General features: G+C 48.4%; 2 protein-coding genes and 1 long non-coding RNA gene across 12 annotated transcripts; 2 read left to right on the top strand and 1 right to left on the bottom strand.

Moving 5' to 3' along the window:
• The first annotated feature begins 54,109 nt into the window (after nt 1-54,109).
• On the top strand, nt 54,110-60,552 carry LGALSL (galectin like). Its single transcript, XM_055713045.1, has 5 exons — nt 54,110-54,282; nt 54,469-54,540; nt 54,699-54,787; nt 55,255-55,432; nt 58,147-60,552. Exons 1-5 carry the CDS (start codon nt 54,250-54,252, stop codon nt 58,288-58,290), a joined length of 516 nt encoding a protein of 171 aa, XP_055569020.1. The 5' UTR covers nt 54,110-54,249; the 3' UTR covers nt 58,291-60,552.
• Nucleotides 58,320-83,027, bottom strand: LOC106631179 (uncharacterized). 7 transcript variants are annotated; one of them, XR_003559987.2, is made up of 6 exons: nt 82,786-83,019; nt 82,140-82,325; nt 81,191-81,264; nt 77,754-77,940; nt 76,642-77,628; nt 58,342-58,449 (listed from the first exon to the last, which is right to left on the bottom strand). It is a non-coding gene; the product is annotated as an uncharacterized LOC106631179 (long non-coding RNA). The 7 variants fall into 7 exon arrangements; XR_008732680.1 differs by lacking the exon at nt 77,754-77,940 and adding an exon at nt 78,295-78,377 and having other exon boundaries at nt 82,786-83,018; XR_008732682.1 differs by lacking the exon at nt 77,754-77,940 and having other exon boundaries at nt 76,642-76,754; nt 76,966-77,628; nt 82,786-83,016.
• A 158-nt stretch (nt 83,028-83,185) lies between these two features.
• On the top strand, nt 83,186-130,621 carry AFTPH (aftiphilin). 4 transcript variants are annotated; one of them, XM_055713041.1, is made up of 10 exons: nt 83,188-83,392; nt 95,036-96,839; nt 107,725-107,876; nt 108,414-108,540; nt 108,863-108,919; nt 111,226-111,348; nt 117,658-117,718; nt 119,373-119,456; nt 123,416-123,539; nt 129,397-130,621. In XM_055713041.1, exons 2-10 carry the CDS (start codon nt 95,067-95,069, stop codon nt 129,539-129,541), a joined length of 2,646 nt encoding a protein of 881 aa, XP_055569016.1. In that variant the 5' UTR covers nt 83,188-83,392; nt 95,036-95,066; the 3' UTR covers nt 129,542-130,621. The 4 variants fall into 4 exon arrangements, 3 of the variants coding, with proteins under 3 accessions (XP_055569018.1, XP_055569016.1, XP_055569017.1); XM_055713042.1 differs by lacking the exon at nt 119,373-119,456 and having other exon boundaries at nt 83,189-83,392; XR_008732679.1 differs by lacking the exons at nt 117,658-117,718; nt 119,373-119,456 and having other exon boundaries at nt 83,186-83,392; nt 129,397-129,421.
• Nucleotides 130,622-141,385: the final 10,764 nt, after the last annotated feature.

The following is a 141,385-nucleotide window of genomic DNA, read 5'->3' as shown; positions in this document are numbered from 1 at the left end:
CTGCAAGCAGCTGATCTGTGTTCACTTGTCCCTGGAGCGTCACCGTGCAGGTTGGGCAGCCCGAGGGAGGACATCGCCTGGATGAGCAAGGACACTCACTGGGCAGCGGCTGCCGGATCTGGCTCTGGGGGGACACGAAGCCTCTGCTGCTGCCCTGGTGGCACGCCGGCTCTCGGGAGCTTCCCAGCCACTGAACCGGAGCCACGGCTGCAGCTGCTGGCTCCCTGCCCGTCCTGCCGCACTGCTCAGCACTGGGCGGCAGGCCGGGCAGGCTCCGGGACCGCTGGCCTGGCAGTCTCCACTGATGGGCTCTGGCTCTCTTTTGCTTTGCAGCAGGAGGGAGCAGCAGCAGCAGCAGCAGCAGCAGGAGGGGGCTGCCCTGGCCCTTAGCTCTGCGGCAGAGCGCGGCCGTTGCCCACGCACCAGGGCAGGCGGGCTCCAGCTGTGGCAAGGCGCTCTTTGGGCAGCCCCTGGCAGCCCTCGGTGGGGAGGATGGCGCGCTGCCCCAGCCCATGCAGGTAAGCCAGCCTGCACAGGGCTTGCCCAGCCCTCCCTCCGCATTTTCCGTAGAGGTGGTGGGTGTCCCGGGGCTCCAGGGACAGGGGACTGGGCTCTGCACCCACAGCAAGGAGCCAGCCCTGGGGCAGTGCTCTGGCCACTGCTGCTGGAAAGCAGCTCCTCAGCCAAGCAACTATCCTCCCACCTCACCTGCAGGAGCTGCTGTCTGCCCTTTGGCAGGAAGGACCATCAACAGTGGGGATATTTCGCCTGTCTGCCAGCGGGACAGCAGTTCGGGAGCTGCGGGAGGCTCTGGACCGTGGCAGAGATGTCGACCTGGCCAGCCAGCCTGCGCTGCTGCTCGCTGTCATCCTGAAGGTGAGTGCTCCTGAGCTGCAGCTGGAGGAGCTCCTGGCCGGCCTGGAGCATTCAAAGGCTCACCTGGAGCCCTTGGTCTTGCAGGACTTCCTGCGAAACATTCCTGGCAGGCTCCTTGTGAACAGCATGTACGAGGACTGGATGGGAGCCATGCAGAAGACCAGCAGGGAGGAGAAGATGGAAGAGCTGAAAGCGTAAGTGTGGGCAGCAGCCTGCCTGTTGAGCAAGCAGGAGCCCTGACCGCTGGCTGAGAGCACCTGCAAGGCTACGCAAGGTGACCACTGGCTCCCGCCCACCTTGGGCAAGGCTGAGGGATGGCTGTGGGCAACATGCGCCTTGTCTACCTTGTGCTCCTCTTCCCTCAGGGTGGCCGAGAAATTGCCTGTGGCCAATCTGCTCCTTCTGAAGCGGCTGCTGGCTCTCCTACAGCACATCGGCCGCAATGAAGCCAGTAGCAAGATGAGCTGCAGCAACCTGGCTGTCTGTGTTGGGCCCAGCCTGCTGGGCCCACTTGATGAGGGCCTCCTTTCGCTGGAGGCCATGCTGAAGGTCACTGAGAAGGTACTGGCGCTGTAGTGAGCTGCAGCCTTGGCGGTCCCTCTGAGGTGGGATCTCTGGATTCCTCCTCCGTTGGGCAGATGCTGCTGGGGTGGCTGCCTGCAAGAGCAGCCCCACAGCCACCGCCTTCTGCGCACAGGCAAGGCGCAGGAGTGGCAAAGGCTGCTTGGTCCATTTCCAGCAGCTGGCTTGACAACAGGGCTTTGATGCGTGCAGGTGAAGGTGCTGGTGCAGTTTCTGGTGGAGAACTGTGGCGAAATCTTTGGGGAGGAGACAAGTGGCCCCCCCTGCCCAGCAGCCGAGGAGTCGCTGGCCACCAGGCAGAGATCTGGAGGTAAGAGGCAGTGGGACTGAGGGGTGTCACAGGCTGGGATGCTTGGGATGACAGAACCGGCAGCATCCTTTCTGGCGGGGCTGGGCATCCTGTGTGGTCCTCTCAGACCCGCTTGTCTCATGGCCTCTGCCCCTGCCTCTTGGGGCACAAACACTTTGCTCAGCAAGGTGAGCTGAGGCCTGCAGGCCGGGCACGGGGGGGTAGAAACAGAAGCGCTGGAGGGCTGCCGGTGGGTTTTGCTGGAGCTGGGTTTTACCTCCAAGAAGTCACCTGGCTGCAAGGGCTTTTTCTTTCTAGAGCTGCATTTGGAAGAGCCAAGTGTTTGTGCAGACACAGAGGATACTGAGCACTGGGCAGAAGCCTTGCTGCAGACATGCCCCTCTCTGCTCAGTGTCCTCGAAAAAGCTGGGGGAGAGACAGTGGTGGAGTCTGCAACGGGAGAGGTATGTCAGCCCCGCAGCCACGGTGACAGCCTGTCTTCTGCTGTAGGAGGGCAGTCTCTGAGGAGGCCACGTCGCTGCTGTGCCTCTGCCCGGCAGCAGAGCCGGGCTGCGTGTGGCTTATGCCTCCAGCCCCCCCAGGCTGATACATAGGAAGGGGAAGTGGCAAGGTGGTTCTCAAATGCACTAGGCATCTGCTTGAGCAAACAAAAGACCCACAAAATAGCTACAAAAAGACAGAGGGGGTCAGAGGGGCTTTGCCGGGGCCCTACTTCATTGTCTCGATGTCAGAGCCTCAGCCGGTCTATTTTGCAGGGGCGCAGATGACTCTGCGCAATGTGGCCGATGCAAACCAGCCCAAGGGAGCTCCTCTGGACAGCTAAGGGGGCAGTCTGGCCAACAGTCGCTTCCCGCTCCAGGTTGTCCCTTGCCACCTCCCAACTGCATCATTTCTCTTGTAGGCACCTCCAGCTTTGCCTCCAACCACCATCAAGAGTGCAGCAGGCCCCCTGGGGTGTCCAGTCAAGCTGGCCAGCCTTTCAGAGGACAGAAGGTAAAATGGGCTCGCTTTGGGTCAAATCAGAGGGTACTCCGCTGGAGGGTGGCTTTCCCCCTAACTAATACCACTGCGGGATGGAAAGGTCTGCAGGCTCTCTCCAGAGCAAGGAAGGCAGAAGGCTAAGGAGAAGAGAGGCCTGGGGAGAGGACACTAAAAGCTGCACGGAAAAGAGGAGGACGAAGATAGAAAAACTGTTGCGGGCTGGACCAGCCAAAAGACGCACGAAGGTGCAGAAGATCAGGAGGTCCAGGTGTGTACCAGGCGCTGCTGCCCATCTTTCTCAGCTCTCAGCACTGCTCTGCGTCAGTGCAACTCGCTGGCAAGGATGGGCGAGGGATGGTGCTGGGCAGGGTTTGGAACGAGTTCCGTGGTGGCAGCTCAGGGGCTCCCCAGGGAGCCCTGCTGCGTGGCACAGGGGCACTACGCATCTCTGCTCCCACGCAGGTCTCTAGGGGCATTCCCCATGGGGACAAGGCGCCACAGACAACCCCTAGCCGATGGCAGCAACGGCTCTCTCTTCTGGGCCACAAAGGGTTCCTGCTGAATGCTGTTCCCCACAGAACGGGGAGCAGAGTCCTGCCTCTTCCTGCCCTCAGGGACTTAGCAGAGCTTTCTGACTCTCTCTTTGCAGGTGGAGATTCATTTCCAGCAGCTGAACCGCTCTGCCTGTTGGGCCTCCGCAACTGTTGTTTCCAATAAAATGTTCTTTTCTCTCTTCCGCCTGTGCCTGCCATGGGAGTTTCTGCTGTGGGGACCTCTTGTTTGGGCATGAATCCGCGGGGAGGAGTTTGGGACGGCCCCTTCTCCCAGCGCCCTGCCCAGTGGGCATTAGGGCTGCCTTGAGGTGCTTTAGGTGTGAAACCACGTCACAATATCACACAGAAGGCTGCCACCGGAAGGGACCCATGGAGATCATCTGGTCCAACATCTGCTCAAACAGGTTGCACAGCCGCAGCATGGCTGCTCTGCTACAGACAGAGCCGGGACCTTGGGTCCTGGTCCCGTTGACTCTGCTGCTTCCTACCATATGACTAGAGTGGGACAACCTCCCAAAGCCTGTCTACTTCTCAGAGGCAAATCCCCTTACAAAAAGCAGTCTGAGGTCTTCAACTAACTCATGGCCACACCACGCCACAGAACTCTAGACACTTGTGGAGCGGCTGTCTCCTAGTCCTCAGAGGGAAAGAGGACGAGAGCCACCAGAGCCACTTCCTCCCGAGCCACCAGAAGCTCTCCTGAAATGCCAGGGGGGTCCATCAGAGCAGTGGTCTTCCATTTTTGGCCGGCAGACCGGGGGCATCCAAAGTCCGTTAAAGCTAAGAAAACCAGCCTCTTACCCGTGGGCTTCAATTTGCCATCAAGGAGGCCGAGCAGCTCCCCAAAGCCTTTTCAAGACTGGCAAATCAAGAAAGCTGGAAAATTGCTCCCTCGACATTCTGCACCAAAATTCTCATTTCACCTCCCTCTCTGGGGAACGAGATAGGACAGCACCATGAGCCAAGGCGCCGTGGCTGCAGGCAAAACCCCCAGCCTTCTCACTCAAGCTGCTCATCAGATGAATAACCTGGATGAGTCTCCCTTCATGGTGAGTCTCTCGGGGCTCAAAGAAGCCACAGCTACAGAACTGGAAGTCTAATTCTGTGTGTGTCCTTGGGAAGTGCTTTCCCGTAAGGTCAAACAATAGCAACTGCTGAGTCAACACCACGAATCGCGTTGCGGTACCAGCCTTTATCCCCTTTCAGAATTCTGTTCTAGAGAAAAAAAGGGCAAAATAATATTAGAATGTTGAGGGATTGCACAGTTCCATGGGAGAAGGTGCCCCCTGTGTTGCAATGCCTGTGTGTGCCTGCACGGGGGTGCGCACAAGGATATTGCCTTGGCCCTGCTGGGTCACAGTCATCACACCTGACAGAAAGGCTTCACAGCTCCCCAGTACCCAAAGGTTTTGGGAAAACAGACAACAAAGGTGAGGAGCCAGACTCCACCGATGCCCTCGGTGAGGGGAAGGCCACAGCGGCACCCCGTGATTGCACCATCAAAGGCCAACATCAGGCGTCCCTGGGACTAGCCTTTAGCCGCAACACCGGAGGAAACCAGGCTTTGCTGGCTCCACGGCTTGTGCCGTGAGTTGCGGCTCCCGCAGCAGTGTCACTGCACTGGGGACCTGGGCTGTCCTGGGTAGATGAGCACGGCTTTGTTCTCCTCTGCTCCCTCACCCCCACCTCCGGGGCAGGCTCGGCAGACACTTGCCCCGCTTCCCCACTGACCTGCTGAGACACTTTCCCTCTCAGCACCTCTGTTTCCTCTTCTTCAAAATGCCCACTATGACCTCTGTGAGACACTTGGATGTCCACAGATGAAGCGTGCTACGGCACGCCTGTACGTTCTCTCTATTTTAAACTCTAGGTAACATAGGGCCGTGGGTTTTTTCTTTTGGTTATTCACCTTTACGAGTAAAAATGGAAATCAATGAGCCACTCTGAAAAACAAACAAAAAAAAAAAACCCAAAAAAAAAAACAAAAAGGAGAAAACTCTTTGGATCAGCTTTCTCTTTCGAAGATAATTATGGGAAGGAAAGCAGTTTGAAACAATGGACGGCAAAGTGTAATGCTTAAAACTACAGGGCAGGGCATACTTGTCCACCCCACGGTTCACTGCTGCAATATTCCTCTTCTCTTCCGTTTTCTAAGTCATGTACAAAACATGCTTCCAAAATCAATTCTTTGGCTCCGAACCGCTGCCCCGTGCAGCAGGACGCCTGTCAGAGCCAAGCGTCACTAACGGAGGATTCCTCAGGGGATCCGGATGGGAAAATGAGTGCAGACTGCAACAGGTCCGGAGCGAGAAGGCAGCAGCCCCCCCAGGCTCCGCCCACTTTCCATTGGGGGTGGAGCTTTGGTCTCTGTGTTGGTTGTTGGGGACGGATTGTTGGTCTTTGTGTTGGTTGCTGGGGACAGAGCGTTGTTCTCTGTGTTGGTTGTTGGGGACGGAGTGTTGGTCAGTTGGAGCCAGCAGCCACCAGAGGCGGCAGGAGGGAGCTGTGCTGGCACGGAGTGGCGCTGGGACGAGGCAGGGTTTGGCCAAACAGCGCTGTCCTGGCACCAGCGCCCTATTTCCCATCCTCGCTATCGCCGGCTGGGCCACATCCTCTGTGCACGGCGAGGGTGCTGCTGTCCCGGGCAGGATGGGCCAGGCCAACTGCTGCAGTGGCTCCAGGTGGGCTCCCCCTGCGGCCTGGGGACACGCGGGCACGGCCGGACCCCACAGCAGTGGCCTTTCTCATGCCCGCTCTTCTCTGCTCTGCAGGGAGGCTCTCAGCGACGACGAGGCAGCGCTGAGCGCGGACGTGCGGCTGACCCAGGGCCGCAAGAGGAGTGAGAGGCGCCTTCTCCTCCTCCCGGAGGAACTGGTGGTGGCCAAGTTGCAGTAAGACCCTCAGAGCCCACCTGCTTTTCCCCCAGCCCTTGCCTGGCGACCAGGACAGGGACACCCTGGCACCCACCCCGGGCCCCGGCACCTCGGTGCTGGAGGCACCGGTGCCCGTCCCAAGGGCAGGTGGGGGACAGGGCTCTGCCTGTGGGGACCCCAAGGAGGCCACCTCCACCTCACTGCCCACGTCTCCCCTCTGCAGACGTGGCACCACCCTGCGCCCACAGCTCCGCGTGGCCCTGCACGAGCTGTGGGTGCTCAGCAGCCCAGAAAGGGCAGCGGGACACCAAGAAGAGGAAGGCAGCCATGAGGGCAGGACCTCCCTCATCCTCGCCTGGCCCACTGGCTCCTGCGTTGCCGACTTTGGGTGAGTCGTGGTGCCACGTCCCATGGCCGGGCAGGAGAGGTTCCCAGCTGTGCCCACGCCACCCTGTGAGTGGCCTCTGCCCCCCGTGCAGAGCCTGGCCAGGGGACAGGCAGCACGCCGGCAGGGAGGGATGGGGGCATTGCCACCTCCTGCATCCCCTGGCCACCTTTTGGTCCCCAGAAGGGAAGGGCAAAAGCATCTGTGTGGGCAGGGTGGCAGGACAGAGGGAGCCAGGGCTTGGGCAGCACCTCTGCCCCGCCCCGCGGGGCTCCATCCTGCCCCTGTGCCCTTCCCCACGGGGTAGGGGTGTGCAGGCACCCACCTCTGCCCATGGGCTGGGGGCTGCGGGGCCTGACACTGTGTCTCCTCTCTTTCTGCAGCTCCTGGGCCCTGAAGGAGCAGTGGGTGGACACGCTGCTTGGGTAAGCCGGGGGGATGCTCCCAGCTGGCCGGGGGAACACAGCTCCCCAGCTCTCCAGACAAGGGAGAAGAGGCGGCCTGGGGCTCACCCAGCTCTTTCCCTGTGCCTTCCCGCTCCACAGGACACCAGAAGGGCACAAGAGACCTCGAGTCACCCATGTGCCGTCACTCAGACTCCTGGAGAAGGAGCTAAGCCGCCGCTGTGCCGTGAGTGTCTCTCTGCTCCGGGCTCTGTCCCCGAGCAGTGGTCCTCCAGCCGAGCAGCTGAGGCATCGCCGCTCATCTTCTTCCCCTCCTTCTCTCTTGCCCAGTGGAGGACGTTCAGCGCCAGGAGCCTGGAGAGGCTGGTGGAGCGGCAGGCAAGGGTGAGGATGGCTGCCTTTCACCCGCCTCTGGCTGTGCCGGGGTGCCAGGGATGTGGAGCGAGGCGGGGGAGCTTGTGCTGGGGGGAGGGAGAGAGCATCCCACGGTGCCTCTTGGGCAGTGGAGGGGGTCGGGGAGCCACTAGGAACACTGGCATGGCCTCGCCGGTGGCACTGGTGCTAAGCGCTGCCGCCTTCTTGCAGACTGATGCCAAGCAAGGGCCTCCCGCGGCCGAATCGAGCAACGGAGAGGGACTTTGCCGCTCACCAGGTGAGTTTTGGAACAAAAGGCCACCTCCTGCAAGCAGCTGATCTGTGTTCACTTGTCCCTGGAGCGTCACCGTGCAGGTTGGGCAGCCCGAGGGAGGACATCGCCTGGATGAGCAAGGACACTCACTGGGCAGCGGCTGCCGGATCTGGCTCTGGGGGGACACGAAGCCTCTGCTGCTGCCCTGGTGGCACGCCGGCTCTCGGGAGCTTCCCAGCCACTGAACCGGAGCCACGGCTGCAGCTGCTGGCTCCCTGCCCGTCCTGCCGCACTGCTCAGCACTGGGCGGCAGGCCGGGCAGGCTCCGGGACCGCTGGCCTGGCAGTCTCCACTGATGGGCTCTGGCTCTCTTTTGCTTTGCAGCAGGAGGGAGCAGCAGCAGCAGCAGCAGGAGGGGGCTGCCCTGGCCCTTAGCTCTGCGGCAGAGCGCGGCCGTTGCCCAGGCACCAGGGCAGGCGGGCTCCAGCTGTGGCAAGGCGCTCTTTGGGCAGCCCCTGGCAGCCCTCGGTGGGGAGGATGGTGCGCTGCCCCAGCCCATGCAGGTAAGCCAGCCTGCACAGGGCTTGCCCAGCCCTCCCTCCGCATTTTCCTTAGAGGTGGTGGGTGTCCCGCGGCTAACGGGACAGGGGACTGGGCTCTGCACCCACAGCAAGGAGCCAGCCCTGGGGCAGTGCTCTGGCCACCGCTGCTGGAAAGCAGCTCCTCAGCCAAGCAACTGTCCTCCCACCTCACCTGCAGGAGCTGCTGTCTGCCCTTTGGCAGGAAGGACCATCAACAGTGGGGATATTTCGCCTGTCTGCCAGCGGGACAGCAGTTCGGGAGCTGCGGGAGGCTCTGGACCGTGGCAGAGATGTCGACCTGGCCAGCCAGCCTGCGCTGCTGCTCGCTGTCATCCTGAAGGTGAGTGCTCCTGAGCTGCAGCTGGAGGAGCTCCTGGCCGGCCTGGAGCATTCAAAGGCTCACCTGGAGCCCTTGGTCTTGCAGGACTTCCTGCGAAACATTCCTGGCAGGCTCCTTGTGAACAGCATGTACGAGGACTGGATGGGAGCCATGCAGAAGACCAGCAGGGAGGAGAAGATGGAAGAGCTGAAAGCGTAACTGTGGGCAGCAGCCTGCCTGTTGAGCAAGCAGGAGCCCTGACCGCTGGCTGAGAGCACCTGCAAGGCTACGCAAGGTGACCACTGGCTCCCGCCCACCTTGGGCAAGGCTGAGGGATGGCTGTGGGCAACATGCGCCTTGTCTACCTTGTGCTCCTCTTCCCTCAGGGTGGCCGAGAAATTGCCTGTGGCCAATCTGCTCCTTCTGAAGCGGCTGCTGGCTCTCCTACAGCACATCGGCCGCAATGAAGCCAGTAGCAAGATGAGCTGCAGCAACCTGGCTGTCTGTGTTGGGCCCAGCCTGCTGGGCCCACTTGATGAGGGCCTCCTTTCGCTGGAGGCCATGCTGAAGGTCACTGAGAAGGTACTGGCGCTGTAGTGAGCTGCAGCCTTGGCGGTCCCTCTGAGGTGGGATCTCTGGATTCCTCCTCCGTTGGGCAGATGCTGCTGGGGTGGCTGCCTGCAAGAGCAGCCCCACAGCCACCGCCTTCTGCGCACAGGCAAGGCGCAGGAGTGGCAAAGGCTGCTTGGTCCATTTCCAGCAGCTGGCTTGACAACAGGGCTTTGATGTGTGCAGGTGAAGGTGCTGGTGCAGTTTCTGGTGGAGAACTGTGGCGAAATCTTTGGGGAGGAGACAAGTGGCCCCCCCTGCCCAGCAGCCGAGGAGTCGCTGGCCACCAGGCAGAGATCTGGAGGTAAGAGGCAGTGGGACTGAGGGGTGTCACAGGCTGGGATGCTTGGGATGACAGAACCGGCAGCATCCTTTCTGGCGGGGCTGGGCATCCTGTGTGGTCCTCTCAGACCCGCTTGTCTCATGGCCTCTGCCCCTGCCTCTTGGGGCACAAACACTTTGCTCAGCAAGGTGAGCTGAGGCCTGCAGGCCGGGCACGGGGGGGTGAAAACAGAAGCGCTGGAGGGCTGCCGGTGGGTTTTGCTGGAGCTGGGTTTTACCTCCAAGAAGTCACCTGGCTGCAAGGGCTTTTTCTTTCTAGAGCTGCATTTGGAAGAGCCAAGTGTTTGTGCAGACACAGAGGATACCGAGCACTGGGCAGAAGCCTTGCAGCAGACATGCCCCTCTCTGCTCAGTGTCCTCGAAAAAGCTGGGGGAGATACAGTGGTGGAGTCTGCAACGGGAGAGGTATGTCAGCCCCGCAGCCACGGTGACAGCCTGTCTTCTGCTGTAGGAGGGCAGTCTCTGAGGAGGCCACGTCGCTGCTGTGCCTCTGCCCGGCAGCAGAGCCGGGCTGCGTGTGGCTTATGCCTCCAGCCCCCCCAGGCTGATACATAGGAAGGGGAAGTGGCAAGGTGGTTCTCAAATGCACTAGGCATCTGCTTGAGCAAACAAAAGGCCCACAAAATAGCTACAAAAAGACAGAGGGGGTCAGAGGGGCTTTGCCGGGGCCCTACTTCATTGTCTCGATGTCAGAGCCTCAACCGGTCTATTTTGCAGGGGCGCAGATGACTCTGCGCAATGTGGCCGATGCAAACCAGCCCAAGGGAGCTCCTCTGGACAGCTAAGGGGGCAGTCTGGCCAACAGTCGCTTCCCGCTCCAGGTTGTCCCGTGCCACCTCCCAACTGCAACATTTCTCTTGTAGGCACCTCCAGCTTTGCCTCCAACCACCATCAAGAGTGCAGCAGGCCCCCTGGGGTGTCCAGTCAAGCTGGCCAGCCTTTCAGAGGACAGAAGGTAAAATGGGCTCGCTTTGGGTCAAATCAGAGGGTACTCCGCTGGAGGGTGGCTTTCCCCCTAACTAATACCACTGCGGGATGGAAAGGTCTGCAGGCTCTCTCCAGAGCAAGGAAGGCAGAAGGCTAAGGAGAAGAGAGGCCTGGGGAGAGGACACTAAAAGCTGCACGGAAAAGAGGAGGACGAAGATAGAAAAACTTCTGCGGGCTGGACCAGCCAAAAGACGCACGAAGGTGCGGAAGATCAGGAGGTCCAGGTGTGTACCAGGCGCTGCTGCCCATCTTTCTCAGCTCTCAGCACTGCTCTGCGTCAGTGCAACTCGCTGGCAAGGGTGGGTGAGGGATGGTGCTGGGCAGGGTTTGGAACGAGCTCCGTGGTGGCAGCCCAGGGGCTCCCCAGGGAGCCCTGCTGCGTGGCACAGGGGCACTACGCATCTCTGCTCCCACGCAGGTCTCTAGGGGCATTCCCCATGGGGACAAGGCGCCACAGACAACCCCTAGCCGATGGCAGCAACGGCTCTCTCTTCTGGGCCACAAAGGGTTCCTGCTGAATGCTGTTCCCCACAGAACGGGGAGCAGAGTCCTGCCTCTTCCTGCCCTCAGGGACTTAGCAGAGCTTTCTGACTCTCTCTTTGCAGGTGGAGATTCATTTCCAGCAGCTGAACCGCTCTGCCTGTTGGGCCTCCGCAACTGTTGTTTCCAATAAAATGTTCTTTTCTCTCTTCCGCCTGTGCCTGCCATGGGAGTTTCTGCTGTGGGGACCTCTTGTTTGGGCATGAATCCGCGGGGAGGAGTTTGGGACGGCCCCTTCTCCCAGCGCCCTGCCCAGTGGGCATTAGGGCTGCCTTGAGGTGCTTTAGGTGTGAAACCACGTCACAATATCACACAGAAGGCTGCCACCGGAAGGGACCCATGGAGATCATCTGGTCCAACATCTGCTCAAACAGGTTGCACAGCCGCAGCATGGCTGCTCTGCTACAGACAGAGCCGGGACCTTGGGTCCTGGTCCCGTTGACTCTGCTGCTTCCTACCATATGACTAGAGTGGGACAACCTCCCAAAGCCTGTCTACTTCTCAGAGGCAAATCCCCTTACAAAAAGCAGTCTGAGGTCTTCAACTAACTCATGGCCACACCACGCCACAGAACTCTAGACACGTGTGGAGCGGCTGTCTCCTAGTCCTCAGAGGGAAAGAGGACGAGAGCCACCAGAGCCACTTCCTCCCGAGCCACCAGAAGCTCTTCTGAAATGCCAGGGGGGTCCGTCAGAGCAGTGGTCTTCCATTTTTGGCCGGCAGACCGGGGGCATCCAAAGTCCGTTAAAGCTAAGAAAACCAGCCTCTTACCCGTGGGCTTCAATTTGCCATCAAGGAGGCCGAGCAGCTCCCCAAAGCCTTTTCAAGACTGGCAAATCAAGAAAGCTGGAAAATTGCTCCCTCGACATTCTGCACCAAAATTCTCATTTCACCTCCCTCTCTGGGGAACGAGATAGGACAGCACCATGAGCCAAGGCGCCGTGGCTGCAGGCAAAACCCCCAGCCTTCTCACTCAAGCTGCTCATCAGATGAATAACCTGGATGAGTCTCCCTTCATGGTGAGTCTCTCGGGGCTCAAAGAAGCCACAGCTACAGAACTGGAAGTCTAATTCTGTGTGTGTCCTTGGGAAGTGCTTTCCCGTAAGGTCAAACAATAGCAACTGCTGAGTCAACACCACGAATCGCGTTGCGGTACCAGCTTTTATCCCCTTTCAGAATTCTGTTCTAGAGAAAAAAAGGGCAAAATAATATTAGAATGTTGAGGGATTGCACAGTTCCATGGGAGAAGGTGCCCCCTGTGTTGCAATGCCTGTGTGTGCCTGCACGGGGGTGCGCACAAGGATATTGCCTTGGCCCTGCTGGGTCACAGTCATCACACCTGACAGAAAGGCTTCACAGCTCCCCAGTACCCAAAGGTTTTGGGAAAAAAGACAACAAAGGTGAGGAGCCAGACTCCACCGATGCCCTCGGTGAGGGGAAGGCCACAGCGGCACCCCGTGATTGCACCATCAAAGGCCAACATCAGGCGTCCCTGGGACTAGCCTTTAGCCGCAACACCGGAGGAAACCAGGCTTTGCTGGCTCCACGGCTTGTGCCGTGAGTTGCGGCTCCCGCAGCAGTGTCACTGCACTGGGGACCTGGGCTGTCCTGGGTAGATGAGCACGGCTTTGTTCTCCTCTGCTCCCTCACCCCCACCTCCGGGGCAGGCTCGGCAGACACTTGCCCCGCTTCCCCACTGACCTGCTGAGACACTTTCCCTCTCAGCACCTCTGTTTCCTCTTCTTCAAAATGCCCACTATGACCTCTGTGAGACACTTGGATGTCCACAGATGAAGCGTGCTACGGCACGCCTGTGCGTTCTCTCTATTTTAAACTCTAGGTAACATAGGGCCGTGGGTTTTTTCTTTTGGTTATTCACCTTTACGAGTAAAAATGGAAATCAATGAGCCACTCTGAAAAACAAACAAAAAAAAAAAACCAAAAAAAAAAACAAAAAGGAGAAAACTCTTTGGATCAGCTTTCTCTTTCGAAGATAATTATGGGAAGGAAAGCAGTTTGAAACAATGGACGGCAAAGTGTAATGCTTAAAACTACAGGGCAGGGCATACTTGTCCACCCCACGGTTCACTGCTGCAATATTCCTCTTCTCTTCCGTTTTCTAAGTCATGTACAAAACATGCTTCCAAAATCAATTCTTTGGCTCCGAACCGCTGCCCCGTGCAGCAGGACGCCTGTCAGAGCCAAGCGTCACTAACGGAGGATTCCTCAGGGGATCCGGATGGGAAAATGAGTGCAGACTGCAACAGGTCCGGAGCGAGAAGGCAGCAGCCCCCCCAGGCTCCGCCCACTTTCCATTGGGGGTGGAGCTTTGGTCTCTGTGTTGGTTGTTATGGACGGATTGTTGGTCTTTGTGTTGGTTGCTGGGGACAGAGCGTTGTTCTCTGTGTTGGTTGTTGGGGACGGAGTGTTGGTCAGTTGGAGCCAGCAGCCACCAGAGGCGGCAGGAGGGAGCTGTGCTGGCACGGAGTGGCGCTGGGACGAGGCAGGGTTTGGCCAAACAGCGCTGTCCTGGCACCAGCGCCCTATTTCCCATCCTCGCTATCGCCGGCTGGGCCACATCCTCTGTGCACGGCGAGGGTGCTGCTGTCCCGGGCAGGATGGGCCAGGCCAACTGCTGCAGTGGCTCCAGGTGGGCTCCCCCTGCGGCCTGGGGACACGCGGGCACGGCCGGACCCCGCAGCAGTGGCCTTTCTCATGCCCGCTCTTCTCTGCTCTGCAGGGAGGCTCTCAGCGACAACGAGGCAGTGCTGAGCGTGGACGTGCGGCTGACCCAGGGCCGCAAGAGGAGTGAGAGGCGCCTTCTCCTCCTCCCGGAGGAACTGGTGGTGGCCAAGTTGCAGTAAGACCCTCAGAGCCCACCTGCTTTTCCCCCAGCCCTTGCCTGGCGACCAGGACAGGCACACCCTGGCACCCACCCCGGGCCCCGGCACCTCGGTGCTGGAGGCACCGGTGCCCGTCCCAAGGGCAGGTGGGGGACAGGGCTCTGCCTGTGGGGACCCCAAGGAGGCCACCTCCACCTCACTGCCCACGTCTCCCCTCCGCAGACGTGGCACCACCCTGCGCCCACAGCTCCGCGTGGCCCTGCACGAGCTGTGGGTGCTCAGCAGCCCAGAAAGGGCAGCGGGACACCAAGAAGAGGAAGGCAGCCATGAGGGCAGGACCTCCCTCATCCTCGCCTGGCCCACTGGCTCCTGCGTTGCCGACTTTGGGTGAGTCGTGGTGCCACGTCCCATGGCCGGGCAGGAGAGGTTCCCAGCTGTGCCCACGCCACCCTGTGAGTGGCCTCTGCCCCCCGTGCAGAGCCTGGCCAGGGGACAGGCAGCACGCCGGCAGGGAGGGATGGGGGCATTGCCACCTCCTGCATCCCCTGGCCACCTTTTGGTCCCCAGAAGGGAAGGGCAAAAGCATCTGTGTGGGCAGGGTGGCAGGACAGAGGGAGCCAGGGCTTGGGCAGCACCTCTGCCCCGCCCCGCGGGGCTCCATCCTGCCCCTGTGCCCTTCCCCACGGGGTAGGGGTGTGCAGGCACCCACCTCTGCCCATGGGCTGGGGGCTGCGGGGCCTGACACTGTGTCTCCTCTCTTTCTGCAGCTCCTGGGCCCTGAAGGAGCAGTGGGTGGACACGCTGCTTGGGTAAGCCGGGGGGATGCTCCCAGCTGGCTGGGGGATCACAGCTCCCCAGCTCTCCAGACAAGGGAGAAGAGGCGGCCTGGGGCTCACCCAGCTCTTTCCCTGTGCCTTCCCGCTCCACAGGACACCAGAAGGGCACAAGAGACCTCGAGTCACCCATGTGCCGTCACTCAGACTCCTGGAGAAGGAGCTAAGCCGCCGCTGTGCCGTGAGTGTCTCTCTGCTCCGGGCTCTGTCCCCGAGCAGTGGTCCTCCAGCCGAGCAGCTGAGGCATCGCCGCTCATCTTCTTCCCCTCCTTCTCTCTTGCCCAGTGGAGGACGTTCAGCGCCAGGAGCCTGGAGAGGCTGGTGGAGCGGCAGGCAAGGGTGAGGATGGCTGCCTTTCACCCGCCTCTGGCTGTGCCGGGGTGCCAGGGATGTGGAGCGAGGCGGGGGAGCTTGTGCTGGGGGGAGGGAGAGAGCATCCCACGGTGCCTCTTGGGCAGTGGAGGGGGTCGGGGAGCCACTAGGAACACTGGCATGGCCTCGCCGGTGGCACTGGTGCTAAGCGCTGCCGCCTTCTTGCAGACTGATGCCAAGCAAGGGCCTCCCGCGGCCGAATCGAGCAACGGAGAGGGACTTTGCCGCTCACCAGGTGAGTTTTGGAACAAAAGGCCACCTCCTGCAAGCAGCTGATCTGTGTTCACTTGTCCCTGGAGCGTCACCGTGCAGGTTGGGCAGCCCAAGGGAGGACATCGCCTGGATGAGCAAGGACACTCACTGGGCAGCGGCTGCCGGATCTGGCTCTGGGGGGACACGAAGCCTCTGCTGCTGCCCTGGTGGCACGCCGGCTCTCGGGAGCTTCCCAGCCACTGAACCGGAGCCACGGCTGCAGCTGCTGGCTCCCTGCCCATCCTGCCGCACTGCTCAGCACTGGGCGGCAGGCCGGGCAGGCTCCGGGACCGCTGGCCTGGCAGTCTCCACTGATGGGCTCTGGCTCTCTTTTGCTTTGCAGCAGGAGGGAGCAGCAGCAGCAGCAGCAGGAGGGGGCTGCCCTGGCCCTTAGCTCTGCGGCAGAGCGCGGCCGTTGCCCAGGCACCAGGGCAGGCGGGCTCCAGCTGTGGCAAGGCGCTCTTTGGGCAGCCCCTGGCAGCCCTCGGTGGGGAGGATGGCGCGCTGCCCCAGCCCATGCAGGTAAGCCAGCCTGCACAGGGCTTGCCCAGCCCTCCCTCCGCATTTTCCGTAGAGGTGGTGGGTGTCCCGGGGCTCCAGGGACAGGGGACTGGGCTCTGCACCCACAGCAAGGAGCCAGCCCTGGGGCAGTGCTCTGGCCACCGCTGCTGGAAAGCAGCTCCTCAGCCAAGCAACTGTCCTCCCACCTCACCTGCAGGAGCTGCTGTCTGCCCTTTGGCAGGAAGGACCATCAACAGTGGGGATATTTCGCCTGTCTGCCAGCGGGACAGCAGTTCGGGAGCTGCGGGAGGCTCTGGACCGTGGCAGAGATGTCGACCTGGCCAGCCAGCCTGCGCTGCTGCTCGCTGTCATCCTGAAGGTGAGTGCTCCTGAGCTGCAGCTGGAGGAGCTCCTGGCCGGCCTGGAGCATTCAAAGGCTCACCTGGAGCCCTTGGTCTTGCAGGACTTCCTGCGAAACATTCCTGGCAGGCTCCTTGTGAACAGCATGTACGAGGACTGGATGGGAGCCATGCAGAAGACCAGCAGGGAGGAGAAGATGGAAGAGCTGAAAGCGTAACTGTGGGCAGCAGCCTGCCTGTTGAGCAAGCAGGAGCCCTGACCGCTGGCTGAGAGCACCTGCAAGGCTACGCAAGGTGACCACTGGCTCCCGCCCACCTTGGGCAAGGCTGAGGGATGGCTGTGGGCAACATGCGCCTTGTCTACCTTGTGCTCCTCTTCCCTCAGGGTGGCCGAGAAATTGCCTGTGGCCAATCTGCTCCTTCTGAAGCGGCTGCTGGCTCTCCTACAGCACATCGGCCGCAATGAAGCCAGTAGCAAGATGAGCTGCAGCAACCTGGCTGTCTGTGTTGGGCCCAGCCTGCTGGGCCCACTTGATGAGGGCCTCCTTTCGCTGGAGGCCATGCTGAAGGTCACTGAGAAGGTACTGGCGCTGTAGTGAGCTGCAGCCTTGGCGGTCCCTCTGAGGTGGGATCTCTGGATTCCTCCTCCGTTGGGCAGATGCTGCTGGGGTGGCTGCCTGCAAGAGCAGCCCCACAGCCACCGCCTTCTGCGCACAGGCAAGGCGCAGGAGTGGCAAAGGCTGCTTGGTCCATTTCCAGCAGCTGGCTTGACAACAGGGCTTTGATGTGTGCAGGTGAAGGTGCTGGTGCAGTTTCTGGTGGAGAACTGTGGCGAAATCTTTGGGGAGGAGACAAGTGGCCCCCCCTGCCCAGCAGCCGAGGAGTCGCTGGCCACCAGGCAGAGATCTGGAGGTAAGAGGCAGTGGGACTGAGGGGTGTCACAGGCTGGGATGCTTGGGATGACAGAACCGGCAGCATCCTTTCTGGCGGGGCTGGGCATCCTGTGTGGTCCTCTCAGACCCGCTTGTCTCATGGCCTCTGCCCCTGCCTCTTGGGGCACAAACACTTTGCTCAGCAAGGTGAGCTGAGGCCTGCAGGCTGGGCACGGGGGGGTGAAAACAGAAGCGCTGGAGGGCTGCCGGTGGGTTTTGCTGGAGCTGGGTTTTACCTCCAAGAAGTCACCTGGCTGCAAGGGCTTTTTCTTTCTAGAGCTGCATTTGGAAGAGCCAAGTGTTTGTGCAGACACAGAGGATACCGAGCACTGGGCAGAAGCCTTGCAGCAGACATGCCCCTCTCTGCTCAGTGTCCTCGAAAAAGCTGGGGGAGATACAGTGGTGGAGTCTGCAACGGGAGAGGTATGTCAGCCCCGCAGCCACGGTGACAGCCTGTCTTCTGCTGTAGGAGGGCAGTCTCTGAGGAGGCCACGTCGCTGCTGTGCCTCTGCCCGGCAGCAGAGCCGGGCTGCGTGTGGCTTATGCCTCCAGCCCCCCCAGGCTGATACATAGGAAGGGGAAGTGGCAAGGTGGTTCTCAAATGCACTAGGCATCTGCTTGAGCAAACAAAAGGCCCACAAAATAGCTACAAAAAGACAGAGGGGGTCAGAGGGGCTTTGCCGGGGCCCTACTTCATTGTCTCGATGTCAGAGCCTCAACCGGTCTATTTTGCAGGGGCGCAGATGACTCTGCGCAATGTGGCCGATGCAAACCAGCCCAAGGGAGCTCCTCTGGACAGCTAAGGGGGCAGTCTGGCCAACAGTCGCTTCCCGCTCCAGGTTGTCCCGTGCCACCTCCCAACTGCAACATTTCTCTTGTAGGCACCTCCAGCTTTGCCTCCAACCACCATCAAGAGTGCAGCAGGCCCCCTGGGGTGTCCAGTCAAGCTGGCCAGCCTTTCAGAGGACAGAAGGTAAAATGGGCTCGCTTTGGGTCAAATCAGAGGGTACTCCGCTGGAGGGTGGCTTTCCCCCTAACTAATACCACTGCGGGATGGAAAGGTCTGCAGGCTCTCTCCAGAGCAAGGAAGGCAGAAGGCTAAGGAGAAGAGAGGCCTGGGGAGAGGACACTAAAAGCTGCACGGAAAAGAGGAGGACGAAGATAGAAAAACTTCTGCGGGCTGGACCAGCCAAAAGACGCACGAAGGTGCGGAAGATCAGGAGGTCCAGGTGTGTACCAGGCGCTGCTGCCCATCTTTCTCAGCTCTCAGCACTGCTCTGCGTCAGTGCAACTCGCTGGCAAGGGTGGGTGAGGGATGGTGCTGGGCAGGGTTTGGAACGAGCTCCGTGGTGGCAGCCCAGGGGCTCCCCAGGGAGCCCTGCTGCGTGGCACAGGGGCACTACGCATCTCTGCTCCCACGCAGGTCTCTAGGGGCATTCCCCATGGGGACAAGGCGCCACAGACAACCCCTAGCCGATGGCAGTAACGGCTCTCTCTTCTGGGCCACAAAGGGTTCCTGCTGAATGCTGTTCCCCACAGAACGGGGAGCAGAGTCCTGCCTCTTCCTGCCCTCAGGGACTTAGCAGAGCTTTCTGACTCTCTCTTTGCAGGTGGAGATTCATTTCCAGCAGCTGAACCGCTCTGCCTGTTGGGCCTCCGCAACTGTTGTTTCCAATAAAATGTTCTTTTCTCTCTTCCGCCTGTGCCTGCCATGGGAGTTTCTGCTGTGGGGACCTCTTGTTTGGGCATGAATCCGCGGGGAGGAGTTTGGGACGGCCCCTTCTCCCAGCGCCCTGCCCAGTGGGCATTAGGGCTGCCTTGAGGTGCTTTAGGTGTGAAACCACGTCACAATATCACACAGAAGGCTGCCACCGGAAGGGACCCATGGAGATCATCTGGTCCAACATCTGCTCAAACAGGTTGCACAGCCGCAGCATGGCTGCTCTGCTACAGACAGAGCCGGGACCTTGGGTCCTGGTCCCGTTGACTCTGCTGCTTCCTACCATATGACTAGAGTGGGACAACCTCCCAAAGCCTGTCTACTTCTCAGAGGCAAATCCCCTTACAAAAAGCAGTCTGAGGTCTTCAACTAACTCATGGCCACACCACGCCACAGAACTCTAGACACTTGTGGAGCGGCTGTCTCCTAGTCCTCAGAGGGAAAGAGGACGAGAGCCACCAGAGCCACTTCCTCCCGAGCCACCAGAAGCTCTCCTGAAATGCCAGGGGGGTCCGTCAGAGCAGTGGTCTTCCATTTTTGGCCGGCAGACCGGGGGCATCCAAAGTCCGTTAAAGCTAAGAAAACCAGCCTCTTACCCGTGGGCTTCAATTTGCCATCAAGGAGGCCGAGCAGCTCCCCAAAGCCTTTTCAAGACTGGCAAATCAAGAAAGCTGGAAAATTGCTCCCTCAACATTCTGCACCAAAATTCTCATTTCACCTCCCTCTCTGGGGAACGAGATAGGACAGCACCATGAGCCAAGGCGCCGTGGCTGCAGGCAAAACCCCCAGCCTTCTCACTCAAGCTGCTCATCAGATGAATAACCTGGATGAGTCTCCCTTCATGGTGAGTCTCTCGGGGCTCAAAGAAGCCACAGCTACAGAACTGGAAGTCTAATTCTGTGTGTGTCCTTGGGAAGTGCTTTCCCGTAAGGTCAAACAATAGCAACTGCTGAGTCAACACCACGAATCGCGTTGCGGTACCAGCCTTTATCCCCTTTCAGAATTCTGTTCTAGAGAAAAAAAGGGCAAAATAATATTAGAATGTTGAGGGATTGCACAGTTCCATGGGAGAAGGTGCCCCCTGTGTTGCAATGCCTGTGTGTGCCTGCACGGGGGTGCGCACAAGGATATTGCCTTGGCCCTGCTGGGTCACAGTCATCACACCTGACAGAAAGGCTTCACAGCTCCCCAGTACCCAAAGGTTTTGGGAAAACAGACAACAAAGGTGAGGAGCCAGACTCCACCGATGCCCTCGGTGAGGGGAAGGCCACAGCGGCACCCCGTGATTGCACCATCAAAGGCCAACATCAGGCGTCCCTGGGACTAGCCTTTAGCCGCAACACCGGAGGAAACCAGGCTTTGCTGGCTCCACGGCTTGTGCCGTGAGTTGCGGCTCCCGCAGCAGTGTCACTGCACTGGGGACCTGGGCTGTCCTGGGTAGATGAGCACGGCTTTGTTCTCCTCTGCTCCCTCACCCCCACCTCCGGGGCAGGCTCGGCAGACACTTGCCCCGCTTCCCCACTGACCTGCTGAGACACTTTCCCTCTCAGCACCTCTGTTTCCTCTTCTTCAAAATGCCCACTATGACCTCTGTGAGACACTTGGATGTCCACAGATGAAGCGTGCTACGGCACGCCTGTGCGTTCTCTCTATTTTAAACTCTAGGTAACATAGGGCCGTGGGTTTTTTCTTTTGGTTATTCACCTTTACGAGTAAAAATGGAAATCAATGAGCCACTCTGAAAAACAAACAAAAAAAAAAACCCAAAAAAAAAAAACAAAAAGGAGAAAACTCTTTGGATCAGCTTTCTCTTTCGAAGATAATTATGGGAAGGAAAGCAGTTTGAAACAATGGACGGCAAAGTGTAATGCTTAAAACTACAGGGCAGGGCATACTTGTCCACCCCACGGTTCACTGCTGCAATATTCCTCTTCTCTTCCGTTTTCTAAGTCATGTACAAAACATGCTTCCAAAATCAATTCTTTGGCTCCGAACCGCTGCCCCGTGCAGCAGGACGCCTGTCAGAGCCAAGCGTCACTAACGGAGGATTCCTCAGGGGATCCGGATGGGAAAATGAGTGCAGACTGCAACAGGTCCGGAGCGAGAAGGCAGCAGCCCCCCCAGGCTCCGCCCACTTTCCATTGGGGGTGGAGCTTTGGTCTCTGTGTTGGTTGTTGGGGACGGAGTGTTGGTCAGTTGGAGCCAGCAGCCACCAGAGGCGGCAGGAGGGAGCTGTGCTGGCACGGAGTGGCGCTGGGACGAGGCAGGGTTTGGCCAAACAGCGCTGTCCTGGCACCAGCGCCCTATTTCCCATCCTCGCTATCGCCGGCTGGGCCACATCCTCTGTGCACGGCGAGGGTGCTGCTGTCCCGGGCAGGATGGGCCAGGCCAACTGCTGCAGTGGCTCCAGGTGGGCTCCCCCTGCGGCCTGGGGACACGCGGGCACGGCCGGACCCCGCAGCAGTGGCCTTTCTCATGCCCGCTCTTCTCTGCTCTGCAGGGAGGCTCTCAGCGACGACGAGGCAGCGCTGAGCGCGGACGTGCGGCTGACCCAGGGCCGCAAGAGGAGTGAGAGGCGCCTTCTCCTCCTCCCGGAGGAACTGGTGGTGGCCAAGTTGCAGTAAGACCCTCAGAGCCCACCTGCTTTTCCCCCAGCCCTTGCCTGGCGACCAGGACAGGGACACCCTGGCACCCACCCCGGGCCCCGGCACCTCGGTGCTGGAGGCACCGGTGCCCGTCCCAAGGGCAGGTGGGGGACAGGGCTCTGCCTGTGGGGACCCCAAGGAGGCCACCTCCACCTCACTGCCCACGTCTCCCCTCTGCAGACGTGGCACCACCCTGCGCCCACAGCTCCGCGTGGCCCTGCACGAGCTGTGGGTGCTCAGCAGCCCAGAAAGGGCAGCGGGACACCAAGAAGAGGAAGGCAGCCATGAGGGCAGGACCTCCCTCATCCTCGCCTGGCCCACTGGCTCCTGCGTTGCCGACTTTGGGTGAGTCGTGGTGCCACGTCCCATGGCCGGGCAGGAGAGGTTCCCAGCTGTGCCCACGCCACCCTGTGAGTGGCCTCTGCCCCCCGTGCAGAGCCTGGCCAGGGGACAGGCAGCACGCCGGCAGGGAGGGATGGGGGCATTGCCACCTCCTGCATCCCCTGGCCACCTTTTGGTCCCCAGAAGGGAAGGGCAAAAGCATCTGTGTGGGCAGAGTGGCAGGACAGAGGGAGCCAGGGCTTGGGCAGCACCTCTGCCCCGCCCCGCGGGGCTCCATCCTGCCCCTGTGCCCTTCCCCACGGGGTAGGGGTGTGCAGGCACCCACCTCTGCCCATGGGCTGGGGGCTGCGGGGCCTGACACTGTGTCTCCTCTCTTTCTGCAGCTCCTGGGCCCTGAAGGAGCAGTGGGTGGACACGCTGCTTGGGTAAGCCGGGGGGATGCTCCCAGCTGGCCGGGGGATCACAGCTCCCCAGCTCTCCAGACAAGGGAGAAGAGGCGGCCTGGGGCTCACCCAGCTCTTTCCCTGTGCCTTCCCGCTCCACAGGACACCAGAAGGGCACAAGAGACCTCGAGTCACCCATGTGCCGTCACTCAGACTCCTGGAGAAGGAGCTAAGCCGCCGCTGTGCCGTGAGTGTCTCTCTGCTCCGGGCTCTGTCCCCGAGCAGTGGTCCTCCAGCCGAGCAGCTGAGGCATCGCCGCTCATCTTCTTCCCCTCCTTCTCTCTTGCCCAGTGGAGGACGTTCAGCGCCAGGAGCCTGGAGAGGCTGGTGGAGCGGCAGGCAAGGGTGAGGATGGCTGCCTTTCACCCGCCTCTGGCTGTGCCGGGGTGCCAGGGATGTGGAGCGAGGCGGGGGAGCTTGTGCTGGGGGGAGGGAGAGAGCATCCCACGGTGCCTCTTGGGCAGTGGAGGGGGTCGGGGAGCCACTAGGAACACTGGCATGGCCTCGCCGGTGGCACTGGTGCTAAGCGCTGCCGCCTTCTTGCAGACTGATGCCAAGCAAGGGCCTCCCGCGGCCGAATCGAGCAACGGAGAGGGACTTTGCCGCTCACCAGGTGAGTTTTGGAACAAAAGGCCACCTCCTGCAAGCAGCTGATCTGTGTTCACTTGTCCCTGGAGCGTCACCGTGCAGGTTGGGCAGCCCGAGGGAGGACATCGCCTGGATGAGCAAGGACACCCACTGGGCAGCGGCTGCCGGATCTGGCTCTGGGGGGACACGAAGCCTCTGCTGCTGCCCTGGTGGCACGCCGGCTCTCGGGAGCTTCCCAGCCACTGAACCGGAGCCACGGCTGCAGCTGCTGGCTCCCTGCCCGTCCTGCCGCACTGCTCAGCACTGGGCGGCAGGCCGGGCAGGCTCCGGGACCGCTGGCCTGGCAGTCTCCACTGATGGGCTCTGGCTCTCTTTTGCTTTGCAGCAGGAGGGAGCAGCAGCAGCAGCAGCAGGAGGGGGCTGCCCTGGCCCTTAGCTCTGCGGCAGAGCGCGGCCGTTGCCCAGGCACCAGGGCAGGCGGGCTCCAGCTGTGGCAAGGCGCTCTTTGGGCAGCCCCTGGCAGCCCTCGGTGGGGAGGATGGCGCGCTGCCCCAGCCCATGCAGGTAAGCCAGCCTGCACAGGGCTTGCCCAGCCCTCCCTCCGCATTTTCCGTAGAGGTGGTGGGTGTCCCGGGGCTCCAGGGACAGGGGACTGGGCTCTGCACCCACAGCAAGGAGCCAGCCCTGGGGCAGTGCTCTGGCCACCGCTGCTGGAAAGCAGCTCCTCAGCCAAGCAACTGTCCTCCCACCTCACCTGCAGGAGCTGCTGTCTGCCCTTTGGCAGGAAGGACCATCAACAGTGGGGATATTTCGCCTGTCTGCCAGCGGGACAGCAGTTCGGGAGCTGCGGGAGGCTCTGGACCGTGGCAGAGATGTCGACCTGGCCAGCCAGCCTGCGCTGCTGCTCGCTGTCATCCTGAAGGTGAGTGCTCCTGAGCTGCAGCTGGAGGAGCTCCTGGCCGGCCTGGAGCATTCAAAGGCTCACCTGGAGCCCTTGGTCTTGCAGGACTTCCTGCGAAACATTCCTGGCAGGCTCCTTGTGAACAGCATGTACGAGGACTGGATGGGAGCCATGCAGAAGACCAGCAGGGAGGAGAAGATGGAAGAGCTGAAAGCGTAACTGTGGGCAGCAGCCTGCCTGTTGAGCAAGCAGGAGCCCTGACCGCTGGCTGAGAGCACCTGCAAGGCTTCGCAAGGTGACCACTGGCTCCCGCCCACCTTGGGCAAGGCTGAGGGATGGCTGTGGGCAACATGCGCCTTGTCTACCTTGTGCTCCTCTTCCCTCAGGGTGGCCGAGAAATTGCCTGTGGCCAATCTGCTCCTTCTGAAGCGGCTGCTGGCTCTCCTACAGCACATCGGCCGCAATGAAGCCAGTAGCAAGATGAGCTGCAGCAACCTGGCTGTCTGTGTTGGGCCCAGCCTGCTGGGCCCACTTGATGAGGGCCTCCTTTCGCTGGAGGCCATGCTGAAGGTCACTGAGAAGGTACTGGCGCTGTAGTGAGCTGCAGCCTTGGCGGTCCCTCTGAGGTGGGATCTCTGGATTCCTCCTCCGTTGGGCAGATGCTGCTGGGGTGGCTGCCTGCAAGAGCAGCCCCACAGCCACCGCCTTCTGCGCACAGGCAAGGCGCAGGAGTGGCAAAGGCTGCTTGGTCCATTTCCAGCAGCTGGCTTGACAACAGGGCTTTGATGTGTGCAGGTGAAGGTGCTGGTGCAGTTTCTGGTGGAGAACTGTGGCGAAATCTTTGGGGAGGAGACAAGTGGCCCCCCCTGCCCAGCAGCCGAGGAGTCGCTGGCCACCAGGCAGAGATCTGGAGGTAAGAGGCAGTGGGACTGAGGGGTGTCACAGGCTGGGATGCTTGGGATGACAGAACCGGCAGCATCCTTTCTGGCGGGGCTGGGCATCCTGTGTGGTCCTCTCAGACCCGCTTGTCTCATGGCCTCTGCCCCTGCCTCTTGGGGCACAAACACTTTGCTCAGCAAGGTGAGCTGAGGCCTGCAGGCTGGGCACGGGGGGGTGAAAACAGAAGCGCTGGAGGGCTGCCGGTGGGTTTTGCTGGAGCTGGGTTTTACCTCCAAGAAGTCACCTGGCTGCAAGGGCTTTTTCTTTCTAGAGCTGCATTTGGAAGAGCCAAGTGTTTGTGCAGACACAGAGGATACCGAGCACTGGGCAGAAGCCTTGCAGCAGACATGCCCCTCTCTGCTCAGTGTCCTCGAAAAAGCTGGGGGAGATACAGTGGTGGAGTCTGCAACGGGAGAGGTATGTCAGCCCCGCAGCCACGGTGACAGCCTGTCTTCTGCTGTAGGAGGGCAGTCTCTGAGGAGGCCACGTCGCTGCTGTGCCTCTGCCCGGCAGCAGAGCCGGGCTGCGTGTGGCTTATGCCTCCAGCCCCCCCAGGCTGATACATAGGAAGGGGAAGTGGCAAGGTGGTTCTCAAATGCACTAGGCATCTGCTTGAGCAAACAAAAGGCCCACAAAATAGCTACAAAAAGACAGAGGGGGTCAGAGGGGCTTTGCCGGGGCCCTACTTCATTGTCTCGATGTCAGAGCCTCAACCGGTCTATTTTGCAGGGGCGCAGATGACTCTGCGCAATGTGGCCGATGCAAACCAGCCCAAGGGAGCTCCTCTGGACAGCTAAGGGGGCAGTCTGGCCAACAGTCGCTTCCCGCTCCAGGTTGTCCCGTGCCACCTCCCAACTGCAACATTTCTCTTGTAGGCACCTCCAGCTTTGCCTCCAACCACCATCAAGAGTGCAGCAGGCCCCCTGGGGTGTCCAGTCAAGCTGGCCAGCCTTTCAGAGGACAGAAGGTAAAATGGGCTCGCTTTGGGTCAAATCAGAGGGTACTCCGCTGGAGGGTGGCTTTCCCCCTAACTAATACCACTGCGGGATGGAAAGGTCTGCAGGCTCTCTCCAGAGCAAGGAAGGCAGAAGGCTAAGGAGAAGAGAGGCCTGGGGAGAGGACACTAAAAGCTGCACGGAAAAGAGGAGGACGAAGATAGAAAAACTTCTGCGGGCTGGACCAGCCAAAAGACGCACGAAGGTGCGGAAGATCAGGAGGTCCAGGTGTGTACCAGGCGCTGCTGCCCATCTTTCTCAGCTCTCAGCACTGCTCTGCGTCAGTGCAACTCGCTGGCAAGGGTGGGTGAGGGATGGTGCTGGGCAGGGTTTGGAACGAGCTCCGTGGTGGCAGCCCAGGGGCTCCCCAGGGAGCCCTGCTGCGTGGCACAGGGGCACTACGCATCTCTGCTCCCACGCAGGTCTCTAGGGGCATTCCCCATGGGGACAAGGCGCCACAGACAACCCCTAGCCGATGGCAGCAACGGCTCTCTCTTCTGGGCCACAAAGGGTTCCTGCTGAATGCTGTTCCCCACAGAACGGGGAGCAGAGTCCTGCCTCTTCCTGCCCTCAGGGACTTAGCAGAGCTTTCTGACTCTCTCTTTGCAGGTGGAGATTCATTTCCAGCAGCTGAACCGCTCTGCCTGTTGGGCCTCCGCAACTGTTGTTTCCAATAAAATGTTCTTTTCTCTCTTCCGCCTGTGCCTGCCATGGGAGTTTCTGCTGTGGGGACCTCTTGTTTGGGCATGAATCCGCGGGGAGGAGTTTGGGACGGCCCCTTCTCCCAGCGCCCTGCCCAGTGGGCATTAGGGCTGCCTTGAGGTGCTTTAGGTGCGAAACCACGTCACAATATCACACAGAAGGCTGCCACCGGAAGGGACCCATGGAGATCATCTGGTCCAACATCTGCTCAAACAGGTTGCACAGCCGCAGCATGGCTGCTCTGCTACAGACAGAGCCGGGACCTTGGGTCCTGGTCCCGTTGACTCTGCTGCTTCCTACCATATGACTAGAGTGGGACAACCTCCCAAAGCCTGTCTACTTCTCAGAGGCAAATCCCCTTACAAAAAGCAGTCTGAGGTCTTCAACTAACTCATGGCCACACCACGCCACAGAACTCTAGACACTTGTGGAGCGGCTGTCTCCTAGTCCTCAGAGGGAAAGAGGACGAGAGCCACCAGAGCCACTTCCTCCCGAGCCACCAGAAGCTCTCCTGAAATGCCAGGGGGGTCCGTCAGAGCAGTGGTCTTCCATTTTTGGCCGGCAGACCGGGGGCATCCAAAGTCCGTTAAAGCTAAGAAAACCAGCCTCTTACCCGTGGGCTTCAATTTGCCATCAAGGAGGCCGAGCAGCTCCCCAAAGCCTTTTCAAGACTGGCAAATCAAGAAAGCTGGAAAATTGCTCCCTCAACATTCTGCACCAAAATTCTCATTTCACCTCCCTCTCTGGGGAACGAGATAGGACAGCACCATGAGCCAAGGCGCCGTGGCTGCAGGCAAAACCCCCAGCCTTCTCACTCAAGCTGCTCATCAGATGAATAACCTGGATGAGTCTCCCTTCATGGTGAGTCTCTCGGGGCTCAAAGAAGCCACAGCTACAGAACTGGAAGTCTAATTCTGTGTGTGTCCTTGGGAAGTGCTTTCCCGTAAGGTCAAACAATAGCAACTGCTGAGTCAACACCACGAATCGCGTTGCGGTACCAGCCTTTATCCCCTTTCAGAATTCTGTTCTAGAGAAAAAAAGGGCAAAATAATATTAGAATGTTGAGGGATTGCACAGTTCCATGGGAGAAGGTGCCCCCTGTGTTGCAATGCCTGTGTGTGCCTGCACGGGGGTGCGCACAAGGATATTGCCTTGGCCCTGCTGGGTCACAGTCATCACACCTGACAGAAAGGCTTCACAGCTCCCCAGTACCCAAAGGTTTTGGGAAAACAGACAACAAAGGTGAGGAGCCAGACTCCACCGATGCCCTCGGTGAGGGGAAGGCCACAGCGGCACCCCGTGATTGCACCATCAAAGGCCAACATCAGGCGTCCCTGGGACTAGCCTTTAGCCGCAACACCGGAGGAAACCAGGCTTTGCTGGCTCCACGGCTTGTGCCGTGAGTTGCGGCTCCCGCAGCAGTGTCACTGCACTGGGGACCTGGGCTGTCCTGGGTAGATGAGCACGGCTTTGTTCTCCTCTGCTCCCTCACCCCCACCTCCGGGGCAGGCTCGGCAGACACTTGCCCCGCTTCCCCACTGACCTGCTGAGACACTTTCCCACTCAGCACCTCTGTTTCCTCTTCTTCAAAATGCCCACTATGACCTCTGTGAGACACTTGGATGTCCACAGATGAAGCGTGCTACGGCACGCCTGTGCGTTCTCTCTATTTTAAACTCTAGGTAACATAGGGCCGTGGGTTTTTTCTTTTGGTTATTCACCTTTACGAGTAAAAATGGAAATCAATGAGCCACTCTGAAAAACAAACAAACAAAAAAACCCAAAAAAAAATAACAAAAAGGAGAAAACTCTTTGGATCAGCTTTCTCTTTCGAAGATAATTATGGGAAGGAAAGCAGTTTGAAACAATGGACGGCAAAGTGTAATGCTTAAAACTACAGGGCAGGGCATACTTGTCCACCCCACGGTTCACTGCTGCAATATTCCTCTTCTCTTCCGTTTTCTAAGTCATGTACAAAACATGCTTCCAAAATCAATTCTTTGGCTCCGAACCGCTGCCCCGTGCAGCAGGACGCCTGTCAGAGCCAAGCGTCACTAACGGAGGATTCCTCAGGGGATCCGGATGGGAAAATGAGTGCAGACTGCAACAGGTCCGGAGCGAGAAGGCAGCAGCCCCCCCAGGCTCCGCCCACTTTCCATTGGGGGTGGAGCTTTGGTCTCTGTGTTGGTTGTTATGGACGGATTGTTGGTCTTTGTGTTGGTTGCTGGGGACAGAGCGTTGTTCTCTGTGTTGGTTGTTGGGGACGGAGTGTTGGTCAGTTGGAGCCAGCAGCCACCAGAGGCGGCAGGAGGGAGCTGTGCTGGCACGGAGTGGCGCTGGGACGAGGCAGGGTTTGGCCAAACAGCGCTGTCCTGGCACCAGCGCCCTATTTCCCATCCTCGCTATCGCCGGCTGGGCCACATCCTCTGTGCACGGCGAGGGTGCTGCTGTCCCGGGCAGGATGGGCCAGGCCAACTGCTGCAGTGGCTCCAGGTGGGCTCCCCCTGCGGCCTGGGGACACGCGGGCACGGCCGGACCCCGCAGCAGTGGCCTTTCTCATGCCCGCTCTTCTCTGCTCTGCAGGGAGGCTCTCAGCGACGACGAGGCAGCGCTGAGCGCGGACGTGCGGCTGACCCAGGGCCGCAAGAGGAGTGAGAGGCGCCTTCTCCTCCTCCCGGAGGAACTGGTGGTGGCCAAGTTGCAGTAAGACCCTCAGAGCCCACCTGCTTTTCCCCCAGCCCTTGCCTGGCGACCAGGACAGGGACACCCTGGCACCCACCCCGGGCCCCGGCACCTCGGTGCTGGAGGCACCGGTGCCCGTCCCAAGGGCAGGTGGGGGACAGGGCTCTGCCTGTGGGGACCCCAAGGAGGCCACCTCCACCTCACTGCCCACGTCTCCCCTCTGCAGACGTGGCACCACCCTGCGCCCACAGCTCCGCGTGGCCCTGCACGAGCTGTGGGTGCTCAGCAGCCCAGAAAGGGCAGCGGGACACCAAGAAGAGGAAGGCAGCCATGAGGGCAGGACCTCCCTCATCCTCGCCTGGCCCACTGGCTCCTGCGTTGCCGACTTTGGGTGAGTCGTGGTGCCACGTCCCATGGCTGGGCAGGAGAGGTTCCCAGCTGTGCCCACGCCACCCTGTGAGTGGCCTCTGCCCCCCGTGCAGAGCCTGGCCAGGGGACAGGCAGCACGCCGGCAGGGAGGGATGGGGGCATTGCCACCTCCTGCATCCCCTGGCCACCTTTTGGTCCCCAGAAGGGAAGGGCAAAAGCATCTGTGTGGGCAGGGTGGCAGGACAGAGGGAGCCAGGGCTTGGGCAGCACCTCTGCCCCGCCCCGCGGGGCTCCATCCTGCCCCTGTGCCCTTCCCCACGGGGTAGGGGTGTGCAGGCACCCACCTCTGCCCATGGGCTGGGGGCTGCGGGGCCTGACACTGTGTCTCCTCTCTTTCTGCAGCTCCTGGGCCCTGAAGGAGCAGTGGGTGGACACGCTGCTTGGGTAAGCCGGGGGGATGCTCCCAGCTGGCCGGGGGATCACAGCTCCCCAGCTCTCCAGACAAGGGAGAAGAGGCGGCCTGGGGCTCACCCAGCTCTTTCCCTGTGCCTTCCCGCTCCACAGGACACCAGAAGGGCACAAGAGACCTCGAGTCACCCATGTGCCGTCACTCAGACTCCTGGAGAAGGAGCTAAGCCGCCGCTGTGCCGTGAGTGTCTCTCTGCTCCGGGCTCTGTCCCCGAGCAGTGGTCCTCCAGCCGAGCAGCTGAGGCATCGCCGCTCATCTTCTTCCCCTCCTTCTCTCTTGCCCAGTGGAGGACGTTCAGCGCCAGGAGCCTGGAGAGGCTGGTGGAGCGGCAGGCAAGGGTGAGGATGGCTGCCTTTCACCCGCCTCTGGCTGTGCCGGGGTGCCAGGGATGTGGAGCGAGGCGGGGGAGCTTGTGCCGGGGGGAGGGAGAGAGCATCCCACGGTGCCTCTTGGGCAGTGGAGGGGGTCGGGGAGCCACTAGGAACACTGGCATGGCCTCGCCGGTGGCACTGGTGCTAAGCGCTGCCGCCTTCTTGCAGACTGATGCCAAGCAAGGGCCTCCCGCGGCCAAATCGAGCAACGGAGAGGGACTTTGCCGCTCACCAGGTGAGTTTTGGAACAAAAGGCCACCTCCTGCAAGCAGCTGATCTGTGTTCACTTGTCCCTGGAGCGTCACCGTGCAGGTTGGGCAGCCCGAGGGAGGACATCGCCTGGATGAGCAAGGACACCCACTGGGCAGCGGCTGCCGGATCTGGCTCTGGGGGGACACGAAGCCTCTGCTGCTGCCCTGGTGGCACGCCGGCTCTCGGGAGCTTCCCAGCCACTGAACCGGAGCCACGGCTGCAGCTGCTGGCTCCCTGCCCATCCTGCCGCACTGCTCAGCACTGGGCGGCAGGCCGGGCAGGCTCCGGGACCGCTGGCCTGGCAGTCTCCACTGATGGGCTCTGGCTCTCTTTTGCTTTGCAGCAGGACTGAGCAGCAGCAGCAGCAGCAGCAGCAGGAGGGGGCTGCCCTGGCCCTTAGCTCTGCGGCAGAGCGCGGCCGTTGCCCAGGCACCAGGGCAGGCGGGCTCCAGCTGTGGCAAGGCGCTCTTTGGGCAGCCCCTGGCAGCCCTCGGTGGGGAGGATGGCGCGCTGCCCCAGCCCATGCAGGTAAGCCAGCCTGCACAGGGCTTGCCCAGCCCTCCCTCCGCATTTTCCGTAGAGGTGGTGGGTGTCCCGGGGCTCCAGGGACAGGGGACTGGGCTCTGCACCCACAGCAAGGAGCCAGCCCTGGGGCAGTGCTCTGGCCACCGCTGCTGGAAAGCAGCTCCTCAGCCAAGCAACTGTCCTCCCACCTCACCTGCAGGAGCTGCTGTCTGCCCTTTGGCAGGAAGGACCATCAACAGTGGGGATATTTCGCCTGTCTGCCAGCGGGACAGCAGTTCGGGAGCTGCGGGAGGCTCTGGACCGTGGCAGAGATGTCGACCTGGCCAGCCAGCCTGCGCTGCTGCTCGCTGTCATCCTGAAGGTGAGTGCTCCTGAGCTGCAGCTGGAGGAGCTCCTGGCCGGCCTGGAGCATTCAAAGGCTCACCTGGAGCCCTTGGTCTTGCAGGACTTCCTGCGAAACATTCCTGGCAGGCTCCTTGTGAACAGCATGTACGAGGACTGGATGGGAGCCATGCAGAAGACCAGCAGGGAGGAGAAGATGGAAGAGCTGAAAGCGTAAGTGTGGGCAGCAGCCTGCCTGTTGAGCAAGCAGGAGCCCTGACCGCTGGCTGAGAGCACCTGCAAGGCTACGCAACGTGACCACTGGCTCCCGCCCACCTTGGGCAAGGCTGAGGGATGGCTGTGGGCAACATGCGCCTTGTCTACCTTGTGCTCCTCTTCCCTCAGGGTGGCAGAGAAATTGCCTGTGGCCAATCTGCTCCTTCTGAAGCGGCTGCTGGCTCTCCTACAGCACATCGGCCGCAATGAAGCCAGTAGCAAGATGAGCTGCAGCAACCTGGCTGTCTGTGTTGGGCCCAGCCTGCTGGGCCCACTTGATGAGGGCCTCCTTTCGCTGGAGGCCATGCTGAAGGTCACTGAGAAGGTACTGGCGCTGTAGTGAGCTGCAGCCTTGGCGGTCCCTCTGAGGTGGGATCTCTGGATTCCTCCTCCGTTGGGCAGATGCTGCTGGGGTGGCTGCCTGCAAGAGCAGCCCCACAGCCACCGCCTTCTGCGCACAGGCAAGGCGCAGGAGTGGCAAAGGCTGCTTGGTCCATTTCCAGCAGCTGGCTTGACAACAGGGCTTTGATGTGTGCAGGTGAAGGTGCTGGTGCAGTTTCTGGTGGAGAACTGTGGCGAAATCTTTGGGGAGGAGACAAGTGGCCCCCCCTGCCCAGCAGCCGAGGAGTCGCTGGCCACCAGGCAGAGATCTGGAGGTAAGAGGCAGTGGGACTGAGGGGTGTCACAGGCTGGGATGCTTGGGATGACAGAACCGGCAGCATCCTTTCTGGCGGGGCTGGGCATCCTGTGTGGTCCTCTCAGACCCGCTTGTCTCATGGCCTCTGCCCCTGCCTCTTGGGGCACAAACACTTTGCTCAGCAAGGTGAGCTGAGGCCTGCAGGCTGGGCACGGGGGGGTGAAAACAGAAGCGCTGGAGGGCTGCCGGTGGGTTTTGCTGGAGCTGGGTTTTACCTCCAAGAAGTCACCTGGCTGCAAGGGCTTTTTCTTTCTAGAGCTGCATTTGGAAGAGCCAAGTGTTTGTGCAGACACAGAGGATACCGAGCACTGGGCAGAAGCCTTGCAGCAGACATGCCCCTCTCTGCTCAGTGTCCTCGAAAAAGCTGGGGGAGATACAGTGGTGGAGTCTGCAACAGGAGAGGTATGTCAGCCCCGCAGCCATGGTGACAGCCTGTCTTCTGCTGTAGGAGGGCAGTCTCTGAGGAGGCCACGTCGCTGCTGTGCCTCTGCCCGGCAGCAGAGCCGGGCTGCGTGTGGCTTATGCCTCCAGCCCCCCCAGGCTGATACATAGGAAGGGGAAGTGGCAAGGTGGTTCTCAAATGCACTAGGCATCTGCTTGAGCAAACAAAAGGCCCACAAAATAGCTACAAAAAGACAGAGGGGGTCAGAGGGGCTTTGCCGGGGCCCTACTTCATTGTCTCGATGTCAGAGCCTCAACCGGTCTATTTTGCAGGGGCGCAGATGACTCTGCGCAATGTGGCCGATGCAAACCAGCCCAAGGGAGCTCCTCTGGACAGCTAAGGGGGCAGTCTGGCCAACAGTCGCTTCCCGCTCCAGGTTGTCCCGTGCCACCTCCCAACTGCAACATTTCTCTTGTAGGCACCTCCAGCTTTGCCTCCAACCACCATCAAGAGTGCAGCAGGCCCCCTGGGGTGTCCAGTCAAGCTGGCCAGCCTTTCAGAGGACAGAAGGTAAAATGGGCTCGCTTTGGGTCAAATCAGAGGGTACTCCGCTGGAGGGTGGCTTTCCCCCTAACTAATACCACTGCGGGATGGAAAGGTCTGCAGGCTCTCTCCAGAGCAAGGAAGGCAGAAGGCTAAGGAGAAGAGAGGCCTGGGGAGAGGACACTAAAAGCTGCACGGAAAAGAGGAGGACGAAGATAGAAAAACTTCTGCGGGCTGGACCAGCCAAAAGACGCACGAAGGTGCGGAAGATCAGGAGGTCCAGGTGTGTACCAGGCGCTGCTGCCCATCTTTCTCAGCTCTCAGCACTGCTCTGCGTCAGTGCAACTCGCTGGCAAGGGTGGGTGAGGGATGGTGCTGGGCAGGGTTTGGAACGAGCTCCGTGGTGGCAGCCCAGGGGCTCCCCAGGGAGCCCTGCTGCGTGGCACAGGGGCACTACGCATCTCTGCTCCCACGCAGGTCTCTAGGGGCATTCCCCATGGGGACAAGGCGCCACAGACAACCCCTAGCCGATGGCAGCAACGGCTCTCTCTTCTGGGCCACAAAGGGTTCCTGCTGAATGCTGTTCCCCACAGAACGGGGAGCAGAGTCCTGCCTCTTCCTGCCCTCAGGGACTTAGCAGAGCTTTCTGACTCTCTCTTTGCAGGTGGAGATTCATTTCCAGCAGCTGAACCGCTCTGCCTGTTGGGCCTCCGCAACTGTTGTTTCCAATAAAATGTTCTTTTCTCTCTTCCGCCTGTGCCTGCCATGGGAGTTTCTGCTGTGGGGACCTCTTGTTTGGGCATGAATCCGCGGGGAGGAGTTTGGGACGGCCCCTTCTCCCAGCGCCCTGCCCAGTGGGCATTAGGGCTGCCTTGAGGTGCTTTAGGTGTGAAACCACGTCACAATATCACACAGAAGGCTGCCACCGGAAGGGACCCATGGAGATCATCTGGTCCAACATCTGCTCAAACAGGTTGCACAGCCGCAGCATGGCTGCTCTGCTACAGACAGAGCCGGGACCTTGGGTCCTGGTCCCGTTGACTCTGCTGCTTCCTACCATATGACTAGAGTGGGACAACCTCCCAAAGCCTGTCTACTTCTCAGAGGCAAATCCCCTTACAAAAAGCAGTCTGAGGTCTTCAACTAACTCATGGCCACACCACGCCACAGAACTCTAGACACTTGTGGAGCGGCTGTCTCCTAGTCCTCAGAGGGAAAGAGGACGAGAGCCACCAGAGCCACTTCCTCCCGAGCCACCAGAAGCTCTCCTGAAATGCCAGGGGGGTCCGTCAGAGCAGTGGTCTTCCATTTTTGGCCGGCAGACCGGGGGCATCCAAAGTCCGTTAAAGCTAAGAAAACCAGCCTCTTACCCGTGGGCTTCAATTTGCCATCAAGGAGGCCGAGCAGCTCCCCAAAGCCTTTTCAAGACTGGCAAATCAAGAAAGCTGGAAAATTGCTCCCTCGACATTCTGCACCAAAATTCTCATTTCACCTCCCTCTCTGGGGAACGAGATAGGACAGCACCATGAGCCAAGGCGCCGTGGCTGCAGGCAAAACCCCCAGCCTTCTCACTCAAGCTGCTCATCAGATGAATAACCTGGATGAGTCTCCCTTCATGGTGAGTCTCTCGGGGCTCAAAGAAGCCACAGCTACAGAACTGGAAGTCTAATTCTGTGTGTGTCCTTGGGAAGTGCTTTCCCGTAAGGTCAAACAATAGCAACTGCTGAGTCAACACCACGAATCGCGTTGCGGTACCAGCCTTTATCCCCTTTCAGAATTCTGTTCTAGAGAAAAAAAGGGCAAAATAATATTAGAATGTTGAGGGATTGCACAGTTCCATGGGAGAAGGTGCCCCCTGTGTTGCAATGCCTGTGTGTGCCTGCACGGGGGTGCGCACAAGGATATTGCCTTGGCCCTGCTGGGTCACAGTCATCACACCTGACAGAAAGGCTTCACAGCTCCCCAGTACCCAAAGGTTTTGGGAAAACAGACAACAAAGGTGAGGAGCCAGACTCCACCGATGCCCTCGGTGAGGGGAAGGCCACAGCGGCACCCCGTGATTGCACCATCAAAGGCCAACATCAGGCGTCCCTGGGACTAGCCTTTAGCCGCAACACCGGAGGAAACCAGGCTTTGCTGGCTCCACGGCTTGTGCCGTGAGTTGCGGCTCCCGCAGCAGTGTCACTGCACTGGGGACCTGGGCTGTCCTGGGTAGATGAGCACGGCTTTGTTCTCCTCTGCTCCCTCACCCCCACCTCCGGGGCAGGCTCGGCAGACACTTGCCCCGCTTCCCCACTGACCTGCTGAGACACTTTCCCTCTCAGCACCTCTGTTTCCTCTTCTTCAAAATGCCCACTATGACCTCTGTGAGACACTTGGATGTCCACAGATGAAGCGTGCTACGGCACGCCTGTGCGTTCTCTCTATTTTAAACTCTAGGTAACATAGGGCCGTGGGTTTTTTCTTTTGGTTATTCACCTTTACGAGTAAAAATGGAAATCAATGAGCCACTCTGAAAAACAAACAAAAAAAAAAACCCAAAAAAAAAACCAAAAAGGAGAAAACTCTTTGGATCAGCTTTCTCTTTCGAAGATAATTATGGGAAGGAAAGCAGTTTGAAACAATGGACGGCAAAGTGTAATGCTTAAAACTACAGGGCAGGGCATACTTGTCCACCCCACGGTTCACTGCTGCAATATTCCTCTTCTCTTCCGTTTTCTAAGTCATGTACAAAACATGCTTCCAAAATCAATTCTTTGGCTCCGAACCGCTGCCCCGTGCAGCAGGACGCCTGTCAGAGCCAAGCGTCACTAACGGAGGATTCCTCAGGGGATCCGGATGGGAAAATGAGTGCAGACTGCAACAGGTCCGGAGCGAGAAGGCAGCAGCCCCCCCAGGCTCCGCCCACTTTCCATTGGGGGTGGAGCTTTGGTCTCTGTGTTGGTTGTTATGGACGGATTGTTGGTCTTTGTGTTGGTTGCTGGGGACAGAGCGTTGTTCTCTGTGTTGGTTGTTGGGGACGGAGTGTTGGTCAGTTGGAGCCAGCAGCCACCAGAGGCGGCAGGAGGGAGCTGTGCTGGCACGGAGTGGCGCTGGGACGAGGCAGGGTTTGGCCAAACAGCGCTGTCCTGGCACCAGCGCCCTATTTCCCATCCTCGCTATCGCCGGCTGGGCCACATCCTCTGTGCACGGCGAGGGTGCTGCTGTCCCGGGCAGGATGGGCCAGGCCAACTGCTGCAGTGGCTCCAGGTGGGCTCCCCCTGCGGCCTGGGGACACGCAGGCACGGCCGGACCCCGCAGCAGTGGCCTTTCTCATGCCCGCTCTTCTCTGCTCTGCAGGGAGGCTCTCAGCGACGACGAGGCAGCGCTGAGCGCGGACGTGCGGCTGACCCAGGGCCGCAAGAGGAGTGAGAGGCGCCTTCTCCTCCTCCCGGAGGAACTGGTGGTGGCCAAGTTGCAGTAAGACCCTCAGAGCCCACCTGCTTTTCCCCCAGCCCTTGCCTGGCGACCAGGACAGGGACACCCTGGCACCCACCCCGGGCCCCGGCACCTCGGTGCTGGAGGCACCGGTGCCCGTCCCAAGGGCAGGTGGGGGACAGGGCTCTGCCTGTGGGGACCCCAAGGAGGCCACCTCCACCTCACTGCCCACGTCTCCCCTCTGCAGACGTGGCACCACCCTGCGCCCACAGCTCCGCGTGGCCCTGCACGAGCTGTGGGTGCTCAGCAGCCCAGAAAGGGCAGCGGGACACCAAGAAGAGGAAGGCAGCCATGAGGGCAGGACCTCCCTCATCCTCGCCTGGCCCACTGGCTCCTGCGTTGCCGACTTTGGGTGAGTCGTGGTGCCACGTCCCATGGCCGGGCAGGAGAGGTTCCCAGCTGTGCCCACGCCACCCTGTGAGTGGCCTCTGCCCCCCATGCAGAGCCTGGCCAGGGGACAGGCAGCACGCCGGCAGGGAGGGATGGGGGCATTGCCACCTCCTGCATCCCCTGGCCACCTTTTGGTCCCCAGAAGGGAAGGGCAAAAGCATCTGTGTGGGCAGGGTGGCAGGACAGAGGGAGCCAGGGCTTGGGCAGCACCTCTGCCCCGCCCCGCGGGGCTCCATCCTGCCCCTGTGCCCTTCCCCACGGGGTAGGGGTGTGCAGGCACCCACCTCTGCCCATGGGCTGGGGGCTGCGGGGGCCTGACACTGTGTCTCCTCTCTTTCTGCAGCTCCTGGGCCCTGAAGGAGCAGTGGGTGGACACGCTGCTTGGGTAAGCCGGGGGGATGCTCCCAGCTGGCCGGGGGATCACAGCTCCCCAGCTCTCCAGACAAGGGAGAAGAGGCGGCCTGGGGCTCACCCAGCTCTTTCCCTGTGCCTTCCCGCTCCACAGGACACCAGAAGGGCACAAGAGACCTCGAGTCACCCATGTGCCGTCACTCAGACTCCTGGAGAAGGAGCTAAGCCGCCGCTGTGCCGTGAGTGTCTCTCTGCTCCGGGCTCTGTCCCCGAGCAGTGGTCCTCCAGCCGAGCAGCTGAGGCATCGCCGCTCATCTTCTTCCCCTCCTTCTCTCTTGCCCAGTGGAGGACGTTCAGCGCCAGGAGCCTGGAGAGGCTGGTGGAGCGGCAGGCAAGGGTGAGGATGGCTGCCTTTCACCCGCCTCTGGCTGTGCCGGGGTGCCAGGGATGTGGAGCGAGGCGGGGGAGCTTGTGCCGGGGGGAGGGAGAGAGCATCCCACGGTGCCTCTTGGGCAGTGGAGGGGGGTCGGGGAGCCACTAGGAACACTGGCATGGCCTCGCCGGTGGCACTGGTGCTAAGCGCTGCCGCCTTCTTGCAGACTGATGCCAAGCAAGGGCCTCCCGCGGCCAAATCGAGCAACGGAGAGGGACTTTGCCGCTCACCAGGTGAGTTTTGGAACAAAAGGCCACCTCCTGCAAGCAGCTGATCTGTGTTCACTTGTCCCTGGAGCGTCACCGTGCAGGTTGGGCAGCCCGAGGGAGGACATCGCCTGGATGAGCAAGGACACCCACTGGGCAGCGGCTGCCGGATCTGGCTCTGGGGGGACACGAAGCCTCTGCTGCTGCCCTGGTGGCACGCCGGCTCTCGGGAGCTTCCCAGCCACTGAACCGGAGCCACGGCTGCAGCTGCTGGCTCCCTGCCCATCCTGCCGCACTGCTCAGCACTGGGCGGCAGGCCGGGCAGGCTCCGGGACCGCTGGCCTGGCAGTCTCCACTGATGGGCTCTGGCTCTCTTTTGCTTTGCAGCAGGACTGAGCAGCAGCAGCAGCAGCAGCAGCAGGAGGGGGCTGCCCTGGCCCTTAGCTCTGCGGCAGAGCGCGGGCCGTTGCCCAGGCACCAGGGCAGGCGGGCTCCAGCTGTGGCAAGGCGCTCTTTGGGCAGCCCCTGGCAGCCCTCGGTGGGGAGGATGGCGCGCTGCCCCAGCCCATGCAGGTAAGCCAGCCTGCACAGGGCTTGCCCAGCCCTCCCTCCGCATTTTCCGTAGAGGTGGTGGGTGTCCCGGGGCTCCAGGGACAGGGGACTGGGCTCTGCACCCACAGCAAGGAGCCAGCCCTGGGGCAGTGCTCTGGCCACCGCTGCTGGAAAGCAGCTCCTCAGCCAAGCAACTGTCCTCCCACCTCACCTGCAGGAGCTGCTGTCTGCCCTTTGGCAGGAAGGACCATCAACAGTGGGGATATTTCGCCTGTCTGCCAGCGGGACAGCAGTTCGGGAGCTGCGGGAGGCTCTGGACCGTGGCAGAGATGTCGACCTGGCCAGCCAGCCTGCGCTGCTGCTCGCTGTCATCCTGAAGGTGAGTGCTCCTGAGCTGCAGCTGGAGGAGCTCCTGGCCGGCCTGGAGCATTCAAAGGCTCACCTGGAGCCCTTGGTCTTGCAGGACTTCCTGCGAAACATTCCTGGCAGGCTCCTTGTGAACAGCATGTACGAGGACTGGATGGGAGCCATGCAGAAGACCAGCAGGGAGGAGAAGATGGAAGAGCTGAAAGCGTAAGTGTGGGCAGCAGCCTGCCTGTTGAGCAAGCAGGAGCCCTGACCGCTGGCTGAGAGCACCTGCAAGGCTACGCAAGGTGACCACTGGCTCCCGCCCACCTTGGGCAAGGCTGAGGGATGGCTGTGGGCAACATGCGCCTTGTCTACCTTGTGCTCCTCTTCCCTCAGGGTGGCAGAGAAATTGCCTGTGGCCAATCTGCTCCTTCTGAAGCGGCTGCTGGCTCTCCTACAGCACATCGGCCGCAATGAAGCCAGTAGCAAGATGAGCTGCAGCAACCTGGCTGTCTGTGTTGGGCCCAGCCTGCTGGGCCCACTTGATGAGGGCCTCCTTTCGCTGGAGGCCATGCTGAAGGTCACTGAGAAGGTACTGGCGCTGTAGTGAGCTGCAGCCTTGGCGGTCCCTCTGAGGTGGGATCTCTGGATTCCTCCTCCGTTGGGCAGATGCTGCTGGGGTGCTGCCTGCAAGAGCAGCCCCACAGCCACCGCCTTCTGCGCACAGGCAAGGCGCAGGAGTGGCAAAGGCTGCTTGGTCCATTTCCAGCAGCTGGCTTGACAACAGGGCTTTGATGTGTGCAGGTGAAGGTGCTGGTGCAGTTTCTGGTGGAGAACTGTGGCGAAATCTTTGGGGAGGAGACAAGTGGCCCCCCCTGCCCAGCAGCCGAGGAGTCGCTGGCCACCAGGCAGAGATCTGGAGGTAAGAGGCAGTGGGACTGAGGGGTGTCACAGGCTGGGATGCTTGGGATGACAGAACCGGCAGCATCCTTTCTGGCGGGGCTGGGCATCCTGTGTGGTCCTCTCAGACCCGCTTGTCTCATGGCCTCTGCCCCTGCCTCTTGGGGCACAAACACTTTGCTCAGCAAGGTGAGCTGAGGCCTGCAGGCTGGGCACGGGGGGGTGAAAACAGAAGCGCTGGAGGGCTGCCGGTGGGTTTTTGCTGGAGCTGGGTTTTACCTCCAAGAAGTCACCTGGCTGGCAAGGCTTTTTCTTTCTAGAGCTGCATTTGGAAGAGCCAAGTGTTTGTGCAGACACAGAGGATACCGAGCACTGGGCAGAAGCCTTGCAGCAGACATGCCCCTCTCTGCTCAGTGTCCTCGAAAAAGCTGGGGGAGATACAGTGGTGGAGTCTGCAACGGGAGGAGGTATGTCAGCCCCGCAGCCACGGTGACAGCCTGTCATCTGCTGTAGGAGGGCAGTCTCTGAGGAGGCCACGTCGCTGCTGTGCCTCTGCCCGGCAGCAGAGCCGGGCTGCGTGTGGCTTATGCCTCCAGCCCCCCCAGGCTGATACATAGGAAGGGGAAGTGGCAAGGTGGTTCTCAAATGCACTAGGCATCTGCTTGAGCAAACAAAAGGCCCACAAAATAGCTACAAAAAGACAGAGGGGGTCAGAGGGGCTTTGCCGGGGCCCTACTTCATTGTCTCGATGTCAGAGCCTCAACCGGTCTATTTTTGCAGGGGCGCAGATGACTCTGCGCAATGTGGCCGATGCAAACCAGCCCAAGGGAGCTCCTCTGGACAGCTAAGGGGGCAGTCTGGCCAACAGTCGCTTCCCGCTCCAGGTTGTCCCGTGCCACCTCCCAACTGCAACATTTCTCTTGTAGGCACCTCCAGCTTTGCCTCCAACCACCATCAAGAGTGCAGCAGGCCCCCTGGGGTGTCCAGTCAAGCTGGCCAGCCTTTCAGAGGACAGAAGGTAAAATGGGCTCGCTTTGGTCAAATCAGAGGGGTACTCCGCTGGAGGGTGGCTTTCCCCCTAACTAATACCACTGCGGGATGGAAAGGTCTGCAGGCTCTCTCCAGAGCAAGGAAGGCAGAAGGCTAAGGAGAAGAGAGGCCTGGGGAGAGGACACTAAAAGCTGCACGGAAAAGAGGAGGACGAAGATAGAAAAACCTTCTGCGGGCTGGACCAGCCAAAAGACGCACGAAGGTGCGGAAGATCAGGAGGTCCAGGTGTGTACCAGGCGCTGCTGCCCATCTTTCTCAGCTCTCAGCACTGCTCTGCGTCAGTGCAACTCGCTGGCAAGGGTGGGTGAGGGATGGTGGGCTGGGCAGGGTTTGGAACGAGCTCCGTGGTGGCAGCCCAGGGGCTCCCCAGGGAGCCCTGCTGCGTGGCACAGGGGCACTACGCCATCTCTGCTCCCACGCAGGTCTCTAGGGGCATTCCCCATGGGGACAAGGCGCCACAGACAACCCCTAGCCGATGGCAGCAACGGCTCTCTCTTCTGGGCCACAAAGGGTTCCTGCTGAATGCTGTTCCCCACAGAACGGGGAGCAGAGTCCTGCCTCTTCCTGCCCTCAGGGACTTAGCAGAGCTTTCTGACTCTCTCTTTGCAGGGTGGAGATTCATTTCCAGCAGCTGAACCGCTCTGCCTGTTGGGCCTCCGCAACTGTTGTTTCCAATAAAATGTTCTTTTCTCTCTTCCGCCTGTGCCTTGCCATGGGGAGTTTCTGCTGTGGGGACCTCTTGTTTGGGCATGAATCCGCGGGGAGGAGTTTGGGACGGCCCCTTCTCCAGCGCCCTGCCCAGTGGGCATTAGGGCTGCCTTGAGGTGCTTTAGGTGTGAAACCACGTCACAATATCACACAGAAGGCTGCCACCGGAAGGGACCCATGGAGATCATCTGGTCCAACATCTGCTCAAACAGGTTGCACAGCCGCAGCATGGCTGCTCTGCTACAGACAGAGCCGGGACCTTGGGTCCTGGTCCCGTTGACTCTGCTGCTTCCTACCATATGACTAGAGTGGGACAACCTCCAAAGCCTGTCTACTTCTCAGAGGCAAATCCCCTTACAAAAAGCAGTCTGAGGTCTTCAACTAACTCATGGCCACACCACGCCACAGAACTCTAGACACTTGTGGAGCGGCTGTCTCCTAGTCCTCAGAGGGAAAGAGGACGAGAGCCACCAGAGCCACTTCCTCCCGAGCCACCAGAAGCTCTCCTGAAATGCCAGGGGGGTCCGTCAGAGCAGTGGTCTTCCATTTTTGGCCGGCAGACCGGGGGGCATCCAAGTCCCGTTAAAGCTAAGAAAACCAGCCTCTTACCCGTGGGCTTCAATTTGCGAGGCCGAGCAGCTCCCCAAAGCCTTTTCAAGACTGGCAAATCAAGAAAGCTGGAAAATTGCTCCCTCGACATTCTGCACCAAAATTCTCATTTCACCTCCCTCTCTGGGGAACGAGATAGGACAGCACCATGAGCCAAGGCGCCGTGGCTGCAGGCAAAACCCCCAGCCTTCTCACTCAAGCTGCTCATCAGATTGAATAACCTGGATGAGTCTCCCTTCATGGTGAGTCTCTCGGGGCTCAAAGAAGCCACAGCTACAGAACTGGAAGTCTAATTCTGTGTGTGTCCTTGGGAAGTGCTTTCCCGTAAGGTCAAACAATAGCAACTGCTGAGTCAACACCACGAATCGCGTTGCGGGTACCAGCCTTTATCCCCTTTCAGAATTCTGTTCTAGAGAAAAAAAAGGGCAAAATAATATTAGAATGTTGAGGGATTGCACAGTTCCATGGGAGAAGGTGCCCCCCTGTGTTGCAATGCCTGTGTGTGCCTGCACGGGGGTGCGCACAAGGATATTGCCTTGGCCCTGCTGGGTCACAGTCATCACACCTGACAGAAAGGCTTCACAGCTCCCCAGTACCCAAAGGTTTTGGGAAAACAGACAACAAAGGTGAGGAGCCAGACTCCACCGATGCCCTCGGTGAGGGGAAGGCCACAGCGGCACCCCGTGATTGCACCATCAAAGGCCAACATCAGGCGTCCCTGGGACTAGCCTTTAGCCGCAACACCGGAGGAAACCAGGCTTTGCTGGCTCCACGGCTTGTGCCGTGAGTTGCGGCTCCCGCAGCAGTGTCACTGCACTGGGGACCTGGGCTGTCCTGGGTAGATGAGCACGGCTTTGTTCTCCTCTGCTCCCTCACCCCCACCTCCGGGGGCAGGCTCGGCAGACACTTGCCCCGCTTCCCCACTGACCTGCTGAGACACTTTCCCTCTCAGCACCTCTGTTTCCTCTTCTTCAAAATGCCCACTATGACCTCTGTGAGACACTTGGATGTCCACAGATGAAGCGTGCTACGGCACGCCTGTGCGTTCTCTCTATTTTAAACTCTAGGTAACATAGGGCCGTGGGTTTTTTCTTTTGGTTATTCACCTTTACGAGTAAAAATGGAAATCAATGAGCCACTCTGAAAAACAAACAAAAAAAAAAACCCAAAAAAAAATAACAAAAAGGAGAAAACTCTTTGGATCAGCTTTCTCTTTCGAAGATAATTATGGGAAGGAAAGCAGTTTGAAACAATGGACGGCAAAGTGTAATGCTTAAAACTACAGGGCAGGGCATACTTGTCCACCCCACGGTTCACTGCTGCAATATTCCTCTTCTCTTCCGTTTTCTAAGTCATGTACAAAACATGCTTCCAAAATCAATTCTTTGGCTCCGAACCGCTGCCCCGTGCAGCAGGACGCCTGTCAGAGCCAAGCGTCACTAACGGAGGATTCCTCAGGGGATCCGGATGGGAAAATGAGTGCAGACTGCAACAGGTCCGGAGCGAGAAGGCAGCAGCCCCCCCAGGCTCCGCCCACTTTCCATTGGGGGTGGAGCTTTGGTCTCTGTGTTGGTTGTTATGGACGGATTGTTGGTCTTTGTGTTGGTTGCTGGGGACAGAGCGTTGTTCTCTGTGTTGGTTGTTGGGGACGGAGTGTTGGTCAGTTGGAGCCAGCAGCCACCAGAGGCGGCAGGAGGGAGCTGTGCTGGCACGGAGTGGCGCTGGGACGAGGCAGGGTTTGGCCAAACAGCGCTGTCCTGGCACCAGCGCCCTATTTCCCATCCTCGCTATCGCCGGCTGGGCCACATCCTCTGTGCACGGCGAGGGTGCTGCTGTCCCGGGCAGGATGGGCCAGGCCAACTGCTGCAGTGGCTCCAGGTGGGCTCCCCCTGCGGCCTGGGGACACGCGGGCACGGCCGGACCCCGCAGCAGTGGCCTTTCTCATGCCCGCTCTTCTCTGCTCTGCAGGGAGGCTCTCAGCGACGACGAGGCAGCGCTGAGCGCGGACGTGCGGCTGACCCAGGGCCGCAAGAGGAGTGAGAGGCGCCTTCTCCTCCTCCCGGAGGAACTGGTGGTGGCCAAGTTGCAGTAAGACCCTCAGAGCCCACCTGCTTTTCCCCCAGCCCTTGCCTGGCGACCAGGACAGGGACACCCTGGCACCCACCCCGGGCCCCGGCACCTCGGTGCTGGAGGCACCGGTGCCCGTCCCAAGGGCAGGTGGGGGACAGGGCTCTGCCTGTGGGGACCCCAAGGAGGCCACCTCCACCTCACTGCCCACGTCTCCCCTCTGCAGACGTGGCACCACCCTGCGCCCACAGCTCCGCGTGGCCCTGCACGAGCTGTGGGTGCTCAGCAGCCCAGAAAGGGCAGCGGGACACCAAGAAGAGGAAGGCAGCCATGAGGGCAGGACCTCCCTCATCCTCGCCTGGCCCACTGGCTCCTGCGTTGCCGACTTTGGGTGAGTCGTGGTGCCACGTCCCATGGCCGGGCAGGAGAGGTTCCCAGCTGTGCCCACGCCACCCTGTGAGTGGCCTCTGCCCCCCGTGCAGAGCCTGGCCAGGGGACAGGCAGCACGCCGGCAGGGAGGGATGGGGGCATTGCCACCTCCTGCATCCCCTGGCCACCTTTTGGTCCCCAGAAGGGAAGGGCAAAAGCATCTGTGTGGGCAGAGTGGCAGGACAGAGGGAGCCAGGGCTTGGGCAGCACCTCTGCCCCGCCCCGCGGGGCTCCATCCTGCCCCTGTGCCCTTCCCCACGGGGTAGGGGTGTGCAGGCACCCACCTCTGCCCATGGGCTGGGGGCTGCGGGGCCTGACACTGTGTCTCCTCTCTTTCTGCAGCTCCTGGGCCCTGAAGGAGCAGTGGGTGGACACGCTGCTTGGGTAAGCCGGGGGGATGCTCCCAGCTGGCCGGGGGATCACAGCTCCCCAGCTCTCCAGACAAGGGAGAAGAGGCGGCCTGGGGCTCACCCAGCTCTTTCCCTGTGCCTTCCCGCTCCACAGGACACCAGAAGGGCACAAGAGACCTCGAGTCACCCATGTGCCGTCACTCAGACTCCTGGAGAAGGAGCTAAGCCGCCGCTGTGCCGTGAGTGTCTCTCTGCTCCGGGCTCTGTCCCCGAGCAGTGGTCCTCCAGCCGAGCAGCTGAGGCATCGCCGCTCATCTTCTTCCCCTCCTTCTCTCTTGCCCAGTGGAGGACGTTCAGCGCCAGGAGCCTGGAGAGGCTGGTGGAGCGGCAGGCAAGGGTGAGGATGGCTGCCTTTCACCCGCCTCTGGCTGTGCCGGGGTGCCAGGGATGTGGAGCGAGGCGGGGGAGCTTGTGCTGGGGGGAGGGAGAGAGCATCCCACGGTGCCTCTTGGGCAGTGGAGGGGGTCGGGGAGCCACTAGGAACACTGGCATGGCCTCGCCGGTGGCACTGGTGCTAAGCGCTGCCGCCTTCTTGCAGACTGATGCCAAGCAAGGGCCTCCCGCGGCCGAATCGAGCAACGGAGAGGGACTTTGCCGCTCACCAGGTGAGTTTTGGAACAAAAGGCCACCTCCTGCAAGCAGCTGATCTGTGTTCACTTGTCCCTGGAGCGTCACCGTGCAGGTTGGGCAGCCCAAGGGAGGACATCGCCTGGATGAGCAAGGACACCCACTGGGCAGCGGCTGCCGGATCTGGCTCTGGGGGGACACGAAGCCTCTGCTGCTGCCCTGGTGGCACGCCGGCTCTCGGGAGCTTCCCAGCCACTGAACCGGAGCCACGGCTGCAGCTGCTGGCTCCCTGCCCATCCTGCCGCACTGCTCAGCACTGGGCGGCAGGCCGGGCAGGCTCCGGGACCGCTGGCCTGGCAGTCTCCACTGATGGGCTCTGGCTCTCTTTTGCTTTGCAGCAGGACTGAGCAGCAGCAGCAGCAGCAGCAGCAGGAGGGGGCTGCCCTGGCCCTTAGCTCTGCGGCAGAGCGCGGCCATTGCCCAGGCACCAGGGCAGGCGGGCTCCAGCTGTGGCAAGGCGCTCTTTGGGCAGCCCCTGGCAGCCCTCGGTGGGGAGGATGGCGCGCTGCCCCAGCCCATGCAGGTAAGCCAGCCTGCACAGGGCTTGCCCAGCCCTCCCTCCGCATTTTCCGTAGAGGTGGTGGGTGTCCCGCGGCTAACGGGCAAAATGGCTAACTGTCACGTCCCGCTCCAGGTTGTCCCTTGCCACCTCCCAACTGCAACATTTCCCTTGTAGGCACCTCCAGCTTTGCCTCCAACCACCATCAAGAGTGCAGCAGGCCCCCTGGGGTGTCCAGTCAAGCTGGCCAGCCTTTCAGAGGACAGAAGGTAAAATGGGCTCGCTTTGGGTCAAATCAGAGGGTACTCCGCTGGAGGGTGGCTTTCCCCCTAACTAATACCACTGTGGGATGGAAAGGTCTGCAGGCTCTCTCCAGAGCAAGGAAGGCAGAAGGCTAAGGAGAAGAGAGGCCTGGGGAGAGGACACTAAAAGCTGCACGGAAAAGAGGAGGACGACGATAGAAAAACTGTTGCGGGCTGGACCAGCCAAAAGACGCACGAAGGTGCAGAAGATCAGGAGGTCCAGGTGTGTACCAGGCGCTGCTGCCCATCTTTCTCAGCTCTCAGCACTGCTCTGCGTCAGTGCAACTCGCTGGCAAGGATGGGCGAGGGATGGTGCTGGGCAGGGTTTGGAACGAGCTCCGTGGTGGCAGCCCAGGGGCTCCCCAGGGAGCCCTGCTGCGTGGCACAGGGGCACTACGCATCTCTGCTCCCACGCAGGTCTCTAGGGGCATTCCCCATGGGGACAAGGCGCCACAGACAACCCCTAGCCGATGGCAGCAACGGCTCTCTCTTCTGGGCCACAAAGGGTTCCTGCTGAATGCTGTTCCCCACAGAACGGGGAGCAGAGTCCTGCCTCTTCCTGCCCTCAGGGACTTAGCAGAGCTTTCTGACTCTCTCTTTGCAGGTGGAGATTCATTTCCAGCAGCTGAACCGCTCTGCCTGTTGGGCCTCCGCAACTGTTGTTTCCAATAAAATGTTCTTTTCTCTCTTCCGCCTGTGCCTGCCATGGGAGTTTCTGCTGTGGGGACCTCTTGTTTGGGCATGAATCCGCGGGGAGGAGTTTGGGACGGCCCCTTCTCCCAGCGCCCTGCCCAGTGGGCATTAGGGCTGCCTTGAGGTGCTTTAGGTGTGAAACCACGTCACAATATCACACAGAAGGCTGCCGCCGGAAGGGACCCATGGAGATCATCTGGTCCAACATCTGCTCAAACAGGTTGCACAGCCGCAGCATGGCTGCTCTGCTACAGACAGAGCCGGGACCTTGGGTCCTGGTCCCGTTGACTCTGCTGCTTCCTACCATATGACTAGAGTGGGACAACCTCCCAAAGCCTGTCTACTTCTCAGAGGCAAATCCCCTTACAAAAAGCAGTCTGAGGTCTTCAACTAACTCATGGCCACACCACGCCACAGAACTCTAGACACGTGTGGAGCGGCTGTCTCCTAGTCCTCAGAGGGAAAGAGGACGAGAGCCACCAGAGCCACTTCCTCCCGAGCCACCAGAAGCTCTTCTGAAATGCCAGGGGGGTCCGTCAGAGCAGTGGTCTTCCATTTTTGGCTGACAGACCGGGGGCATCCAAAGTCCGTTAAAGCTAAGAAAACCAGCCTCTTACCCATGGGCTTCAATTTGCCATCAAGGAGGCCGAGCAGCTCCCCAAAGCCTTTTCAAGACTGGCAAATCAAGAAAGCTGGAAAATTGCTCCCTCGACATTCTGCACCAAAATTCTCATTTCACCTCCCTCTCTGGGGAACGAGATAGGACAGCACCATGAGCCAAGGTGCTGTGGCTGCAGGCATAAACCCTTCAGCCACTGCCCAGTGGGTGTCCTTGCTCATCTAGTTGATGTTCTCCCTCAGGCTGCCCAACCTGCATGGTGACGCTCCAGGGACAAATGAACACAGATCAGCTTCTTGCAGGGGGTGGCCTTTTGTTCCAAAACTCCAAAACTGCCGCCTCTGGTGGCTGCTGGCTCCAACTGACCAACACTCCATTCCCAATTTAAAGTGGGTAGAGCCTGCGGGGGGCTGGGGTCTCTCTCCAGTATGGCCACCTCTTCCTTGCCATGAGGAGCCCCAGCACGACAGGGCAGGGGGCAAGGACCCCCTCCCTCCCCCTGACGGCAGTGCCCCTTGCCTTGGCCTTCACCGTTGCTTCCCAGTGTCCAACTATTTTCGGTGCCCCAGGCCTGGTGGTTCAGCCAGGTCTCCATTCCTCGCGCTGCTCATCAGCCCGTGGTGTGTTTGCTTTCCTCCAGGCCTCAGGCCTGGCTCCTGTTGGGAGCGGCCTCGCAAACCCGCCTGCCAGGTCCCGCAGCACTTGAGGGTGCACCCCATTAGGGACATGAGCATCTCCACTGGGCTCAAGTGTCATCTAATCTCATCCTCTTCCAAGCGACCTTACTCAATCTCCTTGCACTAAGGGTACCTCTTCTCGAGCCTTTCCAGCTCTCCAGGGCCTGGCATGTCTGAAGGCTGGTCTTGCCAGAACCACCATACCCCAGGAGGATTGGCAGAACCTAGACCAGCCCCAAGTGTTGCCATGGTCTAGTGAAGGCCAGCAGAGGTTTACCGGAGAGACAAATAATTCCCTGAAATTGTGACATATGATGAGTTCTTGTAGCCCTGGGGAACTGGGCATCGGAGCTGTTTTCACTGCTGTGCCCTGTGCTGGTTCTGCCTTACGGTGCTCAGCTGGCACGGTCTTCACTTCTCTGTTGGCAGTTCAGTGTGGCAGCAGCAGCCGGGGGTTCCAACCAGCAGCAACGCGGTGTTGCCACCTGCTTAGCATAGAGGTCCCTCAGCCACTGTGCCTTGCCCAGTGGGGTGTGTGGCTTTCCCTGGATTCCCCATGCCTGTGTCTGTGACGCTCACAGTCAATCCCAACCTACATCTGGAGGTCTCCTCAGGCCACTGTGATGAGGATTAGAAGTGTATCTTTTACCAAAATGGGGGGGGCCACCTCTTGTTAAGGGACAGGGAGAAAGAGGACAAACAGCAGTCACTAATAATTCAAAATGTACATAGAAAGAAGAGCTTTTGGCATGCTGGTACTTTTGTGTAAAAGCTCTTTAGCAGTCTTCTTCCACATCGTCTGGCAGATGTGATGTAGGCGTAAAGCATCATGGTCATGAATCTCCATCACTAAAATCATGAGTTTGGAATGAAAATCACAAGATTTTAAAATGTATGTATATAATGGTCCTTTTTATTTGCCACTAGATTTCAGTTTTTAGGAAAGTAGCCAAATTCTGAAATTGCTAGAAACTGCCTCCTTAAAAAAAAAATTTTAAAATGCCTGAATAAAGTAAAAGCCAGGTATTTGTGAAATGACAAAGACCTCAAAACTGAAGCTGAAAGACAAAAGAGCCGATGTTATGAGATTCACTATCAAATTGTTGAGATGTGATAATACCAAACAAGACACAGCAGGAAAGACCAGCCTCTGATGCATTCGGACATCAATTCTCTGTAAAAAGGACTGGAAGAGTTGAAAGATCCTGAACGCCAACAGTCATCAACCAGCAAGTAATGCCTTATCTGACATGCCTTTACGTAAATGACCTTGGTTCCTGGTGCAGACTCCAGTAAACAATCTGCAAGACAAATATTTTTGATGCGCACGTGCTCTGCACCAGAAGTTTGCAGCAGTTCTGTGTGCGACCAAATGACTCACTCACCAGGACCATCTCCTTAAACACCAACTTACACAATCTCTGTTACTGAGAGCCTCAGAAAATTAACTTCTCCCCTGGATTCATGCACGGCCAGAGCTTGAACCCCTAAGGGCAAGATTCAGCCCAGAATAATTTAGGGGGCAACAAGAAGCAAGGAAGCCACATGAAATAAATGTCAAGAAGAGGGTGCTGGCTCTTGGCACCGGGTTCCCTCCTCTGTCCATGAAGATGTGACAGCACTAGCCTGTGAATGCATACAGGCGTGCTAAACACCCTCCCAGCACTGCCTGTACTGATAACTGTCATTTCTTTCCCACAAGTGAGCGTGGGAGGGCAGAGTTATGAACATTTCCACAGGTACACAGCACCTCACACTTTAGATTCGCTACACAGTGCCAGGTGACTCCATCCTTGGGACACTTTGAAGCCACGCAGCAAAAGAGCAACTACAACATCTACCACTCTGCTCTCCGGCCAGCACTGTCCTCTCCCAAGCCCTGCCTTGGGCACCCACCCAGGGCAAATTTATGTATGGTTGGGTTTGGTGTCCCAGACCTCTGCCTGAGAATTTGCAGTAACAAAACTACAAAGGTCATAAAAAACCCCACCCAACCCAAATAATTGTTTATCAACACTGCAGTTTTACTGCTGTAATTCTGTAAAGGAGGAAATCCTCCAAACTATCACACGCTTGGCTCCACCCTCTGAATGAAACTTTTTCCAAGACTTTCTCCTTTATTGTATTACTCAGCTTTTTCCGAGTCTTACAGAAAACAGGACTTCGGTGCCTTGCCACGCAGAAACTAAAGGAAGCTTCCACGAAACCAGCAAACCCCTCCCATCTTCCTACCAACCATTAGAAAAGCAAAACAAACCAGAGAGGTTGTACAAGTCAGCCTATAAACCCAGGTGTGAGGAAGGCAATGTCAGTGGTAATGGGGCAAGAAAGGCAGGGTAATTATACCACACCAAAATTGCAATCATGCTGCATTCCTTTCCAGTGAAGGCCAGCTAAGAATTAGATACACCTTTTAAAATCATCAAAGGGAGAGGCTACAAGATACAAGGTGCTGGGATTAAGATGAAGTTCTGGGTTTGCCAGTTCTCAGAAATGGCTTTGGTGGCTGGGCTGGGCATGTCATTAATTGTTCCCAAATGGTGCTCACACCATGCCACTTCCTTTTAATCTTTATACAATTCCCAATATTTCAACAGTCCCTGGCTCCCACTGAGCAAAGGGCTGTACGAACCCAGAAAGAGAAGACAACACCTTTCCACAAGGCTGTTTGTACATGGCCAACCAGCCAAGCTCAGGAACTTGTACCTCAGCATTATTTCAGTGGAGCACAAATATTTATCATGTTGCTCCAACTATTACCACAAGGTCTGCAAGCTCAGGCCCTTCAAGCATGAAACCTCAAGAGCTTCACCATCAAGAGGGCTGGTACAAATACTGAACGGGGCCTAGTCTGTGCAGATGATTTAGCAAGGACTGCATGAGTGAGGGAACAGATTTGGCTCAGACCTCTCCCTTCTTCAGAAGAACAAGCACAGGAGCTTAGATGGCAGCACTCGCCCTGCAGCCTTTTGCAGAGGGGAACCTGGTAGGAAGCTGGGTCTGGAGGAAGCTTCTGCGTGGGTGGGAGGTATGGTGCTGCTGAGAAATGCAGCCCTGCTCCACAGACCACTGGCCAGTGTGGAGGCACATAGTCCTCTTCTGCCGGAGAACACCTCCCTAGGAGAAACCACAGGAGCAGCCATCACACAGGCAGGACAGCCGCACACAGAGGCAAAGCTCCTGCTCTGGCTGCCTCACCTTGTTTGTGGTGCAAACAGGATTTTCAGTGTCCTCCTGGGCTGTCATGGGGCAAAAGGAGAATGTGGCACAGAAACAGAAAGGCACAGACCACCACTGCCTTAAAAACACGGGAACGTCCTCCCGCATCCTAACTTCATACTGCAGGTTGTTCCAGTCAATCCATGTTCCATAGCCAACAAAATAAATGTTGCATTTGTGCTACTTCAGAAAACATGCCAAAAAAGACAAACACAAGGCAAAGCAGCTAGCCAAATCACCAAGTCTTCTGCTATTTAATTATTCTGAAATTAAAAAGTTCAATTAAAACCAGCTACAAAACAAAGACATAATGATGACCTCTCTCCTCACAATAATTTATGCTTTGGCACATGCAACTGCCTGGCCTGATTTTACATCAAATAAATTTAATCTTATCCAGTAAAGTGGCTCCCTGTACAGCAGAGGAAAAGATGAGGCATTCTGAAAAGAGTTCTTCAAGCATTGTGTAACACTGTACCATGAAATAAAAATAAAAAGCGTAGAGTGATTTCTGTTCTTTCTCAGGCCTGCAGAAAAAAAATGCATAATGCAGCTGGCATCAGCATTGACGAGGTGCACAGCACACAGGAGCTGACAAAACCATCAAGCTAAATCCAGTTCCTCTTTGTGGCGAAGTTGTGAGTGCACTCAACTCACCACTTGATAGCCAACCATTTCTAATGTGCGGTGGTTTCACTTTACTGCACTCTCCTGGCAGTATTTGAGGAAGGTGCTTTTCTGTGTGGTGATGGCTGACACCCAATGTTTTGGCATGAAAAAACAGTCCAGTGGTTTTCGTATGCCGAGACCTGGGCAAGAGGGATGCCCATTGCCTTCATGCGTGGCTATGTTGGTACAGCTGAAGAAGCCATGACTCCAGTACATGACTTCCAGCAGCGCCGTATGCACAAACATAAACTTCTATGAGCCACCTCTAGCTGGGCGTCCAGCGACGAAAACATCCCCAAATTAGTGGGCACTACTGAAAAAGTAACTGAGCGTCTAAACACTTGCACAATCTGCACTTACTCTCAGTAGCTCTTGATTTCTCAAAGGGCATCACCTATTGATTCCAAGGATTTCCCAACAGACACACACCATCACACTGAAACCCTAAATATTGCAATGACTTAGCTCCTTCCACTCTGTTCCATTTTACTCAATGCAAGTCACTAACACCCCCAGTGCGTCAGAGGAGGGACAGTGACATTCACCAACCCTGACTAATGCGCAGGTACAAGTCATGAAAAGACAAACGACTTGTGCAAGGTCCTTCAGGCAGCAAGCCAAGCCCAGCCGCTGTATCACCTTGCTAAAGAGATGCTCATGCCACCAAACCCCAGTGGTGAGGAAGAAAGCCTTCCTCATTCTCCCCTCCAGGACCCTAAACTCGTCAACAGGGTCATTACAGCATGCTTGCCAGGACAAGTCACTTTGCTGTGGTAAAGGCGAGGGATTCCTGGTGTTGCGCAGCAGCCACGAACAGGGCTGGTGGCCTCGGCAGGAGCCTCGCCGTGCTCTCAGCAGAGCCGGACACCCACAGGTGCTGCCACGTTGCATAACTACGGACACTGCCTGTAAACAGGAGCTCCCTGCTCCGTCACCGGCCGACCGACTTATGCAATCAGCGTGCCTCGTTAGGAGGCTGGTGGGGAGGATTTCCAAGGAGCTGCTGCTGCCTGACTTGACTTGGCCAAGCGGCTGCAATCCATGCAGCAGCCGCCTGCCACCACGGGCCATGGCACCCTCCAGCGGGAGACGTGCCACCCAGCCCAGCCCTCAGGGACTCGACGCCCCTCGGGTCCATGCCACAGGGTGGGCACACCGGCGGGGGGAGCGGGGTGACGGCTCATTGTGGGGGGCTGAGCCATCGCTTCCCCTCTGGAGAGATGGGGATTTACCCGACACCCGTCTCAGCTTCTTCACCAGGGTGTCCAAGCTCAAAACTAAAAGTGACCCCTGAAATAAGTGGCACAGGGCTCCTGTAGCCCCTCTCACAGCACACAGCACCTGCAGCGCCCCCCCCCAGCCTGGAGGCCGGCCAGGGCCCACCCCGGGCCCACCACCAGCACCCCCCGTCCCGGCTCCAGCCGCCCCCTCCTCAGCGAGGCCGCGGACGGGGCCTCCCGCTGGGGCTCTCAGGGACTCCGAGCGGCGAGAGCCCGAGGCCCCGCGTGTCCGAGGCCACGGAGCGGACCAGCAGCAGCGGCAGCAGCCCCCGCCCTGCCCGGCTCCCCCTCAGGCCAGGGGCTGGGCTCCCCGCCGGGCGAGGCAGGGCCGGCCACCTCCCCTCCTCTTCCTCCACCGCCGCCGCCTCCTCCCCTTCCTACTTCTGCACCGGCTCCGCTGCCGCCGCAGCTCCGCCACTGCCCCTAGCCGCCGGAGCCGCCGCGCAGCCCCCCCCTCCCTCCTCCCTTCCTCGCCCCCGCCCCGTCCCCAGCGCCGCCGCTTCCACAAGATGGCGGGGACCGTGGCCGAACGGGACGCGCCGGTGAGTGCTGCTCGGCCCCCTCCCCGCGGCTCCGGGACGGGACGGGGACGGGGACCGGGACCGGGCTTGGCGCTGGGGGTGGGCGACACACGGGCAGGGCAGCCCCCACCCCCCCCGGCGGGCACCTGCGGGGGGAGCGGGAGGGCCCCGCCAGCCCTGCCTCAGCGCTCTCCTTTTTACCTGCAGAAAATAGAAGACGGGCATTTAAACAATTCCTTGGGATCCCCGGTGCAAGCTGATGTGTACTTCCCTCGCTTGGTAACTCACCTTTATTTGGGGGTTTTATTTGTTGGGGGGCATTTTTTTAACCCCTTTATCAACACCCCAGCCCACCCTCCCCGCCCCGTGCGGCTGCACAGGGGCGGCCGCCGCCGCTGCCGAGCTGACCCTCGCCATCCTCCCCCTGTACTTTCCAGATCGTCCCCTTCTGTGGGCACATCAAAGGAGGAATGAGGCCGGGAAAGAAGATCTTAGTTATGGGCATAGTGGACCTCAACCCCGAGAGGTAACAGCTGGGCAGGGCTGCCCGCCCCGGGGGCGCTGGGCCCGGGGAGGGGGCGAGGCGGGGAGGCCACACGCTTACACACAGATCCCTCCTTTCTGGAAAAGGATTATTTTTATCATTTTAAATATAGCGTGCTGATTTCTCCTTTGACCCATAGAGGGGGCATTTCTTCAAGGGATCCTGTTTCTCAACGTTGCACTTGGGAGTAAAGGAGGCATGTATGGCATATATAGATACACACACCTATGCACATGCACGCACATACATATATATATATATATATATATATGCTATAACCACGTTCTTGTCCCTGCTGAGCTTTAGGAGCATTCTCCGAACAAGCTGAGCTGTCACCCTTACCGTGCCACCCTACCATCAATGGCTTTGACAAGCTGAGAAATGAGACTGGTGGTGTTTGGGGCATGTTTCCTTGTTCCCGGCTGAATACGAGCCGTTCTGTGTTGCAGCTTTGGCATCAGTCTGACTTGCGGGGAGTCGGAGGATCCTCCTGCGGACGTAGCCATTGAACTGAAAGCCGTGTTTACAGACAGACAGTTTGTCAGAAACTCTTGTGTAGCCGGAGAATGGGGGGAAGAGCAATCGTCTATTCCTTATTTTCCGTTTATACCGGACCAGCCTTTTAGGGTGAGTACCAGGATGACAGCAGCATGCGCCATATCTGATAAGTATAATTTGATCATTGCCGCAGTAGAACCCAACTTGCCTCTTGTGAAATTGCAGTGTAGCCCGCGCTTCCCTGGTTGAGACACCAGTTGACAGATTGTTTGTATTGACCAGAAGTTGCACGGAGATTCCACTGGTGTGTGCAACTGCAGGCATTTTGCGTGGGGCTACAAACGCCTCACCGGGGTGCTATGACAAGTTGGAGGCTGTAATACTGCGTGATGAAGCACACTTCCTCAGCTTAGTTTTATAGCTATAAATTAAACAGTACCTCTATGTTATTAGTGCATTACAAGTTATTACAGGAGAATGTAAATACTCGGTGACTGTTGTATGTTTTGATGGTTTTCTTAATGGATATAGTGTTTGCAGTTTAGTGCGGCTAATAAGGATCTTGTTCATCCTTTTTCTCCAGGGGTGTTGTGCTGAGGTTGGCTGTAGCCCTTCCTGTTAAGAGATTAAACAGCTAAGCGATAGTGGTATTCTTTTCTGAACCCTGGGATTAAATCTCCTGTCAAATTTAAGTCTGTAGTCACTTGAAAATGGTGTATGTGGAAATGCCGTGGTGCTGTGGATGGACTGAGTTGACCTAGAAGCAAATTCCCATCTGTTTATGGTTATGTGAAGATGTCTTTGCAAATTAGGACTAACAAAGTGTGCAGCTGCAGAGGGCTGCTTCTCTCTCAGCAGCTTCACTACATTGAGGAAAAAAGGCCGCATACCTTTTCCATGCGGCTGACCCAGAAAAACCTTCCTCCCTTCCCCTCTTACAAAACTTCCCTGGCCCCTCTGCTAAATGCCAGTGCTCTGACTGGCTGCCAAACTCTCTTAATCCTTCTTGCCCCCAAGATGGTCTCCCCCACCTCCAAAAACTCACCATCTCCCCAGATGCTTGGGCTTTGAGAGGGTGTTTGTGACTGGTTTTGCTGCAAATTGGTTGCGCTCTACTTGCTTCTACAAACTCTCCCATCAGAACTGGCAACACCCTTTGGTGCGTGTGGGAAATGCACTTGAAAGGGCTCGGAGGCTTGGTCCTGCTCTGGCTGAGAAGGTTATAGTACCTGCTGCAGTGGGCGGTGGCTGGGCCCTCAGACAAGCCAGACAAATTACCCAAAGCATGTTTTGTGGGTGTCCCACTAATAACAGTTGATGTTAGAGGACAGCAATATTGCACATTTGGCATGAGATATTATAGAAGGGAAGTTGTTCATCTTCATTCTTCCCCCCCGCCCCCTTCCTTTTTTCCCAAACGCATAAATGGAATTTAGGTTCCCAGTTGACTTTGTACCTTTGACGGTCTCCCTCTCAGTGAATAAATTAGACTATTAAGTGTCTTGCCAGTTACTTGTGATCCATTGCAATTATCGTTCTGGTGTGGCCCACGGTGATCTGAAAATGGATTGTAAGCAGTGTTGAGGCTAACCATATCTTTTACATAACAAGGCCTAAGGCTGGATGTGCCTGCCGCAGTGACACGGGAGCTACGCGGCAGCACGGGTGCTTCCCTGTTACGTGGTGCGCTGCTGGGTCCCCAGGAGCTTACGCTCTCCTGGACTGTCTGCTGCCACTGCTTCCGGTGCAACGTGCCCCAAGTCAGTTGGGCTTTAGCTCAGTGTTTGTCGCTGGCCCCGTTGCCATTTTTATACCCCGTGATAGCAGCAGAGTCAAGTGCCTGGAAGTAGCACCTCGCTCCAGACTACCAGCCTCTTGAAATGAGCCAGGGTTTACGTGTGGCTTCCCTGCAGATTTTCTTCTTGGGCTGTTCAGACTTGGAGGTCTCTGAGGGCCTGCACAAGAAGCACAAGTTCGGTGTCCTCCTACCCCTGCCTCCTGCCAGGGCAGCTCCAGTGAAGCTTAAATACAGGGCACCCTCTCAAGCCACCCCTAACATCAGGAATCTCCCAACCTGCCCAAGCTTGTTCAGCTCCAGGCTTTGTTGCTTTTCCAGAACATTTCTGCCAGGCTCGGAGGAGGAGGGATGAGCTGTGTCCCTCCCCGATCCTGCTTGTGCCTCGTGTGAACTGTCTAGCTGAATTCAAGCCATCCTGCACCGCATTTCCCTTGCTGCAGCCCCAGCATGGAGTCTAGTCCAACACGGAGTCCTGGGCTGTCTGCAGCCACAATTAGCGAAGGCTTTTTAGTTTTACAGCAGCTCTGTGAGTATGTGTGGGATGGGAGGGGAAACCTAGTCCTCCTCTCCTGTTCGCTCCCTCCCAAGTAAATTAATGGAAGCATGGAAAGCATTGCAGAGGGAACTGCCCCCTCATTCTGCAGAAAAAAAAAACACCCAAAACACTTCTGTAGCAAGACGTACAAGATAAGATTTGGGTTGGCGATAGAGTTTCTTCCCCCTGTGATAGCAGTTTGAGTCTGTTTCTGGCCTTATTCCAAGAGGCAAAACCTCCCTGATGCCAGTGGGACTGGGTTCCAGTCCTTCCCGCCACAAAGCTGTGAGACTGGATTAATGTCCCTATGAAGAGAGCAGAGCCATCGTAGTGTAACTGGTGTCATGGGGGCAAACTGGTCTCAGCCCTGTCTGTTACGTGGCACGTAAGTAGCAAAACGTGTAACCGTATCAACACTACTTAAAAGCTAATGGAGTGGTCTTCATGTTCTGTGAAATAACTTCCCAATCACACTGTGAACAGCATGCTTCGTTGTTTTGTTTTTTACAGGTTGAGATACTTTGCGAGCATCCCCGTTTTAGAATATTTGTGGATGGACATCAGCTTTTTGATTTTTACCACCGTATTGAAACACTGTCAGCAATTGACACGATAAAGATAAATGGAGATCTTCAGCTTACAAAACTTGGCTGAACTTGTTAGGACCGCAGATTCCAAACCGGCTCAGGTGCCATCATCCATTTGGAGAAGTGACAGCCGGCTCCGGACACAGCTATGGTAGGAAGGCTGCCCCATTCCTTTTCCACATGCAGTTCTTCACTCCTGTGCTGATGAACCAGGCTGTTGTTTATCCTAATGAAGAACATAATTGGTTAATAGACATTGAGCCATTTTTCTTGGATCAAAATAGCCCACCTGTACTGAATAATCAAATTGGAATGGATTCAGAAAGACTTGTTTCAAATCTCACAGAAAGGTAATTTCTGAAATGCACTGCTAAAACCAGTTACTGAACAGCAGTGACAACAAAACAAAAAAGTTTTTCTTTTGCAAATATTGTTTCTGCACTGAAGTGGAGTAGTGTAGCACAACATAGGGCCACGTGTTGACGTCCTTACCTGGGGCCTGAGCCTGGTTCCGTGGAAATCAATGGCAAAATCCCACTCACTTTAATGGGGTACAATCAAACTGTCTAGTCCTTAGTCAAGCACAATTCCCACTGATTTCTATGGGATTTTTGCACACGCCTGAGGGCCAGCTCGCCTGTTGGTGTAAATCAGCATTACCTCCACGGCTTGCAATGGAATTTTGCTGATTACTCCACGCTGCTGATTTGGCCCAAGGACTGCGCAAAAACTGAATGGGGGTGTGAGGACACAGCCTGTATATTTTAGTCAGGGTATTTGCATAGAATGTAGATCATTATGAGTTTTTGCACAATGTATTGTTAATACAGTTTTTAAAGCTTATCTGTAGTTTATTTATTTATACTCATTGTATGTATTATTAGTAAAATTGAACAATCTTACCGATGGTTAAGAACAGCAAAGTGTAAACATTTTGAATGTACAAAATGTCTTAGGTTCTTTGGGCAAACTTTACATATCATTCTTGAAAAATAATGTTTCCTATCAAACATTTAGTTACATTTTAATGGAGCCCTCTAGGCCCTGGGGAAATGTGGGCATGGTAGTTGGTGGGAACTCTGCATATTCACTAGAAACTGTTTTTCAGGGCTTACTAACTTTGCTGCACAGGATAGGTCTGAGTTAAAGTCGATCCATTTTAAAAAGATAAACAGCAAATTTGTAGGTTTAACTGTGTTTTTTTAACCTGAGAAAAAGTTAAATTTGGTAGTCTCTTAGTTCAGAAAGAGAACCAGCCTCTTTCCAAGGGAGATGGGAGATCGTTGCACTTGTTTGAGAACATATTTGGCCTTTGATATGACAATTAAAACTTGTCTAGACAGCCAAGTTATTAATGCTTGAAAATCAGCTACTGCACATGAATAATAACTTTTCAAGTAGCTTTTTAAATAGTAGGTATAGCTGTATAAACACAGTCACTGCACTACACTATAAATGAACACAGGCCACTTTTCCTGACTTCTTTAGGACTAAATACTTTTTTCCTTGGCTGCTCACAACAGACTGTAGCAAGTCTTTCTGAGTAGTTATAATCATGACATAAACATGTATTTAGGCAATTCTGAAAACATGTAATATAGGGACTTTGTAAGACACAGTATACAATAACATCCTTTGTAGCACAGTATTTAAAAAAAAAAAAAAAAAAAAGAAAAAAAGAAGAATCTCACAAACAGAACTATGTTAAACCTGCAATAAAGCTGTGGTTTAAAGCAACCAGAACTGGAATATCCAGAGTTAAGGGTAGAATGCCAGTTGCAAAGCCTCATTTTGTGCTAATTTGGCTTGCAGTTAAGAAGCCTTAGACTGCAAGCTGAAATTCCAACTGTGGCTCTAGTCCAAAGCCTGCTGAGGTCAATCGGAGTCCTCCGAGCATAGAAGCCTGATTCTTATTTCATGCAAGTGCAAATCTCTTTGTAAAGCAAGGGAGATGTTGTTGCTACTGCAGACGAGTTAAGATTCACGCTGCCACCTATAAAATATGAGTTAAAAATGGAATTTTTAGCCTTAACATTGACATTCCCTGATTTTTCCTCCTTTTTCCAAATTAAGAGAGAACCTGTTTGTTTTCCAGATTATCTTTTTATCTGGTGTGTGGCTTTTAAGTCATACATCAGAATCTATTTGTACTCCAGATCGAATCTTGATATGAAATTTTCCTGTCTTGCTCTGTTTTTACTCTTTTACAAGATACATGATGACTGTGTCATTTTCCATTGTATAAAGAATGCTGACAGTGTTTCGGTACAAAATATATTCTTAAAAATTACAATGATGATAATAAAAATCCAAGGGAAAGGTGCTTCTACATGAGGTGTTTGGATTTTTCTCCAGCTTGGAAATGCTTTATGGTTCTAAAGCGGATGCAAGCAGAAGATGAACTCTCTTTGGAGATACTTAGCACCCTCTCTGCCTGGTGCTTTTATCCAACTAGATATGTAAAGCCAGGGTCGTTGATGCAGCCTGAGGCTGCCCTGCTAGTCTGGTGGGCCAGAAGTAGGAGGCTGGAGAGAGTAAGTAGCACCATGACCCTACAGTAGCACAGAACCAAAAGGGATCTCCCTGATGGCACACTAGTAGAGATTTCCACTCCATGCTTTTACTGTAGCTCAGAAAACACAATTTGACTGACTTGAACTTTCAACTGCTTGGGATTCCAGGTAGGTTAGCATAGCCCTGAGACTTTTGCTATCCACACTGGCTCAGCACAGCGCAGTGCCTATGCCAGGGATGCCAAGATGAGCTTAGCGCACCACCATGTCAGCAGGGTCTGTCAGGAGCAAGGGCCCAGTGATACTGCTTTGCCTCTGTTCCCAGCTGCTGCACTGGGCACTCCTGTTTGTTCCTGCTTGAGTAGTTTCCTGTCTCAGGAAAATGCTTTTTTGAACCTGATTCTGGTTTTGCCTTTGCATAACACGATCAACCACAGCGCCCACCACCTGATTCTGCACTGTTTTTTCTGCACTGTGATTTTCTGAGCCAGGCTTCGAGCAAGGGCTGTGAACCCACTTCTGACAGGTTGTGGTTTGGCTGAGCGCTCAGAAAAGGGCAGAAAGTCACAGTTAAGGCTTCCACATCTATTTGTCTGTCTAACGCCAGTTTGGAAGAGGTTTTATTTTTATTTCGCTCTTGGGCAGTACCAGCCCGTGGCAGGCAAAAGAAGGATGATGGCTACGTAACCAAGGGCTGTTCCATGCGTGCTTGGCTTAATGTTGGCTGATCATGTTCAGAAGCAACTGCTGAACACTTCCACGTGCAGCGTAAGTCAGAGAAAACTGAGGCCTTAAATGTTTCTGTTCAGTTGGACCTTGAGCCAAATCCAAATGTTTAAGATGGGAGATTGTGCTGCGAAACTTCTATCTGCATTTTTTGGTCTCCACAATTTAGGGGTTATTCAGATCTTCATTTCGGATATAAGCCCTGCTAGACGTGAAATAAGACTGTTTCCAAGTTGGGCCAGGTTTTCAAAATGTTTTTCAGTAGGGACAAGTAGTGTGTGAGCTTCTCAGAAGCTGCAGTTGTTCAGGACTGAGCGTGCGAACCAACTTCTGTAATCTTATGCTAGAATTTACTAGCTGAATATTTCCATGGATTCCTCTGAATGAGGAAATGAATTCTGAAATGAAAGAAGCCTTGAATGGCTAGAACCCATGTGGAGTGGAGTCACACAGCATAGCTTTATTTTTTCCAAAGAGGAAAAAGCAAAAACAAAAACTACAACCAAATTATTTAGTTACGTTTGGAATTTGCTGTGATAAGGCTGATGTAATTAAAAAAAAAAAAAAGGTTAAGGCTCAGAAAGAGCCTTGGAATACTTCAGTATCAAGTGAGGTAGTCTGTGTCTAAATATATTTCACATAAACACTTTTTCACAGCCAAGTTTTTAAAAATGTTACAAAATACCTTCTTTTTCTGTCACAGCTAGAAATGTTTGCCCCACCTTGAAAGAACATTTTGTACTAAATATTCATTTGTTGTCTATGTGAACTTGCAGTAACATATATTCTCCCTCCCCTCCTTGACTAGCTTGAGAAGAAATAGGCGTAATATTGCTAAACCGGTTGAATGTGACATCAGCTTGAGGCAAAGCATCTTTCTCAAGGGTTGTTTTGAGTAAACAGCCTGAAAACCAAAGAGAGAGCCTGATTCACTATTCTGCTGTGCCAGCTTTCCACCCCTGCCACTCTCCTGCTGTGAGGCTGAGACTGAAGCCCTGAGATTTTAATGTAAGGGAGCAGCACTGAGATTTTTATCTTCCGGGACTTAAAACTATTCACTGTGGAGGAAACAAAACCTGAATAGCCACAGTGCTCTTAAGCCTGGTAGTAGGGTTGGGGTAGCATGATGTGCTTTAGTCCTAATGGAGCATGAGTTCAGAGGGAGGTAGTGGACATTTCAGAGCATAGGCTTTGGAGCTGCATGACAGTTTCCCAGGGATAGGCATTTGCCACATCATTAACCGGCACCTTTGACAACCCCATACCAGGACACGCAGCAAAAAAACCAGCCCTGCTTACAAGTTTGGAAGACATGAATGGGTTCATGTTCCTACTCGCCTTCTTTAAAAGAGGCTCCCAAATAAGTAATAGGAAAATTTAGGAGTAGGCATGCCACTAAGGTACTTCCCCTCCCCCCACCCCCCACCCCCACCCCCCGACATTCAAGCAGTGTATCTGATGTGGGGCTTATCTTGCCTCCCATCCACGAGAAGCACTCCCCTCAGAAACCTACAGCACTGCTTTTTCTTTTGAGACTGGTTACAGTGACCTTTCCATGCAGAAAACTGCAGAACCACAATTCTGCTAAGCCAGTCAGTGGCGGGCGGCTCTAAGCAACCTCCCAGCGCCCCTGGAATTGATATGACAGTATAAGGAACAGAAGTCATGCTGAGAGCAGCCTTAAATGCTCACTCTGATAAGCACAGAAGTCAGGAAGAAAAGGTACACAAGACTAGGAACAGTCAGTGACCTGGTGAAGATTTTTTTGTAATTGTGGGTATTGTTCTTGTTTTCTGACGTGGAGTACAGGTAAAAAAGTCACTTTGCAATGAATGGTGTGTGAGGTTAGAACCAAGACCAACCCAAACGGGGAGAAAAAATGAGCTGCAGACGCTTTATCTGGCTTTGATACACCCTCCCAGCTCCTCCCAGCAATCACGCTGTTGTGAACATGCACAATTACTACAAGGAGATTCAGCAGTATGTGCAAGATCAAAATAATAAACTCCTACTTTGCCACAGGTCCTCCCTAGCTTCTGTTGCTAGGCCTCGCCATCTGTCTGTCAACAAATAACTATATCCTGCTGCTTTTAAAATCCATGGCAAAAATCCCTTTGACTTTCATGGAAATAGGTCTGTAAGAAAAGGGTTATTTCCAGCTCTCCCTCTCCAGTTATTTTCAGCTGGGGCATACTCTAAAACTGAGTTTATTTTTAAGTATGAATAGAGGACTATTTCTGTCTGCATTATCCATTTGATTGAGTCAACAGAAAGCGCAGCCTCTCTCTGCTGTGCTAACATCAGTTTCGCAGTTAGCCCATGAATGTCTTTTATTCATTAGCTTCTGGTTTTAAAAAGTGAGGGTGTGCACAAAACAAGCGGGCAAGAATAGTAATATGGATCACTCACCACAGATCTGTTTTTATGTGTTGTGCCAATTTCATGATGAACTTTTAACAACAATAAAACATGAAATCTTCACTAGGTCATTCTGTCTTTTATCTGAATTATTTATGCTCATTACACACCCTCTTGGCTTCTTTAATTTCCGGCTTCTTTTACCTTCTGATTGTTTTGCAGATGTAGCTAACTTTTTCCCTCGTAAAACTCTAGTGTGAAACTTGACAATGAGATGTTCAACTTTGGTAGCAGCTTGTGTAGAACTCCTTTACAGTTTAAATGCACTACACAGAACAATCAAATAACTTAATTAGAGGAAAGAATAGCTTGCTTACTCACATAAAGAGTCCCACTGACATCACCGAGCAGTGTAAGCCTCAGGAGTTAACAGGCACGACTCAGACCTCACGGCCAGGCCATGAGACACAGATTGCTGATGGTTTTTTGCATAGGATAAAACAGCCCGTCAGCAGCGCAACTCACACATGCTTCAGTTCACTCTGGTGGGACTGGATTCATAAGTGAGGGTTACACGGTGAGTAAAACCACCAGATCAGCTCCAGAGACATGTTATTATGAGATCCAATGTTTCAATTGTTGGCATGATCCTTACTAAAGTTCATGTTGACCTGAGCAAGAGGAAACTCTAAGGTCTCAGCTTCTTTCAGTTAAAGCTGTTGGAAAAATTCTGCATGACTCAAATGGGAAAGGATTATGCCCTGTCCAGCTGTGGCTGTAAAAATGTGTGAGGTTTCCGAGGGCAACCTCAAAATCCAAACAGCACTGAAGCAGCAGATGAACAGGATTTGAATACAGCCAGTTCTGTGTTTTTTCTCCCGATAAAATAACTATGAATCAGATGCTCCCACACAGTTCATCCTAGCTCTAACCCATAAGCATGGATCTGTGGCCATCTTTGCTCAATGCCAGCCTGAAATTGCCCCTTTGTTTACTACACACACCCCACAAAGGGGCATGTTAAGACATCTAGAGATTCTGAGTTAAAACACAGCGCTAGGTGACGTAGATGCAAACCAGAAACGACTGTGAATGGTATAAAGGCAGCATCTAGTCCCCACCAGACAGCAGAACAGCAGCCACTTAAGTGTCTGAGGGATTTTTAAATGGGGGAATATATACATCAGATTTCACCACTTGGCATTGGCTAACTCTTATAGAGGCCCTTGAAAAGCTCTCGTTTGACCTATAATACCAAGTAAGCTACAGGCATGGTTTCTTGGGGGAAGGAAGGGAAGGGGTTGCCCACTCCACTGAGAGCACCTGATGTAGCAAGTGCCATGTGTACTTCTCTCCCACTCAGATCAGTACTACAGACACCTCACAGCTGGGCCTTATTTTGGTGGAGTGCTTCTGAGCTTGAAGTCAAGCCAATTCATGTTGAGGGATTTACTCACAGGAATACCACGAATATGATTCTTTGCTAGCACTGCACTGGATCTTGTTTTTAAATTACAACTTTCAACACTCTTCTAAGAATAGAGGCTGGCTCTGAAACATCACATTGGCTCCAGCATTCTCCAAAAGTTACACATTTCTCATCCTGTTCAGGTTTTGAGGCTTCAGTTTCCACACTGGTGCCTTGCTAGAGCAGTGCTGTGATGCTGGGGGAGTCATTCTGTGAAAGACCCTAAACAGGAGATGCCTCTCAGCAGCTCTCTTCCCAGCAAGCAGAAGGAGACCTGCAAGACTCACACCCTCAGCAGTCAGAAGCAACAGCAAAACAGAGCTATGCTGACTCCTGGTTTGCAGAACAGGGCTTCCTTGCAGCTCTGAAAGGTAGGAACAAAAGCCCGGTTAATTAGGAAAAACGTCACTAAAGCTGAACAGTAAATCTCAGCGACAAAGAAAAGAGGATATCAGTACTAGGCAATCTGATACTAACAGCAATGAGCCATCACCTCTTGGTGCCCAGAGGCCACGGTCAGGTGTTGCTTTGATTGAACAGAGACAGAGCTCCATTCTGTGGAGCAGCCTGTCGCCATGACCTCATAGAGATGCTAGAGGTTTCCGAGAGTGCTCAGTGGCTCTGCCTTTGCCTGGCTCCAAAACTTGTGATGGAGAAAAGCCAGCGCTGACAGTACTGTAACGTATGACAAGCTACAGCAGCAGCTCCAGGACTGCGTGCTCAATGAGACAAAAAGGATTCTTTCCCAGCTGCTCTCTAAGAAATTTTCTGTTCAATGAAAAAGATAATTGCTGTCTAGAAAAGATCCAGACCAGAACTAAGGACAGAACATGGCTCTAGGTAGAAGAAACATTCTTGGAAAAGCAACAGATTCACTACAATCTCCAGGGGAAAACAAAACATTTTAATTTAGAAGAACAAAGGCCACACCAAGGATAGTGGGGTTCCTTTCACACTCTGTGTTTGGAAGAGGCGCAATGAGCTACAGCAGCTAGAAAACAGATTCTGAGGGGCAAAGTTTGGGAGAAGCTCTGGATTATCACATGGGAGCAGAACACAGCTTCCACATCCATTCACCTCCATTTTACCACTGCTCCTTCTCAGGAATGGCCATTCCTCTCCATGAGAGAGGACCATTGCTGGCAACCCCACAGCCAGAGGAATCCTGTGGCTTCAGACCTTTACATGTCCTCTACAGACACAGACCAAGGTGTGCTTTATTTAGCATCCCTCACTGAAGAACTTCAAAGCACTGACAAACTTTATAATTTGTGTTAATTCATGAAGGCTCCTTCCCATTTCTAGCATTACTGATGTATATTATACATACAGTACACAGCAGTATATATATTTCCTACATCTACATCCTATATCCTATATCCCTGTATGTAGGTAGGGGGAAGAACAGAAATGTAACAATAGTTTCTCAGCAGTCAGTGCTGTGATTTGGAATACAGTGATTGGCACACACTTAATGTCTCATCACTGTGAATTTTGGCTACAACACTGAAGTTCAGGCTCCCAAGCTCCCTCCTTTGCTCACCAGACGGACATGTTATTTTGGGCCAGAATATATGACAGTAAGGTTGAGTAATGCTATACACTGAGTAGCTCCTCTGGGATCAGAGGGGCTATTTGTAATGCAAAATCCTTCCAAAATACCATTTTTTTAAATAGTAAAAATTGGGTTGTATTCTGTCAATTTTTTGTAGCCTCCACTGACTCATAGCGCTTTCAACTGCAATTTAAATAATGCAGAAGAGAAACTGGAACATGGAAGATCAGGTTTCTTAGCAGGGAGTTATTTGCTGCATCTTGAATTCAAAAGATGATATGCACACACATTTCCCTAGACAAAATACAGCAATCACAACCTGAGTGATGCAAACAGGTAGATCTCTCTCAGTTTTGGTGGAAGTACAGTGATTGATAGCAACTGAGCACCTGCTGGAGTATGAACTGGTTTGAGGTTCCCATAATAAACCTAACCTCCCTGAGCTATTCAGAAGATGTTCTCAGGATCTATTTAGCAAGGGGAAGCACATGATTGTTTTGATGCATTGCAGGAGCTGAAGCTGTGCTAATGCAGGCTAGAAGATGATGTTTTTAAGTGAAAGGGAAATCAGTTGCGATTATAATTGTTGTCTTTATGTATTACTAGCTGTATGGATTACTTTCATCCTGTGTGTCACTGGCAGTGAGGGAACTTGATACATTACCTCATGCTAGTGCTGGAGACCAGCAGAGATTGGTGTATTTTTAGAAACAAGATTCCCACAGTGTAGTTGTAGCAACTGGATGATCATACACATGCATATTAAAATGCCAGCAGATGAATTCCTGGACAGTGCCAGCAAACATTTCACTGTTTCGGGTAGGAGGAAAGGGCAGGAATGAACAGCTCAGGAGTTCAACTGACAAGCACAGCGGTTTTACCTCTAAGACTGTCCTCTGAGAGCTGTGTGCTCACACTGGCCAGTGTGAAAGGGAAGCTGGTAAAAAGCAGAATCTCACTTTCCAGGATGAAGAGATGATGCATTTGCAGGTCAGAGGGTCCGTATGCCTCCTGCCTTACCTGGTCTCATAACACATGAAATTACATCCCTGTACCAGTAAAGAGAACTGATGGCCATCTAAAGACATCCTTCAAGGGCTCAGTCCTGGGTCTCAGCTGCCAGAGGGCAGTATCTGGGGTGCTTGTGTTGCACAATCGAGCACGGTGCAGTGGTCCCTCACTAAGTCTTACGAAGACTGCAGAAGTGCAAGGCTTATTACTGGGTGCAAAACTGTACAGATGCGGGCACGCAGCTGGTAGGGCCAAGCTATAAGCAAAGTCAGATGGGAGGCAACCAGGAGCTGCCTGTGCAAAGCAGATGTGCTGCAGCATCTGTTGGGAACTTAGATGTCTCATAAAGCATTTATATGTCTCATAAAGCAGAAGAAGCTGTTTCAGACTCTGGGAATATCTTCAGCCAGGTTAACAGTCCTGTCATTGGGCTGGTTTAGACAGGAGTTGTACAGGATGGATCAAAGTCTGAACCTTTCCACTAAGAGCCAACCCAAGTATCTCTAAATAGAGCACAGTACGTGCTCACTGGTAGAAGAAATAACGTATGTACACTTGAAGCATTCAGCAGTCATTCAGGTAGGTGTCAGAATGCCAGATACCTTCCAGTAGACTGTTGCTGTATTCAATATAAACTGATGACCACCAACCACCATAGAAGCATGGTGACTATTACACTTGATAAAACTGGCCAAATAGTCCAAACAGCTCACAGTCTTTGGCTGTGCTAACTGGAATGTGTTTTGCAGGAGAGCACAAGAGATGCTCTGGCAGATGGCTATAGCATAGCTGGCCCCAGACAGACTTTTCTTTCAATTCTCTTTACGTAGAATTCTCTTTCAGTCTGAAACTTATTCAATAGTCTTAAATTCTATGCATTTACCACTGATATTGCAGTGATTGCAATTGGTGCTGTAGGCTACTAAAATGCCTGATCTTTTTAAGGATCCTGTTACATTTACACACATTGATATTGTTCATGAGTGGCAATATACTTCATGCAAAGAAAATTTCTGTCTGCCTTCAATGTACCACTCTTCTGTCTCATTATATGCCCTTTTATCCTTTAATAGGTGGATGAATAAAGGGAAGACTCTAAACTACCTTCTCAGTGTCATTTAGCTTTCCATATACTTTCACCATGTTAATTATCACCTTTTTCAAGGTACACAGACTTTTTCAACCTAATGACCAAATAACAGACTGGAAACTTTTCTAAACCATGGCTTCAATCCACACTATAAGGATTAAAAGTTACCACAGTCAAAGTAAATTGCAGGTGGTGGTGTATTGCCTAACATCCTGATGTAAATGTAAGATAAAGGCCTTCTCCAGGGGGTGTAGTTCAATGTGAAATCCAAGTGTACAGACTTTGCATATCAATTTTTATCTTCATTTCAGAAAAACCTCTAATTATATTGAAGTGTGTGCTTTCAAGCTTTCCTACATCTCGCCTTTAGGAACCCCCCTAGTTAACTGCAGCCAATGACTCCTTCCATGCAATTCTCTCCCCACATTTTAGACACTAAATCTACAAAGCCAGACCAAACAGACCTCCATCTCCTCAGCCTGTTCCCACCTGCCTCTGGCCAACCTCCAAATAATTTTCATGGCTTCCTTTATGTTTAAGCCATCTTTTTCTACCTGAAGTGCTGGAAGGGAGTAGCCTTTCAGAGCATACCACTCCACAGAGAACATCCTGATCTAGACAGGGCATGGCAGGAAGAAACGTCCTTCATAGCTATGTTGGTGATGTGAGCTAGGTTTCAAACAGGAGGCCACAACTTTCAGTGCCAGGACTACCACCTATCTCGGGCACATAGCTGCTCCACTTGCCCTTTTCCAAGCTGCTTGGTTTAGACCTCAAATAGATCCAAAGGGAAATTCTGGATACCTTCACAGGTGAACTTCCATATACGGCCACGAAGCCACAGGCTGTGATGGTTGGCATGCAGATATATATCAGCACGCCAAAACTTCCACAGCAACACGTAACTAGTATACACAAATACAATTACACACACATTTATTGGGAGAAGATGGTAGAGTGACTCGAACATGTGTCAACAGCTTCCCAGGGTGAGGATTTAAAAGAGGTATTTGGTGCAATAAAGTTTGATGCTTAATACACAATTTTCCGCAAAGACATCTTTTTCTGCTTAGGTGAGCTGAGTGGCTGCATTAATGGGAAAACTGGAAGCCTTTTAGTGGGTGAGTAGTAGCTGAAACTGCAGGGGCATTCATGCCACGTTCTGCAGCATCTAATTTCAGCTGTGGTAATTCAGTCTGGTCTCTGTGGGTTCCATATATAGGCAGTGGAAAGAGAGACACTTCTCCAGAGGATGATTTAGCAGCAACAATTTTCATGCCCTGAATGGTCTTCCAGAGGTCTTAGCTCCAATGTTTATAAAGGGAGGTTGAGGACACTTGCCTTCTACCAAACACCCAAATGTAGCTGCCTGATCTCCCTGTCACGCACATACACACTCTGTGTTTGAAGTTTTTTTTAAAAAAAGAGGGCTGGAAACAACAGGCCACAGATAAGGGACTCTAGATGTTTCCTTAAGTACCTGCTAATAGGAAGGAAACTCCCACCCTAAGTGAAGAACAGCAAAGGCTTTCAGTGCTGAAGGCAGAAGGTTATGCATCCCTCACACAACAAAGATGACATTTGCAATTCTGCTTCCACAGGGGTTCACCTGTCTTGCCAGGCTTGGAAAGAAATCTGAATAAAAAGCCCTGGAAGGAGCTGAGGCACTTAGGGCAGCACCTGCTCTTTACCATCCCACAGGCAATACAAGCATCTTCTACATACAGGAGTAAGAAACACAACACTCTATCAACTAGAAATGCTAAATGATGTGGAAAGGGTTCTATAAACATGTGACTTTTATTTATTTTTAATTACTTTCCATACTGCTGAGAGCAGAGTTTCTTACAAGCCAGATCCAAAGTAATTATTGGTTATGAGAACTTTCAGTGGCTTTCAAGCAGGTTGTGCATTGCCAGAAACAGGCAGCAATGGGAAAACACTGTGTGCCTCCCTTCCACCAAAAGCAAAACCAGATAAAGCAAATTTATCATTTTGCTTAGACCAAACAAGGGAATTTTTTTATCCCTGTCTTTTTTGAACTGCCCAGCACTGGCATACAAAGAAAGAGAACGGCTCCTTCTCAGAACCCAAGCTACCAAATAGCTCTTGGTTGGTGGGTTTCTTTGCAAACAGCACTGGGAATGCTAGATGTTTCAGCCTTCATCCCTCAGTGGTTTCCTACTCTTGAATGTAGAGGAAACAATGCTGGTAATGCTACAGACGTCAAGGTCCAAGGACGTTACAGCAGCAAACAAATCTGACCTGAGCTGTTTTGGGTTGCTAGTCTTGTGCATAGCTTACATTTTATCACTTCAAAATGGCCAAATGTCAGCGATAGGCGAACGACCACTGGCTACACAAAGTTCAAGTCAGTCTGACAGGTGTTTTGGAGTGCTTTATCAAAAAGTTTATACCTTTCGTTAAGCGACCACCTCTGGGGGAATGGGACAGAAGCAATTTGTTGAGCTCAGTCTCAGCTAGCATCAACGCTGTAATGTATGTGAACGTGCTCACCCTCCCATAAGGCTGCAGCCTTTACAAAGGAGGAAGAATGGGCAGAGCGCCTGAAAAGAGAAAGGAAACAGGCCCATGGCTCCGCACAGAGATAACAGCCTTCCAGCTGCTTATTTAGCCACAGTGAGAATGCATCCCATTTTGTGAATCTGCCAGCATGCAGGAAAACAACATGGGCATGAAACCCCTTGCTCAGCAGATGTAGGACACAGGCTTTTAATTTTCTAAGACAATATTATTTTTATATGCAGTCTTAGCTAAACACAGGAGTCCTGATGTGTTCTTACTCACTTCAAATTCCTTCTCTACTTTGCCCAGCTAAAGACTGAGCAAGGACTGGAGCTAAAGGCTCTGGTGGACTGCAGAAACAGGGGGACAATGATATGTTCATCTGTTCTGTTAAACCTGAAGGGTGCAGAGATATAAGACTTTGCATTTACAGGCAATTTTTATTGCCAGTGAGGTTCAGGATGGTGAGGTCTTTGGAGCTTAGAGATTCAGAGCCTGAATCGTTTTTTTGGTTTTCTTTTTACTTCTGCCTGTTTCATACTCTTCATATCAGGATAACCCATTTTAATACACCCCAAGGAAATGAGGGGAAAATCCTCAGGTTCCTAACTAAGTTAGGGCTATACTAAACCTTCCATGGGCAAAGAATCTAGGCAAGGTTGATCCCACTCTGACAAAGTGACAGCACTAAGGATGTAATTTAAAGATAATGGAAGCCAAAGGAGATGTCAAAGAAGGACTGGGACACAATCTTCTGGGTTTAAATTACAGCTGGCTCCTCTGGAGTATCCTCTGAAGGAATTTTACAGAGAAACAGCTCATTAGCTGTAAAAGACCACGCACAAAAGCCTCAGGGAAAACAATCTTCATCCACACAAACAGTATTAATCACCAAAAAAGTAGGCACCACTCTCTTTTCTTTTTGTCCTTTGCAACAGAAGTGTAAATACATACAAGGCAGTCACATACAGATCTATTCCCGATCTTCAAAATGTTTTTAATGCCAACAAGTCCAAAGCCTACATATGTGTATTAAGTAGATATCACTGCAGCTTGTTGCATTCTACCAACACAGCAACTTGCCACCTATAATTCCTCGGGAGACCTCGCTTCTAGCAACCATTGCCTTTGTAAAACAGGGATTCTGTTTTCCATAGCTGAGCAATACCAGTGCAATGGGAAACATAAACAGCATCTTCGTGCACCAGAGAATATCCTGTGGTGTTTGCTTCCTGGGAGGTGAAACAGTTGAATTCAACATCAAGGTGTTAGAACAGCCAAAAAGGATCACAGGAATAAAACTGGTACTCAAAAGCTCACACAAATGCTGTGTATTTCCCACATACTAGCACTAGTTGCCACAACTGCAGAGATTCCTTCCTGTTCTTCATGGGACTCATCCACCACTATATTTTCTCTGACCAAAGTTTTGACTTCCAAGGAAAACTTGGAGACCACTGCAAAGCCTTACCTAGGGCCAGCATTACATTAGGGTCAAACACAGCTCTGACCTACTGCTATCCACAACCTCCTATCAGTTCCAGTGCAGAAAAAATAAACAGTCATATTTCAGCTCAGGAGGTAACGGTCCAGCCTATCCCACAGAAAGCCAGGCCTGATGCCTTTTGCACGTGAAGCTTTCCCACAGGCAAGAGTGAGCCTCGAGAAGCTGTAGAGATAAGTTCATAATGCAGCGATGACTCCTACACAATCAAGAGAGAAAAACACACCATAGACACTGCACGGGGCCCTGGGGCATGCTTGTAGCTGTATGATGCTACCAGAATGCACATTAACAAACAGAGCAATAACAAGGTAATAATTGTGAAGGGGTAAGAAACCTATCTGATCCACTCTTAAACTGAATTAAAGGCATCACAGTAGCTTGCACATAACAGAATCTGACTCAGGAGAACCTGGTCCATCTCTGTAAAAGCAAACCAGCCCCAAGGCAAACCTGAGCACACAGTGACACTTCATCATGCTTTGTAGGGAATTATCAGCCTGAGTTTTTTCAGGTAGCACAGAGCTGTAGCTCCATCTGCCTGCCTCTCTGTCAGACTGAGAAAGGGGGACTCTTCAGAGAAGTGGCCTAGCTAGTAACAGTGTATAAATTGTCAGCCAAAACCAGAGATGTGTAACATGGGCCTCTCCGAAGGTACAGCCTGCAGGATAATTTAAGCATGTCTTGATGGTGTAGAACTGCAGAGTGGAAAAATCTCACTATAACCGGCTGTCAAACTGCATCTGAAGACATTTATATGGGAAAAAAAGACCAGAAGACTCATAGCTCAGCAGCCACAAAATGGATGCACCATCCACCCCTGACTGGTTGGCTGCAAGCAAGAGAAGACTAGGTCAGTTTGCAACAGCTGCCCCAGCAGGTTCAGTCTACATCAGCCTCATCCCTGAAGCAACTCTGCAAAGGGCCATCTGATTGATAGCAATTGAGTTCCATTAGTACAATTCAGATAAAAATGATACCAGAAGGCACAAGAGGACGTGCTAGAGGGGGGGCAGTCATGTGCTAAAATGCCTATGTTATTTTTGAACAAAAGTTGGTTCACATCCCACCATCTCTTTGAATAAGAAGAACAAGCACCTGACTGGTGAGAGATCTCTGCAGTGCTCCTGAAACTCCCTCCTGCTCCACATGATGATAAGCACAGGAGCCTTTGCTCCTCAAAAAAGCCAGGCTATTGCCAACAGGTTTCGTATCAAGAATTAGTTGCTACTCAAAGAACCGTGAATGATCTTATAATCTGCAATATTTCCTAAGTGAGACAGGCTACTGAGGAGACAGCAGTCTCATTTTGGGAGATAACTGCATCACTAGGAAGAAGGGTCATGCATCTTGGCTCCTCCACAGAGGATCCACCCAGTATAGGCTAAACAGCGAGTTACTGAAGATATGCTCTCTGCCCAGAGGATTTCTTGCCGAAGGAGACAAGCCCCTTGCAGCAATATATGGATAAATATGGATAAAATATGGATTGTGGCCAAATTTGGAAATAATTATATCTGCTCTGCTCACATAACATTCCACGACAGGGCAGTTGGCTCAATGCCACTTCCACGCAAACCGATTGTAAGTTGCCATCAGTCTTTCATTTAAATCCACTGAACTGCTGACTTACAGCTGACTGAGCAGACAGAAAAAAGCCTGTGGCCAACATTATAAACAATTCCATAAATGCAAGGAAAACTGAGATAAAGTTGCTCCTTTAAAACATCTGGCAATCAGCTTGTCTCCCAAAGGCAGGTCTTGGTGTTTTTGGTGCTGTTTGGAGCTGTTTCCCACTCACTAGCAGTGCATATGTGGAAGAACAAGGGCGTGAGAACTCTCAACATCACGATCTGATCTCAGATCCCCCTTTGGCCAGATGAGGGTACAGAGCCCAGCTAGTGCTCTGAAAATAGCCCTCTCTCAGCTATGGTGGGAATCCAAGGCTCATTGCAACAAGCGCTAGACTCTATAATTGATAGGTTAATTGTGCTTATTAAAATTTTTTCACTTCAGTGGTAATAAAACTAGAAAACCATGAGCCAAATTCACCACTAATGCACGCTTCTTCAGTTCAATAACGTTAGAGATGGGCTGGCTGCAGCTTACTGCTCCCTTGAAATGACACAGGCTGTACGTAGACTGTAGGGCTGGCGCAGAGAGATGCAGGGGATGGTGAAGGGAAGCGCTCCCTAGCACGGGCTCCTGCAGTGATGTAAGCCTGCTGGGGGATCATCCTCACTTACTAGAACAAAGAAGCTGGGTCAGAGACAGCAAACTTTTCCCAGCCCTGAAACCCTGTTAGCTATAATTTAAAGTGAGAGTTCCTACTTAAAGCCTAGTGAATTTAAAAAGATTGCTCAGGCACCTGGATTTACCTAATCTCATCTTTCCTAGCTCTCCTTGTGGCAACAGAGCTGGTTCAGCTGCTCTCAAGAGATCTCAGATTGATCCTGGATACTGAAGGGGTGGAAGTTGAACTTCTCATCTCCTCATGTGTGCCACCGTCTTTGTGCTTGCCTTTGTTATCCTGCCATTTCCCTCCCTCACCAGTTCTCCACACTTCCTTCTGCCTGTGTCTTCCCACATTCTGCCTGCTCTTGGTACAAACATCAGGGGTTCACTCTTGCTTCTTTCTGCTGGTGAGACAACAGCCAGGCACCACACAGACCCCTCTGTCTGACAGTCTCATCCTGACTGCTGGTGCAGCCAAAAGTCATTGCATGCAGGACTCCAGGGCAGCCGGGGCAGATAGCACTTCTGTTGGCATTCAAAAACATTTTGGCTATTTGGAGCATGGCATTTTCTCTCCAATCTGTCTTGTTATTATTAATTTACCTATGACAACAACCTTGTCAGGTTTGGCACCAGATATGGCCAATCTCACATATTTCTTATACAACAGTGTTCCAGAATGCAATCCTGTTTTTCTGAGATGTTCCCTTGTTATGTTCCTACATCCCAGATGCTTTGCATCTCAATGAACAAGAAAGCAAAGCCACTACAGAAAAATAGGACAGAGGATAAAATTGATATACTTGGTACTGAAAACAGGCATCAGATATGACTGCGAAAGACAATGAGAAGGATTTTGACAAGTATGTATAAAAGGAACCACCTTCCTTGCCATGGCAGTTGCATTTGAGACAGAAATTGTCATTAACTCAGAAAAATCTCAGCCATTTCCATTTTAAAACCTAGAACTGAATCCTACGTTCACTTAAGTTTAATGGACATTTTGCCATTCACTGTAAAGAGATAAAGACATGATCTTTGGAAAAAAAAATCTGAAATTATTTTTATTGATATGCATCACTGCCAGTCACACAACACTGGTTCACGAGGAAAACTTGTCCAAAACATCTGAACCTGGCACCTGAATTTCACTGTGTTGACATACAGATGTGAAATGAACTTGTGTGATTACAACAGGATATTGCAGGTCTTGCTGTAAATATAAAAACAGCTGTACAGGTAAGTTTCAATGTTCCTAAACCTCAAAACCAAACAAAAAACCACCACAAAACACACACAACTCTGAAATGCCTTAGAACTGAAAAAAGCCTTAAAATACATGTCAGTAAAGATTACGGGCATGTATGTTAGTATGCAAAAGACTGCTGTAATAGTGCCCGCCACATACGTACACAGTGTTAGTAGTTTGTACCTCAGAATTTCCTACCAGCTGATCTACAAGGGTGTTTGGAGGCTCTTGACTCCTGTCATCACAGAAAGGAGCTGACGCACAAGGAAGGAGGATGGCTATGGAAATCAGCTCACCTTTGTCCAACAAATAAATTGGATAATTAAAACAGAATAATGGTCTTCAGCTATTTTCATCTTAAATGTACATAACTCACAAGCCGCCATGTCTCTTAAAGGCAAGGGACTGTCTTTAAATGATTTTGATTTATTTTCTTACTGGCTTTCTGCATTTAGAGGCTCTAAATTGAAAAAAGAAAACAAAAAAAACCCCCAAACAATTACTCACAGTGGAAAGCTTTGCTCTACTACTGAAAGAGTTAGAAATCTTGCTTTCGTGCTGTCAATTGAGGTGCTCACACAGTACCACCTTCTAGGAGAAAGAAGTATTGTCAGACCTGGGAGGAAATAGAACATGCTGCCTGTTTATCATCTTGGCTGTCTATAGCTTGCTGAGCTGCTACACTTGTCAGCTGTTTTTTCCCCCTCAGCTTGCCTGAGTAACACAGTTAAATTAGGGCTGAAGTCAGATTTTTTTCAGTCTGCATTCATCTTAAAGTTTCTTGTATCTCCTTCACACCTGAACACACCAGCACTGCCAACAGCTTGCCAGTTTTCACCAGCTACATTGGTTTGTCTATTGCCTCTGCTAACAAGCCTTGCCGATGTTAAACTGTACATACAATAAAATACACTTTGCACACACTGCTGATGAGTTACTTATAAAAACATGTTGAGGCCAGGTGTACACATAGCATTGCCGCACTGAAGTCATTAACTTCTGCCTCTTTGAGGATGTGGTCTGGACCACAGCAGGTAAAATGGGGCTGTTTTGACATTCATGAGCTGGTTAATCCACTGGACAGCCCTCATATGGCAAGAATGTGAGCCTGCATGTTCATTAGATGATCCAAATCAGCTGCAAGCATGGTCGAGACTCAGAAAGGAGTTCCTTAGAAGAAAAAAAAAAAAGCCAACAAGAGCGTCAGCAGCCCTTGCCCAATCCTTGCCCAAATAAGCCTGAGCCAAAAACCAGAGCATCTACATGCTCTTCAGATGTAGATTTCTAAGACCTACCTAAAAAAACTGTCTTTTCATCCATTTTGTGTAACTACATAGGGTTCTTTGTAGTTAACGCATTTAGGATTGTTCAAGGACAATTCTGGGATTTTTAATGGCTTGTGAATCAGAAGAGAACAGGCCTGATGTCATAATGCCTTCTCACTTTTGTAACTATGACTCCAGTAAAGATAGCTAGGGAGATCTGTAAAAATAACAAACACTACAAACAGAAGATTTATATGTTCCATCTAAAACATATGTTACAATGGTTTATATGTTATGCCATTGCAACTAGACGGATACAGTCCCTTCCTTGAAGAGCTAGGAAAAAGCTAAGACACCTTTGTTGGATCCCCAAAACAAGAAAAAACAGTGCCTGGTCATTCTGCATGCCCAGAGGTCAATGCTAAAGGAACTAGCAGTGGTGCAAAAGATGTGGGTATTTGAGATGTTTAGAAAAGTATCTTAGCATCTCTGGAAAGATTTGAGAGGTACTACAGCCCTGGGAGAGAATAGAGACCACCACATAGGTGTTGTCATAATGGCTAACACCTACCACGAGGGAGACGAGGCTCAGCAAGTTCCTTTCACTATCATGAAGACCACATGGAGCAGGAATTAATTCAGATGCTGTGAGAACTGCAGGGAATAGGGAACCTCAGTATCTCTGTCTCACAGCCAGCTTACAGACCCAGACATGCTCTTCAGACAGGGGTCCCTGATGCAGCTGGGGGATGCCTTGAGGCCTAGCGGCACTCCTGGCTCCCTCAATTCTAACACAGACAAGAGCCCTGCAGTGCCCTGTGGAAGTGCCGGACAGCCTGCACCGATTCTGAACGGAGCTCAGGGCGCCAACCACTGCTCAAAGAAACAAGCATCAGCTGCTCATAGATCTGTTTTACCAACTTTCCATGCTGAAGGACAGATCTGCAGTGGAGTTTAGTAACAGGCTGCTTTAGTAACAGCTCATTCGCTGCTCAGCTGCAACTTTAACTCTAGCAGTAACTGCAGAATTTTTCTTTTACTAGCTGTTGTTTATTTAGAAGCCAGCAGAAAGCACATATTACTCATTCAGCTAGCTTTGATAATGCCCACCTTACAAAACCACAGACACAAACAATTTTCATGTAAAGCCTTTGAGGCTGACTGGCAAATTTGGGCAGACAAGCTCTTTCTGCTTGATAATGCAGTATTAGAGGTTATTTCAGCTATAATGGTCTAAGTGAAATGCAGTTTTAATGAATTAAAAAACATTTTAGAGAAACGTGACAATTCAGTTTCATGTCAGGATGGGAAGAAGTCAAAACATTCTGAGAAGAAAAATTGCAATGGTTTGATTTCCTGTTTTCAGTTTGCTGGATTTTTTTATTTCATTTCCACAGAAAAATTTAAATTACTTAGCATTGCACTGATGAGAACAGAAATTAAAGCCTTTAGCATTAGTGAAATGAAATTACCTGGCAGGTCCAAAGACCATTTTAAATTCATTCTATGGATAATTTCAAATTTTCAAATGTCTGATTCAAATTGTGAATTTAAAAAACAAAAAAAAAAGAAAGAAAAACCAAGCACAATAATTTCTCACGAAACTGTCTAGTTTCTGATCAGCAGCATTGCTAGACACAGCAAAGGGAAGCAAACTGCCTGAAGTTTGAAGATTTATCTAGTCTTTGGTTAGAGAAAGTTTCTTCCCTGTACACTGAGCGAGGAAGCCAGAAAAAGCTTGCGCTGCCAGGAGCCATATTTTTGAAGTTTAAAAACCAAAACAAACAAAAAAAGTAAAAGAAAGAACTGCACTATCCACTGCTAGCAATCCAGCATCTTCCAGAAGATATTCTGCATTACACTACACGATAGTTACCTTCAGGAATCATGTTGTAAATGCAAAATGAGAAATAAAAAGCTAAATTGTTTCCCTATAAATACTGTTTCCTTGAGAATTATGAATGACTAAGTTTTATGATGGACATGGATGTAGACCATAACAAGTTCTACCTGCTACCTTCAATTCTCAGCCCAGGAGGAGTGTCCGAGCCTCCAGACCACGCAGGTTTTCCGGAGAGCCTTCCTAAATGATCTTGACACACCACGGTACCTTTTTCCATTTGAGACTTCTAGGGAGGCTGCGCCCTCTCCTGACAGTTTAGGACTCAACTGCAGTGACCGATAAAGCCGCTTTGCCACAGCTAACAATCAAGGCTGGACCTCGGAGTTACCAAGACTAGTCCTGCTTGACTTAAAACCTCTATTGCACTGTGCAGAGTGGCTTCACACTGAGAAGGATATCTCAGAATTACAACGTTTTCTCATTGTGCTGTGAGAAAAAAAGAATTGCTTGGAAGTATGTGCTTTAGAAAAACCACCACCTTATGGCTGAAAATGGATAAACGCCACTCTAGGATAATCTCCAGATAACATACAGTGTTTACAATCTATGCAATTCTGTAAAGGAAACTTTCATATGTTGATAATATAACCTTGAAATCACTGTTGTAACCCATGGATTCCATTTCACAGAACTAATATGGCTAATGCTATTATAAAGAGTCAGTCTGCCTTCATAAGCAAATGTAATCTCCTTCAATCAACAAAGCTTAGGGAGGAATGACTAAAGAAATCCCACACATCTTGTCAATCATTCACACTATGCCTAAGTGAAGATTACCTTCATTTTTTTTTTAATGTGGAACGCTTATCTCTCATCTGATCCTGCATTCAAGTTAAATTTTATGGACTCACAAACTACATACTGATTAAAGCTTCTGGTCCTAGATACTACAGAATACCACCAAGAAGAGAAGGAAATTTCTCTCTGGTAAAACTGGCATGGACCATTTGGAAAGATTTACTGCCTGTCTGTAGCTTCGGATATGAAACACTTCCTCAAATCACCTGGGAATTTTACTTAACAAATTTCCTTCTATTCTAGGACCTAATTACTGACACTGTTGATATTTCTGGCTCTCTTCCTGTGGTACACAGTCGTTCTTGTGGCTTTGGTCTTTTCCACAGAAAGGCTTTAATTTTCCTTTTTCAGGGTGCTAGGGCGCAGGTTGTGGAGTTTACGGAGAGTATGTTTATTCCTTAAGCTCATTCAAATCATTGATATAGCAGCTACGTAAAAGGAAATAATTATTCAATTACTTCCTCTAATTATATTATTTACAATGTTGACATAAGGATGATTAACACTCACAGCCAATGACCATCAACTAAACGCAGCTGGAATGGGAAAATGTTCTTCACGGACTAACACCACACACTGAGGCGTATGTTGGGCCCCTGGAGCATAGTGGCAGCTACTGCCCGATCTGGGAAGAAACAATCTAGCTTGTTGCTTTACAACAAAGTATTTCACTGCTTTTACAGGTTCGTCTCTGCACCCTTACGATTTGTAAATCACATTACTGTACACTGGGTGAAAGTCAAAGATCTTTGCTAAATTGTCCTACCTTTGTTCCCTCACCACTTCATCTTCTGTCCTTCCAGGTAAACATAAGCTTTACGCTGCCTTTCTGATACGAGGCTGAAAAAAAAGAGAACAGCCACCAGGCGGCGAAATGTAATACTCATACAGCCTCACTAACAGTTACACAGCCTCATTAATAGTCACCTATGATTATCCTCAGCTACTGTAACAGGATTCCTAACATAAGAGAAACATTGTATTAACAATATAGCTTCCCCACGCTTCACAAAGGCCTTATATTGCTTATTAAATTAGCAAATTAATTATAATTACTCTTAAATATATTTGAGGCATTTTTATACCACAAATCTATCTCAAGCATGAAAAGTTGCATGAATAGCCTTGTTTTAAGCCTTCCTCAGCCAAACTACTGTGTGTTTAAACTTGTCTCTATGGGAACAAATTAATATTACACTTTGATCACTATTTTATTATTGTAATTTGCCAGCATGTTGTAACTGCTATACAGCATTCAGTTCACTACTGACAAAAGATGAATAGCAGGCTTTGCACATTATTTAAAACCATGTTATGCATTTTTAAAGACCTAATGCACTGGTAGTTCTGGTAATATTCACCAGTACAGTATAAATGGATATTAGAAAACAAACAAATAAAAATTTGCAAAACAGAAGCATGCACGTGTTACTATTTCTCATGACTTCATTTAGTGGTTTTGCTGTAAACGTTCTTTCACCTATGAGGTCAAACTATTGTCTGCTTGTACTCCTTGGGAAAAAGGGCAAATAAGACACATATAAAAATATGAAAATAATTTTTTAATAGAGTATTTCCCTGTATACCTTTTTGAAAGCCTTTCTACTCCTTTTCATGGCATTTGCACAACCAACAAGTAACAAAACCCTAAAAAGCCAGTTCAACTCAAGCATGATTTCACTGGTGTTGCACTTACAACTAGCTTATGTACACACCTTCCCTAGGAAGCGTAGGCAGATGCAAATCTCTTTTTCCAGAGACAAACTGGTACCAGGCGACTCTGCAGGCAGTAGCTCTGGCAGACCCTGGTGCTTGTGAGCCGAGGTTTCCGCACTATGCAGACAGGCCTCGGGGACTCCTCCACCCGGACTAAGCAAACTCCGAAGCTGAAGGAACTTACCCTGTGGTCACAAGAAGAGATAAAAGGTGGAACAGTGGGTACGGTAGCCTGTTCCAGGGGCGGGTTTGGGAACAGGCATGCGGGATCATACATATAGGATCAGACTGCACCCCACCCCAAACTTCAAAGGGGCAAAACTTTACAATAAACAATTTCCTGTGCAGAAATATTAGCCTAACCCTCAAGACTTGGAAATGAAAGCCTCCCAACGCCAGCTACCAGCTTGATAGTGTTTGCGGCTGAGAGGCTCCGCCGGGGCCCTCACCCCGGTGCTACCAGTACCACAGCGTTGCTCGCAGCCCCTCGACCCGCTTTCCTCCCGCCACCTCCCCGCACTCCCCATGTTTATTTCGGTGGCTTTATTTATATCACCGCCTGTTTTCGGCGCCTCTCCGCGGGCAGCCGCCCCAAACGGCCACGGCCCCTCTGAGAGATCCCTGGCACCGATCGCAGGGCTTCACCTGGCGCAGCCCACACAACACCCCTTGGAGCGGGGGGGGATAATAAAAAAATAATTAAAACTCCTCATCTTGCCAACGCCAGGGCGCGGAAAACACCGCAACCCGGCACTGCTCTCTTCCTCCCACACTCAACATGACGGCCGCGGCGTCCCTCACGGCATCGCCTCATCCAAAATGGCTGCCCTGGCGCGGTGGAGGCGGCATGCCAGCACTTAACATGGCGGCTGCGCCGTCCAACCACCGCCTGCCCTTACCCGGCAGAGGGAGCGGGTAGGTACCGCTGCAGCGGCTTTAGTCGCTCGTTTATTTATTTATTTATTTATTTGCGGTCCCGCCCCGCCGGCCGCTGCTGGAAGTGACGAGGCTCCGGGGGCGGTGGTGCGGTGCTTGCCGGGAGGCCAAGTAGGCGGTGGCGGGGTGGGGAGGCGGTGGCCGCCGGGAGGGGGCCGGGCCGCAGCGACGCGGTTCCTGTCGCCGTGACATGGGTTCCCCCTGGATGGCGGTTGCCGCGGGAGGCCTGAGATAACCGGCCGCGTCCCCTTTCCCCTTCCTTCCCCGCCCGCCGCCATGCCCGCCCGGGCACCGCCGCCCCCCGCGCTGCCCTCAGGTAAGAGACGGCACCGTCGCTACCGCCGGCTGAGGGGCGGCGTGTTTCCTCCGGGCCTGGCCGGGGAAGGGCACCCCGCGGTGGCGGGCGGGGACCCCCTCCGGGGCTTCCTCCGGGGGCCTGCAGCGGCCGGGGCCTGTCAGGGCACCGCGCTCCCCGTCCTTCCCCCGCCAGCCTCAGGGGAGCGGCGGGGCCGGGCCGCCCTGCCCGGCGGGAGGGCTGGGTAGGGGGCTGAAGCCCTCAGCGCTCCCCCTCGCTGAGGCGCTTCTCTCCCCGGCTCGTCCCGCCGCGGCGGAGGCGAGGGGCCGGGCGGGGGCAGGGCCGGCCTGGGGGCCGGGCGGCTTTGTCCTTCGGCGGCGGGCCCCGGGGGTGGCGGCGAGCGCTTTCCCATAGCGGCTCCGGGGAGTGGCGGCCGGCCCGGGCCCGGTGCCCCGCGTTTCTGTGGGGTTCGGTGGGGCCGCCGCTGCGGAAAGGGCTCGGTGATGTGGTACCAGAAGTTCAGCTGTCCTGAGTGGTATTTCCTGATAAACTATTTTTGAAGGGGCATAAAGCGTGCTAGTTGCTAAATGGCACACTGAGGCAGAGTTACGGTCATATTTGACCTTTTCTTTTAAGAAGTACCGCCATTCTAAAATGGGGCGAAACTGCCAGCATGCTTATTAGGTCCAGTTGCTTCAGTTTGCTATTCTGAGCAGCTACCTGATGAACCAAAGTATTCTTTTCCCATAGAGAAGACAGTTCCTTAAACCAAGGATTAAACCTTGGGATCCTTTCACAGTGTCAGTAAGCTGGCTGCTTGATGGTGACAGCCCCTTTCTTCCAGCTTCAGCACAGAAATTGAAACCTGCAGAAGTCTGATGCTCCCTTTAAAGCAAACATCTGTTCATAAATGGAGTGAGTAGAAGAAGCATTGTTGACAACAGCTGTACCGCGTTGGTCGTATAAGTTTTCTTTTCATGCATGGTTCACAGCATGATGTGCTTCATTAGAACTAATTTTTTCAGCTTTTGAGTCTGTGGATGCTGCTTTTTAATTGGGGTGATCCTTAGAGGTTGAACAAAATTAAAAGTATTTCCTCTTTGTTTTATTCTCTGGACACGTGAACTAGACTTGGAAAACCAATTAGCCTACTTTAAACATTAAAGCATTAGGTTGTATTGTTGGCACAGACATAAGTTTGTTTGCTTGCTCGTGCAGCTAATGCATCAGTAGTGGTTCCTCTTCTTGAGGTTGGAGCTGTACCTGGAGGAATAGAACGTTAAATCGGGAGAGCAGGGGGAAGAGGTGAAATACCCTTGGCTGCTGAGGGGCTGTGGATTTTTTTGAAATGTTCCTATCAGTGAAAATAAATAGCACAAATTTGAGGATATGAGAATTTAAACTTAAAAATGTGAATTCACTGTATAGTAAAAGGGACTTCAGAAAAGCTAATGTGGCTATGGTGTTTCTGTTCCACATGATGTTTCCATAAAGTACATGTTGTGTGACCTTCTAAGGTCATGTGAAAGTATGACCTCAACTTTTTACTTCCTTAATTTGTTTGTAAGTGAGCAGTTGAAGGATCTCAGCCTCAATAGATCAGTTCATGATGTCTGGTTTTTTATTTCTTTCACTTTCATTTTATTTTTGCTCAGATCATAGGTTTCATTTAGCAAAGGATATAATAGACTAAAATTCAGTTATACACAGTGAATCATTTGTGTTGCACATTTCTGTTGACGAAGGCAGTGTGTGATCTTAGATTTATACTTTAAAATTTCTTCAGTAACTTACTAAGTTAATTCAAGCATTTTAACACCCTAATTACATAAAGATATTCTGAAACTTTCAGTGCTTTGAAAGACTTGTCTTTCACAGTGGAAATAATAGAGCGGGTTAGATGGACTTCAGTCAAGTCTTTGCCCTTTCCTCTTGAAATATTCATAGAGCTCTCCTTGCAGTTGTGTAGTGGTATCAGTTGGAAACCCAGTGGTGAAGAAACTGATGCTGGATCTTGTTGTTTTCACTGTACTCAGAGGCGTAATTTTCTTTCAGATACTCATTCTCTTTTTCAACAAAATGTTCATTCCGTTCTGTGCTATTGTACTCTCTGACAACTTAAACTACGTCTTTGTGAACATTTCAGTGCAATGACATGTGAACCCTTTCATGGGGATTCAAAATACTCATAACTTTTCTGGATAGTCCTCTTAAGAGAAGTGGTTTAGATCTTTCTCATTGCTAGGTTTCAGAAATTCTGTCTGTTAATTTTATTTTTCTTTTGAGCAGAAAGCACTGTGTAAGCTACTCCTATGCACACACAAAAAAGGCCTTGAAATGTGCCTTGTTTGAAAACTGTCAGCCTCATTTCCAGTAGACTTTCTTCCATGCTTCTTCTGCAATTAAAATTTTTGGATTGATACTGCAAGGAGTGTTTCTGTATCGATACAGGTTGCAAGGTGATGTAAAGAGTGCTTCTGTAAATTTGGGTTTTTCAAATCCAAAAGTCCTGTTTTAGAAGAACCACAAGGCGGGGCAAATCTGGTCTTTGCTTTAGTATGTTTGAAAGTAGGTGCCAGGGGGAAGGAAATGTGAAACCTCAAATTCATATGTCTATTGAAAAGTGATGGAAAATAGATTATTATTCTTTGGAGTATCAGGTGTCCCTCCTGTATTGTGTTTTTAATATGAGATAATGTCTGTAGGTGGGATAAATGATGAATGATGTAAGCCTGTTCTTGCTAGATGTGTTTAACTTGCTTCAGTCAGGTTGGGTTTTTTGCCTTTTTTTCCTCTCACTTACTTGTTCTCTGCATGTTGAAGAAAATACTTGTTCACTTAAAAACAAGCAGAAGTTTATAAAGTAATGGAAGGAAGACCTATGGCTTTTCTTCACCCTATGTAACTGTGTATTTCCTCTGCCAAGCTGTGGGAGAACCTTTCATAAAAGCATGTGCCTCTGGGCAGTTGTAATCTGCTCTTTACTGTAGTCTGTATGAAGTTTGAAGGGTTTATATATGAAGGAGAACATAGCGCTCTCTAAATAAATCTCGGAGAACAGTTGACTTTAGGTAATCTAGTTCTAATGCTTTCTAATCTAGCATATTTTCGTCTTAATTTAGAACAGGTTTGCAGCTAACCTGTTTGAGGGTAACATCCAGAAATAGGTTTTCTCACAGAGTTGAATGCTGTTTTAAAAGGAATTTAAAAAATGGTAAGAATTAAAACATCCCAGTTATGTGTTACTTACGGCATCTGTCTTTACACATTGTATAGATGTGAGCTGTACATTGGACACAAATACTGTGTTCCCACAGAGCCAGATTTTAAACCTGATTGACTTTCCCAGCTGGTTGTGTTTGCCTATATGAATTAAAAAGATGCTTGTTCTTGCAACATTTCCGCCACTGTCTGTTTACAAATTTAAGTACAGGCAGTGTCTTTCTCTGCAGCTGGTTTAAGCAAGTCAGTATATTTTGAGTTGAAACGTACTTCTTTTTTGCTTATAGTAACTTTATAAAAATAACCTGGTCTTTTGGTTTTGGGGAAGTGACACTAGTCTTGGTTGACAGAGAGCTTCGCAAGCTAGCACAGCGTTTAGATTTGTACTTTTCAGATGTTTTTCTGATTCCACAGCTAAGCCAAAATGAAATAGGGAGAAGTAAAACAGCACAAATACTGAAGGTACATTCAATTGCTTCTATATGTAATCTACCAAGTAAGATTTAAAGGAATATATCTGTATCCCAGCTCTGTTTAAATTTCGCATTTCTGCCACCTGTCTTAGTCTTCCTGTGTTGTCAGTGATGAGAGAGGAAGGGGACCACTGTCAAAGAGGTTGGAATCTTATAGAGGCTGGATTGTCTGAAGATGCTTGCTGTTTGCTGCTGGCCTGGGGAGGGCAGGAGGACAGGAAGAATGAGCTGCCTGAGATAAGTGCCTGAATTCTGACAGCAGTCTCCTGAGTTTTGTTTCTTTAATGTTCATTTCCCATACAACACTTTCTAATAGAAGGTGCCTAGTATATTCAGTGTTTATTGAAACCACAGTAATGTACAGTGGTATTGATTAATTCCAAAATGTTGGGTAATGAGAAATAAGGCTTAAATATATTTGCCTTATTGGAACTGGAGAACATTGTTTTCCTCAACTCATACATGTCCAAGCAAAAAAGAAGTGCTCTGAAACTCCTGCTTTGGGTAATGGACCTTCTGGCTGTAACAGCATTATATTCACAATCGAAAACATTGATTTCTCAAAGGCTTTATGAAGTAAACATTTTCTTGCAGTATTTTGTTTGCTGGTAACTTATTCCAAAAATAAAAGTAAGCAAACCAATTTAAGAACATACTGACTTCAGCCTGGGCAGTGACTCTCTGTCTAGAGTGAGTTTGGGTTGTAGAAATGCTATTTTAACAGACAGGCTCTCCTCATTTACACTGGCCCTTTTAGAAAGAAGTTCTCGGATGCAGGAAGACTGTAATACGTTTTTCCATTGTTTATAAGCCAATGAAAAAACAAAGGCCTAACAGAAGAGGACAGCTTTTCTTACTTCTAAGCTAACATTTTGCTGTAATGAGAAGTCTAAATCTGGTCCTTACTGTGGTATTTTTGGTATCTGCAAGAGAAATTCCCTTGCAGTAGAAGAGTTAAATGTTCTTGGAAAGATCAGATGCTAGCAGCTAATGACTTGAATCCATATCCTTGCCATTGCAAGGCTTTTACTGCAGGGCATTTCAGTAACATTGTCGTTTCTGTCATGGAGATCTCAACCATGTCATTTCTGATTATTTTGTTTTCTTTGTGCTTTAAGTAATGGGTTGCTTAACTCAGCTTTGCTTTCAGAATAATCCACAGCTGAGAGGTTATCTGTTGCTTTGCTATGTTAAATTTTTTTTTTTTTTTGCTAATGTTTATCTTAAGTTAAGGGAACTTTCTGCTCTGGAATTTACATACCTTAGGTATTTCTTTAGAGATGCTTTTGGTGGTATCCTAGGTTTTTAGGTCTTATTTAAGAGCCAAACATGCTATTTCGAGTTTTTCCTTAGGAAAGGAAAAATTTTATACCTGCTTTTGTGTATTGCAATTACATTGTTCTCTTTGCTGCCACATCTTTGTTAGACTGTCACTGTTACTCTACAAAAAGGTAATGAACAAGGTTGTGATCAGTGTGTGATGAAAGCAGGTATTGTGCCTTATTTACTGCAAGCAAATAAGATACCCTGGTTTGATAGTAAATGCTTTAGAAACCTAGTTAGTGACTTGAGATAAAAGAAGGGTATGCATTTTGTCTTTCCAAATCCTTGCCCTATCAAAACTTAAGTCAATCACTACTCTTATCTTTTCCAGTGTTAAATTAACCTGAGTTACATTCTTAAATTCTTGTGACCTTAGAAAAAAGGCTTAAACCAAGACCTGCAGTAATAGAATTTAATCTTACCTAATTAATCAGCAAATACTTTTTTCTTTGAAGTCAAATGCCAATATGTACTTTTAAGTGTATTGGTGAATTACATTTCTAGTATGACTTTTACAGTGATCTTCTAGTTATGATACTGAAACTTCTGTGGAATTTCTTGATAGTGAATATCAAAGTATGAATATAAAAAAAGACATGGATGCAAGAAGTTAATGAGTGTTTTCAGCTTTTTCTTCCTTTTTTTAAAGGAAAAAAATAGGTGAGAGACTGCAGAAAATGGCCTCTGAAAGCCAACACAATTCTTTAGTAGTTTTTTTTCTGGAAAATGTTGGACAACTGCATGTCATGAGGAATTGGTAGAAATCCATTATCAGTCTAATATTGAACCGTTATGATCTGAAAAACTTATTAACGTAAATCTGTGATTGTGGCTAAAATAGTCCAGTCTAAACATGAACACTTAAAGCCTGTCAGATTCTTCACTTGCAGGTGTAAGGTCTGATGCCAGAAACATGGGTTGTTGCATGTTAGAAAAAAATCATGGAAGTACCTGCTCTATTATATGCAAGTAAAACCACTTACAATTCCTTTCAACGAAGACTCCTTTCTGTATAGTGTGCTGAAAAATTGCTGGTTTCCATTTGTTTAAAATTTGTATGTTTCAAGAATGTTTAAATGAACAGGTAACTGCAAAAGTGCATGTTAACTTCACATCTGAGTTTTAAATTTGAGACCCAATTCCCTCAAAAACATGGGGAAGATAAATAATCTGTGTATTGGTCACAGATTTTTTTTCCAAATTCTGCTTTGAGGTTAATCACTTGAAATACCAGGTTTACTAAATTATATAGCCTAATGTCTTGACCAAGAATATGTCTGATTTGGGTATAAAGTACTACAAAAGATGAAGCCACAGTTCCAGCTCTTAGCCTCTATTTGATATGCCAGACAAAGCAGGGATTAACTAAATGAAGTAATGAACAAAACTGTTCTGTCAGACCTGTGGGTTTTCACCATGTTAGTGTTCCAGTGGACAATAATTAATTTGGTTCAACAGTTTATGGTTGGCAGGTGGAACACTTGGAAGTCGAGAAAGGGGATCATAATGAAATTCTTTCTGAAGAAAAGTACAATAAGGCTAAACATTCCCGTTCTGTTTTTATATTGCAAGGAGAATTGGGATTATGCTTTGTCTAAAAAAAAAAAAAAATAAAATTTTCACTAATTAGTTAAGGGGAGGGGGTATACTAGTATGACTTTCTTCTTTCTGTTACATTTTTGAGTATGGTATTCTTTTGAGTTCTGTAAACAATTAAATTGTGTTAATATAGCAACCTTACACTCATATATAATACAGATTCATACATTTTTGAGCTCTGACTTTGGCCTTTAAAACACAGCTGTTACATTGGAAGTAGCTGACATTTTAAAAAAAAAGTACGTGAGTCCATACAATTGATTATGCAGTTGGTTCTTACGGGTTAAACTGATTAAACATGTAGTAGAGTGGCAAACCATTGATCAGATTGTTAAATGCATTGTTAACGTTCCTTGTGGCTCCTGTTGGCAACCATTACTGAAACATTTCTGGAGCAGAGCATAGTGCTACTGGACTGCTGCTGTGTAAATGATCCCTGTGATGTTTTAAAAGTGCTTTGAAATGAAAAATTGAAGGAAATTTCTTCTCTATGGCAGAAGTTGCAGAGGAGAAAAATTTTAGATGGTCAGAGATCTTTCTACACGTTTGATTGGGCTTTGGCAGTCTGCTTCAGGCCCCATGCAGTCTCTTCATGTTACCTTTCTCCTGTGCTTGTCCCTACTGCTCTTGTTCCTTGCCTCCCCTTTTTACGTTAAAAGAAAAGGTGTCTTGTAGGTAAATTCCCTTTGACTTTGATGCTTGCTGCTCTCGCATTACTCAGTCTGTTTTCTGAATGCTTCATCTTGGAGTTTTTTTGGATCATCCTTGCCTCTAAGGGCTCTCTCAACTCTATGGTTTATTTTTAGCAGAGGTTATGATATTAATACAGTAAATGGACAACAACAAAAAAAGGGTAGACTTGTTATGATGGTTAATGTATGGATGTGTGTCCAGCGCTGGTTAAGAATTAATTTTTTGTTGGCATTTCTTACATGAGATCTTCTGATGTCAAGTGTAGCAGTTACTAATACAGGGCTGTATGTGGTATTTCAAATAACTCAAGTGAAAACCAACTTACACAAGATGATAAATCTGAAAAGACTTAAAAATAAAACAACACACATGCTTTTGGTGAAACATACAGACAAATTTTATTTTTAATGGGAAAGTTCAGAAGTTTTTTTTTTCAAGGCCTCTGATTCATAGTGTTAGGAAATGTCTTTGAGATACAGTGAAATGAAAAAAACCCAACTTTTTAGTTAGGTTTCGTTGTTTAGTCTGAGTCATGACGACTGCAGTTTTTTAATTTAGTTTAAGTAATACTGGCCTATATAATACATAAATTAGGAAGCTAATCAGTATCCTCCTGTATGTAATTCCTATCCATTTAGCTCTGGTAATCTAGATAGGCCACTGAGCTGGCAGTGCTTCTTAGCCAAGCAAAAGAATTGCAACTTATCAAAGTACTTTCCAAGATTTTAGAAACTTTCAGGCTGTAGGAGTACAGTGTGGATCTGTTTTATTACTGAACCAGCAGAACTATACTTTGACGTCATTGTCTGTGTACAGGGCTGTATGTTTATATATTTGCCAGTTGGAAACAAATTTGAAGTTGCTTCTGTCTTCTGCTTTTTCTTCTCCTTCTCATGACTTCTTGTCAATAAAAATAAGGTTTCTGGGAAAGGGGAGGTGGGTCTACCTAGATTTAATCTCCTTTTTACTTGAATATAATTGCTTGCATGACTTGATTACTCTAAAACTGTTGGAAAATAGGAAAAATCTGGTATGTATCTGTATTTTTTTAATGTGTGTATATATATAATACTGAGGTGGTAAACTGGGATCTTTTATTACTCATACTGCACTGAAAGCTTCAAGGATGGGTCCTGTCGACTTCAGAAATCTTGGTTTTAAAATCAAATGTGTTAGCTTACTAGCTTTAACTTGTGTCAGCATTTGACTTTAAGCATGTAATGTTTTATAGACTACCAGTTTGAGAGTAATTGAAATATGTAGGGATTTTATTTTGGTTTCTGCTTCAGATTTCTATGGGTTTAGTTATGGCTTTTTATTTCCAATGTAAATCAACATGCTGTAGAACTGTCATTTTCTATTCTAAAATCTTTTCTTTCTAAATGGCTTTAGAGATATGTTTTAGAGGGCTTGTACATCTCTGCCTAATAAAGAATAAAACATCTAATTACATGATGAAATTACTGTTGAGGTTGCAGTGGCTTCGATGTTAGTATTTTGTCTTGGTCAAGGACCTGCTTATTCCACCCTCCAGTATTATTCCCCAGAAGCCAATCGGGGTATTTTTTGTAGGACTCTTGTTTCCACCTTCCTTCTTCCCAGCTACTTCATTCTTTTTCTTCAACTTCCTTTTTCTTCTGGAATCATGAAGGTTTATATCCAGTCAGTGCTGTCCTTGAAATAGTGCTGAGGGGGTTTTGTTTGTTTCAAGAGCCTTTTTTTTTTTTTTTCTTTTTTTTTTTCCAAGTTTTCAAGTTTCTTGCCTTTGCGGTCTCTAAAGCTTTTGTCACGTGGGATCAGGTGATAAATGTTGTGTTGACTGAATTTTTCAAATGGGTATAACAACTCTTACTAAATTTCCAGAGGTTTAGTAATAAAACTTACGGTTTTGCCTACTGAGATTCAACTGTGAACTTAAATTTAGTTACAAGGAATGATTTGTTATAACCAAATAAGCCTACTCCTTTTTTTTTTTTAATTAAAAAAAACCCAATCCTTTCTGTTTTCCAGGAATTGTGTGGGTGTGTGAGTGCCATCCCAATTAATGCAATGTTCTCTGTCCCGTCTCCCAAATGTAGTGTGTTACTGAAGAGTTACTGTTTCATGACCCTAGGAATTCCAGAGACTGTGCCATTCAATGTTTAACCAGCTCCCCTATAGCTTTAAAAATTGCTATCCCAAGATAAAGATACCTTGAGATGAGCAGATCTAATATGTACCAATACATACCAAACTGGTCTTTTCTTTTTTTTTTTTTCTTAGTTTCTACTAAAGAACAAAACCAGCATTTCTACCTACCAAGGCATATCTTTGTGTGTAACACATGGATCTTCCTCTGCAATGAAACATTCAGAAAGCTGTTGTAGTCTGGATGTATTTACTGGGTGTTTATCTTAGTGCTGCTGGTTGACCACAGTAGATCTTGGAAGTTTGGATATAAATCAGGAGTGGCTGCTTTGATAGTTACAGTAGCTATTATGTTTAGTAGGTTGTAACCCAGAAGCTTGGAAACTAAACAGGTTGGAGTAATCTCAGTGTGAACACAGTCACGCTCTACATACATCTTGGAAAGGATCTTTACGTTCACCTATGATGTTAAACAGCAATTGCTAGACCTTTTCCAGAACTGCAGGGAGAGTGCTTTTGAGAGATGAGGCCTCTGAGATAAGAGTGAAGTTCTTCTCTCAAATACCTTGTTAAGCAGCTGGTGCTGAGTAAGCCTATGTGGGAGCTTGTTGACAACTTACTCTTTATTCTAAACAAAATTCCTTTGCAGTCTTCGGTTTGCATGTGATGTTACAAATTACTTCATAGTTTCATCTGATAAGCGTGATGTTCTTCTATAACTGCAAAATACCCTTTTAAAAGAAATTGTAGGTATGTTAGTCACCTTCAGGATGCCGGACTTCCCTGGCAGGTACCAAGAGTGGTTGGGCTCAAGTGCTGTGGGACATTGTGCTTGAGAAGAACTGCAGAGCTTTGTTTCTTGTTGTTATACCCTTTGTGTGCTGCTGTTCAGGTGCACATACAAAGTCACTTGGTAAAGATGCTGGAGTTAAGGATCATGCTCTACCTGTGTTTCAGAACTAGTATTGTAATGCCTGCACTTATTCTGGTGGTTAGAAATTCAAATATTTAAGAATATGTATAGGTTGGTTTTGCTCTTTTTCTGTAGATAATGGTTAGTATGTTATTGCAGTTCATGCGTGACAGGTGTCATTTGAAACGGGAAAAGCCTGGTTGTAGCCCTTCCTTTCAGGGCTCTAAGGTATGAACTACTTAAGTGATGCGTACAATTGTGAAGCCATAAGTAGTAGTAGTTATTTCATTAATTACATACAACATTGAAAAAAATCAGGATCACCTTTTAGGAAGGAAAATTTTCCATCCATACTTTGCTTGTTACTGTAATGGTTTGCAATGTTAAAATGGAGTCCTTAATCTGTTTCTCTCTAAACCATGGGAATACTTTCTTCTCTCTTTTTTTTTCTTTTTTTTTCTTTTTTTTTTTTTTTCTCCCTTCCCCCCTGCGATTTCGTGATTTGTGTTTAAATATTTTATGGATGATCTTGCTCCATTCTGCTTTTGAGAATAAGCTTTGATGAAGAAGTTTGTTTTGCTCTAGGCTTTGCGAGCACCAGCAATGGCATTTCCCAACTGGCGGTTCATAAGACAAAAGCAGGCTGGCAGCAGCAGCTGTGGAGGCAGCATTACAAAAACCAGAGAACAGGGAGACCTAACAGAAACCCATAAATTGGTAGGAAAAAAATTTAAACAGTAGGGCAGCAGATCATAGTTAGTGATTATAACAGCAGTTCCTTCCTCCGCTTCTTTACAGTTTCAAAGCCTATGGGAACATCTTTCAAAATCTTTGGTGCTGCTGAAGGTGCCTGATGTACGTGATTGTTGTGGCACAGTCCAAGTGGCTTAATTTCTGTCACAGTCAGCTGAGCACACAAATGAGTGTGGCAAAAGGTGGACCAGGTCATTGGCTATTTTATGAATTGCTGGTGACAGAAGGTAGAGAACTGATGGGTTAAAACTGAGTTCAGCTGTGTCAGTGTGTTGCACAACAGCTCAAGACAAATGTGTTTCGTATTCATGTTTCAGCACTGTCTGCTGAGAATATGATCATGTAGTAGTTTACAAGAGGATTGAACTGTCCCTAGTAGATTCTCTGTGACTTTTAAAATAAAAGAATCGGTTAGAAGATGGGTTTGGGGAATGTGCCTCTCATATCCAATATGGACATTGACCTATATGCACACTTCTAAAACAAAACATGAAATAGGAAAAATAAAAGATGACAACAGCTAGGCAAATTCTAATATACTTCTTTTTTTCCCTATTACAGAAATGCATTAACTTTGAAGTGAAACTAAACAATGGAACCAGATATTATTCGAATGTACTCCTCATCCCCTCCACCATTAGACAATGGAGCCGATGATGATGATGAAGATGAATTTGGAGAGTTTGGAGGATTTTCTGGTGTAAGCACTGCTGGTGTAGCTTTTGCTGATTTTGATACGGCAGACTACGGTCATCCAAAGGAAGAATTTATACCCACAAATCATTTCATCCCACTTGATTATTCTGATTATTCTGACAATGTAGCTAGCATTGCAACTTTCACATCTGTTAAAAATGTTAAAGACTGCATTGCAGAGCTTCCTACTCTTAGTAAGGATCTTTCTGATATGTCAGCTACTAGTGCCAGCAAAGAAAAATCTAAGTGTAGAACTTCAGGTACTGCTTTAGAAGATGTAAACAAAAGAGGGGAACAGAAAGACACCACTGGGAAATCAGAGGGGTTTTCTTCTCATGTTGTTAGAACTGGTATAGCAGTTGAGATCCAGGATGAGCAAATAGATGCTTGTAATGGTGAGAAACTTCCATGTCTAGAGATTCTAACAAATGGATTTGCAGCATCAGACCCTGTAAATCCTCAGGGAACAGAAGATCTAGATGGTATCAGTGACACAAAGGGACTGAAAACCATTAGCACCTGTAGTACCAAGCAAAATTTGAACTCAATGCCTAGCTCAGGTGAAGACTTTGCAGATTTTGCTACATTCTCAAACAAAAAAACAATCCATTTAGAGGGAACAGGACCTACAATATGCAGTGTTCTTAATGAAAGAGACTCTCTGAGCATTCAGGAGAACAACAGAATAAACAGAGTAACTCGTATTGAAGAAGAGGTTTGCACTTCAGAAATCAGTTGTGAACAGGGGCCCTCAGCACTGGAAGATAATGAATTTGCAATTTCTAGTACATCTCAAACAACTGGAAGTTCAATATGCACTACTGAAAATGGAGAACACAGCGGGAGGAGAAGACAGCATGGCATAGAGAATGGCAAAGATTTTACTAGGCCTGATGACTCTTCAGGAACAGAGGACATCAGGGTTGATAAGACCCAAAGCCTAAGCCGTGATCTTGCAGGAGAAAAATCAGGTGATTCTAAAGATTTGAAGAATGGTGGTAGTAGTATCGAAGTTGTAGCTTGCAGTGACACACATGATGATGATTTTGGTGATTTCGGTTCAGTCAGCAGTGCATCTCTCCCCTTCGTTAACACTCAAGAGTTGATAAATGCTTTAGTTGTAGAAGGAACTTCCAAACAGCCTGCACATGTTAGCAAACATAATGATGAATTTGGTGAATTCAGGGACACGAGTACTGTTTCTCAGCCACCAGCAAAGTTGGATCAGGCTGAACTAAGTCAGACTGCTGACACTTTAGAATGTGATACTACCAATACAACTTCTGGCTTAGACTTCCAGCATACTACTGAGGTAGGAAATGGTGATGATAGTGAATTTGGAGACTTTGATTCAGTGCCAAAACCTCAAGACGAGAGTGTTGCTTTTCAGTACTCTGACGACTTTGCGGACTTCAGTTCAGCAGGTTGTAACCAGGCTACAGACTGGAATGCTTTTGAAGATGAACAAAAGGACAGCTGTTCCTGGGCTGCCTTTGGAGATCAGCAAGCTGGTGAATCTCATCACAGAAAAGAGACGTGGCAGTCACATAGGACAGATGCATCTGCCAGAATTGATGGTCCAGTATTACACAAGACTGACAATTTTGCTTTAGCATCTTTCCAAGGAGCTACCAATAAGCAATCTCAAGAGCCAGCACCTTCAGTTCAGGTAAGGTGTTCTTGATTTTTGTTCAGTCTTGTTCTGCTCTTGTGCATACAGTTCTTCCTGGTTCCTGCTTCTGTGTACAACAGATGTTTGAATAGTTCTTGTTTGTCTTGTGGGAGGGATTTAATTTGGTGGGTGAGACGGGTTGGTATGAAATAGTATGCTGTGTTTGCATCTTCTATCTTTTGCACTGTTACTATCCACGGAAAAATGAGCAGAGTATGCTGCAACTTGTATGCATTTGTTTTGACTATTACATGTGGTTCTTTACATAAACTGATCAAAGGAATAAGCCATCATAAACGTTTCAGGACCTGTAATAGTTCTTCCTTTGCTTCGTAGTTTACTGCCTGTTAGGGGGGCACTCTCTAAAATAGTGGTGCTACTGGAAGCTAAGATTACTGGTTCCCAAAATTTTTCATCACCATTCTCTATCATGTTTTCAAAACCTTAAAAAATAATGACTCTGTTTGTAAATAGCTGCCCTCATTTGTTTAGAGCAGAGAGCATGGTAAAATACAACCTGTGGAATTCTGTCCCTGCTATTCCAACTCCTGGGAAGTTTGCCACTGAACTTATTTGAAATGTCCCATTAATTGTGGGAAGCTCCACATTATAGCAACATCACAAATACAGAACTGATGATGTCTTAAAGCAGCTGTTTCTAATCAGGACTTTTGGGGAGGGTGAAGTAGGTAGGTTTATTTCTTACCCCCGTCCCCTTGGTTTTCTGCTTTAGTGCCTAAGTATGTATGAATTCCCCAAAAAATTCCTTCCAAAGTCTTTTCAACAGTCATCTTTGCGATCTGCACCTGTTCATATATTTTTTACTAAGTATTTAATACTACTTTTACAAAATTCAGAACAAGAATTTGAGTTTAAAATTCTGTGTTGCTTTTTTTAATCATGTCATCCCATGTGAGTAGTTTAGAGTATGCTCTGTCTTTTTTGAAGCATGTAGCAGCGCCAGCAATAAAGGGTTTTAGTGGTAGTGTGTGTCTGAAAGGTTTGGATCTTCTCCGGCAATAAAAGGAAATTAGGTAAGTCCTTTCTTCCAGGACCCCTTGTGTAGGCTTGGTGACAGCCGTCCCTCTTCCGGTTTTCTACAGTGACAGGTGAAATAGCTTTTCAGAAGAAGATTGTGCCAGCTGGAGCTTTGCGAGCATCAGCAAATGGAATGGAGCTTTTGGGACTTAGTGCTGACTTCTTGTCACATTAAAAGGTGTGAGCCTCAGCTCCCAACACTTCCTGCCTGCTGTTTTGTGCAATGACTGACACACCAAATTTCAAAGGGGCTTCGTGAGCCAAAAAAAGGCTTGCAAGGGAACCTGCATGTGGATTTTTGTGCCTATGCAAAACCTTGCTCATCATCACCTGAATGCGTGAATCCATTTCTCAAGTTGAAAGCACAAATCTATTGTTACCTATTCTGTTGGTCATTCACCCATAAAATTGGAGAGTGCTAAGGTCATTAGTGCTATTAATCTAAATTGTTCCTGTTGCCACTTGAAAGACTGTCCAGAATCTAACAAAGAAATAGGTGGGGAGATGATTCTAGTAAGTCATCCATTTTTCTGGTTGATCATGCTGTTAAGAGATAGTCTGAAGGTTTCAACCATTTATTTTTACTTAAAATTTTTCATAATTTTATGATGCCGTTTCAAAAGTAAACGCTTCTGAATGTAGATGTTTATAAAAGCAAAACCTTCAGAGTTTCTATAGTTATTGGATTTGTTCCCCCTCCCCAAGTCTGCCTTAACAAAAGATAAAAGCCAAGTTACAATGGAGGTTCTTCAGTGATCTGTCATGAAGTCATGGAGTGGTTCAGTTAGATTGTAAAGCAAGTTCTATTAAAGATTTTGTCATTCCTTCTCCTTATGCTGCAGCCAGTTGTGACTGTTTGGATATATCAAGTGACGTAGTGCCGGTGAGGAAGTACAATGCAGAGAATGTTTTACACAAGTAAGCTGTGGAGGAAGTTAGGCTGGTAATGTTTTTTTCTGTTGTAATAGTTTTGTTAGCTTTGAAATTACAGGTTGTTGCTACTCCCCTCCCCACCCCGTTAACTTAAAACAATAATTTCACATTTTCAAAACTTACTTTGTATTCTTTAAGTGCTGTGAGTTTTGGAGTTTTGGAAGGATCTATTGAAACCTTTTAATATTTTTTTTTAAATGCGCTTTTTTTAATCTGAAATAGTGCTTTTGGTTTTAAGTCATTGAGCCACAGTTTAGCAAACTGCAGTTAGAAACATTGAGATAAATTAAGTCAACATGAGCCAGCAGACAGTCCCAGTACTTTAAGTGCTGAATCTTAGTAAAATTAAAATCATATTTTGATCCTCATCCTTACTTTCATATAAGAGGATGTCACTGAGGTCAAACCACAAAACACAGCGTTTTAAAGTATTTGCTGAACTTTTTTCTCTTGTATTAAAGCTGAGTTCTGGAGCTGTTTGATGCAAAAGCAGAAACACTTGCATGCGTAATAAAGCTAGGGAGAGATAAGAAAACAAAGTTGTTTTTTATTTCCCTGACCAAAGGATAGGGAGGAGTAGATCACTTGCATCGATGTATTGCTGGCAGATCAAAAAAAGTACTTGCTCTAGCAACTTAAAGGGAGCAGACTGTGCAAGAGAGAAATACTGCGTGTGTTAGACACTTGAGAAGTGAAAACTGAGACCTCAGCTTAGGCTAGTTGTGAACTGGGATCATTTACAAGATACTCTCTATGCTTGATCTGTGATGTCGCGGCTGGGAGAGTCACTGTAATGTGGTAGTGAAATAATTTTGAATGGTGTATAAACCGAATGACCCTAATTTAATTCTTTATTTTTCAGTTTTCTGCATTTGTATACTTAGCCAGCAGCATTACTGTTTAAATGTGGAAATGATGTATACAGTGTTTTTCATCCATCCAGAATGCAGTATGAAAGTTATTTACCAGTAGCTCAAGTTCCCTTACCAATGGTCTCTGTATTTTTCTTTCTGTTTCCTTAGCTTGTGTATTCTGGATGTGGAGGTGGCAGCAAAATTTTGTGCCTGCTGAATGTGATCTTGATTGTAAGGTATATGTCGGGCAAGCTGTTTAAAGAGTGTGGATTTGGTATAACATTTAATTAGAAGTTAGACCTTGCCTGAATTCAACTAATTAATCCGGTTTTTCTTACAAAATACAGAACATAAAAGAAGAAAGTAAGGGGGGAAATGACAAAAATGACCTTATATAGTGACATGTAGTAGCAAAAAGATCATTATGTCTTTTCTCTGTTGCCTTTGGTCTTAGGCTCTCCAAATCCTGCACACAGTCTGCAATGCAGGATTTGTAACACGCTGACCTCTTCTATTCAGTAGTGCTGTGTGGAGGGGAGAAATAAAAGGGCATGGTATATGTTATTCAGTTAAAACTACTGAAAGAATTTGTAACCCCTTAGAAAAGGTTCCAGGTTCAAAGGCAGGATACAGATACGCAGACTGCTATTTGAATCCATATTAATACTAGCATATACCTTCATCATTTAATACCTGTCTTCAGATAAAAAATATGTAATAGTTGGTTTCAGTATAGATGTGTCTTTGTGTTCATTAAAACTGGTTTAGGATGTTGTGGTGGGTGAACTGGTTGATCTAACTAATTTTGAGCAAACCTGCACTGTACCATGTACATTAATCCCTCTTATGTGATCACATAGCTTGCTGCTGAGTTATGTTTATAAGGAATATAAGGCTTGTAGCAGAGCTTTTTCCATGAGATAGTGTTGAACATTAGTCAGCTGAGAGGGTTACTCTGCTGTATTGTGCTTTAAGAATATATATAGGACTTAGGCAGCAAAGCACAAGAGCATTTATTAGCTATGGCAGCCATGTGGGTGGGCGATACAGCCGTGCCTAGCGGTGTTGAAGGAGTATAGGCATCTCTGGAGGAGGAGGAGTGGCTTGGCTGGAAATCCAAAACTCTTACCTGATTTAGCTGAGAGTCAACAAATCCTGGAAAGGGAGGATTGGAAGCCTGAACAGGCCTCCAAGTGGGTTTTAAGATCCTCTTCTTATTAGGGAGCCTGTGCTCAGAGGCTCTACCCTTCCAGATTAATCAGAGGGTGTGGGTGGCACACAGTTACTAAGCCACAAGTATGCATCAAGACAAAGAAAACCCTGGATCGCTGTCACTTAGAGAGTACTTTGTCTTGGGCAGTGAATGAAGTCATCCTCTTGCAAAAAAGTAATTATGACCATAAAGACTTCAGCCTCCCAGTTCACTAAGATAAATTAAGATAGTGTTGGCTAAATTAAGTTCAGACAGTTGGGTAACAACTTGCAGTGAGAATGTATCTGTCTGGAAGTCAGTTTAAGTCCATGGCACAGTTCTTAAGTATGTGCAGCTGAATAACAGTAAAAACCAGACTGTTAAAAGTAGCCCATAACTGCTGTATTTCAGGACAGGCTGGCTAAGAGGATCTTACAAAAAACCACCAAACCAACAGTTTGTGAGGGCATTGTTTTAACATTTCTGTTTATATATCACAGAACAAAATTATTTTCCATTTTGTACATGTTAAGTTTCACCTGCTATACTTCCTCTCAGAGCCTGACTGAATAGTTTTTAGCACAGCACTAGGTAATAACATGACCAACTGAAATGGGAAGTATTTTTTTATGTAGTCTAGATAAGTAACTGTTAAACTTCACTTTGCCTGCATGGAAGATGCAAGATTTGATACATTCTGCAACTGAGGGAGCATAAATGTGCAAGCCTTCCAGCAAGAAGGATGGAGACAGCTTCACATTTCTGCGCTGAACTTCCCTGCAGTTTATAACTCTCCTGTATCAAACAGTAAAAAGAGCAGAGGGGTCTTGTTCAAACCACTCAATTTTCAAATTTGCTTTGTAGGTGAGCTCAAGACCTTTATAGTTCCTGTTTTAAAATGTTTTTAGGATATTTAGGACTATCATTGCAACCTTTAATTCTTCAAATTATTGTGAAAAAAAAATCTTACTCCTCATTTAATTTTGGTAAAGGCTTTTAGCTCTTGTGGCATCTTCTTCCTGGCTTGTAAATCTCAGTTTAGGACCAGTGTTTCCATTATAAATTACCTGTGGTCATGAAATGAAATAATTGCATTTTTTTACTTAAGAAATTTATGGCACCATCATAAATTTACCTGCTTTTCAAGAAGGGATGGAGAAAAGCCATCACATTTGAATCCTGAGAAGTTAAACTAGCATTCTTTGTAAGCTTTGCTGCTGCTTTTTCTACCTGTAGCTCTTCCCTTACTCCTTTTGAGAAGGTGTTCTCTTTGCTAAGCAAAACCTGCTCAACAGAAAAAGAATTAAATTGTGATTTGGAAGGGAAGCTGTTCCTTAGTTTAAGCAATCTATTTTCCAAAGAAAAAACTGTCCCCATTAAACTAGGAGCTTAGTAATTTGTTTGTTTGCTTATATGCATTTAGGTAACTGTTCAGCTTTGTTTAATGCTCGAGTCCAAAAGATATTGAGACCCCACTGAAGTTTATTTGTGTGTTCCCTATGATGAATTGCATCCATTAAAATCAGTTTTTCAGCTCCCCTATGTTAATGGTATGGTCGTGTAGTTTAGCTCTTTAAAAAAATCCCCAAAACTTAAAAAAACTCAACTCAAAAAAAGCCCAAATAAAAAAAAATAAAATATAATTTAAAAAAAACCAACAAAAAAAACCCCCCAAAAAACCAAAACAAAACCAACCACCCAACCCACATACACATATGGTGAAGGAGTATATGGCGACTTAGCTCCTCACAGGCAAATGTGTTGGTGGAAAATATGGTTTGATTGTTAGAAAACCTCACAAAGGGAGTTTCTCATTTAACCTCTGCGTTATTTTGTTAAAACGGTCATAAATACCCGTGTTAGGCACTCTCCAGAACAGTGTGTTCATGATTTAAAATAAGTAAATTCTCTCTGGTTAATCAGTTTCTTTTCTTGGCTTCAGGCCCCTAAGCTTTGTTCTGCTGTTTTGTGAGAGCCTTCACTCGGCTTCTGAATTCTAACTAGAAGCTGATCACATCCATATGGACTTCTCCTTTCCTAAATTATACATTTTAGCATCTTGGATCCTTCATATGCTAATTTCTGTCTCCTTTCTTATGCTTTTCAATCGGATAAGACTTGAGTATCAAATATTCTCAATAATTTAACTATTACACCAGTTTCATTTATTTTTAGGTCTTCCAGGTTTGTGTTTGATAGATGCAAACAGACAGCCCAGAGCTTGAGTGTTGCTTTCTCCGTAGCCTGTTTTCCTGACAGCAGGAAAAGGAGGGCTGAAGGCGTGCTCTTGCTTTTGACTCTCCCCCTTCTTAAAGCACCTCTGAAGGCTGCTGGAGCAGAGATGCTGTAAGCAAGAGAGGGGCAAATAAGGGATTGCATTGAGAAATGGGGCTGTCCCCTGGAAAGTGGGGAGGAAGGAGGGACAAAGTGCTACTCCACTCTTCAGGTTTCAGCACGAGACACTCCCTGGATGAGCTCTTGTGTCTATTCTCCAGCTCATGCGATTGAGACTGTGGAGTGAAGCAAGAGGACTCAGGGCAGGGGGATTCCCCCTCGTACACAGAGCTCCCTGCAATTTCACCCAGAGAAGCGTTACAGCAGTCATATGGTGAGAGCTGCAGTTAGTGTCAATGGTTTCTGTAGTGTGGCCCAAGTGTGTTGTCTTTAGTATCCTCTCTTTTTATAGCTCTGAAGAAGGGCAGCAGCCTGTCACTGTTGAGCTCATGTGGAGGTGGCTGGGGAGGCTTTGGTGTGCTGGATGGCCAGTTCAGATTTGTTGTGTTGAAGGAGTTCATTGATTCGCTAGTCTTGTGGTGGAGAAGAGAAAAACAAACTCCGTAAACCAAGTACTTCGACCTTCCAGCCCTGAGGGCTGGATCTTGCCCCCTATTTAACTGCCAAGGAGAGAAATTCTAATCCTGTGGTTATCATTCTCACTTGTAAGTCTGAGATATTTTGATTGTTTCAGGTGGCAATTACTGCATATCTTAAGTGCTCACCAAAAACTTCTGTGCAGTCACAGAAACTAAGGGGCTTTGAGTTTGTCACTGTTTGGAGAAGCACAGTTTTTAGAATGGCAGCTGTAGTCTGTGTTCACGTCCTCAGTAAGTGCCTTTGAGAATTACTCTTTTCAAATGGCAGTGGAGAACACTTGGGTACTGAATGCCTTTAGTGACATGAAAAGTAGAGAAAAGTTCTTGTTTTCTTTTCTGCCTTTTTTTTAGGATTTTTCACACTGAAAGATATGACACTACTGTGTATAACAAAAGTAGTATTTTCTTACAGTCTGTTTTATATAAACAATAGATTGAGGTTTGTAGAAGATGGGCCTGTACACTAATTTTAAAATCTTGGTAATGCCCTTTCTACCTGGGAGCTGTGACCACAGAATGACATTACCAATTAGAAGAACAAGTTCGGCTGCTTCAGTTTAGGACATTGCCACTGCCTGGGAGATGTGTGTTTGCACACTCATCCCTGTGTCCATTTGCACACATAGAATTAGTTACTCTGATTTGCTATGGAAACAGTTCTTCCCTATTAAATAAGGGCTAAGCATTTCTGGAAAATTAGAAAAGATGAAAGGAAGTGTAAAGAAAGCTATAATTAAATGTTCCTGAAATTGTGGCACAATTCTTAAGCTGAAATTTGAAATAGGGTATTGACTGAGATGCTGCTTGGTTCTTGGGGAGTTTCTGTTAATTCTTCCATTACCTAAGTGAGCATATTCTTAGTCACCAGCATGTTCTCAAGTGTTGATCCTTTTCAAGAAACACAATGCCTTGCTGTTTTCGTGATCCAATGCCTTTTGTCTGCCCCTTCCTTTTCACTGGGGACGCTATTACTGCTGTGTTACATAAGTGAAGTAAGCATCACCTGTTCATGTAAGATGAGGGCAAGTGACATATTGTAGGCAAAGTTAAGTTTTAAAACTTAAGTAGAGCATGCTTTTGTGTGCTGCGATGTTAGGGTAGAATTTACTTCCTAAAATGGTCAACAAACGTGTAACAGCCTACAAGTAATGTAACAAGTATTGTAACTTGCTGTATGGCCAAAATAATTGGGCATTAAGAGAAACTATATTCTGTAGAGCATGACTCATTATGATCTGAATATTCCGGTGAGGTACTGAAGAGGAAAAGGAAGAAAGGAAAAAAAAAAAGTGAGTCAGGTACGCTGTGTAATTCAGATCCTTTGGTAGTATAACTACGCATTTTGACATTATCCTTTGGAAATAATTGAACCTGATGGTTGTCCCTGTCAGGCATTTCTTTCACAGGTAGCAAAAGTGAAGAGCTGATGTTCTAAGCAAGTTCATTTTCTGGCTTTTTGCAGTTAGCAGTTGAATAGAATAGACTGAACAGACTTGGTTCCCAGTTCCCAACTCATCATCCAGACTCCAATACAGAATCAAGATGTTCCGATAACGCGGCGTTTGCCTCCATGTTATGTTTCCTGTACTATGCTTGCTGATGTACATGGTCAGTGATCTGCTTAATTGAGACAAGAGACGAGGCAAATTTTTTCAAATAAAAATTTGAATGAGAAATGTTACACATAACTATTATAACTGTGAAGCAGATACTCTAGTGCATAAAGGTTTGTCCCAACTGCATTGGTTGGTCTAATTAAAATATGTAACTTCCACCTACCAGCCTTGCTTCTTTGAACCTTATATCATTTCAGTTGTTACAAAAAACCTCTGTATGAGGTTTGTGTTTGTAAGTTGAGCATTGCTGCTGGAATATGCTGCATCTCCACAGGAGGGCTCTGCTGGCATAGCTATACTGGCACATGCTGTGGGATGCTCATGGGATTTTTGCCTACTCGGTTTCTTTTCTGTTTCCCTGGTAGGAAAGCAGGTGTTGGAGCTGCTGGCACTGCCCTGTGTGTGGGGTGGCAGAGCATTGGAAAGGTGGCTGTTGAGGAACTCCAAATTAGAAAGATAAAACTGCTGCTTTTGTGCCAGGCTTGTGTCTTCTTCCCCTAGCAAGAAGAGAGATTCAGGTGTTTCTGGTAAAAAACCCAAGTACATTTAAAAAAAGCTTTAATTTCATTTTTATGAGCATGCTTTGTAATTGGTACTTTTTAATAAATGTTAAGAGCTTGCTGTTTACCTGTCTTTAATGGGTCGAACTGAGGAGAAAAAATATATTCCATGTCAGTCATACATCTGATGTTTTGAGACAGTTCATAGAGCTGTAACAAAGCTGAAATTCTGTGTCTCTATGGAAATACAACAGAGAAAAGTGATAGAAATTTAAGGGAAGAACTTGAAAATAAGAAAGCATATAGTGCCTGTCCAAAAAAAAAAAAGGAAGGAGGGGCCCACTTTTTTTTTGTTTTGTGGGGACAGGAGTTTGAGCGTTTTCTTGGTTTTAATATTATATCCATCTGCCAAGGCCCAGTGCATGCTGTGGAATTAAAATGCCTGGAAATCATTAGGACCAATATATGCTGATTATATTGCTGAGACCTTATCCTACCCAACAGCAGTGATCATGGCAGTGGTGGAGAGAAAAGCAGGAGACATTTTCTGCATCGTGAAACTTAAGAACTCTGCCTTCCTAAGATGCTGAAGTTTCCTTTCTCCCAAGGGCTGCTGAAGTAATGGCAGCATCAAGACATGGTTGCAACTGCTTTGACAAGCAGGAAATCCTGCTTAGTGTTTCAAAACAGTGAAATATAGATCTGTAGCCCTTCTGCAAACTTCTGAGTATTTGTATTTACATGTTCTTGGTGTGAGCTTATACTGTAAGGCAGCAGAAAGAAGGTCAGACAAGAGTAACATTGATAAAAGTTGAGGTTATGCAAACCATGCTGCTATCTAGCTGGCTTCTTATGCAGCTAAAACAAAAGTTAGTAGGGTTCTTGTTGTTTCAGTTATTTGGCTAGGATAGAAACTCCCAAGGTTGGTTTTTAACCCCTGAAGGATCACAGCATTCAGCATCAGCTATGAATCATGAATGGGAGGAAAGGGAAATTGCTTATTTAAATAGAAGAATTGCTGTTCTCCAAGCAATGTCTTATGTGAAAAAATGGGTAAATAGGTTTTGGGGCAAGAAATTAAGGCATGGAGTAATTATTTCTCTCTCGTTGTTTTGATCTGCGGAAGTACAAAACGAATCTTACAAATACTTTTTGACAAACAATGTTTAAATGCCTTAGTCTTGGGTCTTCTGCATTATACCTGACTATAACATAAACTATAATCCCCAGCTTCATTTGCTATAGTTTTTCTACATCTAAGTCATTGATGTAACAGTTTTTTAGGAAGTGTGCAGTGTTTGGACTATAAATAGTTTTTTCTTTACTGTTTTCAAAGTCGCTATCACACCATGAGTTTGCTGCACATCAGGTTAAGTTTTGTGAGACCTTTAACTGCATGCATCTTATAAGTGAAGCTATTTTCTGAATCAGTGTTATGTCTCAAGCTTGGATTGAAGTGCTTCATCTTTAAGTGAAATGATACTGATTGATAAGAAGCTTGCTGAAAAGATGTATTTAGTAAAACCCTTAGCATGTATAGATTTGGAGACTTTCACACATCTTACGTAGCATAATACTTGCTGCACATATTTTCTGCTAATTTATGACATAGTAACTTTGATAAGAACTGTTCTGGATTCTTCTATAAGAGCTCTGTTTGCAGAGAGTAAGACCCTTACTGTTTCTCAGTAGCTAGAAGCCTGTGTTTGGTGCTTAAAAAAATCTTGTGATCCTCTGGCAGTTACATATTTCATGGCAAGTGAAACTTTGTATAGCTATATATTGTTTTCCATCTTAACTTATTTTTATAATTTTTGACCCTTTTCTTTAGAATAATTAACAAAACTTGACATAAATATTTTTCTCTTTAATGTAGACAACGTTGCTAAGTCGTCTGGAACGAATATTTGAAGTCTGTTTTCCTCCCATGCCTGTTCTTGAAATTGAAGAAGAAATAAGTTCCTTGAATCATTTGTTGGAAGCGGGTGAAAAGCAGATGACAGCTGAGGAGACTTTAGCAAATACTGGGTAAGAAGCCACAATGCAACAAACTAAAATTACATAGAAATGTGTCATCTTTGGGAAATTAAAACATACAGCAGTAATTAAAAATGAGTTATTTTCTTCAAGCATTTTGAAAAACTATCAATTAAAAATTGGCTATCTAGCAGAACGCTTGTTTTCAGTGACTGTGTATGCCAGGAGTATTTCACTTAGCATACCAACTTAGTCAGCAGCGTATCATCCTCTTTAAAATGATGTCTTGGATTTAATCAGAATATGTCTTATTAGTTACACTCGATATAAATTGCTATATTTATTCATGTGATGATGATGTCTAAATATGCCTTGTCCTGTCTGCTATGGACATTATTCTCCAATAAGAAGTCTGAACTATAGTTGTTCTGAGAACACTGCAGCTTTAGTTCCTCTGGGTATTGTGTTTGGGCGTAAGTTTAATTGTGATGCATAATAAGTCACTTGCATTAAAAACTAGAATAAAATATTTAAGGCTTCTAAGGCTGTTATTCTTGTTGATAACTTGATTTATGATGGATTGTATAGGGAACTGATGGACGTGTGGACAGAGCTGCAGGATATCCATGATGCATATGGACTGAGATACCAGTGGGGTGGCTCCCACAGCAACAAAAAGCTTTTGTGCTCCTTGGGAATCGACACAAGAAATATTGTGAGTCTGTCTGTAAAACTTGCTTTCTAAATAACGGAGTTCCTGAAAATGTAGGATCAGATGGAAGTCTTTTTGTATGAATGCTTGTCTCTTAATGGCATAGCTGCACTGAAAATGGCTTTTCATGACAGTCTGCCTGACAACTTTTTATAAGCCTTATTAATATTAAAAGTTGTATTAGTTTTTAACCATTGTGTTACACTTAACATAACATTAGTATGAGAGAATAAATGCTATACAAGTTGTATAACATTGCAATAAATTTTATCATCACAGGCACAGAAATTCTTGAGTAAATTTTTTGTTGTTGTTGTTTTATCAGCTCTTTACAGGCAACAAGAAACAGCCTGTTATAGTACCCATGTATGCAGCAGGACTGGTAAGCTTTTTTTGTGTGTTATTTTTTGTTACAGTTCCAACAACATTTATATAATGAAATATATTAAGTGACATCAAGCACCAAGTGTGCTGAAAGATATTTTTTGGAAGTATGGTTATGGCTTAGGCATCAGTAAAAATGCTAGAAAAGAATCATCAGATAAACAATTTTCATTACATGTGCAAGAAGATACTTTAAATGAAAAAAGTATAGATTTACTCATTTCATAAAGCAAGCTATTTATCTAAGAAGATGGGTCTAAGTTCAATTTGAGGCATTTTCTAAAAAAGAAAAAAATGAAGTAATGTATTAGTGTGTATGCAGCAATAAAACTTTTTTGTTGAATTTTAACTATTAAATACAAAGTATAGATGTAAAAATGTCAGCTTAAACTTGAAATGAGAAACTAGATTATCAAAAACAACAAAGGAGCACTGAAATTAATCAAAGCATCAATTCATATCAGCTCTTGTGGGAAGCCCTGGCACTAAGACCAGATGAACTGCTAGGTAGTTATGGTATTACATGAAATGTGTGTAGGAAGTTTTCTCATCTCTCTCGAGCGTTCCTCTTTGTACAACTGTTTCTGTGACAGACTGTTTGTTAATTGATTGCATCTCAGTATCCCTGGGTCAAGAGGGATGAGTGGTAATGCTTTGCAGTGTTGTTGGCATATTAAAAAAGGACCCATATATAAGTATCTATGTATAAAAGCCTATTTGTGCATACAAAAAGCATTGTATAGCCGGTATCGTTGTGTTGCCACAAGTGCTAGATAAAAATAATAAGCATAATTTAGATTTCTGTAGATTGAAGGAAAACTCAAGTAACCTAGTGCAGTAAGATCAACTGTTTTCATTTAAGCTCATATTCTGTAATTGCTGTGTGGCATTTCGGACTCTGCGATGTCTGTAGTAAAAACATTCAGAAGATAAGATTTGCTATTTTTGCTAGTCTGAGTAGAATAAATACATTTTTTTTTCTGGAAACCTATGTTTGTATATACACATACAAACACATGTACACTTTTCAGTTTGTGACTGACCATATAATATGAAAGGATTACAATGTTGTTTGGTGTATATTTAGCCAATTTAATCTGCAGGTTTATTTTTTAGAGTGCCTTCTACAGTCAGTTTCTATAGCTGCTGTTTTCTGATGCATCAGGGTCAGCTCACGCACTTTGGATGTAAGCATGGGATTCTGCTACAGAGAAATAAAAAAATGCTGGTTTCTTCCCGCAACATATTTGTGAGCGAGACTATGTTTGTACGCAGCATGTGCAGTTATTTTTTGCAACAGATTGTTGTTGCTAATTAATTATATGCTAAATTTTTTTTACATACTTCTGCACACAATAAGCTGGATAGAGATGATGGTAGGAGTAAAGTGGCTTGCTGCTTTCTGTTGCCACACTTCATGTGGTTTTCCACTGTCCAAAATAATTGATTTAACTGGTGGTTGAATTCTAAGCTCCCCTAATATGGTGTAGAAACATTTGTGGGGACAGCTAATCTTGGTGGCTGACGTCCTGAAATCATTTTAAAATTGGATTTGTTAGTTGCAAATCCAACCGTTTTATTTGGGGCTTCCTTTTCTCATACCTTACTGTTCTGAGGTGGTTTGCATGTCTCGGTGCAAACTTTAGTCTTCCTGTGGATCACTTTCTCGCCCTCAGTCTTATTCAGGAACACCAGAGGTTTCAGACATTTTTCATAGTACTGTCTATCTTTGAACTGTTTGTTTAAGAAAATAATTAAAACTGCATTTTTAATTTTAAAGTCTTTTAATGCATTTATTTCCATGTCAGTAATTATTGTTCTTGGTATCATTCTGCAAACTGATAATTTGACTTGTTTCTTCTGAATTTCTTAATTGTTGAAATGGAACGAAAGCACTTGTACCTTTTTAATGGTCCATTTGATACTTCTGGAATAGTCTACACACAATTGGGAGGAGAAGACGTAACCTTATCAAGTAACTGTTTCCTCCAGCTTAAATTACATTATCGAAAGTCGAAAGCAAGCTTCGGCTAAGTGCTGGGGTTTCTGTTACTGGCTCTAAAATGTTTCTTGGGCCTAAGGAACCAGGATGATTCCCTGCTCTGCCCTATCTCCTATCCCTTTCAGTGAAACTGTCCCAGAGAGATATGGCTACCCCCAAGCCCCTAGTTGAGGGTAGTACCTCCTAGTAGTGTGTGTTCTAGTTTTTTGCATCTGCAGTTCGTGGAATATATGTAAAGCGTGTGTGTCTGTGTGCATGCGTGAAATTTTTTTTTAAAAAAATTTATCTCTTTATTTATTTAGGGCATGTTAGAGCCTACCAAGGAACCTTTGAAACCAATATCTGCAGCAGAGAAAATAGCTTCAATAGGACAGACACCACCTGTATCACCAGAGATGAACACATGTACATCTGAGCAGTTCCAGGTAAAGAATAGAGAGCAAAGGGGGAGGAGAGGAAAAGAAAGAATGAGGGAAACAATGGGATGCCTTGCCTCTTCCTTCATGTTTAAAATATCTAGATGGTGTGTTCAAAGCCACTTGTATGTAAAGGGTAGGTATTCCCTGTGTCAGATTGAATTTCTGCTCTTGGATCTGCTTTTCATGTGTGACTGGAAGGGAGTCCCTGTGGTAAGACTGTAGAAGCTGGTGGCCAGCATTTTAAGAGTCCTGGTGATACCTACAATTACACAGCAGTTTGCTTTAAAAGGCAGTGGACAGTTACTTCCACAAATTTTAGGTGTAACTTTAGACTTATCCTTCCTCTGGATAAGGTTCTTCACCTTTGCTTTTTCTGGAGCTTATTTTAGGAGATTACTCTACCTGTTGGTTAGCACTAGGTTTTCTAAATTATTGTATTTACACGTATACTGTTCATGTTTTTTCCTTTTTCCCTTTCCTATCTTTTTCAGAGTAACATAAAAAGCCACCCAGCTGCCTGCAAAGAAATTCTGGGTACTGCAGTTATGACTAGCATAAGTGCCTGACTTTTTGATTTTTATGAGTTCTGCTGGCTCTTTTTGCCAGACTTCACTGAATAATTATCTGTTGAAGAGAAAGTTGGTTTGCTGGCTTCTCTGTCTTTTAAGTCGGATACAAAATATGCTCAGAGGAGTTTAGGAGTGAGCTTTTGAATTTCATCAATTCTGTTTTGTTGTTGTTTTGATATGATATTAGAAAAACACTTAAATGCCATGTGTGTTGCAACTTTGTGGTTGTCAACAAGCTAATGGGATATGCAGAGATGCTGCATTTTCAGTGTCACTACAGTGGTACTCGGCACATATTCAGAGAGTCAGCTGTGTCCCTCCTTACTACAGGTCTTGTTTAATCTGCCCAGCAGCTTTAGTTACCTGCTATGCTTGTGACTTCTGGTTGAAGGCATTCCCAAATTAATTATCCTTGTGCTACACCTAACCTTAACACTAGGTACTTCTGGTATAGTGATTTCTTTGCGCTTCTTGCTCTGTGCAGAACTCCGACTGTGACATGCTTGTGGTAGAGAAGAAATTTTTTTTGACTGTAGAATGAGCTCAGAATGAGGTTGTTTTATATAGTAATATACATGTTCGGTGATGTTTCCTATGCTGCTTCTCACAAACTGTTGTGGAACTGAGCAGTTGAACTGGATATTAGAAAAGATAATAATGATTATTGCAACCCATCTAAGCTGAAGAAATCACTTGTGTGATTTCTATATATGAACAAAGTAGGAAAATTTCACTGGCTTTCTGCAGCGTTCAAAGTTCCCTTTTTTACAGAGTGGAAAACATAAATTAAACCATACACCGAACACAGTGGAAAGAGCTGCAAGAGCCTGAAGTAGCAGCATCTCTGACGTGCTGTTTTCTCAGTTGCTTGGCAGTCATAGTGCTGAGTGCTGAAAATAAGAACCTCTACTTACCAAAGTCGTGTATCATCCTGCTGTCCCCCGCGTATGGATTTGTTCTTCTGGGTACTCCAGCAGTAGAATTTCTCATTACTTGTCACAGTTTGACAATGCTGTCCCATAGCTTGTTCTGACATCTGGCCATCTTGGTGCAATAGTCGTGGTCCATGAATACATACGAGAAGCTTCTATGGTATCTCTCTGCCCTTGCTGGCCTTAGGTTACTTTTTGTCAAAAAAAACCAAATGCTAAAATAAGCTTTTAGGGAAGAGATGAGTTAGAGTTCTAGCCATTAAGAATGCAAAGAGGCCACAGTTAAGTGACTTTCAGAAAGTTTCAGGACATGAATGATCAATTCTCTACCCCAGAGACCTAGTTTCTTTCTTGGCCTCATCTTCTGTTAATGCTTGGTGGCTTCAGTTTGCTTTTGTTCAGCCTTCTCTTCCCCAGGCTGAACAGGGCCAACTCTTTCAGCCTTTCCTCATAAGGGAGATTGGTGTCTGTGCATGTACATGTATGACTTCCTGCTGAGGGAATAAGATTTTGGAAGAAAAGACTCTGATGCTGCAAAAGTAGGAGTGAAAGGAACATTTGTAGAAACACAGAAGTGCCACCTAAGCTTTTTGGTGGTAGGCGAACAGAGGAAAGCACGCAGAGCTTTAAAATTGAGAGCATTAGAAGTCAAAAGAATGAGGAAGAAAGCAGCAAATGAGCTGCATTCATTTTTCCTAGTTATGTAAACTGTATGTTTTGGCCTCATTCTCTGCAGGGGTTCTCACATGGTTGGCTAGGCTGTGGAAATACACTGGACAAATTTCTATCTGAGCCATTTAGGTTGGAAGGACAAGGGTTTTGAAATTGACTTCCCTTCTCAACCAAGTTAAGTTACTGAATGATCTTTCATGTTAGTTTGTTGTATAAAGATGACTTTTGTAGACTTGTTCTATTTTATATTTGAAGATAGCATCCAGGTTCTTTGATCTGTTGTTTATCTTGACAATTGAGGGGTTTATTTCTCTGTTCCTCTGTGCTCGTAACTGTAAGGCAGAAACAGAATATGAAATAATCCCCTGATTACTGTTGCCTTTTATCTAAGCACGATGTCTCAAAGACTGCAGGTCTGAAGCAAAAGGCGCTATCAGGCTGCTCAAACAGGCAACCTTTGATTGTGAAACCCGAGACAGGTACCCTTCTCTCTCCCCCCATTTTTTTTTCTTTTTCTCTTCTTTTTTTTTTTCTTCTTTTTATAGCATCTGCTATAGTGAGCTTCTATACCATGGCCAAGTCTTCAGGCAGTGTGATTAAAATATATTCCAGTGCTTGTTAAAAAGGTTGCTGTCTGGATTTGATGTTGACTGCTTTCTCTTGATTTAATGTTGGCTTCTGGTGAACGTTGTTTTGATGTTTATTCACCTGCTTCTTTTTGGCTTTCTTGGAAAAAAGATATCTAGGTATTTCTGCTCATGCTATTGTTTCAAAGCATCCTCTTCCCTCTATTTGGGACTATTTTTCTTTGGTAGAGTCTACTGGTAGCTTTCAGGATAACTTTAGGATTTCTTACCTGCTTAGTTTTGCTTAGTAAGTTTTATATTGAAATAGAAATCTGCAGTCAGCCAGACCTTTCTAGAAGAAAATTACAAGTAATTCTTTTCTGCAGGTGCCTATTCCAGCACATCTGCATGCATCTAAGCCACTGGATTAGGGATCAGGTTATAATAGAGAGATGTATTTTACACTTGCTGGCTGTTAGGGGCTGAACCTTAATTAAACCCCATGGGGTGACAGTCTTCAAAACCACTTTTAATTACATAAGGGACCATCAGGACTTCTAACAATGACAGATGCAAACTACCATATTATTGGCCACCAGCCAAAGTCTCTATCATGGAACTGCTCTCCAGTTACACATATGAGAAAGATCCAAGAATATACATAGCTTTGTTGACAGAGTAGGAGAGAAAGATTTGCAGGTAAGAGATATTACAGAACTTATTATTCTATCAGATGTGACAGTTGCTTAAAGGTGGTGTCGGAGAAGAACAATTTTCAGAACTGTGGTAATTTTGCCAATGAATACACACAATTAGATGTATTAATTTCTTCCTTGTAAACCTTTTTCTGAAATGTTTATGAAGTTCATTTGTGGGATCTATCTAAATATTGACGCTACATTTGTATTGCAAGTCCTTCTATTTTTTACCACAGCTTTAAAACAGCAGAATATTTTTTTTTTCCTTTGTTTAATTTTCCTTGGGTAATTATTGGCACAAACACACTTACATTTTACTCTTTCAGATTATAAAAGCTCTTACATAATACCATTCTAAAATTACTGTGTGAAAACATCTCTCACTTTGATAAACGTGAAATACGATGCAGTATAACCAGCAGGCATTTTTGTTTCCTCTTTCTCACTTCCTTAACATTCAGAGTGATAGTCTTGACAGCTGAGTATACTTTTTCATTTCTGTACTGTATCCTGTAATCTAAGGTGGAGGGAGGAGTGAGAGCATTTCGCCCCAATTTTCAATATTCTTCTAGATTGGGCATTTTTCCTTAAAGCATGTTATTAAAATAATAGTTGTAAATGCAGTAGTCTAGCAACCTCACAATCTCTGAAAGACAAAACATTATATTCCCATTTGCAGGGTGTGTTCCCAGTGTCTGAGATTTCAGTGTTGTATTCAGCTGTCCCAGAATAGTTAGTTTTCTTTCTAGGACCAAGGTCACTAGAAACAGAAAACTTTCCTTTCTGTTCACTTGACTTTTGCCTCTGACCTCTCCTTTCACTTTGTTTGCTGTTGTATAAACAAGGGCTTGCCAGCATCCTGTATAGATGGGGTCCGCTTTACTTACCACCCCTTCTCTTTTGTAAGTTGGGGTCAGCAGAGTGTCCTCATCCCTCAGAGCAGACTAATATACATGGTACACTCTTACTGATTTGGAGTCGGGGAGCGGGCGGGGGGCTATGTCTCCTCCCCCTTTTAGGAAGAATTCATCCTGTCCTTTGTCCTCTCCTTGGCAAATCAGAAAATCATGTCATCATTAAAGGGAAGAGCTTAGCCAGCCATTGGTACCACACTTTCCATGTGATTCTCTTGCACTAATCAGTCCTGGCTAAGACCCTTGACACAAAATGCAGGGGGTGTTCTCCTCAGTAAGTGAGAATTGATAGGAAGTTATTTGGTTCCAATTTGGGTTCATTTTAGTCAGGGCAGAAAGCTATTTAGTTGTTATACTTGTCTCCTTTTTTTTTTTCCTCTTTATTTTGTGTACAAACCCAACCCCCTTTTAATATTAATTATTCAACTTATGAATTTTGTTAGGTTTAGATGTGACAAACTTTAAACAACCTACTGATGATAGTGATTATTGCTTCATCAGGTGTAGCTTTCGCACTGGTAACATGTTTCCATGCAAATCATTTCAATGCCAGTAATTTCATTACCAAAGCAAAGTAGAAAGTGTAGCATCAGCTCCTTAAGCTCTGTGGAGTGAATGCTGTTCCATGTGTGCTCGGTACTGGAAATATTTCCAAGTAATTAGGTAGGGAAGATTTTTCTAGGCAAGTCATTTACTGTAAGTAAATACAGAAAATTCCAGCTCTCTTAACTTTTCTTTCTCTAAACAACCGTCACCTAGCAAAAACCTCTGACAATTAGCTTAATTATACAAAGCTAGCTCAGGTTGCTACAGCTTTGATTAGTGAATCTGCCTATTTTTTTCCAGTGGTGGAGAACTGAAACTTTTAAAACCAAAACCAAAAACCTGACTTTCTAAAAAAGCGAAGAGAAGGTACATCTCAGCCGCTGGAGGCTTGACAACTAATGATGCATTTTGAATAATGCTGCAGAAAACTTCCATTGCTTTTCTTCCACAAGTGTGATTGTTCTGTTCGAAGTTGAGGGCACATCGTTTCCCAGTACTTCTTGACAGTTGACCTCACTGGGGAGAGAGCAGAAATTTGATGCACAGAAGTAGAAAGACCACTTTATTTCAGACACTTCTGATATTATTCCATCAGCTTGTGGCCTGAGAATACAGGAGGACAGCACTTGGAAGTTACACTGCACTTGAACACACTTTCCCTGTAAAGCATGGTCCCTGCTGCTTGTTTGATTTATCTGTGTGTGTGCAAAAGACTTAACGAGGAATTGAAAAGGCAAGGATGGGCTCCCAGAGGGAGTCAAAGTTTCCATGCTCCTCTTGTTCAAGCATTGTTACTAATGGTTTGTTTAGATATTGGAATGAGTTAATCATTAAAGGATGATAAATCACAGTATTATTTTTTTCTGAAGGGGGTGGAGGGAGGAGGGTGTTGATGGCTTGTCCTTTGCATGTAGGGATTATGTCTCTTAAAAGCAAAACAAACCAAAAGAACCATGGGCTGTTTGGTAAATAACTGATTTTATGTATAATCAGAACAAAGCATGTACAGACAGCTTTCACTAATAACCCTATTCTAAATTTGCCCTATAATTGTGTATACATAACTTTTTATGCAAAACGCCTCGTCTTCCATGAAAGTAATAGTAGTTTAACTTTCGACTATGCCTGAAGGGTTTTTTTATCCAATTCATACGTTTTAGTTAATTTGCAAATCCTGTCTGAGTTAGAAGTTACCTAATCTGTACTGTTCAGAATCTAATGGGATTTCCTGTATTAGAACACATCTACTTTGAATCTTTAGTGCATATTATGAAAATACACGCCTCCTAAAAGTTGGGGCTTGCTCATTTAGTTGTCTTTTTAGTATGTAGACGCTAAAGAATCTGTTATTTGAACTGCTTTGCATTGTTGTAACCTGAACTGACTATAAAATCTGATTTCTGACTTTTCAACTCTAGGAATCTCTACCACCTGTCCAGTTTGACTGGAGTAGCAGTGGCCTTACTAACCCTTTAGATGGTACGTCTCTCCGTAGAGCCTCTAGCACCAGAGCTAGAGATAAGAAAGCTACAAAGTTCAGACAAACATCTATCTGCTGATTATTTTTTTAAATACACACACACACACATATATATATATAAATATATATAATATTTATTTCTTACTCCTAACTTTGGAAATTCAGGCTTTCTTTCTGATTAACTGTGCCCCTATGTGAAATATTATGTAGTCTGAAAAATACTAAGTTAAGTATTATTTTAGATTCCTGCCATATGCTAGTGACACAGTGGCAATATTAACACTTCATTATGTATAACTGCAGATTATAAAGAAACTCTGAACAAATGAGCATTTTAGATTGATGAGTTTTACTTCTTAAAAGTATTTTTCACCAATGAACTATCTCTTTAGACATCCTTTGAGTGACAAACTTGTGTATAGTGGCTACTTCAAAGCACAATATTTTAACCACAAACTGTTTGCAAAAGATACACTTCTTGAGCTGAAAGTTTTCAGATTTACAGATAATTTTATATTTCAAAATGTGACTTCATCTGTTACCACTTTTGCTTACACTCAAGCTAATTATAGCTAATAGATTAAATAAGAGGTAGCTACAAACTTATTTGTATCTGTAAATGTATATAGTTATCGCATAAAAGACACTTCACCTATGTCTATTTTAATAGCAAAGTGAGTTGTGCCACTGTCTCCAGTCTCCAGAAATGCAAGTGCATGCAAAAGAAATAAAACAAGTTTTGGAAACTTGTTTGTTTGACAGACTAGAAACCTGTAAGGAATCTGATACCTTTATGAGGAGCCTGCTAACAGCAATTAGTTTATGACACATAAGTTGTTCAAAAGCAGGCTAAAATAAACTGCATCTCTTACTGCAGTGGTGTTGCCTCATGGTATTGTTTCAGAACATGTGGGATGTGAGAGTTTGGATAGCAATATCATGGTGCTGAAGGAAAGCCTGGATGGACCCTTTGCTGTTGTCTGGTGTCTTATTACTTCAGTCAATCATCATGCTTTCTTTTTAACAAACAACTTCTTTAAAATGTATCTTGGTTTGATTTCTGTTTTAGTACTAAAGGGGAACAGTATAACTTAACCAGTGAGGAACTGAATAAAAGAGTGGCATTTGTTACCATGTGTTCACACTACTTTAAGATAATCATAATTAATAGCTTAAAGCTGCTAAATAAAACTTTAAAGGTTTTTTTGGTTCTTTGCTATTTGGGGATCTGCTAAGTCTTCCTGATGAAAGAATGGCTTTCAATTTCCGTGAGGGGAGAAAAAGCCCACTATATTCTAACTGTCAATTGACCTATATATTGTTTCCCTTTAATTGATCACATCTTTCTCTCTGGGTCGTGCTGGTTCTCTTTCATTTTTAGATTGAAATAAATATCTCTATTTTAAAGTTACTAGCGTTGATTTCCTTGCTGCATTGTACATGAGGAAATGTGCACTGAATTAAGTTGTTAACATTTTAGAAGGTACAAACTAATACGTAAGCATTGTTTTCATGTCAATTTTTAAATTGCGTACTGAGTACTAATTATAACTTGCATGTTCAAGTGTGTGTCTTACCCCTTTTTACACATAAACCCCTCCCTTGGCTTACCTTCTATATGGCTGCCTACCAACACGGTCACTGAATTTCAAGCTAGTGGAGGTTCCACTCTTCTGAACCTTGATTTCTTTGGGCCCGTGGATGACAGTAGCTCTAGCAGCACCACCACAATCCCAGGTCAGCAGAGTGTTAAAACCAGGACTGTAATATTATAAACGACTTACTAGAAGCATGAGCACATCACTTGACTTTCCTATAAACAAGGAGAAACTTTACACTGCATTTCTGTAAAATGTTTTTTTCTACTGCATTTTTCCTTTAATCTGTGTCTTGTTTTCTGATGTTTTATATCGAGTGCGAAGTATTTGAAAGGTACTGTCAGCTCTGTGTTTTGTCACGTGCTGAAGGAATGAATGGCTCTTACGCTCTTGCAAATAAGATGTTAAAACACTTGTTTCAAGTGAGAAATTTTGAAAATTAACTTTTCTGAGCACTTAAGAAAAATTGAAAAATACTGTAAATGTGGTGATTCCAAAAAAAATGGGGCTTGTTCTGTCTTCCAAGTGAGTGCTTCCAAATTACAGGATTATGATGTTGTTTGGAAGTTTATATGTGAATACAAAGCCAGGGGGTTTAACACAACCCCGCTGGGGTTTGCCACTACCAGGAGGTTGTAAATTTTTCCTTTGTATGAACTAGTAATCTTAATGATAAGGTGAAAAAAGTGTTTTAACAACATTCATAATAGAAAATAAGGATAGTTGCATGTTTGGGGGACATTAGAAGTTCATTAACGTTAATTATATAACCAAAGCACTTTATCTGCAACTTAATCCCTTAGAAAGGAGATGAAAACACTACTCTCTCCATTGAATAATACATGAAAGTAATTTAATTCATTTATTGCGTGGTTTTTACATGCTCTGAGTATTTTGCGTGAGCTTGTAAAAGCCTACGCTTGGAATAAATTTCTGCAGGAACGTAAGGGAACATTTTGGGGATTTATCCCAGTGCATAGGTTAAGTAGATAAGGCAAATACTCTTTCACTACAATGCCTGAGGCCATCATCATAACTGTCTTTGAAGGTAGGGGTTTTTTCGGCTTAGTGATTTTAATTTTAAGAATCAATTTTTAAGAGGTGTGCTGTTTCCCCACATTTCAAATAAATGCTTTTAATTATTAATTGTATTTTTTATTTTTAAAAACCTGCTTTCAGTTACATAATCTGATCGTTGAAGGCAATTTTGTGGCATTGCATTCCAGATGTCGTCTTATTCCACCCTTAAGACATGTCATTATCAGATGAAAGATGGCAGGTTTGTCATGGAAGTGATAGGTAGCAAATTCAAGATGCTTGAGTCTTAGAGATTCTTTCGTAAGTGTGTGCAAGTCTATCAACATCAGTTGTCAGTACCCAGTACATGTACTGCTCGTGCAGTTGGGTATGTTCTTACGTCTTGATGGCGTGCACACTTGAAGAGATTACTAGAGGAATACTCTGTTAGCCTTTTATTGCCTTTTGGTTGTTTTTTTTTTTATGTTGTTGTTTCATCGAGTTATAGGTATTATAACCTTCCCTGCTATGCCCCATAGTGCATATTTTTGTCGGGGTTTTTTTTGTTTGTTTGGCTTTTTGGGTTTTTTTGGCTTTTCTTTCCTTCTGACTTGTTTCTGGGAAAGTCATTTGTTTCTTGGCTTGCAGCTCGTGTGTTTGTGTGTGTGTTTAGGAGCTTTGTGTGGGGTTTGGTTGGCTACCTTTTCTTCAATATCTCATTAAGGTTTTGCAGTGCTTTCCTTAAATATTCTCTAATCGTTTGAATAAAATTGAGAATATGCAACTCTTAAAGTTAAATAAAATAATTAAAAGACAAATTGTTAGATCTTTTGGCTTAAAGAAGAAACATTTATCAGTAGAAGTTTGTTCTTTCTCTGAAGACCTTCGTTTTGCTTACTATAGACCTATGCTGTATTCTTCTCAGTGTGATTCATCAGTAGCCAAAATAACTTTTTTATAAAAATTTGCCTTCTGCATCACAAATGAGGAGTTACTTGTTTCTAGTATGTTGCCACAGATTTCGTGTATTGTTTTATTTTTATGGTAATAGTTTAACATAAATCTTACTGAGTAAGAGGTCCCTAAAGTACAGTAAATTGAGCAGTGACATCGCACTACAATGAAAATGAATTCAGGAACATAAATGTGAATATCTAAATAATGTAACTTACAAGGTTGCATTTAACATTTGTTGCAGAGTTGCATGTCAAAGGACTCCTTATTTCAATTAGTTTTACAATTGGTACCTTAATGGGATTTCGCAGGCTTCTGCAAGTCCAAGTGTATTTCTTAAAGTCTTACTCTCCCTGATTGAAAGTGGATATTTTATGGAATAGTTGGGCTTTTTCCTATTTCCAAGTTCTGTAAACATCTGACAATACTTAGTCTTGGTATACTGGTCTCAGGACAGTACATTTTTGATGTTTTGCATGAAACTGGATGAAATTAATGTTGAAAATCCAGACTTATAAAAACGTATGTTGAAAGGACAGCTGATAAATTTCTAATCAACTCATATTTCAGTAAATCTTCTCCCTGCCCCACTACCTTCCTGCAGCTTAACCAGATGTTTTTCTTAATTTTACTTTTTGGTCAGCTTAGTTTCCCAACAATGAAAAAGTACTTGTGCACAAATGACGAATGGCCAAGACACAGTGCCTGGGGAGAGTTCCAGCAAAGCAGGAATGAGGATTATTAACCTTGTCTGTTTGCGCATGTAGTCCTGCAATTACTGGGTGGAAAAGGCAGGATAATAGGCACAGAGTTTTTATTTTTTATTTAGTGATCTTCCAGTATTTCAGGAGTACTTAAAAAATCGTCTTAATCGTCAAGTAAACTGGGTAGAATCATCGGCACATCAATTTATAAATGCTGGTTTTATATTGGGTAGCATGAGACCATCGTGTCCGAGTATCTGCAGTGTTTGTTCTCAGTAGTGTGAAATGCTTCTGTGTTGTCCGAACCAGCTAGCACTGGTGTTACACTTGTTTAGAATGCAGGTGTCTGTAACACATGATGCTTCTGCAGAAAAATTCTGTGCTGCTTTTGAAAAATACTAATTGTGGATGGCACATGTTCACACTTCATTTAAATCCGTGAAGCATGAAATAGCTGTAACTAGAGGAATATCACCAATTTAAAATGCTTCTAAGCAACAAAATGTGTTCTAATAGTCTTTCCTCTTGATTTATTTTGATAATTCATGGAGACTTTCTTAAAGAAAGCATACTTAATAACTGAAAATTCTAGAACTACTTCCTGCTGAGATGTGATGCTTGTTATTAAGCAGATAGAATTTTACCCCTACATACCTATCTTTTTGGATGCAGGTTTCCATTGTTTGCATTGTTTTCAGAATGACCTCTGCTGATAAAATTTGAAATCTGTTTGCAATGTATGTGATGTCAAAATTCAGCATTTGACTTAAGATACCTGAAACTAGCAAATCCAGGCTGAAACATCCATATACTTGATGCTTTATAAATACTTGAAAAATTAAAAAGGAGCATAGACTAAAAGTTTTGGTAGCGTTATACCTATTAGTATGTAACTTTTAATGCCATTCCACTTTGATGTATCATGAAAGCTGCTTTTCCTGACTTATTTTTTTTTTAACACAACCTCTTGTGAAAAGCAAGATGCTAAATGCACTCTAATGCATGCCAGTGTTGTGTGTAATCTCTTGTTGAAGAGTTGGTCCATGTTGACATGTAGGATTCTTTTAATACAGTTGAGTTGAAGTAATTGAAACAATCCATTTTAACCCAGCTGACATTTTTACAGGTGTTTCACTCTAAAAGGTAAATCAAATTTGTTTTGTTTACTTGTAGACTGAGACCTTTATGCCAGACTTGATCCAATATGTGTGTGTTTTGTAGTACCACTATAAAAGCTACTGAAAAAGGGTGGGGAGAGAGGACAGTGTTCCAGAAATACAGACATGTTCTGTCATGTTCTTTTCATGTATCTTAAAATTATAATTCAGATGTTTACAGAAAACAGTGTCTAGCAAGTTGGTCTGTGGCTAATTGTGGCTATACTTGCCTCCAACCATCACTGATTATAATTTTATACTATAAGGTGTGGATCCTGAGTTGTATGAATTGACAACCTCAAAACTGGAAACTTCCAATGCAAGCAACAGAGTGACTGATGCATTTGCAAGACTCATGTCCACAGTGGAGAAGGCAAGCACGTCCACAAGGTAAATACTCTTTGTTATGCTTTTTTCTTCTGTTTCTAAGGGTAGCATGAAATGTGAGAACTGAATGTGTATGCTATTTTAGGTCAGAAGTTCTTGAATGATCAAAAGGCTTAAATTTAATAATTAAATATGAAATCCATAGTGCTGTAGTTCATATTTCAAGTTATCGTAGAACTCTAAAATAAGATGGGAAACAGTTCATGAGCTGAACGAGAAAGATCACCAGAACCTAAGTTTAAAAAGCCTAGAGCCAGAGAGTGAACTGTAGCAAGTGGCTTTCTGAAGAGCAGAGCTCATTCCTACGAGTGGAGGAGTGAACTGACCCCTGCAGTTCGGTGACCTGGGACTTTAACAGAAGACCCTCTTCAGTCCTCTGTGATTTATAGATACGGAAACTTCCACAAGTAAAATGATAAAACTGACTAATAAGTGTGATGATACTTGTCCCTTCACATATATTTCTAGCACCTGTCAGAACTTCAGTGACCAAACATCAGGTTCATTTTGCTGTTGCAAGTGAAGGAACAAGCAAATAAACCAATGTAGTTGGTTTAGGATGTCCTTTCTGCTTCCTGGATCCCGTGTAAAGTAGTTCTGTACTTTTTTTATAGGTAGAACCTATATAAAGGTTTTAGGTGTCAGATATCTTCCTTGAAGTCTGACCTGTTGAATGTGTGCAGAATAGTCTCTCCATTTATGAGCTTGATTCTTTGGTTTGTTTTTTGAATGCATATCTTAGCAGTAGAATCCTGGACTGTCTGAACATGTAATTAATGCCAGTGCCCATTAAAGAATCACTGAGTGATTCTCACCAAATAAAACATTTCTGTTGTTGAAGAAATGTGTGCCTCAACATGCAACGATTATTAGTTGCAAAGCAACTAATAAATAGTAACATATCCTCACTCGTAAGTGAGCTTTAGGGTTTATTCGGCACTCTAAAAAGTAGATAGGTTTTGATGCAGCATAGCACTCGGGAGGCACAGTGGAAGAGGTGTGGCAAAGGTAGTAATTTGTAGTGTTGGGAGACAGCTGGCTTTCGTAAAATGGCTAAAATTATGATTTTCAAGTGCTCTTCTAAAACATATTCTTTAATTGAGAAAACTGTCTGGCTAGTGTTCCTGCAGCGAGAGTGTTCGGTGAACACTGAATAAAAAATTTCAACAAGCCATGAAATGTCATAGGAGAACCAGTAGAGGGAACTCCACACTTCAGTGCTGATTTTTTTGTGGCTCAGCTTTTGGATTGCCTATTTTTCTCTCCGTGGAGTGCATATACTCTTTCTGAAGATACACTAGTAGGAAAGTTTGACTTTCACTAATTAGAAAACATAGTTATGGTTGAAATATTTTTGTAATATATTCTGTCTAATTTAAAAGTAACCACAAATTCACAGCAGGACATACCAATTTGAAATGTACCTCTGTTATTTTTATCTCCTCTTTTAGATTTGTACCTGCTTATTTGCTTTAACATGTCTTAGTTTACTTTTTCTTTACAAAGGAACAGGGAAGCCTGCTTTGCTTAAATGAATGTTGACCTTCATTTTTCTGTATCGTTAGTTTTTGATAGGAGCGGTTTGGATTTTTTTCCAGTGGTTCCACAGCGCACCTGAAAGCTCTTGCTTGTGCTGTTAAAGCTCTTTATCTAGATGTCAAAGTTCTTCCCCTGTTCTGGAGAACATTGCTTACTGATAGGAAGAGGTTCTAGGTCTGTACTGCAGCAATATATCAGGCTGTAGAGAGAGGCTGTGGACCTCAGACTTGGCAGTTAAGTTCAGACACACACAAAGGTTAGGTGTTTTAAAGCAGCTGTTTGCAGCATTCAATACATTTTGTATGTTTTTGTAACTCTGAATTTTAAAAATTTCAAGTGTTTTCAATTTTTATTTCATGCTCTCCAAAAGAAAAGCAGTCTTTTTTTCAAGCTAGAAACCTTTAGAGAAATAAGAAGGATTTATCTCAGCAATATGCCAAATGTGTAGCAGTATGTTAGCTTTTTGTAATAAACTGGTTTTCTTTTGAATTTTTTTTTTATTCTTACTGAACTGAAGACTTTAAAATAGGAGTGGCTGGATGCTGCCAGGTTAACAAAGATGACATTCATGCAACAACCTGGAAATGTGGACTGTTAGCTATTCATGGTAACTGATCAGGGGAAGATGTGGCCAGTGGCCATATCACTTTGATGGCAACTTCAGTTGGGCTAAGGCTATCCCATGGCTGTAACTTGTCTGAAGTTAGGATCTTTAGGGTAAAGTTTAGAGTGAAAATACCATTGTTCAGCTGTAGAGAGCCATGTAAAGAGTCGTCTTTGTGTGAAGTAGCCCCATCTTTTGCTTGCAAACCCATTACCTGAAGCTGGAAAGTCAGCTTCTCAGAAGGAAAGTGTTGGGAGAGGAAGGAAACTTCCCCCTCAGCTGGAGCCTGAAGCCTTCACAGCAGCAGCAAGTGTTGAAGGTCAGGGATCCAGCACAGCATTCCACAGAGACTCGGCAGCCTTGCCGGGTTCCAGAGAATTGGCAGAGATCAAAAGCTTATCTGCTGTCTTTTTGAAGAAGAGCAGAACAGATACCTTTCCAAGAAAGGGCCGAAACCCTCATTTAAACTAGAAATACTGCTTGGGGGCAATGTTAGATGAAGCAGGCTAACTTTTAATAACAGAGTGACTGGGGGTTTTTTATAGTGCATTTCTCTAACCAGCTCGTTGTTATTAGAGCCTGACCTTGCTGGTGCTATCCACAGAACTCTTTGCAAACATGAGATATGACTGAAGTCCTGAAAGACTTGAACACTGCAGGAAGGGGTTGGAATGCAAAACAGAACAGTAAGGTGTGAGTGACACATGGACAAAGCATTCCCTATTTCTTGCTAAACTTTCTTCCAACGACTTTCCTGCCTGTCACGCTGGCTCATTTCTTGCAGCTTAGCGTTAACCTGCCTTTGAAAAGCAATCTTTGAGTCGACAGGTAGATGAACTGGCACAGGTGCTTACATAAGGGCATCCTTTCTGTCCTCTGTCTTGGGAGGAAATGTAATCTTAAGAGAAGAGATGGATGGGGGTAGTTTTAAAACCTGAATGGGGCAGAGACCTTGTTTTGAGCCAGGGCTGGGTCCTTTCATGGTTTAGTAATCAAAACTTCTGGTTCCAAAGCAGACGGAACTCGTAACAGCTGCCACTGACATCTGCTCACTTGGGTGTCCTTCCTGCATGCTATGGCATCTAGAAGTTAAGAGTGCATAACCAAGAGAAGATCTGTAACACCCCCCTACAGACCAGGGTTTAGCAAAAGAAGCTCTTAACAATGGGAACTTCTTCAGCAAAAGTGGTGGCTGAAATTAATGCACCTAACATGGTTATTCCTCTTGCCTCTTTCAAAAGACACCACAGTTATTTGGCAGTTCAAGTTTTAAGGGTAAGAACACTCTGCAGTGATGGTGCTACTTTGTCTTCTAAATTTAGAGAGTTAATGAGTAGTTCTTTAAGGTTGACTGGGTGACATTTGCTACTGAAGGTGTTGACAGCTTCCCAGAAAGGGTACTTGCAGTGTCCAGTTTTATTGTCTTCCAGAAGAACCTGGCCCTCTCCGGCAAGGAATGGAGGCTGGAGGCTTTAGGCTGTCTCATCCCTCTCTGCACTGAGATGATTTTAAAAAAGGTTCTGAGTCTCATTGCCAGGTGATTGTATCTATTGCTGTAACTTGGTCATAATTAAATAATGTTTGCTGTGTTAGCTTGTCCTTCTGTATAGGTACTCTTTACAGAGCACATTAGGTACATAAATTACTGCAAAGGGCCTCCAGCCAGGAGGGGAGCATTCAGTAATTGTATGAGATTCACATCTGACTGTGGTCACTGGTGAGCATGTTCTACAGTGATGTTGCAGAGACCAGCTAGTACAGCAAGAGCGATAGCATCCTCCCATGGTAAAGGTCCTGCATATAAAATGCAACACTGCCTCTGGGATCCTGGAGTGCCATTTCTTAGCATGCCACAGTTGAGCAGAGGAGGAAGAGGCATATAAATAGCAAGGAGTGTGTGAGCTCCATCTCGGTGCCTGATTAACAATTACAGGAACTCCTTTTAATGCAGATCTTTGGGTCAGCCCTCTTCCTCTGGCTTCCTGTGTCAAACACTCCTTTGTTAGCTCTAAGTCCTTGATCACCAGGGGTTTGTACCTTTAAGAGGCTAGTGGTAAGTGATTACTAATAGTGGCACCAGATACTGATAACACAGTGGTGGGTGAGAATGACATTTCAACAGCTCAGGGATAGTCCTTCGAGCACAAACAGAGCTGACTGTGAAGTTGTTGGAGAAGGAGCCACATATTGGCTCTCTGCTTCTTCCCTCAGTAAATCCAGCACACAGCTTTGTTTATCCTCCAGAATTTGGTAATCTGCCTAGTCAGTGGCTCATGAAATTCCACTGCAGCAGAGAAAAGAAAATACTGCTATTCTAGCGAAGGAAAGTCAGATTTAGTATCTAGGCTGCCTCATCTAGAGATCTTTAATCAAGTGGAGATTTCAAGTAGCAAACAGAAGTGATAGTTCAGTGTCAACACAATGATCATCACTGACAGTGATGTCAAGGATGAGTTTGACTCCAGCTCTTCTTTTCTTTGCTTCCTAGCTATGAAATTCTGAGACAGCTGCTGAAGCAAACACGTAGCCCCTTGCTTTCCCCTGATCTCTGGTCACCTCAGGAAACAATACTAACGGGCGCTGGCAAAAGAAAATAGAAGTACATGCTGCTTTGTGATGGGAGTGGTCATTGCCTTCTCACAGGCTCAGTTTGAAGTTTATAGATAGGACAAGATCGAAAGGGAATCTCTGAGGCATTCTAGGGAAAGGCAGTTTATTTGGTTCAAGCCTTTTGTCTGTTTTTTGCCCCAAAGATGAGGGAGCTTGTTCAGCTAGAGTTCCTAATGTCATTACAGGGTGTAGCAGGTGCCTTTTTGAAACAGGAATAATGTTTGATGGGAAACTGACACTTTCTAGTAATAAGCAGTGTTCTTTAAATATAAACCAGATGTCTGTAAAGTATGGATTTTTGGGCAGAGGAGGGGAGGGGTCTTCTGTAGCAGTCTGAGCCAGGCTTCGTTTTACCTAGGAAATGTGAGGGTTTTGCATAATGGTGAGAACCAAGCACATGGGATTCAGACCTCTTTATTCATTTGCACTCAGTAATTCTTGTGAATAATGCAAAAGGCAAAGTAAACACCAGTGGTTCCCAAACTGCTGTGTGTATCATTATAGCTACAAATACTACTGCACTTCAAAGCAAGTAGCTACAAGTTGTGAGCCACCTTTTGCTGCTGATGAGCCCTGGGGGGAAAAAAGGGTTTGTGGATCACCCTGTGGAACGATGTGATGTATCATCTGAGAATGGTCTTGTTGGAAACACAGCATAAGTACCCTTTTATTTTAAAAGTATTAAGAAGTAAGTTAGGAACTTCTTGGTATCCTTTCAAGATTTTTCCACTTTGTTTTGAAAGATAGTACTGGATTTAGGTAGTTTAGAACTAAAGCTCCAGTTGTCTTATCCCTAGAATATGGGCATGGCTGTCTCTTCACACTGGAACCTGCCAAAAAAAAAAAAAAAATCAGCATCTAAATAGGAAATCGGGGTATTTTTTCCCCTTATTACAACAATATGCAGGAACATTCTGCTGACTTTCTATGTTAACCTTTTGTTGGTAGGCAGGTAGATATTATAACATTAGACTACCTTCAAGTAGCTTACAGAAGTGCCTGTCAATAGGAGACAAACTGACAGAACATTGCTTCAATCAGCGATTCTCCCAGTGATCCGAGGGATATCAGGTACTGGATTAATGCACTTTGTTCTTTTCTCAACAGGAAGCCTAAAAAAGAAGAACATCTTAGTGAAGAGGCTGCCAAGGTGATTTCTAGCCTTCCTGACTTAACTTTCATGCATGCCAAGGTGTTGATGTTCCCAGCCACATTAACACCTTCAACAAGCTGCCAAGAAAAGGTAGACTAAAGTGATGTGAATTGGACGTTTTCTATTGATTTTTTTTTTTCCTTCCCTCTGTGGGTCGTAAAAAGCAATCTTGCTTTAATTAAAAAAAAATCAAGTTCAGATGATTTGTTGGTAAGCAGCACTAGAAAGGTATACATAGTAATGTATATTTATTTACATACTGGAGTCCTAAATTTATATTAGAGAAAAATGTAAATAATTGGGGGCAAATCTTTTGGAAGATCTATTCTTTTTGTTGTGCTGGGATGTATACATTTATGTCTTTGTGAAATACACTGGTGGTGTCCTTCTTACAAAACTTTAAAAAGTTAAAAAAAAATATCCTAGAAACACATAATGAAAACTTCAATCTTCACAATCTGTGAAGTCCCCCGTAAAGGTTTTTAGATTGCATTGAGCATCTTTCTTTCCTGCATATATTAAAATACTTATTGCTGGGGGTGGGGGGTGGGGGGAAGAAAAGGTTACTTTGTCCCTTTGCAGGTTTTCAGTTGTTGTTGTTTCTTTAAGACCCAGTAATTTCTTTTGTGTTTTAACAAGCTTAAGATGTGTTTTTTCTTTTTCTTCTCCCCAGTCCCCTCCCCCTGTTTGATTGGTTGGCTGATCAATTTTTATGTTCTTCAATTTCAATAGTATGGCTCTGTCACTATATAGCCTTTTGAAAGGTATGCTGTCAGTAACTTCTTGTTCCAGTTATGGATCACTGTCTAAACACTTGATTTTTTTGGTCATTAGAAGGTTGTCTGCTTTTAATCAGTTTGATTTGGAAAAGAAGGACCAAAACTATATGAATGTCTTAAAATGAAATTTACCTGTTTAAAATTTTTATGTTCTGTTGTACCACTATTCCTGTTTGATTTTGCACAGTGTAAAATGACATAATCATAGATTGCTATGGTTTTAGGCTGTATATACAGTAAAAAACTATGGGTTGTAAATGTCTGGGGAAATTCCTATGGAAAAAAAGAGAGTTATGTAGAAGAACCTCTAAAAAGGTCAATGTGCATGCCCAAGGTCTTTTGAGATTTAAGTGTGTAAATTTCCTTTTAGCTTACACAAAATAAAATAATTTAAAAGATACGTACGTATATAGTCTGCTGTCTTTTTATACAGCATGCGTATACATCATTCACATTTGTGTTCATGGTAAAATCAATGCACTGCATTGAACAGTAGAACATTCTAATTTGTGTGGCACAGTCCCTCAAAACACACCTGTTGGGGTCCTGCAGAAGGAGCAGCAGACTTTAATTGTCCTGCCTCTTTGACGTGTTGTGATGTAGCCTTTTATTTCTGGCTCCAGCTAGCCTTCTGGCTGGTGGGGCGATGTGGCTCAAGACATGTTGGTAATTTGGATTAGAGACTTCTTCACAGTACTTGGTGATACTCAGCTGTAGTGAACACAAATTATGGTGAGGTGAGAAAGGACAACTGGTTTTGCCTAGCTAGAAATAAAAATGTAAACATAGCATTCACTTAAGTTTCCTACCTAACATGTTAGCTTGCACTGTAGCTCTTTCAGCAGCACCTCTTCAGCGGGTATCGGTGAACTGGCTGCAGGTAAGGCATGCTCTGGGTGCTGATATGTCTTGAAGGTGCTTTGCCTGGGCGTAGACTTTCCCATGGCTAACCTTTACTATGTGCACAGCTCTTTAAGTGCTCCGTAGTCACTGCCAGTTCATCATTTAATATTTAGTTTTGGGAAATCTCCAATGCATTTTCTTACTGTTTTGTTGAATTCTTTATCGTCTGATAGCACTTGGGTCAGAGAGTTGGAAGTTTGATGTCATTGGCTGGTAAGCTGAAATGCCCTGGCAAAAGGAAGCTTCTTTCCTCTTTAAATGTCCTGGAGAGGTGAGCGCTGGAGTTCCACCTTTGTGGACACGGGAGTTTCAGCGAGTGGTGGCTACTCAGAATTGAGAGAGCAGCTCCGACAGTTGTGATAAAGTTAATATGTAAAGGCTAAATTGGCTCATTTGACCTCTAATTAGTACTGCAGTGCACAGTGCTGCGGTGTCAAACCGCACCCTGTGCTAGCTGCAAAGGTTTATGCAGAAGCCATCTGCTTTATCATGTAGCCCCAAAACCACTTCTGTTTGCTGCCTCTGCAGATTTTCGTTACGGTACTGACTTCATGCCTGCTACATGTCAAAATTAGCATTGCTGATCTTACAGGTTTACCATAGTATTCTTTCGTGTGTGCATATATCATTCAGTTCTGGTGGTGGGCTGCTGTGGGTTGAAATTGGTCCTTTTGTTTTCCCAACTGTGGCGTGTCCCTTGGAGCCAGAGTAGTGGTATAGCTGCGGCAGAGCGCTATAGCTATTGTTTCAAGGAGAATATGTTTAGGAGCTGACTCGTGATCCTTGTCTGGAAGCATGTGGACTGAAGTATTAAGGAGAGGTGGGGGTGGAAGTGCCAGCTGCAAGTTGATCTTTAGTCTCCTCACAATTGCCTCTAGAGGCAGCTGCCCATTTGTCTTCCAGTCTCCAAGTGCAGTACTGGTGGCCCGCCGTAGGTGGGGGAGGGGGAGAAGTGGCGGGGGGGGGGGGGGGGGGAAAGGAGATTTCTATTGTGACGGATGTACCCATCTGAAACTTTATGAAACCTGGTACCAACCTACAGTGTGTTTATGAGGTTTTTATGTTCTTTCTGCGCGCGCCCCCCCCCCCCCCCTCAATCGCATCCTGTAGACCTTCACGCTGCCGAAAGACATAAATCTTCTGTCTATAATTCACCCTTTTGAGTTGGATGCTGCTTGCCTTAAAATGTAGCATTGCTTTTTGTCTCCTAGCTTAAGCCTGCCTGTTGCTGGTCGATTGTGGCATGGACAGACAGGCTGAACTACCTCTCTCCTGTTGTGTACAGACAGCTTTGTTCTTACGCAGAAAGTTTTGCCTAGCAGATCCGGCTGCAGAGGGTTGTCCTTGCATGCCGTTCCCATTGATACAGCGTGCCATATGGGTTTAGTCTTGCCAGTAGGTTTATGGGCAGGACGGTAACCGATACTTTCTGCACATACGTGTTGCTCTGCATTGTCATCAGACATGTCAATGCGTATCACATTCACTCCAGAACTAGTGTCATTTAATAGCGAGGGGCTTATGTGCCCGTGCAACAGAAGCAGCAGAGGCCACTTGGTTCAGATGCAATTGCCTGAGTTGGAACATGGCCATGAAGCAAAGTCCAAAACTCCCACTGTGAAGCGAGCTGCAGGCCCCTGAGTGACTGCTAAGAAGAGCTGGACTCAGCTTGGATTATCCAAGAGACTGCACTCTGACACCCGGCGGTTCAGCGCTGACTTACCAGCAGCATTACCACCTGCTGCAGGTGTTAGCAGAGCTGCACTTCCCACAGCACTTGAAACGTTAAGACCTTCTCAGAATATCATTAGCGTGACAGATTCATTTTGAGATGCCAAAAATTAAAGCTTGCAAATGATTTACGTAGATGCCCTCAGATGCAATTACTGTGTACTGAAGTTAACCCTTCATCACATGAGATTGTTGTACAGAATTTTACCTGGTAATGAAATCAACGTGTGGAAAGTTGTTGTTGGACTGCAGGACTGCCGTGCTTGCGCTGAGTATCTAGTAGTCTTTATAGGATGCAAGTGAAACAGCTCAAAGCGTGCAAGACGGATGGATCAGCTTTGACCCAACCGCTTGTGTCTAGGGGCATCTCTTTTGTGACAGTTCTGCACCCATGCAGAGTTATCTTTTGAATTTCAGAGCAGTCCGAAAATACAGGATAGTTGCAAAATACACTTGAGTATAATTTATAGAAGCTTATGGCACCTGCTAGGAGTGCCTGCTGCGAAAGGAGAGTTCTTCGTAGTCTGGCCTCTCTGCTGAAGAGCACAGCCAGTCAAGGCAGCGAGCAGCCTGGCCTGCTCCCTTAGGTGAACCGGCAACTTGAAAGGGAGATAGGAGGAAACAACACAAGGTGAGGAGTTGCTGGAAGAAAATACAAAGCAAAAGCTCGGGAGAAGCTCTGAGCAGGGGAAATAAGAAGGTGAAGCCGGGCTGGGAGTGCAGGCAGCTGGGATAGCTATAGGAGGAGCAGGTGGTGGAGAAAGTGGGATACAAGCGTGAGGAGCAGGGGCATTTGGAGAGGAGAGAAAGCCTGGGATGGATTACAGGTGCACACACTGTGCCCACTAGCTGCTTTTCTCCAAAATCTGGAACTGAGCCTCAGACCCAAGTCTTTGTGTTACTGTACTGCAGAGAGAATGTGTCAAACCCGTCACGTGAGTGTAACTTGCACACGTCGCAACAGCCCACTATTGCTGTCAATTATTTTTGGTAGAGCTGAACTGCAGACATAAGGGGTTTAAATGCAGCTGCTGGTGCCTGTTTTAGCATTGATACAAGTCCAGATGTTAAAGACCTTCTTTAAAAAGTATTTTTAAATAAGGAGGTACATTATAAATCCAGTCTGTGGGTATAAAATCAAATCCTCAAAAGCTAAGCTCCACTGCTGTGATTTGGAACTGCAGCTTGATTCCTGTCATGCATCTGCAACGTGACAGTGGTTACTTAGATATCATCCTGTCTTCACCCAATCCTTGCCTCATGCCCTGCGCAAATTTGTTCTCTGAATCAGCATAGTGCAGTGAAACTTCCCTACGGGGCCCCTGCTGCATGTAGCTAAAGGGAAAGGATGGCCGCCCGCGGGCACTGCGAAGGCGCAGTGGAGTGCGATGCTCTCCTGGCTTGAAGCAGCCAGCTGTGCCGGCTTCTTTTTGTGCATTTCTGTCATTTGGTGCCCAGTGTGAGTTGCCTGATTGGGATGTGCAGAAATGCTGATTTCTCCAGAATGTAGCTTAAGCAGTTAGGAGCTTTGCTCGTTTAATATGCACCAGGGGTCAGGTGCATGTGCTAAGCACCCGAAGCTGCTGGAGCTCTTACTTTCAACTTGTCAGCCTGTTCTTAAACCTGTAATACACATTGTTGCCCCTGTGCTACAGCAGGGTTGCAAAGATCAACTCTTGTTTGAAACGCCATGCTCCTCTTTGTAGGTTGTCAGCAGAATCTGAGGAGGACTCGGCTGATACAGGTATCACACCTCTCAAAGCACAGAGGAACGCTCACTGTCTGACACCCAGATTCACCATACGGTCACCGAAGAAAAGTATGTCCCTAGTTCATGGGCACTGAAATCTTCCTCTGCAGATCCAGTGTTTGTCACCTAATGCTGTACTCCATATAGGAATTGGACTGTCTGCCTTAAATAAGGCTGGGGACTACTTTTAGAATGTGAGGCAGAAAAATGCTTCTCACTGAACTAGAAGACACTGTGGTCTTGTGGAAAACAAAATAACAAGGCTCTGTAACTAAAAGCTAATTCAAAGGAGAGTCAAATTAAGGTATCGTATTTTCTGGCATGGTTTTCCACATGCTTAACGATCTTTTTGGCATAGTTGTGTACGTTTAAAATACGTACCCATGCATGCAATAAACTAAGCTGAAGCATCAAAATGAAGCTGACCCTCTCGGGCTGTGTGCCCTAAGGTGCTCTGCTGGGCTTCCACCTGTTTGTCTGGCCAAGGTGGCATTTGCTGCTGACCTGTTGTACCTGTGCTGATGTCACGGTTTAGCCCCAGCTGGCAACTAAGCACCACCCAGCCCCTTTCTTGCTTCCTTGGGATAGTAAAAGTGAGAAAACTTGTGGGTTGAGATAAAAACAGTTTAATAGGTAAAGCAAAAGCTACGCATGCAGGCAAAGCAAAGCAAGGAATTTGGTCCCCATTTCCTGTGGGCAGGCAGGTGTTCAGCCATCCCCAGGACAGCAGGGCTCCATCACACGTAATGGTGACTTGAGAAGGCAAACGCCATCACTCCAAATGTGTGGCCCCCCCTCCCTTCTTCCTCCAGCTCTTATATACTGAGCATGATGTACTGTGGTCCGGAATATCCCTTTGGCTAGCTGAGGTCAGCTGTCCTGGCTGTGTCCCCTCCCAATTTCTTGTACCCCCCCAGGCCCTCTCACTGTCGGGGGCTAAGGAACTGAAATGTCCTTGACTTAGTATGAGCATTACATAGCAACAACTAAACCATCAGTGTGTTACCAACATTATTCTCACACCAAATCCAAAGCACAGCACTGCACCAGCTACTAGGAAGAAAATTAACTCTGTCCCAGCTGAAACCAGGAGAGTTGGCAGCTGAGCTGTTGTGACTGATACTTGCTTGTTAGGGCTGGGTCATCGGGGTGGGGGGAGGCGGTTATTAGCACAGATGCTCACGCAGTCCCATGCTGCAAGCATTTGCATGGTTGACACCAGGTCTAGCAAGCAAATCCCCCTGGAATACAGGTAGGCTTGCTGCTGGGACCGCTGTCATCGTGTGAGCCTCGCCTCCCGTACTTAAAGCGATGAAGTTATTGAATGGGGATGGAGGGGAAGCAGAGGGGCAGTTTCAGCTCAGCTCAGCAGCTTGTCTGTGCCTTTGTCTTTGCTTTTCCAATGAAATGTGTCTTGATTGTTTTTAAATCTTTAAGTGATAAAACACTTGGTGTTTGTTTCCCTCAGACGGTGAAGAACTGCAGTGAGAGCAGCTTACTGAAGCCAGGTGTGGTTTTCAAGACAGCCTTAATCTTATAAATGGCAGGAAGCATTGTCTCGCCTGAGCTGGTCTTCAGAAGGCATTACACAAAGGGAGAAAAGCAAGTTCTTTGGATCAGACCTTAATCTGTTGACTGGCCTCCAGCTGCTCAGGAGGATGCCTCGTAGGAAAAGGAGTTGTCCAGCATACCTCAGGTAGCCACGGCCTTATGCTGTAATACAGAGAGTGCCGCAAGCCTTGCTGTGGCGCAAACCCCACGGACCACTGTGGGGGTCAGCTCCATCCTGACGAGCTGCGCTGTGTCAGAGCTGGCCTGGCTCGGCAGGGGGGTGAGCCTTTGGGACTTGTACTTTGGGGAGAACAAACCCTCCCTTCCCACCCTGACCCCTTTTGGTGGCATTGTGACAGCATCTCTGGGGGATTCGGCTGTAACGGGGTCCAACTCTAGCAGTGAAAGAAACAAGACAAATTGGCTTCTCCTGTGCTAGTCCCGGTGGTATTTCTGACTGTGAGCTGCAGCCTGTTGGTATAAATATCTCCAAGAACATGGTGGTCAAGGTCTGCCCCGTTGATAGCGACGAGTCTTGGTCATAGTGGCACAGGGGAAGGGAGGGGAGTCCTGCTGCTCCTGCCGCACAGCTTCATTCCAGTGTGCTTTTCCAGAGTCAGTGGGCAGCTGTATGGTCCCAGGAGCAGGTTGGGTGTATGGTGGGATGTGCAGAAGACACGTGTGTGTGGTCGTGGCGGAGCTGGCTCTGTCTAGTGTCCCCTCTGGATGTCACTTAGGTCTGCAGAGCTGCGATATGGCTGAATTGTAATTTTTGCTGTGGTTGGAGCTGGTTTTTCAGTTGGGGGAAAGAAGGGTGTGGAAAAGACCACCTGGAAAGAACAAGTGAATGCTGGCGGCTGTGTGCAGGCAGTCCATGAGTAGTTGGGCTGCTGATTTCCTTACGCCTTTACGCTCACCAGTCCAAGGATTTTAAAGAAGTTGAGGCAGCGAGTTTTGCTGGATCTCTTCCTAATGCGCTTCAGCTCCTTACAGCCTTGGAGAAAGAGTCCGGGAGCAGCCTCCACAGCAGTTCAGAGCAGAGTGGAAAATATCTAACGTGCTCTTCCAAAAATGCAAAGGCTGGCTCAGGGTCCGTACAGCCTTATTTTCTGATCATATCATGGCTTCTAAACTACAGGGACTTTTAGCCCAAATAGAAAGCAGGGCTGCTTTGGGAACAAATGGAAAGCGGACGTGAAGTGTGCCACACACACACCCCTTCAAACCCTCCCTTTCCTCTCCCTCCCCAGCCCCGAATCTCATCAGATGTTTTGTCCTAGTCTGGGCAAGTTGGACCTGAATCCTGTTTGCACACGAATTCTACTACCAAAAAGGGTTTTTTTCATGGCTGTGTTATTTTACTGAGTGCAGGGACTGTGTTTTCATTAGGAGCACTAAAGCCTTTTGTCACTTCGTTAATGCTGAAGCAAGTTAAGAATCAACATGCAGTTGGCAGCGGGTGTTTTGCAGCTGTTAGGACTATTGCAGGTTACTCCACTTTCTCTTGGACTGAGCTGCCTCCCTCTGACAATGGCAGAATGAGCGGTTGTATGGCTGCTTTGTGCTCTTAAGGGTACAGTTTCCCTTCCTTTTCCATTTTGAAGGGGTGTCCTCTCCCTTTCTCTCTATCCTTGGCCACCTACATGAAGCCTGTTCTGGCAACTTTCCTCCTCCTTTGGCCAGGGAGGAGGAAGCAGGGTGGAAAGGGAGGAACAAACAGCTGTCCTTTAGGTTTCCAATCAATGCAGCTCCTTAGCAGGCTGGCAATGTGAACTCAGTCATTAGGAGAGCTGCTCTTTCATTCAGGAGATGGCCTGAGCCAATTCTCCCCCAGTCCAGGACCAAAGAGGTAGGGAGTTTGGTCCTTTCCAGCTTGTAGGACCATTGCAGCTGGCACAGGCTCCGATTCCTAGTGTTTCATTCATGCGGAGTGCCGGAGGACCATGTTGGCGCTTTGGAGATTAGCCTGTCTCAGGAAACGACTGAAATGTTGCAGCGTGTGTGCTTGAATTCCCATCTGCTTGTTAAAGCCACCTTCCCCTGAGACGGGGAGTGGAGATTTTCCACTCCCAGGAGACCTGGATTAGCCCGGCTTGAGTTAAACCTCCAAGTTGAGCAGGTTTTAAGAAAACAAGAGGGATGGGGTCAGCCTGTGGGGTGCTATGGATGCTGTACCATCCGCCTGCGTGGGCAGTGCTGCGCAGCAGCAGGGGTCCTGCCCGGAGCGTAGCGAATACCTGAAGCTCCAAGTGATTTCTGCAGGTCTTTCCTCCATCCTGGCAAGAAAGATGGTATTTGTCTTTGTCTTCCAAAAGGTGCGCTGATCTCCTTGCAGTCTTTATTTTATTTTAAACCGCATGTGGATTGTGCTGTGCTAAGCTGGTGTGTTGCATGTTGCATTGTATTGCGTCATTTATGTATGCTGGAAAATATACTGAACCTCCAGGAAAAAACAGTCAGACCAGAGACGGACCAGAGCACAATTAGAGCAGACCCCAGCTAGCCCCGGTGAGGTGCAGCGCTGCCCAGGCCAGCTAGCGGCACGGCAGCACTAGGGGAGAGAGCTCGGGACGCGCTGTCAGCCCATGTCCAAGCGTCCTGCTCTTTGAAGTGGGCTTTGATCTCAGGGATGCGAGTGAGGAGGATCGCAGCTGAAACCTCATTAGCGAATAATAGGCTGTGTGTGCAGAAATCTGCCCTGCTGACATCTCGATCTTATTCCACTTTGGATCAGCAGGGTCGAGGATTCGTTCTCATTTTGCGAGTGTGAACACAGTGTCACTGCTCCGGTTTACAAGTGATGGTGGGAAGAGCTGTGGCATGCAGTGGCAAGGGGGATTTTAACACGCTTACAAGGGGGATTTTACAGATTTCCCTGTGTTGCTGCTAGAGAAGTTCATTTTTTGAGGGATACAGAAAGTGCTGTCTGCAGCTATGGGATTTGAAAGATAAATATGCCTGTAATAAGGCAGCAGATCTCATTTAGCTTCTGCCACCTGGCATGTTGCTAAGTGGTTCCTAAACCGGTAAAGGTCTTTAAGTCTGAGAGCGTGCAGGGTGGTGACATCGCTACTGGCAAGAGATGAAAAATGAAGTAATGCAATGATATACTGTGCTGCCCCAAAATAAGTTCCCACCTTCAAAGAACAGCCCTACTCTCCAGATTCTAAAGAAACCTTTCAAGCAGGTGTTGTTGTGCTGCAGACGGGGATGTATGTGCAGCGTGTTTGAACGGCGTGAGGCACGCAAGGAACTCGCGTGCATCCCCAACGTAAAGCGGCAGAGGAAGCTGCACAGCCGTGGAATTGCATCACGTTATATATGAGCACGTGATTTTCTGGCCTTGCAAGCCTCCTGGTCCTCCACGCTTGGGAAAGTTGTGCTGCTGGAAGACGGATGTCAATAGTGCCATTAGCTCCCGCTAGGCTTTCCTTGGATTTGCGGGTTGTGAGCGAAGGTGGATTCTGCAGATGCTGCAATTAGCAGGGCGGTTCTGATTGCAGGGAACTCCTGTCAGTGCCTCTCCAGAAGATTTTTAAGAAAGAAAAAGGGGGAAAAAAAAAAGGGGGGGGGGGGGTGGGGGGTGCAGGGGAGCCTCTTTTTTTCCTCTGTAAGGGCTGCGCTGGTTCTGTAGCGACAGCGGTGTGCCAGGCGGAATGCAGCAAAGGCGCACGGAGGGTTTCTCCGCCTGCTTCCCTGCAGCAAGCCTAGTGCCGGCTTCCTCAGAGCAGAAGCGTTAGGGTACAGCTAAAGCACGGGCAGCGGGGGAAGGCTTTGATTTATGCGCTGGTAGGGTCTGTTCAATCTTTGGTCTGCCTTGTTCTCGTATTTTCTGTCTGCGTTGCTTATTTCTGTCTCCCTGGGTACTTCTCCCAAGACTTCCTAGCTCATTTGTGTTTAATCATCCCGATTTGTCTACAGCCTTGGTACTCTAATCTCTGCAGGTCACTGTGCAGTTTGCATGTTTGTTACTCTTTGGCTGTTTGCTGCCATCAGCACATTTGATCATGGTTGAATTTACATCAAAGCGGCACCTGACAAAGGAGCAGGCCTGATAATAGGTTCCAGTTTCTTCTCAGCAACCCAAACAGGTAGAGGCAGGCGAGGGAACGCTGGCAGGATCGCAGGGGAGTTCATGCTCTACTTTCAACGCGGCGTGCTTTTCTCTCCTGCCTGACAAAGCACTGCGGACCCTGCTGCTGCTGTAGGTTCCCCAAAAATAGCGATGCTGCTGGAAAAGACGAAAATAAGACATAGGTAGGCCAGCTCTTCTGCAAAACAAATGCGCACGCGGGAAACCCTTAACTGGAGAGGGGGAGGAAAAGGCTCCCGTGGCTGCTGTCGTAGCTGCAGCACAGCTCACGAATTGCAGGTGCCCTTTTCCCTGCAAGGAGAGTTGGCTCAAATGCCAGGGTCAAGAGGGATGCTACAGTCACAGCGTGATTGTTTCCTGCTGCTTTGGAGTTGGTTTAAGAGGCTGATAAATTCAAAACTGGCTTCTGTAGCAAAACACTTCAACTGAAGTGTCTAAATAGGGATTTTGCATTTGCTTTTGTTTGTAAAATTTATGCTGTCCAGACTGTTTTCCCTGTCTAGAGTTTGCTGTTAGGAGCTGATTTTATGTAATGATCCTAGGTGGTTATATATGGCTGTGCACGCACCGGCTAGATCCATAGATAGGTATGTGTGACATTGGTGCAGCTGGGATTATTCTGCCAGGTGCTGGGTGCTAGTTAGGTTGGTGCCCAGGTCCAGTACAGAGGCATCTCATGAGTGCACTGCTGAGGCTGTTGCAGCATGTGGGAGATGCTGGGCGTTGCAGTGGCGTCTGGGGCACCTGCAGAACCTCAGCCCTTTGGTCGCCGCTGAAGGAAGAACCAGCGGCACCACGTCGGTGTTGGGCAGCTGGTACCCACGGGGCTGGCACTGGTGCAGGAGGTGGGTGTCTGGGCTCTGGCCCATCCTGGGAGGCCGTACGTGCTTGCCCTGGGCTGGGCACCTGTGACAAGAGGAAAGCTCAGCATTCAAAAGGCTGGAGGGGACACTGGGAGCCAGGGGTGCCTTTGCTCCCCCTGCACGGCATGCAGCAGCACCTTCGGGATAGGGGACATGAAACCAGGAGTAAACATGAGCCTGTCCAAAGGGACAGGAGGGGGTGTGCCAGGAGTTCCCCGGGGCTCCTCTCTCCTCCTGGGACATGACCAAGGGCTGTAGAGGTCCTGGTGTGCA

This window comes from Falco cherrug, chromosome 6 (genome assembly GCF_023634085.1).
Source record: "Falco cherrug isolate bFalChe1 chromosome 6, bFalChe1.pri, whole genome shotgun sequence".
Taxonomy (NCBI): Eukaryota; Metazoa; Chordata; class Aves; order Falconiformes; family Falconidae; genus Falco; species Falco cherrug.
This window is presented reverse-complemented; position numbering and strand designations above follow the sequence as displayed.

Bases quoted from the DNA above. Each gene is read 5' to 3' on its own strand.
- LGALSL (XM_055713045.1), top strand. From the start codon at position 54,250: ATGGCGGGGACCGTGGCCGAACGGGACGCGCCG. The intron at 54,283-54,468 runs GTGAGTGCTGCT...TTTTACCTGCAG, and splicing joins TGGCCGAACGGGACGCGCCG to AAAATAGAAGACGGGCATTT. The intron at 55,433-58,146 runs GTGAGTACCAGG...TGTTTTTTACAG, and splicing joins TACCGGACCAGCCTTTTAGG to GTTGAGATACTTTGCGAGCA.
- AFTPH (XM_055713041.1), top strand. From the start codon at position 95,067: ATGGAACCAGATATTATTCGAATGTACTCCTCATCCCCTCCACCATTA. The intron at 108,541-108,862 runs GTGAGTCTGTCT...TTGTTTTATCAG, and splicing joins GAATCGACACAAGAAATATT to CTCTTTACAGGCAACAAGAA. The intron at 123,540-129,396 runs GTAAATACTCTT...TTTTCTCAACAG, and splicing joins AAGGCAAGCACGTCCACAAG to GAAGCCTAAAAAAGAAGAAC.